The sequence below is a fragment of the Vulpes vulpes genome, chromosome 1, assembly GCF_048418805.1.
Source record: "Vulpes vulpes isolate BD-2025 chromosome 1, VulVul3, whole genome shotgun sequence".
Taxonomy (NCBI): Eukaryota; Metazoa; Chordata; class Mammalia; order Carnivora; family Canidae; genus Vulpes; species Vulpes vulpes.
The window spans coordinates 5,128,724-5,233,024 of NC_132780.1; the positions used below are offsets into that span (position 1 = coordinate 5,128,724).

At 56.2% G+C, this 104,301-nt stretch overlaps 3 protein-coding genes and 4 long non-coding RNA genes across 16 annotated transcripts; 4 read left to right on the forward strand and 3 right to left on the reverse strand.

The window, feature by feature from the left end:
- The first annotated feature begins 3,139 nt into the window (after positions 1 to 3,139).
- LOC140597988 (uncharacterized) lies at positions 3,140 to 21,656 on the forward strand. The gene is made up of 3 exons (XR_012000108.1): positions 3,140 to 3,940; positions 14,955 to 15,111; positions 21,578 to 21,656. It is a non-coding gene; the product is annotated as an uncharacterized lncRNA (long non-coding RNA).
- LOC140597989 (uncharacterized) lies at positions 18,935 to 23,240 on the reverse strand. Its single transcript, XR_012000109.1, has 2 exons — positions 22,020 to 23,240; positions 18,935 to 21,712 (listed from the first exon to the last, which is right to left on the reverse strand). It is a non-coding gene; the product is annotated as an uncharacterized lncRNA (long non-coding RNA).
- Positions 23,241 to 25,062: 1,822 nt separating this feature from the next.
- LOC140597984 (uncharacterized) lies at positions 25,063 to 31,180 on the reverse strand. Its single transcript, XR_012000103.1, has 2 exons — positions 30,568 to 31,180; positions 25,063 to 27,064 (listed from the first exon to the last, which is right to left on the reverse strand). It is a non-coding gene; the product is annotated as an uncharacterized lncRNA (long non-coding RNA).
- GRAMD1A (GRAM domain containing 1A) lies at positions 26,939 to 50,297 on the forward strand. 8 transcript variants are annotated; one of them, XM_072750713.1, is made up of 21 exons: positions 31,429 to 31,574; positions 36,388 to 36,435; positions 37,360 to 37,570; positions 37,659 to 37,679; positions 38,095 to 38,179; positions 38,292 to 38,395; positions 38,494 to 38,589; positions 39,307 to 39,387; positions 42,368 to 42,480; positions 42,649 to 42,799; positions 43,322 to 43,520; positions 44,425 to 44,568; positions 46,116 to 46,234; positions 46,317 to 46,459; positions 47,026 to 47,129; positions 47,213 to 47,386; positions 47,477 to 47,564; positions 48,170 to 48,181; positions 48,489 to 48,596; positions 48,680 to 48,800; positions 49,829 to 50,297. In XM_072750713.1, the coding sequence occupies exons 1-21, from the start codon at positions 31,567 to 31,569 to the stop codon at positions 49,919 to 49,921; spliced, it is 2,223 nt and encodes a 740-aa protein (XP_072606814.1). In that variant the 5' UTR covers positions 31,429 to 31,566; the 3' UTR covers positions 49,922 to 50,297. The 8 variants fall into 8 exon arrangements, with proteins under 8 accessions (XP_072606799.1, XP_072606825.1, XP_072606836.1 ...); XM_072750708.1 differs by lacking the exons at positions 31,429 to 31,574; positions 36,388 to 36,435 and adding exons at positions 36,446 to 36,582; positions 37,132 to 37,256; XM_072750698.1 differs by lacking the exons at positions 31,429 to 31,574; positions 36,388 to 36,435; positions 48,170 to 48,181 and adding exons at positions 26,939 to 27,096; positions 27,805 to 28,122.
- Positions 50,298 to 53,084: 2,787 nt separating this feature from the next.
- On the forward strand, positions 53,085 to 61,978 carry SCN1B (sodium voltage-gated channel beta subunit 1). 2 transcript variants are annotated; one of them, XM_072750829.1, is made up of 6 exons: positions 53,085 to 53,437; positions 55,110 to 55,276; positions 56,003 to 56,243; positions 60,722 to 60,863; positions 61,184 to 61,260; positions 61,343 to 61,978. In XM_072750829.1, exons 1-5 carry the CDS (start codon positions 53,398 to 53,400, stop codon positions 61,248 to 61,250), a joined length of 657 nt encoding a protein of 218 aa, XP_072606930.1. In that variant the 5' UTR covers positions 53,085 to 53,397; the 3' UTR covers positions 61,251 to 61,260; positions 61,343 to 61,978. The 2 variants fall into 2 exon arrangements, with proteins under 2 accessions (XP_072606930.1, XP_072606924.1); XM_072750823.1 differs by having other exon boundaries at positions 61,184 to 61,255.
- LOC140597994 (uncharacterized) lies at positions 57,751 to 63,877 on the reverse strand. The gene is made up of 3 exons (XR_012000118.1): positions 63,713 to 63,877; positions 61,884 to 62,064; positions 57,751 to 59,225 (listed from the first exon to the last, which is right to left on the reverse strand). It is a non-coding gene; the product is annotated as an uncharacterized lncRNA (long non-coding RNA).
- Positions 62,794 to 79,805, forward strand: HPN (hepsin). 2 transcript variants are annotated; one of them, XM_072750807.1, is made up of 13 exons: positions 62,794 to 63,347; positions 63,868 to 63,937; positions 69,354 to 69,455; positions 69,548 to 69,589; positions 74,423 to 74,552; positions 74,634 to 74,756; positions 74,867 to 74,907; positions 75,346 to 75,511; positions 75,614 to 75,804; positions 78,561 to 78,656; positions 78,844 to 78,986; positions 79,141 to 79,305; positions 79,445 to 79,805. In XM_072750807.1, exons 2-13 carry the CDS (start codon positions 63,922 to 63,924, stop codon positions 79,484 to 79,486), a joined length of 1,257 nt encoding a protein of 418 aa, XP_072606908.1. In that variant the 5' UTR covers positions 62,794 to 63,347; positions 63,868 to 63,921; the 3' UTR covers positions 79,487 to 79,805. The 2 variants fall into 2 exon arrangements, with proteins under 2 accessions (XP_072606908.1, XP_025866108.1); XM_026010323.2 differs by having other exon boundaries at positions 62,800 to 63,347; positions 79,459 to 79,805.
- Positions 79,806 to 104,301: the final 24,496 nt, after the last annotated feature.

Genomic DNA, 104,301 nt, shown 5'->3' on the forward strand with positions numbered 1-104,301 from the left:
TCAAAATACGGATCTCTCTTTTACACAAGTCCTTACCAACAACTGCCGCAAATGATAGTGTCATCGGTTCTTGCTTCATACATATGACAGGTACCCTAGACTTGAACCCCAGACTACATGCCAGCATCGCATGGTTTCTCACTGTCCTCTCCAAAAGCTCAGCCAAGCCACCTTGACAATCACTAGGACCACTCTTTGGGGTTCCAGCCCTGAAGATTAAATGCCGTCACCAAGCTCTTGACTAACATTCTGTATCTTACTCCTCGCTCTCATATAACTCAACTACAGTGCTTACATATCCCTGAGTCAAACAGCTGTTTTCAAAAAACCCCTGGATTTTTAAATCTCTGAGATGCCTTTGCCTTAACATGAGACCATGCGAAGTTGGAGATTCAATCTGTATTATAATTCAGTCATTCACAGGATTATATTTTAGGTTTAATTTTAAGAAATCTCAACTCGGGCGGTGGGGAAGGGAGATAAGGGTTTCTTTCTTTTTTTTTTTTTTTTAAAGATTTTATTTATTTATTCATGAGAGACAGAGACACAGGTAGAGGGAGAAGCAGGCTCCATGCAGGGATCCTGATGTGGGACTCGATCCCGGGTCTCCAGGATCATGCCCTGGGCCCAGGGCAGGCACTAAACCACTGAGCCATCCAGGGATTCCCCAAGATAAGGGTTTCTTTTAGGACAGTCGTAAAAGCTTTCCATCCCTTACCTTGACTTTGAGCTGAGAATTCGAAGCCCTGAGCTCATTTTCTTTCTGTACTTCAAAGCAATCAACCAACGTCATTATACTCCTTTGTAAATTTTCTAAAATGATCTATGGCAGCAACTATGTGGTCATCCAGAACCTCACCTCAGAGATGCTTCATTACGGGTATCTTGATTACAGGTGCCATGTGGGTCCCAGCCTGTCGAAGGTAATGTTCTCAGCTAGGAACGCCTGAGGCACTCGGCAGGCCCATGTTACTGGTAGGGAGCCCCAGATACTTTCCCCAGCAGTGCCAATGTGGCTGGACTGGACCTTATTGCTTTTACTTTGATTGCAGGATGTACTTTGGTGAAAATCATCAGGGAATTTTGGAAAACAAGACTAATTACTCACAATCTTGGCGTGCTGGGGCCACAGAGCAAGGTCACTGATAGAAAACACAGACCTGGGGCTCTGCCTTTATGAAGGTCTTAGAATGGGATCTCTGGGGTTTCATGAGGTCACTCTATATTGGCTAATTTGAAGCATAAGAGTAGGAGTCAGGGCACAGAAGACTGAAGGCAGGGTCACTCAAGGAGTGTCAGATTTTGTGTTTATTTTTAAAGATTGATTGATTGATTGATTTTAGAGAAAGAGCATGCAGGAGAAGGAACAGAGGGAGAGAATCTCCAAGCAGACTCAGCCTGACCCGGGGCTCCATCTCACCACCTTGAGATCATGACTTGAGTTGAAACCAAGAGTCAAACACTCAACTGAGCCATCCAGGTGCCCCAAGGAATGTCAGTTTTCACGGTCATCCAGGGTTTTCTGAAAGGAGAACTTCATGGGTGTGGGGGTGCCTAGTTCCTTATCTGGTTCTTTCACCAGCAGCTGTGTCATACGCGGGCAATGTGTTTATCTGGAGCGATGTCTTTTGAAATGGAGGCTGTGGCAATCAACGCTTAATGTCAGACATTATACTAAAAAAGGCAATGGTTTGAGTCACCAGTTTGCCCCAGCATGTTGTAGACGACGGATGTGTCCTTTACCATCAGAAACAGGGTCATGAGTGCAGTTAAATCTGGTCAGGTCTGGGCCGCCGGGGTGGCTCAGTGGTTTAGCACTGCCTTCGGCCCAGGGCGTGATCCTGGGGTCCTGGGATCGATCCCCACATCAGGCTCCCTTCATGGAGCTTGCTTCTCCCTCTGCCTGTGTCTCTGCCTCTCTCTCTCTCTCTGTGTCTATCTCTCATGAATAAATAAATAAAATCTTAAAAAAAAAATCCAGCTGTAAAAAAAAAAAAATCTGGTCAGGTCTGAGAGCCTGGTCCAGACGCCTGTCCTCAACTCTCTGTTCCCTGGAACCACGCACAGCACTGTGGCTGTCCATCCATCTAAATTCAGCCAGGGAACTAGAACCTCTCTCAGTCTGCTGGGATTAGGGGTTACTTATAAGACCTGGGCCTTGGGGGCGCCTGGGAGGCTCAGGGGTTAAGGGGCAGACTTGATTTCAGCTCAGGTCATGATCTCAGGGTCCTGGGATGGAGCCCCGTGGGAGGCTCTGTGCTCAGCAGGGAGTCTACTTGAGGATTTTCCCTGTCCCTCCTCCCCACTCTCGCTCTAGCTCTCTCTCTGTCTCGCATAAATAAATTAACTTTTTGAAAACAAGAACTGGATCTTATACAACTGCTTCGCTTCCGCCAACCAAATCTCATGCAAAGTGCTTTGCTGGCCAACTCTGATGCAAAAACATGCAGGGCTCGGACTTCTGAGGAAGCTAGCTCTAGTGTCGTGGAAGCCATCTGATATAAACCGCCACAACGTCCGTGCGGCAGATTTTAAATGTGGAGATGTTTACGTGAATGGGTTGGAAATGAATCGGGAGGATTTCCAGGGAAATTATTATTAGAATCCTGACACTCACACGTGTTCACTTGCTCACAAAGTATTTTAATGGATGTTATTGGATTTGACCTTCAGACTCACCTTCAGAATCACGTCCATTTAATAGTCGAAGGGACTGAGTGACAGATTAAGAGTGGCCTTAGTTAATATAAGGCAGAACTGGTCCAAGGTCTAGCTTTCAAATCCTATGCTCTCTTCTGGACACAGCGATAGAGAACTCCCGGCACCCCGTCCTCATCAGTGTGGATGAGTCTCTAGGACCCTGTCCTCATTCTCTCTTCTTCTCTTTTTTTAAATCTGACTAGAGTGAAAGTGTGAGAATTGAGACCTTTTTGTTAATAATGAGGAATGCATTTCTAGTTTGATTTTTTTTTTTAATTTATGATAGTCACAGAGAGAGAGAGAGAGAGAGAGAGAGAGAGAGAGGCAGAGACACAGGCAGAGGGAGAAGCGACGTGGGATTCGATCCCGGGTCTCCAGGATCGCGCCCTGGGCCAAAGGCAGGCGCCAAACCGCTGCACCACCCAGGGATCCCTGTCCTCATTCTCTCTTTACAGTTTCATCACATCCTCCCATCACTTAACAGGAGTGCTTAATATTTCCTCCCTCTGCACTTATTTTTTCACTCATTCTCCCGCAAAATGTCTACTAACTTCTAAGGTGCCCCCTTTTCTTTCTTTCTTTTTTTTTTTGGTGTCCCCTTTTCTTACAAAACTCACCCCCTCTTTTCACACACCTTGCTGATCTCCTGACATCATTCCCACACCTGCTGTCTCTTGCAAAACCTCTTCCATGGAAACATGTAACTTTTGTTACAGAAGACTCTAAAGATTTGGCTTCTAATTCTGGATTCAACTTTCACTCAGGCCACTACATTTCTCTCCAGGCTTTAGGGTCCTCGTGTTTCAGGTGTGGATTGACTAGGATCCCATATGTGAGACTGCTTTGTAAATTTGAAAGCACCAGAGAAATGCCATTAGTTGTTATCATTTCTTCTATGATTCTCAAATTCAAAAGTTGATGCCGGGAACGTCTGGCTGGCTCAGTAGTTGAGTGTCTGCCTTGGGCTCAGGGTGTGAGTCCGGGGTCCTGGGATCAAGTCCCACATTTAGCCTCATCGGGTTCCCTGCAGGGATCCTGCCTTCCTCTCTATGTCTCTACCTGTCCTCTCTCTGTGTATCTCTCATGAATAAATAAAATCTTTTTAAAAAAATAAAGAGTTGATGCCAAAGGATCTGCCAAATAAAAAATGTTGCTCGAATTTGTTGACAGGAGCTGCAGACTCCTTGAATGCAATCAACCAAGAACAGACCTAAGGAAGTTGCGCATACCGAAGAAGCAGGTACTGACAGAAGGCTGGGTGGAAAGTGGGTAAAAGGAAAACACCTGGGAATAATTCTGCCTGGATGCCCTGGTTTGGATGTCTTGTGTGGGATGACTTCAGTCCAGGCCTGGGTCCAGCCCTGGGGTGCATGGGTTGTTCAGAGTGAGTCAAGGCCAAGTTTTAACGCGGTATTGGCAAATACTGAAGAATAAGTGTTTTTTCATCTTCGAGGTCTGATTTGAATCTATAAAAGCCGTGAAAGCCAGATCACCCAATTCTTCTGTTTCACGTTGCTAACTACAACATGGAAGATCATTTACAAGCATTTGTGAAAACATATGTTGAGATAGAAAAGGTTTTACTCACCATGGGTGCTCAGTGAAAGCTAACTGCAGTAGGAAATATTTCATTATATTAGCTTATTCAGCACAAGGAACATATCTTTTTTTTTTTTTTAAGATTTTATTTATTTGTTCATGAGAGACAGACAGACAGAGAGAGAGAGAGAGAGAGAGAGAGGCAGAGACACAGGCAGAGGGAGAAGCAGGCTCCACGCAGGGAGCCCAACGTGGGACTCCATCCTAGGACTCCAGGATCACGTCCTGGGCCAAAGGCAGGCACCAAACCGCTGAGCCACCCAGGGATCCCCCACAAGGAACATATCTTATTCACTGACACAACCAGGATCCTGCTTGATGCTGAGACACAATATAGCCACAAGAAAAATCTTCTGAAAAAAAAAAAAAAAGAAAAAAATCTTCTGGATGAATAAATAAATGTATGATATAGTAAATAAAGAGATCATGAGGCTAAATGTGATAGTGGGAAGAGCCAAAAGCAAAATTGTAATCTGGCATTGGGAATACAGTTGGTGAGGTTGGGGTGTCCTGGCTTCTCTGAACCACAAGTTGTTGTGGAAAACTGTGCACGTATGTAGAAGACGGTTGGCGTTTTTCTCAAGATGAATGAGCTAGAGTGGTTTTCTTTTTTTATGTCTAAGAGACCTTAGATTTACTTTTTTGTGAACTATCTCATCATATTCTTTGCCCAGTTTTAAGCATATTGTTGTTTTTTCTTATTGATTTATAGGAGTTCTTTTTATATGTGAAAAACTTATATGAAGAGCGATTATTTTTAGCATTTTATTTGTGTTTTATTTATGGCTTTCAGAAAAATATCAGAGAGTTTTATGTTTCTGACATCAGACATAGAAAAACCATCCCCCTCACACCTCCCCCCCCAAAAAAAACCATCCCAAAGCTGGGATTAATCTTTAAAAATACTTCTCCAGGGCAGCCTGGGTGGCTCAGCAGTTTAGCGCCGCCTTCGGCCCAGGGTGTGATCCTGGAGACCCGGGATCGAGTCCCACGTCGGGCTCCCTGCATGGAGCCTGCTTCTCCCTCTGCTTGTGTCTCTGCCTCACTCTCTCTCTCTCTCTCTGTCTCTCATGAATAAATAAATAAAATCTTTAAAATAAAAATAAAAATACTTCTCCATGCTAGGTTATGTATTTCATGGATTCCTTTTTTTTTTTTTTTTAATTTTTATTTATTTATGATAGTCACAGAGAGAGAGAGAGAGAGGCAGAGACACAGGCAGAGGGAGAAGCAGGCTCCCTGCACGGGAGCCCGACGTGGGATCCGATCCCGGGTCTCCAGCATCGCGCCCTGGGCCAAAGGCAGGCGCCAAACCGCTGCGCCACCCAGGGATCCCCTATTTCATGGATTCCATTGCTTACGTTTAGACGTCTGCATCGTTGGGAACGGATCCTGACTTGAGATGACGGCTCTCTGTGTCTTATCCTTCTCTGCAGCACCACTTTCGAAGCTCAGTTACTCAGTGGGTATCTGTTGAACGGATGCACAAATTAACACACGATTGTGCCAATACATCCTCTCCTGAAACCATTATTTTCTGATCCCTGTGCTGCCCTAGCGCATCTCGGGGGCCTCCGTCCTGCACACTCCAACAAGGCGGCCTGCATCATCACAGCGTGCAAGCCAGGACTTGAACGAGGCTGCTATAAGGCAGGAGTCACAACCTTTTGTGCCCTAATCATGGAAGTGACGTCCCTTCGCATTTGCCATATTCTGGGGGCTAGAAGCAAGACGCAAAGTCAGGCCCACACTCCAAAGAAGGGACTCACACGGGGGCATGCCTCCCGTTTCCCTTGTTTCTCCCAGGAAAACTCCCTCAGAGCATTTCCTCGGAGAGCAATGTGCGTGGACATTTCTCCGAGAAGGGGACTGTCTGCAGTCTCTCCTCAGGCGTGAAGGCCACTGGGCTCTGATCGCTCCGTCTACACCACTGCTGTCTCCAGGATGGTTACGTCACCGGCCTTGCCGAGTTCTTTTTCATAATGTGAGGTGGTAACTAAAGTATGCCTGGCTCCAGAGTATAGAAGACGTCCTCGTCCTCGTCTGGCTCTGGAAACCACTGAAGACGTGAACCCCAAAGTCCTGGAAAAATCTAGAGTTAGAGAACCCAAACGGGTCTGTTTGTCCTGGTGTGTGGTGTTTGGTTCTGGTTTACAGGATGCGAATTTAAAATGCAGTGTTGTGAAGGCAAAAGGGAAGATCAGGGGTATGAAGGCACCCTTTGTGGGGAAAACAACTTCTGTTCTCACATGATCTATAAGTGGGTGAATGTGGGTGCGGAGAGGGGAGGCAGGGAGGCCAGGCAGAGAGACCCACGTGGCCCCAGCTTCCATTCATCTGTCTTAAAATGGTTTCCTTCCGACATAACTCAGTCCAGAAATCCACTTCTGCTCCTCCTGCCCTCTGGATGCTCCAAACAATCAACTGTACTGGGCAAGACGTCTCAGATTCCAACGCTGAGGAGTGTAGATGGCTTCCGATCTGGGGATCCCGGTTCAGAACTGCCAGAGGAGAGGCTGGAGCTTAAACGAAAGAAAGCCCTTGGCTCGGAGGAAATGATTCTTCCTGCCACAGGAAGAGCCAATATATCCTGAGGAAGCCAGTTGCTTCGCAGAGTCTGAGCTCAGCTTGGTCCAGGGCGGACAGAACGCGAATTTGCAATATTTAGGGAATAATGAAACTTTACCTGAATCCAACTGAGGCTCCAGGGAAGAAGATTTATAGGGGTGATGAAGAGAGTCCGTGTTCCAAGACGGGCCTGGCAAACACAGGTACAGACACACAGGGAAGAAGCCACCTGGCCAGTGCGGGGCTGAATATTCCCTTCGCTTGGACACAGGCTCGCGTGCTTGGCCAAGAACCCTGGTGTGTGTGGTAAGTGTGGCCACATGTTTTAGGCCGAGAGTGATTGAGGATTCGGGTAAAGAAATGACACGCAGGCCGCCAGACGGAGGTGGCGTGTTAGCTACTACTACTGCCGTGTAACAAATCACCCCAAGGTTCGTGGCTTGGAACAACACACATCTGTCATCCTGTTTCTGTGGGTCAGGAGTCCCCCCGCAGCTTGGCTGGGTGCTCTGCTCTGGGTCGGTCCTGAGGCTGGAATGAAGATGCCACCCAGGGCTGATGTCTCATCTCCTGGCTCAACCAAGAAGGAGCCACGTTCTAGTACATTCCTTTCTCGTGGGCTATTGAGAGCTTCAGTTCTTTGCTGCCTTCGGGTCCTTCTCTCCAACGTGGCAGCAGCGTCATCAAAGTGCATAAGCCAAGAAGGCAATTGAGAGAGTGTGCTAGCGAGACAGGGGTCACAACAGCTGTGCTCTCGTCATGGGATGACATCCCGTCACCTTTGCCCTGTTCTATTCATTAGAAGCGAGTCACAAGGTCAGGTCCACCTTCGAGGAAGGAAATTACACCAACAACAGGGTGGTGGGTGGGGGGGGGGTGGCATTGTAGGCCCTCTTAGAAGTTGGCCTCCCACAGGTGAGGGAAAATCTACAGGAAAATACTTATTCTCGAGACCTATGTAAGGAGACAACCTTTTAAATGAATTAAATGGCAAAGAAGAAAAGTTATAAAAGTATAAAAGTAGTTCCTGGTAGTTTATAAGCATTGAACTTTTTTTTTTTTTTAAGCATTGAACTTAATTTCTAATGCGACAGCCCTGTAAAAATAGTAGATAATGAAAAATAGGTAACTTGCCTGTAATTAATTGAATCCAGAGGTTCCTCACCACCACCTCACACCTGGTCAGATTCAGAGGACTGTCCCCAGGGGAGAGTCTCAGAGTGTTCCAGACTGTGGCCCCATAACAACAAGCCAGAGTTTAGTGGCTTAAACCATTCGTATTGCCTACAGGTCTGCGACCTGGCCAGGGCTCAGTGGGGCAGCTCGTGTCTGCTGCCCTCAGCCTCAGCCAGGGCAGCCTGAAGACAGGGAGCTGGAATCTTCTCCAGGCTCTCTCGCTCACGTGTCTGCAATTGCTGCTGCCTCCCAGTGGGGCGCTGCGGCCAGGACACCCACAGGCGGCCCTGCTCTGTGGCTGCTAGGGCTTCCTCCCAGCACGGTGCCTGGGCTCCAGGGGTGAGTGTCCTCACAGAACTCAGGCAGGATGTTCCACCTGTTAGGACTTAGCCTCGAAAGACATCCCGACCAGTCCTCCCCACCAGTCCTCCCCACCAGTCCTGGGGATGGAGGAGCGTCTCCATCGCAGGTCGTAGGAGCGGCACATAAGATGGGATTCATCTTTGGAAAACACAACCTGCCACAGAGACCCAACTAGCCCCACGGTATCCTTGAGCCTTCAGGAGGGTCAGTGACAACGGACCTCAGTCGGGGAACAGAAGTGTCTAGAGAGGAGAAATAAGACCGCAAGTGTAATGATGGATAAATATGAGATACAATCGGGGCGCCTGGGGGGTGCGGTCAGTTGAGCATCCAGCTCCTGGTTTCAGCTCAGGTCTGACCTCAGGGTCATGGGATCCAGGCCCCCACTGGGCTCCAAGCTGTGTGGTGTCTGCTTGGGTTTCTCTCTCCTTCTGCCCTTCCCTTCCCCTCTCCTTCTCCTCTCTCTCTCTCTCTTTCTCTCTATCAAATAAAATAAAAAAAAAAAACAAGAAAGAAAGAAAGAAAGAAAGAAAGAAAGAAAGAAAGAAGGCAAGCAAGCAAGCAAGCAAGCAAAGCAAAGCAATCCTTCCTCCCTCTCCTGCCATTGACTGGGAGGCTGGGAATAGGTCCATCAAAGACCTGGGCCAGGGCCACTACGCCAAGCCTGTGGGCCTGAGAGTCTCACTTGGCCTCTTATCGCAAAACCTATAAAACTCCCTGTACTACTTTCCTATTGCCGCATAACAAATCACCGCATATTTAACAGCTTGAACAACACCCATTTATTACTTCACAGTTTTGTAGGTCAGGAGTCCAGGCAGGTTCACACGCAGTTTATTGTGACGCCGAAATGAAGACGTCAGTGGCCAGGCTCTGGGGAAGAATCTGGAAATGGTCTAGAAATAGCATCTATTGGAGGAGGGAGGCTCCCAACAACCGCCCCCTCTTCTCCGCGGGGCGCTGCTAGGGAGGTTTGGGGCACCAGGGGGCGCAAGAACCACAGGCCCGGTTCCGGGGGCCGCAGGGGGGCTGCAGGGGGGCTGCAGGGGGGCCGGGCACCCGCATCGGCCGCGTCGCCTGGGAAGTCGTTAGGAAGGTGGAACCTCGGGCCCCCAAACCAGACCTGCTGCATCAAAACCTGCGTTTGGTCCAGCCCCCCGGGAATTCGTGTGCGCAGCATGGTTTGCAGGGCGCTGCCTCCGTGGCCCTCACTCCTAGAGCGGGTTAGACCCACCCCGGGGTAAGGGGGGTGCGGTGGGTGGGGGAGGGTGACAGCTCCTGATGCAAGAGCTCCCTTCCTCCCAGGGATTCTGATTTTGAGGCCGCCGCGTGCAGCGTGCCGGAGGCTCCCCGGAGGATTGTCACGCGCACCCAAGGGTGATACTGGTCTCTGGGCGAGTCTAGCTCCTTCCCGACCGCCCAGGACCTTGCAGGGGAGCAGCGCTGGGCGGCCCGGGGTGCAGCCGCAGGCTGGGGGGCAGAGCCCCTTCTCAGGGCTGCCGGGGGCGGGGGGCGACCGGCCCTCCGCGACCCCGGGTCATAGTGACGTGCGGGCCAACGTGCAGCACCGAGGAAGCGTCCCGTGTTCAAGGGGCTTCGGAGACCAGCGCCCCGGACCCTGGTCCCCCGGCCCCACGCTCGGTGGTAGCACCTGACGGTGATGCTGCCTCCTGGTTGTCGCCTTGAAAGCAGGAAATGTGTTGAGCCCCCCCTGCAGAGTGTCTGCACCCCCCCCCCGCCCTGCTGATGGTGGGACCCCCGCCCCCGCCGATGGAGAGAGGGGGAGCTCAAGAAGAAGGTACCTGGAGGACAGAGCAGCTCCGCCAGTGTCTGGAGGGACTTTTCCCCCAAATATCCTTTTCTTTGGGGTGGGAGGAGGGACAGAGGGGAGAGGGAGAGAGAGAGAGAGAGAGAGAGAGGGAGAGAGAGGGAGACAGAGGAATCTTAAGCAGGCTCCCTGCCCAGCACAGGGCTGGCGGTGGGGCTGGTCCCCCACCCTGAGGTCATGACCTGAGCTGAGATCAAGGATGGGTTGCCCAACCGACTGAGCCACCCAGGTGCCCCTAGGAGGAACTGTAAAAAAAAAACAAAAAAAAACAACCTTTCTCCCTCTTCCCCAATTATATGGCCCTCTGCAATCCCAATGCACCTTTAGGTACATCTGGGCATTTTCACGGCACCTATAACCCACCCTCTTAGCGGAGACCGGGTTAACCACACAGATGTGGGCAACGGGGCGGCAGGCAGGTGCACGGATGCCCTGAAGTTGGCAGGATGAGTCAGGCCGAATGAGGACGAGAAGTCACTTTGTGAAATGTCCCCATTTGCTCAGGGCTATTTCCAGGATGTGGCAATCTCCGACTCCCGGCTGTTCTCCCCTCACTGTTCAGTAGCATTTCTGGGGGACTTGAGCCCAGTCTTTCCTTCTCCCTTCTCCTTCCTCAAACAGAGGGTTTGCTTCTTTCATGCCAGAATTCTCAGTTGATCTCCTCTTTTTTTTTTATTTTTTTATTTTTTTAGTTGATCTCCTTTTAAACGTCCACCGACTTCTAGGATTTCTCATGTTCAGCTAGAAGGTTCGCCAGGGGGGTCTCAGTACACGCCAGCGGGAACGATAACTGTGTAGCTTTTCTGAATGCAGGAAACCGAGCTCCTGTTGTGTCTCCAGCCCTTTCACAAAATATTCGTGGAATAATGAATCGCGAACCAAGTGGACGGATTTGCTAAGTTAAATCGGGGTGGGGGGAACAGAGAGAGAAAAGCAGTCCGGCAGCCGGGGTGCAAGTGCTGGGGGGGGGGATCATGGGCAAACTCTGCCCCAGAGCCGAGAGAGGGGGCATGTGTAGACACACCGTCAGCACCACCGAGGAGAGCCGGTTCATCTTCTCAAAGAACGGCCACTGCTCTGTGTCCTACTTCCTTTTCCTGTTCCTCCCTATGGTGCAAAAAGTGGAAGTTAAAGTTTGGGTGTATTTCCTGCCCACATGAAATGCTGTAAAGTTCTTTTTCTGAAAGAAAAAAAAGGTTTTCTGTATTTATTTGAGAGAGAGAGAAAGAGGGTGAGCATGAGCAGAGGCCAGGGGAGAGGGAGAGAGCATCTGAAGCCGACTCCTCACTGAGCACGGAGCCCCAGGTGGGGCTCGATCTCACGACCCTGAGATCATGACATGAGCTGAAACCAAGAGTCTGATGATGCTCAACTGACGGAGCCACCCAGGTGCTCAATGCTGGAAAGTTCTTTGAAGAGTTCAGAGAACGCCCAGATGTCTCCTCCTCCAGTAGGGCCTTCCAGCATTCTTCTCTCAGGTGCCCTACTCCTCTTGGGTAGAAATCCTTCCCCTTCCTGGGTCCCCAAACAACTCTCCTCTCCCAGGTGTTTGAGGAGGGATGTGGAACAATGTGCTCTGCCTTCATCCCCTGTTTCTGCTCTGAGGCTCCCCCCAAGGTCCCTCTTACGCCACCGCACATGCACACACACACACACACACACACACACACACACCAGCTACACTTTCCCTTCTCCCATTGCTTCCCTCCCACCATCTCCCACTTTCTTCCTTGAGACCTGCCTCTCCAGGGCCTGTAGTGCCTGCCCAGGGTGGTGCTGTGACCCCAGGGCATGGCTCCTGCTCAGCCCCCCTCTGCCCCTGGCACCGAGAATCAGTGTCCGGCATCCCTGGTGCGGTAGGCCTTCTGTTTGCTCTTGGCCCCTACTTAGGGCCTCATGAGGGGCGAGCAGTGGCAGGCGAGGACGCTGGCATCAGGGACACTCAGGACAGGCAACAGGCAGGCCGAGGGAAGGGGGGTGTAGCTGGTGGGAGCGCTTTGGGAAGGGCATCCCAGTGAAAGGACAGGAAAGCTTTGCTTCTCCACTCACAGATCCCGGGCAGGAAGCTTCCATGAGCGTGTGGATGAAAAGACAGAGGATTGTGACCGGAGAAGTTTAAAAATGCATTAAAATGTTTATGTACATTGCTAGTAGTTCCGTCACATGGATTCTTAGAATTAAAATTATTGGGCCCAACAAGTGCCAGCCTTTTAAATTGTTATGTTGACCAAAGTTATGCACACACATAGTATTTTGAAAAGGTAAAATAATTCCGCATGCGGTTGTCTCCTCCACCTCATGCCTTCTCATCCTTGATTCCTCTCTCCAGAATCAATCACTCTCTTTTGGTGGACCCTTCTGTTTTTCAGTCTTCAGGTTTATAGATAGTAAGTTTGTACACAGTCTTGATTTTTTTTTTTTTACAGTCTTGATTTTTTTAGTTGTATGTTTTACCCATTGGCTTTTTACTGGATGATGATAAATTAGCTCTTATACACACATTTACATATTACACACATCCTTTTCCACACACCTATTTCCTTCTCTTCCATCCAACTCAGAAGGTGGTTATTGGATGATTTTTATGAAATCAACGTTCAGTGCTTCTATGATTATGATTAGGAAAATGTTGGTCAGAGCCAAGCTACGTAGTGTGCTGTGATTTACATTTTGTCCTCATGCGAGCTTTTTGTTTTTCTTTACAACTGGGGTTGACATTTGCCTCCCCACCTCCCCACCCCCGGCCTTTTGAATCATTTAACCTCCACCATCTCTGTTCTGCTCCCATCTGGACTGGCTGCTCTTTAACAGGCTGCAGAATTCTTTCACCGTCTTCCTAGGTTGATTCCCTGCCATTTTCTCCCTCCTGCTTTACTCCTTCATTTTTTTGGTGGAAATATCTTCTAGAAGCTTCTGGAGACAGAGTGCTGGGAAGGCAATTTTTTGAGACACTGTATGTCTGAAAATGTTTAATCACATTTCCTGTTGATTATTTGGTGTCCTTCCAAATCATTTAAATATAGGGTTTTTTTTTTCCTTTCTGGAAACTTTTAGAACTGATGTTCTGAAATAACATGATTGTATTTTAATAATTGTGCTCCACACTCTGTAGGCCCCTTCCAGTGTTCAGTTGTAGGATTTTTCTTGTAATATTTCTTTTTTTTCTTGTAATATTTCTTTAATAACTTCTTCACTACTGTGTTTTCTATTTTCTCTCTCTCTCTCTCTCTCTTTTTGAATTCCTGGATTTATCCTCTAATTTTCTTATCTTTTCTCCTACTACCATTATGTCTTGTGTTCTACTTTCTACGAATTTTCCTTTTGGTTTAACACTTCCAGTGTATATACCATTTATTCATCAATGGAAGTGCTCTATTTCCATATTGCTGTGAGTTTTTAATCATGAATCAATGTAGAATTTTTGAATACTTTTTTCTTTTGCATCTTTTGATCTCTTAACATGTCGAATTACGTTTATTGACTTTCTTTGTTAACCTTCCTTGCATTCATAGCATAAACCCAACTGCAGGATTTAGTCTGCTAATATTTTGTTTGGGATTTTTTGCATCTATGCTTATGAATATAATTTTCCTTTCTCATGATGAGATTGCATATTTTAGTATCAAGGTAATGCTAGCCTTATAAAATGAGTTGGGAGATCTCTCTTCACTTTTCTTTCTGGAAAACAGTTTAAGATTGTAATTACTTTTTCCTAGTATGTTTGGCAGAACTTGCTGTTAAAAACCATTTTGTCTGTGTTTTTGTGTGTGTGGTCTGATGGGGGAGTGCAGGGAGCAGAAATTTTTAACCAGTAATTAAATGTATTTCATTACTTGTTATATAATTGTTTATATTCTATATTTCTTTTATTATTTTTTTATTTTGATTTTTTAAAGATTTATTTATTTATTCATGAGAGACAGAGAGAGAGGCATAGACATAGGCAGAGGGAGAAGCAGGCTCCCCATGGGGAGCTCTGTGTGGGACTGGATCCCAGGACCCCAGGATCACGCCCTGAGCCGAAGGCAGACACTCAACCACTGAGCCACCCAGGCATCCCTATATTTCTTCTTTCTTTCTTTCTTTCTTTCTTTCTTTCTTTCTTTCTTTCTTTCAGATTTGTTCATTTATTTGAAAGAGAGAGAGTGAAGGTGACGGGCAGAGGGAGAGAGATAGAGAATCTCAGGCAGACTTGGTGCTGAGCATGGAGCCCAATGTGGGGCCGGATCACATGACCCTGAGATCACGACCTGAGCTGAAACCAAGAGTTGGATGCCTAACCAACTGAGCCACCCAGGCACCTCTATATTTTGTATTTCTCATTAAATCCATTTTGGTAAATTATAGTTTTTTTTTCCTGGGAATTAGTCCATTGCATTTAAGTTTTCAAATATATCAACAAAAAGTTGATCATAATATACCCTGTTGTTTTAATACTTGTAGCATCTGTATCTTTGTCCCTTGTTTGTGCCTTCTCTCTTTGTTTTTTCCCTAATCCGTCTTTCCAAAGTTTTCAAGAACCAACTTGCGACTTCCAATCTTCTCTATTGTATCCTGGTTTTCTATTTTAATTTTCTGTTCTTACCTTTATTAGTTCCTTCCTTCCTCATATATTCTTAGGATTTATTCTCCTCTTTTCCATCTTTTAATTTGGTTGCTTACTTTGTTAAATAGCACTTAAGGCTATAATTTTCATTTTCTTCTTCTTTTTTTATTTTAGGATTTTCTTTACTTATTCATAAGAGACACAGAGAGAGGCAGAGACACAGACAGAGAGAGAAGCAGACTCCCTGCAGGGAGCCTGACGCAGGACTCGATCCCAGGATCCCAGGATCATGACCTGAGCGGAAGGCAGACTCAACCACTGAGCCACCCAGGTGCCCCATCATTTTCTTTCTAGTTTTTATACATGGTATTTTCACTTTTGTTAGTTCTGTATATTTTCTAATTTTTAATTATGGTTTCTTCTTTGACTGATGAATTATTGAGAATGTGTTTAATTTCCAAACACATGAGTTTTTCTAGCAATATTTTAGTTATTAACTTATGACAGTTTTATTATGACCAGAGAATGTATTTGTTTGCCATTAAAACATTTAACAATGGGCAGCCCTGGTGGCCTAGGGGGTTAGTGCTGCCTTCAGCCCAGGGTGTGATTCTGGAGTCCCAGGATCGGGTCCCACGTCGGGCTCCCTGCATGGAGCCTGCTTCTCCCTCTGCCTGTGTCTCTGCCTCTCTCTCTCTCTGTGTCTCTCATGAATAAATAAATAAAATCTTTTTTTAAATTTTTATTTATTTATGATAGTCACACAGAGAGAGAGAGAGAGAGAGAGGCAGAGACACAGGCAGAGGGAGAAGTAGGCTCCATGCACCGGGAGCCAGACGTGGGATTCGATCCCGGGTCTCCAGGATCGCGCCCTGGGCCAAAGGCAGGTGCTAAACCGCTGCGCCACCCAGGGATTCCAATAAATAAAATCTTAAAAAAAAAAAAAAAACATTTAACAATGCATTGACACTTTTTTATGGCCTAGACTGTGATGAAATTTTGTAAATATTCCACGTGTGCTTAAAAGAATGTACTTTCTTAAAAAAAAAAAAAAAGGAATGTACATTCTTGTCCAATCACTAGGTTGTACACCTGAAGCTAATGTGGCATGTATCAAAATACTTCAGTTTTAAAAAATGTACATTCTTGGGGCCCTGGATGGCTCAGTTGGTTAAGTGTCTGCCTTCAGCTCAGGTCATGAATCCAGGGTGCTGGGATTGAGCCCCACATTGGGCTCCCTGCTCAGTGGGAAGCCTGCTTCTCTCTCTCCTCCCTGTTCCTGCTCTATCTTTCTCTCTCTGTCTCGCTCTCAAATAAATAAATAAATAAATAAATAAATAAAAACTTTTAAAAAGTGTACATTCTTTCCTTACTGGATACAGTTTGTATATTAGTGCACCCAAGCTTAGAACTGGTATATTTTCCTGGTAAGTTGGAACTTTGATATTGTTAGGTTGTGGCTGTCTTTACCTTTAAAAATATTTTTTTTTGTCCTACATCTTTGTTATCTGTCTGATGTATTATAGCTACACTACCTTTCCTTCAGTTAGCATTTTCCTGATAAGTCTTTTTTCTTTTTCCTTTCAATCTTTCTTTATCCTTATTTGTCAGTTATTTCTCTTGTAAAGAGCATGTAGCAACATGTTTCTCTTTGTCTAGTTTGGCAATGTTTGTGCTTTACCTGGAGAAGTTCATCTTTTTACTTATTTTATAATACTTGATGTGCTTTTGATGCTTCATCTAAATATTGTGTACACTTTCTCTTTATTCCACTTCCCTCCTTCCACATTTTGTGCCTTATTTTGGACTGAAGGTTTTTCTTTTCCATTTTCTTCCCTCTACTGATTTAGATGGTGGATATTCCCTTTCTCTTACTTTAGGTGCATGTTTCATGTCTCAAAATTTCTTATCAGTATCTTTAGTCCCCTTGAACAACACGAGAACACTTTAATTCCAATCATCCGTCCTGACTTTTAGGCTGCTATCACCATGGATTTTAGTTCTAGCCTGTTATTGTAAACTGAAAAACAAAAATTCTTGTTTCATACTATTATTATCCGCTTAGATTTGCCCACACATTTCTCACTTTTATTCCTCATTATTCTGTCTTATGGTTCATACTTTCCTTTTGTTATTACTTCTTTCTGATGAGCTGAATTCTTTAGAACTTCCTTTAGTGAAGATCTGTTCATAGAAAAATATTTTAATTTTTATTTATTTGAAAGTGTGCTTCCTTCATCTGCATCCTTGCAAGATGGCTGGGAATGCAGTTCTGGGTTGACGATGATTTTTTTCTTGGCATGTGGACGGCATTCCTCTCCCGTCTTCTTGTTCCCATTTTACTATCGGGTAGTCAGCAGTAAATCGCATTTTGGTTCCATCTAGGTAATCTGTCTTTTGTTTCCAGCTGCTCTGAAGATCATCCCATTGCCTTTGGTGTTCTCTGGTTTCCAGGTGTGCATTTTATTATTATTATTTTTATTTTTTTATCTTTGAAAAATATTTTCTATTTTATTTTTATCTTATTTTTTCTTATCTTTTCCATTTTATTTATCTTATTTTAAAAATTTGCTTAATTGGGGATCCCTGGGTGGCTCAGCGGTTTCGCGCCTGCCTTTGGCCCAGGGCGCGATCCTGGAGTCCCGGGATCGAGTCCCGTGTCAGGCTCCCGGCATGGAGCCTGCTTCTCCCTCTGCCTGTGTCTCAGCCTCTCTATATATATGTCTATCATAAATAAATAAAAATAAATCTTTTTTAAAAATTTGCTTAATTTTTTCTCTGGATTAGTTGGACTTTCTAGCCCAGCAGTTTTTTTTTTTTTTTAAGATTTATTTATTTATTTGAGGGGGTGAGGGAGCACATGAATAGGAGGGACAGAGGGAAAGGGAGAGAGAAAGAATCCTCAAGCAGACTCCCTGCTGAGTGCAGAGCCTGTAGCGTGACTCCACCCCAGGACCCTGAGATCACAACCTGAGCTGAAATTGAGAGTCAGCCACTTAACCAACTGAGCTCCTCAGAGGTCCCCCCAGCAGCATTTTCAGCTGAGTATTCTTCATCTGGAATTATTTTATTGCTCTATTTCTCCTTTTTTCTTTCGATATCTTTATCTTTGCTCAGCTCCTGTGCATATCCTCTCTTCAACCGTTTAATGAAAGATTTCAAACATACAGAAGAGTTGAAAGAACTGTGAAGTGAACACCTGTTTACCCGCTGCTGGGATCCTTCTGTCAACATTTCATTGCACCTGCTCCATCTTATGTTTTGTGCATTAGAAGTACATCATAGGCATCGGGCCTCCTCCTCTATATACATCAGCCATGCCCCCCCTTCCAGTTGCCTCTGACCAGGAGTGAGGAGAGCCCTTCAGTGCCAACTGACAAAAAGATCTGTGGGCTGAGGGGAGGCTTTCGTTTCTGCCTAGTGGGAAATCTCCGTGGGCTCCAGCAAATTCCTAATTCAGAGGGCTTGTGTGCCTGTGTGAGAGGTTTAACCGGCCTTCGCCCTACAGGCCAGTGGCAGCAGGAAGGCCCTTAGAGCGCAACTTGCAATCTCTTCCGCAGGTGGCTCCTGGTCCCCTACCTCCACGCCAGGCAGTTCCAGGAAAGTTCCAACTGTCAGGCTGTACATCCCACTCTTCATATTCCAAACAAGTGACTGGCACCATTTGCCCAACAGGATGAGCCTCTTGTGCCTTCCGGGCTCAGCTTGAGGTCACAACCATGGGCACTCTTTCTTGGCTTCTGTCTAAGACCCATTTGAGTTTCACTGTATCGGCAGCCCTGCCTCCCAGGCCAAGGTCGGGCCTTTCAGATGTCCCCTAGTTATGCCAAAAGTGGAGAGTGCATTAATGTTTCTAAATTCGCCTTGCTGGTTTGGCACTATTCCTGAAAGAAAGAGTTCGGCAGTAATTTTATTTGCAAAAATTTTTAACATAAAAATGTTAATACCATAGGGACTGGGGGAAGGCGGAGGGGGGGCAGGAGGCAACTTTTGAGGGTGATGGATATGGTATGTTGGTTAGTCTGATTGTGCGGATGGTTTCACGGATATATACATATGTCAATAGCAAATATCAGACTGTATGCTTTGAATGTGTGCGGTTTCTCTGATTTAAATATGTGCAGTTTCTCATACATCAATTATGCCTCAATAGAGCCGTTAAAATAGATTTAATGTGGATAATATATTACAACCTGTCATTAAAATTTTATTCTTTTAACTACTTATCAAAGTACAACGTACATACAGTAACATACACAAATCTTGAATTATAGCATAATTAATTTTTCATACGTATATTATCACCGTGCATATTAAAATATAGAATACTTCCCATACCTCAGAGGGTCCCTTGTGCCCTCCCAGTTAGGACCCCCTGGAGGTAAGCTCTATTCTGACCTCTAGCACCATGGATCGGTTTAGCCTGTTCTTGAACTTTGCATTAATAGAAATGCAGCCATGTTGACGCTTGTAAATAGTTTGCTCATTTTTCATTGCCATATAGTATTCCATTTTATAATAGATCACAGTTTATTTAATTATTGCATTGTTGATGAACATTTGGGTTGTTTCATGTCTGGGGTTACTATGAATAAGGCCACTGTTTTCTTGTACATTTCTTTTTGTAGATATCCCTGCCTCCCATCTTTTCTATTACCATCTATTTACCATATTTTCTTTTTTTTTTAAAGCTTTTATTTATTTATTCATGAGAGACAGAGAGAGAGGCGCAGAGACACAGGCAGAGGGAGAAGCAGGCTCCATGCAGGGAGCCCAACATGGGACTCGATCCCGGGTCTCCAGGATCAGGCCGTGGGCTGAAGGAGGTGCCAAACCACTGAGCCACCCGGGCTGCCCTATTTACCATATTTTCTCTTGAGTGACACAAATGGTGGCCCCCAAAAGATATGTCCACGGCTTAACCCTCAGAAGCTGTGAATATGACATTGTTTGGGAAAAGGTCTTTGCAGATATAATTAAGTTAAAGATTTTGAGATGAGATCATCTTGGATTATATGGACGGGCCCTAAATCCAATGACAAATGTCCTTATGAGGGACACACAGCAGGGAGAAGGCCATTTGAAGACTGAGGCAGAGGTTGGGAGTTATCAGCTATCAGCCAAGGAACACCGGGGCCCCCACAAGCTGGGGGAGGCAGGGACGGATTCTGCTCTTAGAGCTTCCAGAGGGAGCACAGCCCTGCCAACACCTTAACCTTGGGCCTCTGAACTCCAGAATTCTGAGATAATGAACTTCTGTGGCTGTAAGCTCCCAAATTCATGGGACTTTTTATGGCAGCTCCAGGAAATTCAAGATCATACAGGTGTCATTTAAAATATAGCTTTATTAAAAAAAATAATAAAATAAAATATAGCTTTATTGAGATCCATTTATATTTGTTTGAAATGTGCACAACGCTCCAACTGAAATGTTTAAAAGTGTTTTGAGTGCGGACTTTCCAGAGTCAGACCTTTTCTCCTATTTCTGAGAATAGGTAGTGTTTTGCTCAACATACAAAACAGCTGATAAAGAAGATGCAGTATATCAGCCTCCAAAAAGAATGAAATCTTGCCACTTGCAATGACGTGGTTGGAACTAGAGGGTATTATGCTAAGCAAAATAAGTCAATCGGAGAAAGACAATTATATGGTTTCACTCATATGTGGAATTTAAGAAACAAAGCATAGGATCACAGGGAAGGGAAGAAAAAATAAAATAAGATGAAATCAGAGGGAGAGACAAACCATAAGAGACTGTTAATCATAGGAGACAAACTGAGGGTGGCTGGAGGGGAGGGAGTGGGGGATGCGGTAACTGGGTGACGGGCATTAAGGAGGCACGTGATGTGATGAGCACTGGGTGTTACATGCAACCGATGATTCATTAAACTCTACCTCTGAAACTAATAATACGCCATATGTGAATTAAATTTAAATAAAAGAAAATATTTTTTAAAAAGAGCTGAGAGTGTCCCTAATGGGCTTGTCTGGTGGACCTGTGAGCCTCATCGGTGGCATTGGGGCTACTCTGAGAGCCCTGTCCCACCAGAGGTGCGTGTCCATTCCTCTAGCGGCCTGTGCCTCTACTTGTATGGCCCGCTTGTCACCTCCTGCCCCTCCTTTCCTCAGGCTTGCAGGGGCAAGACCAGTCATTTCCTATTAAATTAGCCACACTTAACTTTTAAAAAATATTTTTAAATAAAACCAAAATGGGTGCATAATCCCAATACATAAAGCAGAAAACAAAAACAAAAACCAAAACCCAACCAAAGCTGCTATGTTTGAAAGTCTCTCCGCCTCACAAGCCTGACTGTGGAGTAAAATGAAATCCTTCCAGTTCCTTCCTTGGCCTCTGTAAGCATGCGTTGCCTCCTCGTTTTAAGAATTTGCCTAATAAGAGATGTGGAAAAACACTGTGAGCTAACCCCAAACCAACACAGGGACGTGACTAGCTTTCTAGAATTCTTACATTAGCTCTTGCCCCATTTCCCCGGCCCTTGCTTCTCGGCATCTTGGTAGTGTGGTTGTTGAAATCATGACCCACAGATGCTCATTCGAACACCACTCCCTCCCCCCCAGAATATTATAATAATAATAATAATAATAATAATAATAATAATAATAATAGAAACATTGATTCACTGCATGCTTGAGCCCCAGCTCCTTATATTATCTTATCAGAATCTGTCAAAATGCCTCGAGGTGGGCGATCACACTTTCCACACTTCACAGAGGAAGGCTGTAAACTCAGACTACGGGGATTGTGTCTCATTGGCAGCTTTATCCCTGTTTTCCAGAAGAGCAGCCAACGGTGGGTGTGTCAGTGGCTGGGGGGACGGCCTAGAACTTCATTGCAGTTGATCAGAAGACTCTCCATCATTGCTGCTGAAGTGACGCCTCCAATCTGGAAGTTTCCCTGAAGGGTGCCCTGTCTGGAGGAAACACAGATGGACGTTCCACGGGGCGCTGCAGGTCCCTCCAGAAGCAGCTATTGGTCCTACAGAAAACGTACGTGGTCCCAACAACTCTTTGCAGAAATGAACCCAAATGGTCAAAAAAATGTGATTTTTTTTTTAAGGTTTTGAGAAACAGCAAGCCACCCTGTCTGTTTTGGGCACCTCTTTTTGGTGTTTAGGGTGGGAATAAAATATATAAAATTAGAAAACAAAAGAGAAAAATAGGTGCGGAGAAGGAAGAAACCCTTGGGGGTGTCTGGTTGACAACATGCCAAAAGCCCACCTTCATCCCTCCTGCTCTGTTCTTGTCAAAGTGCCGATTTTTGGACAACTCAAGGGACACCGAGCTTTCTCCCCAGAGAGCCCCAGGTTTAAGGGCAGGGGATGGTCTTGGGCTGGGTGTCTTTGGTGTGACAGGGGCAGGAATGACACTTCTCCCCAAGACTCTGGAAAGACAAAACAGAAGTTCCTGAGAAACGGAGGCCGTGACAAGGACTGGCAGGTCAAGGCCGAGGGAAGCCGGAGGGAACTAACTTGCCCCATGGCAGCTGGGTACCCCCTGGTGCACCCAGGTGGTACCATTTCTGTTTCGTAGAAATGGAGCTCGGTCTCATCCAAAGGGAGAACTCTCGGGATGCAAACAAGGACTCGAAGGGGAGGACTGCAGAACATTCGGGACTTTCCAGGGTGGAGAGTGTGGGAGGGAATTCGCTAAAATCAGACACGCTGGGGAAGAAACCTTACGTATGCAGAGATGTGGGAGAGATTCAGTAAGGAGGCAAAATTTACCCAGACCCACGTGGGCACACTCTGAGAAGAAATCAGAAGTCACAGTTAGTTGGGAAACTCGAAGTATCTGGGGAATGCAAATATCACATTATTGCTTATTATTTCTCAGAAATACATAAGCCCACACTCTTCTTGAGCAGCCACGTAGGAGTCGAAAGTGGAACAGTCAGCATGGATGCTATCTGTACACCAAATATTCATGGGGAAAAATGCTGCAGAAACATCACACAATCTAGACTCCTCAACCCACTATCATATCCCAGCTGGAAGGAGACTTCAGAGGCCAGGCGCACGACCCTGCTGCTCCCCTGAATGAGGCAAAGGCAGAAATGATGGACAAGAGGCAGGTGGTTTTCAACCACAGGGCTTTTAGGATGGAGAAACCTGGAGGGGGCCTCATGTGGGGTGCTCTTCAGTGGCCTGGCTCTGTTTGAGATTTCATTTCAACACATCAGCCCTTCCCAGGTTTCCAAGGACCTTAGGTTCTTTTTTTTAAAAAAAACAAAACAAAACATTTTATTTATTTATGAGAGACACACAGAGAGAGGCAGAGACATAGCCAGAGGGAGAAGCAGGCTACCTGCAGGGAACCTGATGAGGGACTCGATCCCTGGACTCCCGGATCATGACCCGAGCCGAAGACAGATGCTCAACTGCTGAGCCACCCAGGCATCCCCGAAATAGAACTCTTAATGTGTTTCACCAAAACATTTCCTTATTTTTTTTTTTTTTTTTTACATTTCCTTATTTCAATCCTCTACTCCCCCTTCAGGGTTAAACCACAGGCTGAGCCTCACGCTGGGCCCAACTCCTAAGTATGAACTGACAATCAAGGATCATGCAGGGGAGGAAAGCACCTAACGCAACAGCCAAGCAAGAGCAAGGTGGGAGGACTTTCCATTCCAGATATCAAGACTAATTATAAAACTATACATATAATTAGGATAATTAGGTATATATAATTACGGTAGTGTAGGTTTTGCACAGGGATAGACCAATAGATCAAGGAAGCTCTGAAACACCCAGGGATGGATGGGTGGATGGATGGATGGATGGATGGATGGATGAGTGGATGGATGGATAAGTGGATGGATGGACAGATGAGTGGATGGATGGATGGATGGATGAGTGGATGGATGGACAGATGAGTGGATGGATGGATGGGTGGATGGATGGATGAGTGGATGGATGGACAGATGAGTGGATGGATGGATGGATGGATGGATGGATGGATGGGTGGATGCATGGATGCATGGATGAGTTGATGGATGGACAGATGAGTGGATGGATGGATGGATGGATGAGTGGATGGATGGACAGATGAGTGGATGGATGGATGCATGGATGCATGGATGAGTGGATGGATGGACAGATGAGTGGATGGATGGATGCATGGATGCATGGATGAGTGGATGGATGGACAGATGAGTGGATGGATGGATGGATGGATGGATGGACGGATGAGTGGATGGATGGATGCTTGATATTTGACAGAGAGGAATGCAAGGAGAAATGGAAAAGAATGTTCATAGCAGTACTATTTTTAATAGCCCAAACTGGGAAGCCCTCAAATGTCAACATAATTGATAAATAGTGGTATTTATCCACAATTTATTTCATCAGTACTGTATCAATACTATATGATATTTAAAATGAACAAATTCCAGCTATATGCAATAAGGCAAATGATTCGTAAACAAAATACTAAACGAGAAAAGCCAAGTACAAAAGAATGCAAAGTGTGTTATTCTACTTGTATGAAGTTCAGAAACAGTTAAAACTAAATTTGGGTTTTGGGGAATATGTGCTTAAGTGGTACAACTAAAGAAAAGCAGAGGAAGGGATTTTCAGAGAGGTCAGGGTGTATTGTTTTTGTGGAGAGAAGGGGTTTAATTGGGAAGGCATTTGTGACTTCTGAGGATGCTGGCACCATGCTTTTTCTTGGGCTGGGTGGTGGGTCCGTGGGTCCGTGGGTTCTTCCTTTATAACTATATATTAAGCCATATATTTATATTTTATTTACTTTTTTTTATTTTTGAGAGAGCGCGAGCGCACACTCGTGCACACAGGTGCATGTGCGCGCAAGGTGGGGAGGGGCAGAGGGAGAAGGAGAGAGAGAATCTCAAGCAGGCTCCATGCCCAGCATGGAGCCCAACATCGGGCTCGATCCCACGACCCTGAGGTCATGACCTGAGCTGAAATCAAGAGTCGTATGCTTACCCAGCTGAGCCACGCAGGTGCCCCTTAAGCCACACATATATTTTATGCCTTTTCCTTTGTGTTATCTGTCACTAAAAGATCATTTATAAACGTGAAATTCCAAAGGAAAACATCTAGCAAAAGATACGAAAGTGGGAGGGAGGGAGAATTGGAGGAAGGAGTCCATAGGTAAAAAAAAATTCAGTTATCAGACAACTATGTGCTAGAGATGCGACGTACAACGTGATGACCATAGTAAACTCGCTGTGTGATGGACAGGAAGGTTGTTATGAGAGTAGGTCCTAAGAGTTCTCACCACAAGGAGAAAATTATTTTCCTTTTTTTTTTTTTTAAAGATTTTATTTATTTATTTCAGAGAGAGAGAGAGAGAACACGAGCAAGGGAAGGGGGAGGAGGAGGGAGAAACAGACTCCCCATTGAGCATGAAGCATGGAACCCAATGCAGGGCTCGATGAAGGGCTGATCCCAGGACCCTGAAATCCCGACCTGAGCTGAAGTGGACACTCAACCGATGGAACCACCCGGGCGCCCCTCTTTTCTTTTTAATGTCTCTCCACGGGCAGGAGGACATTAGTGGAGTCTATCGTGTTATTCATTTCACAATATATGTCAAACCATCATGCCGTACATCTTAAGTTACACAGTGACAAATGTCAATTATTTCTCAATAAAACTGGGAAAAAAGATAGGAAAGAAATTTACAAGGAAAATCATTTCTCAAAAGTACCTAAACACAGGTGGTGATGCGTACACACAACAGCACTGAGTATACCTGACGCTGCTGAACTGTGTCCCTAGAAATGGCTGAGATGGTACCTTTTATGTATATTTTGCCACAATTAAGAAAAATTCCTAAACCCCCAGAGAGTGACATGAACCCCTACCCAAATACTTGGAGAGTTTCGGAAAAATCGGTATTCAAAGATACCAGTTGTTGGGTATAACGTAACAAGCAAATTCCTTTTGTTGATTTTTTTTTCTCCTTGGGGCTTGATGAGCTGACTGTGGTCGAAGAGGAACAAAGGAGGAGGCCTTGCTCCTCAGACATCAAGACTTAACCGTAACCCTAAAGTGATGAAGGCGACGTCTTATAGACCCAGGGCTGGACAGAAGGTCACAGAACCGACCTGAGTGCTCGGAGATGAACGTGCACAGGGAGGCATGGGGGGCCAGGCAATCAGGGGGACGCTGGCTAGCCCAAGAGTTACCCCAGAAATGCACCCGGGGACCTTTCAGGGCAGCTTTACTCATCAGAGCAGAAAACCAGAAACAACCTGCTGTCCATGGGCAGGAAGTTGGATAAACCAATTGTGCTGTATTCCCACAACGGAAGGGAGGGTAGTCGCAGGATTAGATGAAGTGTCACCACCCCTGTGGCTGAGCCTGAGAAATCATGTTGGGCGAGAAAAGCAAGTCACAGATGACACATGGTATGGTTCGTGTAAAGCTCGAAAGCAGTAGAACTAAAAATATATTGTTGAGGGGCTGCATGCCCCTGTGATGTTTACAAGCTGTTAACAACGCGAGGGAATGATAACTGTCAAGTGAGAGGTGATGGAGAGTTCTGGAAGGGAAGTGGGGTGGCGTGGGCAGGGCACAGGGCAGTCACAGGGGTACTCACCAGTGATGCACCCAAATTGGGTGGGGGGCTGTGGGGTTCACCTTATTGTCATGCTTTATAAGTCTATGACACAGACACTTTTTAGTATGTGTCAATCATTATGTGATAAAAATGGGAAAGTAAGAGAAAAGTGCCCAGACCTAAGCCATGGGGTTACCAGTTCCCACAGACCCAGTAGGGGAGAGAGTTGCGCACAGAAAGCTGAGCCGGTGCTGCCAGTGGGGTAGGGAGAGAGCCAGAAACTGAGGCATCTCAGAGGCAGAGAGAACCTCCCAGAAGGAAGACGGGTCTCCCAGGTTGTGGCTTCTAGGAGCAGGGAAGGACGAGGAGGACTAGAAAGCGTCCCAGGTTTGGTCACTTGGGGGTGACCCTGGGCTTGGAGGAGCAGTTCTGGGGGAATGGTGGGGACGGACAGAAGCTGCATCGTGGCTGGAGGCTGAGCAACAGGACAGATGGGCCAGTAGAGACCTAGGGTGGTCAAGAGGGGACAGGCAAGAGGGCTGACTTCAGCCTCCCGTGCGGCGTGGGCGCCCCCACCCCCACTCCATCTCTTCTCCCAGGAACAGCTGGTCAGAGGGGAACACGACTCCAGCCGGACATGCTATTCTGGCCGCAAGGTTGTGACTCTTTGGTCCAGCCAGGACTCCTGGGGGCAGGGACGGGCCTGGTCTCCTGTCCTTACCCTGGAAGTCCGAACCCTGTAGGGACAGAAGGCAGAGGAAACCATAAGGTATAGATGTTGGGGTGCCTGGGAAGGAGCCTGGAGCCTGGGGCCCGGGCCCGGGCCTGGCCGGTCAGGGTCAGGGTCAGGGTCCCTTCCGCAAGCCAGGGGAAGCCCTCTCCAGGTCCCCTGGGTCCCCCTTCCCTATTCCCTGGGCAGCCCTTTCTGCGTTCTGCTGTGTGGACAGACACTGGTTTGATGTCCCCTGACCCAGGTGGCCTGTAATATGACGGCCGCGGTGGAGAACGAGCCTGGCTTCCTCCCAGCTGAGGAGGCCCCAGCGGCCACCCTCCCTCTGTTTGCTTTGGGAGAGGCGATTGCTGGGCAAACAGGGAAGGGAAATCCCGGACCGTCTCCCCGGGGCCCCTCAGGCCTGGCTCCTTCCTGGCCTGGTGTGTGTGGAAGGGAGCGAGGGCCGCTGGTGCGCAGGAACCCCAGGGCCTGGCCCCATCGTGAGCGCTCAGACGAACCCCCAACCCAGGGGCGTGATCTGTTCCTGAGCACTTAGCATGTGCGGGCGCTGGGCTGGGCCCCCCACCTGCCAGGGCGCTCTGACACCGCCCAGCTGCCGGAGGACGTGGGCACTAGGATCCCCAGTTTCCAGGAGAGGAAAATGAGTCTCAGTCAGGGTCACAAGGGGACCAGATGGCCCTGACCCTCAGGGGAGCGGTGGGGCTGGAGGGGTCTTCCCCCTTCACCTCTCTTTTTCTCCCCCAGAGACTGTGCCGTTATCCAAGGCCCCGGACCAGCAGGTGGAGCCCTCCCCGCCATGGCCCAGCTCCTGCCAGAGCCACCTTGGCCCCCATCGGCCGAGGGGGGCGACCCGGGCGCATCAGGGCCCCCAGCGGAGTGGCAGAGCCAGCCCCCACAGGGTCGCAGGGCGGACGGCCTGGCCCCTGAGCCCTGGAGGCTTCTGGAGGTGCCCTCCATTCACATAACACCGTGCAGTGACGGAGAGTCACCACCTGGCACCCCAACCCCCCAGCGCCTACAGCTGCCGAGGACCCCAGACCCGGAGAGTCGACCCCGGGACAGGTCAGCCGGGGGTCGGGACAAAAAATGAGGTGCTCTCTCTCTCTAGGGACTCATGCTTGAGGGTGGCCGACGCCGTCCAGGTGCGGGAGCTGGAGGGCAGCTGCAGTGGGGCCTGACGGGCAGTTGTGAAGGAGACGCAGAAGGAGAAAGAGGCAACTGGGAACGTGCGCTGGGACAAGTGGCTCCGAGCTCTCTGCTCTCCTGAGCGAGGCCTCCTTAGCGGGGGAGGGGGACACCCCTTGGGCACACCCAGTGGTTTACAGACTGCATCGTGACCCTTTAAGGGCCATGAAACCAAAGTAGTGTGTTGCGATCAGCACTTTTTCCAAACAGAAATAGGATAGAATTGAAAATACAGTGTATGAGGTAGTGAATAAGGGTGGTTTCCGACTTTTGTGACATTACGTATTTTTCTACATGTCACATGTATATTACATATATTGTACTGGAGGCCAGTGTAGAAGGTACGTCTTGCTGCAGTTCATGGGAAGAAAAAAAGGGATAAAAGAAAAAAGAAAGAAAGAAAAGAACAAAGAAATGGGGACACTTGGGCAGCTCAGAGGTTGGCTCAGGCGTGATCCTGGGGTCCTGGGATCGAGTCCTGCACCAGGCTCCCCGTGTGGAGCCTGCTTCTCCCTCTGCCTGTGTCTCTCCCTCTCTCTCTCTCTCTCTCTCTGTGTGTCTCTCATGAATAAATAAATAAAATCTCTAAAAAACCCCACAACAACACGTAAGCAAAACTTCTGCAAAGAAATGCTGCCTCTGGCACAAGGAGACAGGAGTCGAAGGTTCGAGGCTGCAGGGGGAAAGAAAGAACCATAGCCCTGAATAGAAATATCCAGGTCCAGGGTTTCTTACAACAATGGACACCAGATAAGAATTAAGGTTTATGAAATAGGGCTCTGTGTATCAGAGTGGAGAAGCCTCAGCAAATAATGATGATGGAGAAACATAAGTTGCAAAATACAGTAGGAGCACATACAGTAGGAGCCTAATTGTGTATCTTTTAAAAGACATCCCACAATAGGGTATATTGTGGCGGCTGCATCCTGAATGGAAAAGTGCACAGCAGGCACACACACCGGCTTCAGGGTGGTGGGTATCTTGGGGGCAGGAGCAGAGAGAGGAGGGACTGGGAATTGGGCCTTTGTGCCTGTAAAAGTTTGTTTTAAAAAAGAAAAAAAAAAAAAAGATCTGAAATGAAAATGGCAAAATGTCCACATCTGTTGGATATGGGTGGTGGGGCTGACCATTTTCTTTCTTTCCTGTTTGAAAGAAATATTCTCTAATTAAAGTTCTACAAGTATTTCAAAACAGGAAACAGGTAAAGAGAAGTACAGTTGACCCTTGAGCGATGTGGGGGTTAGGAGGCACGGACCCCCCCACGCAGTCAGAAATCCAAGTGTGACTTTTGACTCTAAACTTAGCTGTTAAAAAATTAAAAAATAAAAAAAATAAACAATAAAAAATAAACTTAGCTGTTATTAACAGCTATTAGCCTACTGTTGGCCGGAAAGCTTACCTATAACATAAACGTGTGTTAAACCTAAATACGTGTTAACACATATTTTGTACGTTATCTGTATTATATACACAATAAAGTAAGCCAGATAAAAGAAAACGTTTCTAAGAAAATCATGCAGAAGACAAAATACATGTGCAGTCCTGAATTGCTAAAAAAAAAAAAAAAAAATCCGCGTATAGATGGACCCACACAGTTCAAACCCATGTTGTTCAAGGGTCATCTGTATGGAGACCAGAGAACTGTGAGGGAGAGGGAGATGGATGATGGCACGAGGGCCTCTCTAGGACCCGAGAGGACTTCTATGCAGAGGGAACCCCAAGCTCAAAGTCCCTGGGGCGGGAATGTGTCTGGTGAGTTAGAGGAACAGCAGGGAGGCTCGGGGCCCAAGGGAATGCAAAAAGGGGACAGGGAGGAGGGGAAGCCAGAATGGGGACGAGGGCCACACTAGAGCCCCCTGGACCAAGTAGGCGAGGACTTGGCTTTCATCTGGATTGAGATGGAGCCACCTGAGGGCTGGGAGGCAGGAGGGCCCTGACCTAACTCAGGGGTTCGTAGGTTCCTTCTGGCTGCAGGTGGGGGGCAGACTGACTGCAGGAGGCAGAGAAGCAGTCAAGTCGCTGTCGTGGTGTCCAGCACAGGGGGCAGTGGGGGCCAAAAGTCTAGATCCTGGAGAGATTTTAGGGGTGGAACGTACACGGATTGCTGAGACCTGGATGTGGTTGTGAGGGAAACAGAGGGGTCTGGAAAGGTGGAGTTTGGGGCCCGCCGTCCCCCAGAACGGAGAAGTGGATGGAGTGGGGTTTCCGGGGGGCGGGGGTGCTGCAAAGGTGGGGAGAGGGATAGGAATGGAGGTGGGAACAGCATGCGGGGGGGGGGGTCTCCGCGCTGGGGTAACGAGCCAGGAGTGGGGTGGGACTCACATTTCTGTGTTCCAGGCTCGCGTCCACACCGACCCCGAGCCCCCGCGGGGGTGGGCGTCCGACTCCGCGGCCTACCCCCTGCGCGACCTGGGCCAAGTCCCTTCCCGGCCGCGAGTCGGGGCTTCCCCACCTGCAGGGGGGCCGCCGCCCCCACCCCGCGCCGTCCCGTGGGAAGCCCTTGAGCACCGAGCGGTGGGGTCGCCGGGGCGGGGGAGCGCCCAAGGTCACAGCACGGCTGCGGGCCGCGGAGGGCTCCCTGCGTCCAGCCCTGCGGGTGTGGGAACCGCCGGGAGGGCGGAGGCGGCCTCCGGGCCGCGCCCCATTCCCGCCAGCGGCGCCTCCTCGGGGCTCGCAGCCCCCGCCCTCCGCCCTCCGCCCCCCGCCCCCCGCCGTCTCGGTCCCGCCGCTCGGGGGCGCAGCTGGGGCCGCAGACCCGCTGCGGGACCGCGGAGGGGGCTTCTCGCTGGGCTTCCGTCTCCTCGGCCCGCTCCTCCGCCTCCTTCCATTCTCAGTCCCCGGCTCTTGGGCTCTTTTCCCTTCCTCTCTCGCGTTTCGGCATCTCGGGCGGCCCCGCCGCTCGGGCCCGGGTCTCTAACCCCCGCCCCCCGCCCCCGTCCCCGCGTCTCTAACCGCCCCGCCGCCTGCGTCTCGGCCCGCCCCGCCGCTCCGGGCTAGGCCCCCCCCCGCCCCCCGGTCCCAGGGCCCGCCGCCCCCCCCCGCCCCGGGCCCCCCCGGGCGCCGCGCTGCCCCCCTTCCCGCGCGGGCGGGGGCGGCGCCGTGACGCGGCGGGGCGGGGGCGGGGCGGGGGCGGGGGCTGCGCTGACGCTGCGGCGGCTCCCGCGGCTCCGGCTCCGGCTCCGGCCTTTGTGCGGGCGGCGCGCGGCGGGCGGCGGGCGGCGGCCTCGGCAGGCCCGGCAGGTGCCCCGCGGGGACGCCCAGCTCAGCCCAGCCCCGCTCGGCCGGCCCTGCCCTGAGGCCGGCGCGCCCGCCGCCGCATCCATGTTCGAGTAAGGACCGGGCGGGAGGACGGGGCGGCGGGGCCGGGGCTCCGCGCTCGGGGTGGGGGCGGGGTGGGGCGGGAGCCGAGGCCGGGGCCGGGGGCGGGGGCGGGGGGCGCTGCCCCGGGGCCCGGGCGCGACGGCGGGGGCGGGGCTTCGGCGGGGGGCGCGGGCCTGCGGGAGGGCGCGGGCCTAGCGGGCCGCGGCGGGCGGGGGCTCCGGGGGCTCTGGGTGCTCGGCGGCGCGCACGACCCCGCTGGCCCGCAACCAGGCCACGGAGCCCGGGGCAGGCCGGGGTGCAGCCGCCTCCGGGCCCGGGCGCCTCGGGCCTCCTCGTCCGCGGGAGCTGCTGCGGGGCGGGGGGGGGGGGGGCTCGTGGCCGCCTGGCCTCGGCCTGAATTCCGGGTGCTGGGCCGGGGATTGAGCTCCCACGCCCCGTCTGGGCCGCGAACGTTTCGAGTGTGAATTGTAGGTGTCGTGGAAGTGTGTGTGCGCGTGTCGTGTCTGCGTTCCCGCCGCGCAGCCTGTCTGGCCGCGTGTGTGATCTACGTCAAACTCCATCTGTGACTCCATGTGTTACTGTAAATTCCTTGGGGATGTTTGGTGGTGACTCTGCCTGTGTCTGGGGGCCCTGCGTGTGTGTGTCTGTGCCCTTCCACGGCTGTAGAAGCCTAATGTGTTATCCCATCAGACCATGCATGTCTGGTTGTGACTTTGGCGTGTGTATCCGTGTGTCTAGGTCTCCTAGTGCACAGGCCGCTGTGATCCTCCCTGGCTGTGTGTGCACTGCACGTCTCTAAGAATTACCTCTGTTTCCATCTGCGGCTCTAAGGTGTCACTAAGTTGCCTGTGTGTCCAGTTGTGACTTGGTGCCTATACGTGGTGTTTACAGCTCTTACCCTCCGTCTCTGTACTTTACCTTGGAACACATTAGTGCCTGGTGCAAATTTAAGTTAGTTACCTGCGTGCGTGCATACGTGACACTGTGTGTCTGGGGCCTGGCGGATATGGCTGGAACCCCCCGGGGTTGTGCCTGTAATTTACTTCTGATTACATCTGTGTGTGAAAGTTCCTGTGTGTATCCATACGTGACAGTTTTGTATGTGCCCGAGCTTCTGTGTGTGTGTGTGTGCAGCTGAGCCCCTCAGGGCTTTTGTGTGTGTGAAAGCAAGAGGGAGAGAGATCCCTTGTGGTTCCTAGTGGGCCCGGGACCTTTTTTCCTTCTTTCCTGAGACCCTTGACTCTTTGGAACAGTAACGACTGACACTCCTCCTCTGTTGGAGTTTATAAAGCGTGTCCCACGCGTTATTTCGGTACCGGGCCACTGTGTTAGGATGTGTCCATGACCTCCTGGGCCCTTCCTTCATGGCTCTGTGAGCGTCCAGGTTCTCCCGCGGCCACAACAGCTGACGCCTCCATCGCTTGCCACATCAGAGCAGGCCTTCACTAGGTCTTCCCCGCCAGGTGGTGAACGCCAGGAGGCCTGGGCACATACCTACCTTGTACCTGCGTTGGCTGAGGTCCTCTGTGGCCGCTCTTTTAGTTGTGTGGCTCTCCCTCTAGAACATGATTTGCTTTCACCTCTTCTCTGAGACCTTCTTGTGGCCACGCATGTGAATGGAATTTTGCGGAGCTTTCTGTGGTTCCCGTGACCCGCTGCAGCTGCATGTGTGCAGCGTGGACAGGCATGTGCGTGTAACCTCTGGGACCTTGGGGCTGTAGCATACTTGTAATTATGCTAGAACTCTGGTTCTGCGTGTGAGAGTGGCACACCTGCCATACCACCGCTGTGTGGGGATGGGCTGGGGGGGGGGGGACTTGTAACAGTGGGGAAGTACCGTTTGCCTGTGATACTGGCTGTGTGCAACCCACACCACGTTTCCCTTTAGTACACATGTAGGTGTGCAGCTGCCTCCTTTGACCAGAGGGAGCGCTGGGCCTGGTTAGACCCAGGAAGTCCCAAGAGAGGTGTCTGCGGTGGCAAAACCCTGTTTTCTTCCGAGTCCCTGCCCCCCATAACGGTCCTCAGCCACAACCGGCCCCTCCCTTCCCTGTGCCGCAGCCTGCCTGCTTGGGCAGCCTCAGGGCTGTGCTGCTCTCTGGCACTTCCTCTTCCTCCTACAGAGGAGCACTATCTGGGAGCAGGAACCCTGCCCCGTCCGTGTGTTATGGGGCCTGTCCTTAGGCAACCCTCCCCTAGACCTGTGGCTGTGGGAGAGTAGGACAGGTCTGCATTTTAGCCTAGAGAGGTGAAATGATGAGGCTGGGGTGGGGGTGGGGTGGCGAATGTGGTCACCTCCTCCTTCAGAACCCTTCTGTAGCTCACCAGTGCCCTCAGGGTGAAACCCAAACTCCTGGCCAGGGCTACAGGGCCGAAGGGGGGCCTGTGCCCTCCTGTCTGCCTTCCCCTACCTCGTTGGCCACCTCACTCCTCAGGCCTGCCAGGCTCAGTCCTGTCCCTGAACTGCAAGCCCCTGTCCCTAAAACAGTCTTCCCCTGTCCTTTGGCAGAGCTGCTCTTGGTCCTGGGGCTCAGCTCAGGTGTGCCCTGTGCCCACTTAGCCTTCCTTTGTTTCCTTGGCCCTTAAACTTGAACGTGCTTCAGCCTCCCAGGCCCGCCCCCAGGTCCAGAGTCTGGAGGTCTGCAGCGGGTCCCAGGGGTTCCGGGTCTGGGGTTCTGGGTCTGCCCACGCTGCTCGGGCCGCTTTATAGCTTGAGCAGTGTCTGAGGTCCGCATCTCCATTTACACGTTTTCTTGTGCATCGTCCCTGCTCCCCAGCTGGGGTGTCCGGTCCCTGCAGGTGGATGATATCCGCTTTGCTCACGCGCGGTTAATGAGTATTTAGTGAGTGAATGATGGAGCTTGGGGTCAGCTCGGGCTCTGGGCCCCAGGCGAGGTGTTGGTGTGATACCTGTCCGGGTCGCCTTTGCATCTTGAACACAGGGGCAGTGGCGGGGCCTTGTCCTCCATTGTCCGACGGCCCCGACTAATCAAACCAGGGGGCCTTCCACGTGCTGGGCTTTCCGTGCAGTTGACCTTGAACAACGCGGGGGTGAGGGACACGGAGCTGCCGTGCAGTGAAAACTGGTGTGTGGCTTTTCACTCCCCCAGAACTTAGCTACTAAGAGTTTGCTGTTGACCAGAAGCTTTGCTGATGACATAAACAGTTGGTTAACATACTTTTGGGGGAGGATACTCTCTGTATCATATACTATATTTTTACAATAAAGCCATCTGCAAAAAAAAAAACTATTAAAATCACAAAGAAAATACGTTTACAATATGGTACCGTATTTATTGGATAAAATTCCCGTAGAAGTGGACCCACGCAGTTCAAACCCATGTTGTTCAAGGATCATCTGTGTATTATTACCTCACTTTCCCCCCCAGACAACCCTGTGAGGCGGATGCTGTTATTGCCATTACAGTCAGGCAGAAAATGAGGCCCAGGTGCAGACACTTGCCCAAAGTCACGCAGGGAGTGAGCGGCTGGGGGTTGCCGAGGGCTGGGCAAAGCTCACACCTAATTGAATCCAGGTTCTCAGCCCACAAGAGCAAATGCTCCTGGAGCAGCCCCTTCCCTGCGCAGTGTGGGGAGGGACCTTACAGAAAGTCGAGCGGGGGAAGTGCTGATGTGGAAAAGGATGAGGGAGAGCGATTGAGAGGTGGGGAGTGTGGGTTAGAGAGGAAGCCGATTTGGAGAATTGTCCACTGAACCCTGATGTGAAGGAGGCGAGGGAGTCCTCTGGACATCTGGGAGGAAGGGCGTTTGGGAGGCGGGAACAGCCAAGGCAGGGGCTGGGGAAGAGTGAGCAAGGGGTTGGTGAGAGGGTCCAGCCCCAGGCAAAAATTTTAGCTGGAGGCAGGTGCAGCTCGGGGGAGGGTCCCCAGCCTGACTCAGGTGTTCAATATTTCCCCTCTGGCCACAGGTGGGGAGCAGAGCGGGGGAAGGGTGTCAGGAAGACCTGAGAGAAGCCAGCTGCAGTAGCCCAGGGGGAATGGCTGTGGCCCGGGTCACCACCTATTTCACTTATTTATTTACTTATTTTATTCTACAAACTCATTTCACACGTATGACATGAATGTCCACCCTGGGTCCTGTCTTGAGCAATACCGAGGACAGAGCAGTGACCAAGACAACACCAAGGCTTGCCATTGGGGAGCTCACAGACCTGTGGGGGAAGTGGAGCTGTTGTTGGACAAGCGACAGCCCAGAAGTAGTCAGGGCTGGGGTGGGGAAGCAGAGGCAGAAAGTGGTGGCCGAGTGGTTGGGGACAGGGTGCGAGCTGCCCGGGGCCCACAGGGCTGCACAACAGGGAGGCTCTGTCCGGGAGGCAGGGGTGGAGGGCAAGCGTCCTGGAGGACGCACACGAATTCGCTAGGCGAAGAAGGCCAAGGACAGTCTGCAGTGGGGGAATAGCCTGTGCTGAAGTTGGAGGCGAGAGAGGGAAGTTTGAGGAGCCCCGAGCCGTCCGGGGACTCACCTCCACCCCAGAGTAGATGGAGGCCCCCGGGGTAGAGCCCTGCCCTGACCTAAACCACTGCGTCCTGGGACAAGTGGTTGCTGCCTCGGGTCCCAGCTGCTTCCTCTGGGAAGCAGGGATGGCGATACTGTCACCTGTCACGTGCACGGGGTTGCCCGAGGACTAGGGAATCCGAGGGCGAGTCTTGGCACAGGGCCAGCAGGTGTCCCTCTGCCGCTCCCGCTCTCGCCAGCGCACAGATCATTCGTGTAGCCTCCGGTGTTTGTTGGGAGTTCACTCCTGGGTACGGTTTTGGGTGCCGGGGACAAGGTGGTAACTAAAACTTCCTTAATTCACAGTCGGAGGCCACAGTGGGCCAAATCAACAGGCCAACAGGATGAGCTGAGGTTAGTGTGAGGTGGGCCTCGTGGGCTGGGTCCCCAGGGGAAGGGGAGCGTTGAGCCAAGTGAGACAGCCTGTTGGGCTGGGCTGCGGAAGGACATTCCAGGCAGAGGGAACAGAAGTGCAGAGGTCTCGACGTGGGAATGCAGTTGGTGAGCTCAGGGACAAAAGGAAGCTGGGGTGGCTGAAATGGAGGATGTGGACAGGCCACCCCAGGGCCTTGGGTGACAGGGTGAGGACTTGGCCTTTACCTGGAATACAGTGTAGCCAGGAGGGGCTCTAAGCCAGCAGGCCCTGGCCTGAGTGGGTTCCCAGGCTCCCTGTGGCTCCGGGTGGGGAACATACTGCAGGGGGGCGGGGATGGGGACAGGGAGCTCAGGGAGAGGCTGCTGGGATGTCCAGCAGGGGAGGATGGAGGCCGGGCCGGGGCGCTGGAGCAGGGGAAAGGGGTGTAATAGAAATGGCGGAAATAGATTTTGGAGATAGAGCAGGTGGGACTTGCTACCAGGTTAGAAAGGAAGAGCGAACAAGAAAAAAATTAAGCAGATGCTTAGGTTTTTAGCTCAAGCTACTGAGTAGGAAGGGGCTACTCAAAAAATATTCGTAAATGAATTAATAATTTTAAAAATGGGAGGTGTCCTTGAGAGCTCACTATATGCCAGGGGCGACTAGAAGCACTTATGCCTATTGATTCCTTCAAGTGCCCAAACAAGCAGATGAGGACACTTATTTATCACCCGTGGGTCACAGATGAAGTCACTGGGGTGCAGGGAATTAGGGAACTGCTCGCTCGCTCGGTCCTGCTGCTAGAGGTGGAGGCGAGAGGGTAGGTGGGGGTCGATGGGCTGCTGTGTGGGCCTCCCAACAAGGCCTGTCCCCACACCAAGCCTGTCCCCCCACCCCATGTCCCTCTTTCTCTTCTCCCCCAGCACCACCCCCCACTCCGGCCGGAGCACTCCAAGCAGCTCCCCATCTCTCCGGAAGCGGCTGCAGCTCTTGCCCTCAAGCCGGCCCCCGCCTGAGCCTGAACCGGGCACCATGGTGGAGAAGGGGTCAGACAGCTCCTCAGAGAAGGGTGGGGGGCCCGGGACACCCAGCACCCAGAGCCTGGGCAGCCGGAACTTCATCCGCAATAGCAAGGTTGCCACAAGCCCCGCGGGCTGGGGAGACGGGTGGGAGGGCAGGGGAGTTTAGGGGCTCGTTCTGACTCTGCTCCTTTCTCTTGCAGAAGATGCAGAGCTGGTACAGCGTAAGTGTTGGGCAGGGGTCTTGCTGGAGCGGGGAGAGGGAGGGCGCCGGGGGATTGGGTGCTGGGGTCGGCGGCCCTAGGGTCCCACCCTGAGCTGCTGCTTGCTTCCTGTGGGACCTTGAGTGATTGCTTAACTTCTCCGGGCCCGTGTCCTGGGAAACTGTCCCGGCCTTACAAGGCGAAGGGAACACCCGCTGAGAGCCAGTGATGCTGGTGGGTGGGTGGCGCAGGGACCGGCTTGTGTGCACTGCGGTCACCATTAGTCCTGTGTTGGGGGCAGTGGCAGCCGGGCGGGAGCCGGGCCCCAGGAGACCTCAGAGAGCTGGCGGGGGGCTGAGGGGCTGCTGGGCACTTTGTGGGGCGGGAGCAGGGGTGCGAGCCCCCCTCCGGGTTCTTCCCTCCCAACCTCCCCCAGATGCTGAGCCCCACGTACAAACAGCGGAACGAGGACTTCCGGAAGCTGTTCAGCAAACTCCCAGAGGCCGAACGCCTCATCGTGGGTGAGCCCTGCCGCCGGGTCCCCGTCCCCGTCCCCCGCCTCGCCCGCCCGCCCTGGCCGTGGGCCATGTGTGTGACTCGGGTGTCTGCTGTCTCTCCCCTCGGCCGCCTCAGATTACTCCTGTGCCTTGCAGCGCGAGATCCTCCTCCAGGGCCGCCTCTACCTCTCCGAGAACTGGATCTGCTTCTACAGCAACATCTTCCGCTGGGAAACCACAGTGAGCCGGCGGGGGGGGGGGGGGGGGGGGGGGGGGGGTGTTGGGGGGACCAGGAGGGGCCGGGCCGGGCCTCTTCTGACCGGGCCTCTCGTCTTCAGATTTCCATCCAACTGAAGGAAGTGACGTGCCTGAAGAAGGAGAAGACAGCCAAGCTGATCCCCAATGCCATCCAGATCTGCACTGAGAGCGAGAAGGTGCGCCGAGGGCCTGGGGGGGGAGTGGGGGGCTGGGGTCACTGGTCCTAGCCGTCCCTCCCGCCCCAAGCCCTGTTTGTTCTGCACCCCAAGCTCTCAGATCCCTCGCTTTCTCTTTCTTCCCCCGCCACCCCGCTGGCCTGGCCGAGGCTCCCACCACCTCTGACCTGGACCCCCGACAGCAGCCCCTCGTCTCAGTCCCCTGGTCTGTCCCCTCATGCAGCTGCTCAGGGGTAATATTAATAGTAAAATTCGTCCCTCCCATAAATCTGTCAACTCAGGCGTCCCCTCTCCTTGGAAGCCTGCCCTGATTGTCCGTTCTGTCCTGATGATTGTTGCCTCGTGGTCCCAAGACGGCTGCCTGACACCAGTGACTCAGACAGGAAGGGAGAAGGGAGTGGTGGGGAGACTTCACAGCAGACTTCCCGTTGTGTTTTATTGGCCAGATGTGGACTAGGTGACCACCCCTGCTGGTCGAAGGAGACCGGGAGAGTGCCCTGGGCGGCCCCCTCACAGCCCGTCTGGGGGCAGGGCCAGGGGTCGTCTCCTCATCACGGGGACTCACAGGATGAACATTCTGGGGCAGGAATGAAGGGATGCAGGAGTGGATACATCAGGATGGAGATCGGGGCACAAAGTGTGGATGGCGACGGAGCCTCCCCTCCCTCTGGCCCTGCCTGTTCTCCGCCCCCTCATGCCCCAATCTCTCTCCTGCAGCATTTCTTCACCTCCTTCGGGGCCCGGGACCGCTGCTTCCTCCTCATCTTTCGCCTGTGGCAGAACGCGCTGCTTGAAAAGGTGGGTCTGGATGCGAATGGATGGGGGGCTGCAGGGATTCATGGCACCGGGGGTGCCAGAGCTGGAGGGCCCCTTGGCTCCCCTCCGTGGGCATAGACTCCGTCAGGGAGCCGCCAGCAGCTCTAGCGCCAGGCCCTGCCCATGTGTACGCCTCTCCGTGGTCCCTTAATTCACCTCCACAAACCAAAAATGCTCTGACAGTGAGGGGGTGCCCCTGTGTGTGTGGTAGCAAAATCTGACCTGAGCTAACATGGCTGTTTGTGGTCTGCGTCCACACTGGCTAATAGAACTTTCTGCCATGATGAAAGCATTCTCCATCCGCGCTGTCTACATACGGCAGCCCCTGGTCACCTGCGCCTACTGAACTCTTGAAAAGCAGGTGGTGTTGAAGATCAGCACCTTTAATTTTATTTAAGTGAACTTGAATGGCTGCACGTGCTTCCTGTACAGCACAGGCTACATTTATCTCCGCGTGACTGACTGTCCATATGCCTCAGGACAAAAAATGTTAACGTGGATGACTGGGGTATAGCTTAGACGTAATCGTAATTCAACATGAAGTTATGGTCTCTATCCGATGGCATATTCAGCCAATGATTCTCAAACTGTGTGGCTACAGGAACCCTTGATACTCTCTAAATGATTGTAGACTCCAAAGAACCTTTGGTTAAGTGGGTTATATCTACCAGTGTTTACTGGATCAGAAATTGAAACTGGAGAAAACTCTTAAACACGGGAATACACGAGCACACGCTGCATTAGCCACCAGAAAAAGACAGCATCACATGTCACGTAGCCTCTGGAAAATTCCACCGTATACTAGTGTGAGAATAAAAGTGAAAAAGGCAAGTAGCGCCTGACACTGGTAGTCACGCTTACCGTACTTATGAAAATAATTTTGATGTTGTGGATCTCCAGAGAGGGTTTGGGGACCCCCAGAAATCCTCCTTGGACCATACTTGGAGAACCTGTGGTGTATGTTACACTGGATACTGAATATAGCACATTCATTATTGTTGGGACCATATTACTACATACCGCATAGGTGCTGTATTATCTTTCGTAAAACCCCAGACTTCTTAATTTTGACGTATGTCTTGCCCCAGAGGTTTTGAGTAAGGGCTTTTAGACTCTGTACATTCCCAGGGTCTACGGTGTGCCAGCCTGCAGGCTCTCCTGCCTTGCCCACTGTGTTTGCATGAGTTTACTAAGTAGGATACAGTCGGCTGCAAGTCACTGAAAACCACACATGCTTGAAGCAAACAGATCCTGAATTACTCCATGAATCCTAATAACAGCTAATACTTAGGGTGCTCCTGGGTGCCAGGCCCTGCTCTGAGCATTACACGCATTGGTTCACTTTATCTTCACAACCACCCTTATGTTTCACCAGTGAAACATGGAGGGGTAGCCTTGCCCGTGGTCATGAGAGTTTTTAGCAAGGGTGGGGTTCTGACCCGTGGCCCGTAGGGTCTGTATCATACTGATGCTCCTCTAACCAGAGGTCTGGAGGCAGGCAATCCAGGGTGGGTTTGAGGGCTCCCCCCCTGTCATAAGGACCCCACCTCTTGTTTATTCTCCCACACTGTCCCCCTTCTACGTATTGATGTTTTGTCCACATGCTTGTCTCATGTTGCAAGATGGTGGCTACAGCCATAGGCATCATGCCCTCCCTCACATAAGTGTCCCAAACGTGAAGGAGAAAATAAGTGGATAGAAAGGGGACCTTCCTTTATCAGGGAGGGAAAGCCCCCTTTAAACCAACTTTTCTTTGTGTTTCTTTGGCTAGAACCAGGTAGCATAATCACCCTCAGTTGCAAAGGAAAAGATGGAAAAATTGGTGTAAACCAGTTATAATTTATCTTTAGGGCTGTTTCACCCCAAACAAATTGAGTTTCTGCTGTGAGTGAGGGAGGGAGGATAGATGTCAGGTAGGCATGGCATGATGTCTTTACTGCTGGCCTCAGAAGGCCAAACCTGCCCCTCCAGCTGTGCTGTGCTCATGTCCTGTCCTCTTGCGGGCAGTGCCAGCCATGCCCATCCCGGGGGGTGAAAGTGCCAGACAGGAGCCCGAGACAGGGACAGCGCAGAGTCAGAGCCTCCAAGGAGGGTGCAGGCAGAGGAGGCATCCGAGGTCAGTCCCTGGAGCCAGAGCACTGGGGTTGGAGTTCCAGCTCCATCACTGAGGAGCTGAGCCACCTGGAGCAAGTAACTGAACCCCATCAGACAGGGACTTTCCTACTTCATAGTCCCCAGACCTGGGTGCAGAGTTAAGTGCTCGGTCATGTCAGCTCTCATGAGGCAGCTGGCCCAGTGGTTAGCTCCAAGATCTAGAGCAGCGTGCCCCACCCCCCCCACCTGGGTCACACCTCACCACTGCCACTTGAGCACCTCTGTGCCTCAAAATGACCATGTTAGCACTTTATAGAATTGTTCTGGAAGATTCAGTGAGTGTGCCCATGGGTTGGAGTTAGAGGAAGGCCTGGCACTTGGAAACAGCTCAGTGGATGGCTCCCCTGCTACTGTTATTACTCCTCCACGATGCTCTTCCATTGTAGCCTTCAGCTGCTCTGGGCAGGAACTCTCGGGGGGAAAAACCGGGTGGCACAGCAGGGGTGGGTGGGAGCCCTGGCTCTGGAGTCGGGCTGGGCTTGAATCCCTGAGCTGTTCCACTTGTGGAACCTCAGACACATGTCCCCCCCCCTCCCTGGGCCTCCCTTATCTTCTCCTCTGTACATCTGGAAATGCTAACCTCTTGTGAGGACCTAAGGGGAATGTCCTGAGCACCCTGACTCCTGGTGATGGGGAATGGAGCGGGGTTGGGTGAGGGCTGGGACTGGAGACTGTGCTGCCCCCTCGTGGACACCACAGGGATGCAGAGCCCGGGGAGTGGGGGGGGGGGGTGGCGGCTAGTGGGGACAGGGATGGAAGGGCTCTGGCCTAGTGAAGTGGAGGCCAACCCCATGTCCTGCTTGCCCAGACGCTGAGTCCCCGCGAGCTCTGGCACTTGGTGCATCAGTGCTACGGCTCAGAGCTGGGCCTCACCAGTGAGGATGAGGACTATGTCTGCCCCTTGCAGCTGAACGGTCTGGGGTGAGTCAGAGGTTGGTGGCTGGTTCCTGGGGTCGGGGGAGACCGTAGGGGCTGTGTGCAGAGCTTTTGGAGTCCTGGGTGGACCGAGGTGGGTGTCTAGCCTGGGAGACCAGGAGGGTGTGTGGGGTTCAAAGGTATGGTGATCCTAAACCCTCCCTTTCCCCGCAGGAGCTCCAAGGAAGTGGGAGATGTGATTGCCCTGAGTGACATCACCCCCTCGGGGGCAGCCGACAACAGCCAGGAGCCGAGCCCCGTGGGTTCGCGCCGTGGCCGCCTCACCCCCAACCTTTCCCGGGCCAGCAGTGATGCAGACCACGTGGTGAGCCCAGGATGGGGGACAGAGGAGGATGGGGAGTGCTGTCAGGGAGAGGGACAGACGGGGGAGGGGGTAGCAGGATGGAGAGGGGACAGCCAGAGGGCCAGAGAAGAGGGGGTTGGAGGTGTAAGGGAGGAGATGGACAGAGGGATGGGGTAAGGAACGAGAGAGAGAGAGAGAGAGAGGCAGAAGGGCAGAAGACAGGAAAAGACTCTGAGACAGAAGAAGCAAGACTTGGATGGATGGACGGATGGATGGATGGGAGGACGGAAGGGTGATGGACAAAGACAGACAGATGAGGCATGGAGGCATGGAAGGATGGGTGGGCAGGAGAGACACCCAGGCACCAGGCACCCTGGTGGGGCCGAGAGGGGCCCTCATCTGGGCAGCCCCAGGGCCCCTTGCAGCACACACTCCCCCCCCCAGCGTTGGTTTTCCTACAAATCCTTCTGGCCAGTGTCGGTGCACGGGGGCCTCGGGCTGGAATGGGGGTGGGACGGGGCTGGATTGAGCCTTTCTCCGCAGGCAGAGGAGGACAAGGAGGAGCAGACAGACAGCCAGCCAGACGCCTCCTCCAGCCAGACAGTGACCCCGGTGGCTGAACCCCCAAGCACAGAGCCTGCCCCGCCCAACGGGCCCGCCTCCCTGGGCCCCTTGGATCTCCTGCCCAGTGAGGAAGTGTTGACGGACACCAGTAACTCCTCCTCGTCCACAGGGGAGGAAGGTGAGGGGGTGGCCCCGTCCTCCCCGTGGGTTACCCGTGACCAGCCTCACTCAGGCTGGCGTTAGCAAGGGGTTCACCGGCTCGGGGGACTGAAAGCTCCAGGGGCGGGCGGGTAGGGCATTCAGATGGCGAGGCAGCCACCTGTCCTGAGCTCCGCCGCGCAGGCAGCGCAGGGATGGAGAGGAGCGCAGGCTGAAGCCGGATCCCCAGCCAGGGGCCCAGTGCCGGCCACACTGCCGTGGGACTTGGGGAGGCTATTTAACTCCTCATTCTCCTCATCTGAAGAATGGGGGCAGCGATACTAATACCCACTTCATAGGGTCCCTGCTAAGAGATCTTAAGGGCCATAGGGTCCCGTTAAGAGAATGAAAGGAGTTAATATGCGAGCAGTGCTCAGCCCACTGAGCGGTGGCTCTTGTTACTATTGTGTCCGTTTTTCCTGTGCCAACTTCCTTCTCAGGAAGCCTGTATTCTCGTGGGGGCCCAGGAGCCCCAGCCCGGGCCCCCTCGGCCCCCCTGGCCCCCCTCGGCCTAGCCTAGCAGGGAGAGAGCGAGCTTCTGAGCTTCTCCCACGGGCTGTACCCCGAGCTCTCGGCTGGGCTCTGATTGGCCCAGCTTGGAGCACAGGCCCACCCCCAGGCCCATCAGTGTGGCCCAGGGTCATGGGGTGGGGTGCCCTGGGCGTGTGTCCTGCGTGAACCAATTGCGGTGGCTCTGGCTGAGCCTGGGGCAAGGCCCCCCCAAAGCCACCCCTGTGGCAGAAGGGGGCCAAGCTGTGCTCCAGGGCAGCACCCACACCCCCCCCCAGCCCGGGAGGCCAGGGTGCAGAGGGGCAGTCGCCAGGGGGGCACCGGGGAGCTGCCCTGGGGGGATGCACCATCCAGCGCCCCTCTCGGCCCCGCAGCTGACCTGGCCGCCCTGCTTCCCGACCTCTCCGGCCGCCTCCTCATCAACTCCGTCTTCCACGTGGGCGCCGAGCGGCTCCAGCAGATGCTCTTCTCAGACTCGCCCTTCCTGCAGGGCTTCCTGCAGCAGTGCAAGTTCACAGGTCGGGGGGCCCCCACGTGACGGGGGCGGGGGTGCGGGGAGGACGCTGGGCCTGGCCGGCACCGCCCTGCGCGTGGGTGCAGCTGCCACATCCCGGAGACCTCACCCCTCTGCCTCGCAGCTAGCTGAGTGCCTCGGGCAGGACTCTGAGCCTCTCTGCCTCAGTTTCCTCATCTGTACATTAGGGGTGTGATGATAGTCCCTGCCCCATCCGCGGCCCCCGAGAACTCTGAGTTGATACTAGAAACGAGCCACGAACAGCGGTAGGTCAGAAGCGTTTAATAAGCCCAAGCTCGCGATCACACACTTAGCGGCCGCTGGGTCCGTTTGCTGCAGAGGCCGGGGCAGAGGAGTTTGAGAATCTAGAGAAGCGCAAGTCACAGGCGGGCCGGGACTCTGCACGTCAGAGGGGTGTCAGGTCACAGACAAGGATGGATGGAAGGATGTGAGATTGAACCACGAGGCCTGAAGGAGGAACTCTGCTGGGGAAAGGGAAGGAGGCGAGGGGAAACCCGGGCGGCCAGCGGGCACCTGCAAAGGCCCTGAGGCCAGGGGCGGACCCTGGGAGGATCCCTTGAGGCCCGGCCTCTGTGGCCGGTGCGGCGAGGTGAAGCCACAGCGCCAGGTGAAGCCACAGCGCCAGGGACGTGGAAGGGTTCCCGTGGGACCAGGCGAAGAGCTCAGTAGGCTGTGGAAGGGCGTCCAGCAGCGAGGGGCGAGTCAGATGCTGGTCTTCCTCTGTTTCTTTATCGATGTGGGTGGAAATGAAGCCCATAGAACCCCTGCAGGACGAGTGAGACCGTGCCTGGGGTTCCATGCTTACGTCCTAGAAGGACTGGCACATCAGATTGAGGAACTCAATTCTGTCCGGGGCCTTGGAGAGCCATGGAGTGTTCTAGGCAGGTTGGGGGCAGGGGCAGGCTTGGCTTTAAGAAGCTACGCCTGGACCTCAGTGGAGATTGGGGCCAGAAACTCGGGGGGCCGGAGTGGGGCCCTGGGCAGGCAGGGATGGGCTGAACCAGCAGCCACACTCAGGAGGTCAAGTGAACACACAGGGGAGGGAGTGTCCAGGGCAGGGCCCAGGGCTCTGGGGAAGCCTGGAGGGTGGGGGGGGGGGCTACCCTGCGACGGGACCCCGAGAGGAAGGGAGGTTTAGGGGAATGCCGAGACCAGTGGGGGAGCTGGTGGGTGTGAGGTGTCTGGGGAACTTCCAGGGGAAGGTGTTCAGGAGGTCACAGGATCCTAGGTCGGAGGCTTAGGGGAGAAGCCAGGACAGGTACAGAGAGGGAAACTGAGGCTGCAGGAGCGGACGAGATGGCCCCAGGATGGGTGGGTGACGAACGTAGGGAAGAGAGAGGTCCCAGCTCTGAGTATTCCCAACACCTGCAGTTTTAGGGTGTCCAGAAGGAAGGTGGGCCAGACACGCGGTGGGGGTGCGGAAGCAGGGCGGGTTTGGGGGCGAGTCCCCAGAGAACTGGAGTTCTTTCCCACGGCCTGCGGGCAGAAGAGTGGAGAACGGTCTCCTCATTGTGTTCCTCCCTCTTGCAGATGTGACCTTGAGTCCCTGGAGCGGGGACAACAAGTGCCACCAGCGCCGAGTGCTGACGTATACCATTCCCATCAGCAACCCCCTGGGCCCCAAGAGCGCGTCGGTGGTGGAGACACAGGTGGGCCAGGCAGAGGGGCTGGCGGGGCGGGGGGCACGGCCCGGGTGGAGCGGCCCTCACCCCCGCACCCCGGTCTCCGCAGACACTGTTCCGGCGTGGCCCCCAGGCGGGCGGCTGTGTGGTGGACTCGGAGGTGCTGACACAGGGCATCCCGTACCAGGACTACTTCTACACTGCCCACCGCTACTGCATCCTGGGCCTTGCCCGGAACAAGGCCCGGCTCCGGTGGGTAGCAGCCCCTCGCCTGGCGCTCTGGGGGTCCCAGGGTCCCCGCCCCGCTCTCCCCAGCCCAAGTCAGTTGCTTGCCACCCTGCAGAGGAGCGCACGTGTTGGGCCCCGAGGCCTCTGACCTCGGAATGGTAGAGGGCAGAGCGCAGGGACTCGGGTCAGCTGTTGTCCGCTCTGGAGGCTGTGCTCTGTGCCTGGTGCTGTTCCCGACAGCGGGGGGACAGCAAACCGGAGGTGTCTGGCCTGGGCTGCCACTGCCCGGGAGGGGGAAGGTGGGGAGGAATGGGTTTGGGGGAAGATCAGGAGCTCAGTTTGGGACGTGGCGAGCTGTCTCAGGGACCCCGGGTGGAGCTGGGGCACAGCAGCGCGACGGAAGAGTCCGGGGCGAGGTGCAGGCTCCGCTGCTGGCGTGGGAGGGCATTGCTGAGGCTGGGACACTTGCCAAGGGGTGCTTGTTTGTCCGGGGAGGCCAGGGGCCCTCTCTGAATGGATGGACGGAAAGCACCCGCTTGGAATGGTTGGAGTCAGACCCTGACCCCCTCACCCTGTCCCCCCAACCCCAGAGTGTCCTCCGAGATCCGCTACCGGAAGCAGCCCTGGAGCCTCGTGAAGTCGCTCATTGAGAAGAACTCTTGGAGCGGCATTGAGGATTACTTCCACCACCTGGGTAGGGGACAGGTCGGCCAGGGCGGGGACGGGGTCGTGGCCTGGCTAGGTCCAGCCATGCGGAGGCCTCCCTTGTGTCCACAGAGCGAGAGCTTGCCAAAGCCGAGAAGCTGTCCCTGGAGGAAGGCGGAAAGGATGCCCGAGGATTGCTGTCAGGCCTGAGGAGGCGCAAGCGGCCCCTGAGCTGGAGGGGTCACAGCGACGGGCCCCAGCACCCGGACCCCGACCCCTGTGCCCGGGCTGGCATGCACACCTCGGGTATGTCCCTGAGGCCGGGGCAGGGCAGGCAGAGGAGCGGGGGCCGTGGGTGTGCTGGGACGGGTCTGACTCCTCGGTGCTCCCCATCAGGTTCCCTCAACTCGCGCTTCTCGGAACCATCCGTGGACCAGGGCCCCGGGGCGGGCATCCCCAGCGCCCTGGTTCTCATCAGCATTGTGTGAGTAAGGGGCCTGGGCTTTGGGGTCGGACAGGCCCGGGTCTGCGTTCTGGCTGTGTGACCTCGGCAGGTGCCTGGCCTCTGCCAGCGTCTGCTGAAGCCAGAGCGTGGGCTCACCCCGTGGCCTAGCGGAGATGACTGTACCGCTCCGTTTGTCGTGGAGAAGTCTGTCCCGCTGGGAGAGGGGGACCCTGGGGGCTCTGGGAGGTCGGAGGGGGGCCTGACCTCACCCAGGGGGCAAGGAGGGCTTTCTGGGGGAGCTGACACCCAAAGGAGGTGGAATGGGGTGAACCGGGAGAGCGATGGAAAAGAAGCGCTGTCACTTACACATCCCAGTCCTGTCTTCTGTGCCCAACCCTAACCTGGGTGACGCTGCTAGTGACTAATAGACCTGACATCAGGCCAGAGAGCTAGGGGTCAGGGCCGGGCCGGGGAAGCTGGGGGAGGCTTCCTGGGGAAGCAGAGGTCACTCACTCAGCCCCTCTGGGCCTCCGTTTTCCAGCACTGGCCAGAGAGGGGCTGCCTGGCGTGCTGGGGGGCACTGGGGGGGGGTCTCATGGCTGGGCGGCTCTCACCTCCTTGTCTTTCCGTTGCTGCTTCCGCAGGATCTGTGTGAGGTAGGGCCCTGCATCCTGCACCCCCCTCGCTTCTCACCTCAACCCCCAGCTGCAGCCCCTTGTCCCTACCTGAGCCCCCAGCTCTCCCGGCAAGGCGGCCTGCTGTGGCAGTTGAGGGCGGGGGTGTCAGATGGGCCTGGATTTGACCCCTTGACTTTGCTGCTGCTTCTGGTCCTCACCCTCTCTAAGTTAGCTTTGTCCTCTGAGAAGGGGGGTGATTGTGGTGCCCCTTCAAGGTGTGGTTGTGTGGGTACCGACTTACGAGAGCATCTGTGTCCTGACTCTGACCTCTGACCCCTGCCCTCAGCCTCATCGTCCTCATCGCCCTCAATGTCCTGCTCTTTTATCGCCTCTGGTCCCTGGAGAGGACGGCCCACACCTTTGAGTCCTGGCACAGTCTGGCCCTGGCCAAGGGGTGAGTAGATGGCCTGCAGGGGATGGGAACTCGGGCAGGTCCAGAGAGGCCACGGCCCCGCTCAGGCCCTGCCTCCCTTCCAGCAAGTTCCCCCAGACGGCCACGGAGTGGGCGGAGATCCTAGCCCTGCAGAAGCAGTTCCACAGCGTCGAGGTGCACAAGTGGAGGCAGATCCTGCGGGCTTCCGTGGAGCTCCTAGACGAGGTGAGGCTCTGGGGCTGCAGGGCCCCGTGTTCAGATCCCAACGTGTGGTAGATACATTTGGGCCTCAGTTTCTTCCTCTGTAAAACGAGGAAACCATTCATAGTCCCCAGCTCCCAGGGTTACTGGAAAAATGGAAGAAAGAATCGGCTCTCATTGGAGGAAGAGTGTCCACGGTGCGTGACTTCAGGGATGGCTGAGTCCAGCCACCCCCACGCCATCTCTTGACTCTGCTCACCCCCAGAGTTGGCTTTGTTTTGGGGCATCCTCCCCTCCCGCCCCTGACCGAGGCAATAGCAGCAGCTCCAGGCTGACTGCAAAGGAAAGAGCTCATTCTCACCGGCTGCTGGGCTCACGCGTCCATCGCTGAACCGGTGGCGGTGGGGGCAGGCGGGGTTGAGGCTGGGTCCCATCCCTCAGAGGGATGGCAGGGCCTCCCCATGTTAAGCTAAAGTCTGATGACCTTCCTCTCCTAAATTGCCAAGGGCACAGAGTCAGCTTCTCGTATTGGTTCACCACAGACACAGATTGAGCCGGGCTGTTCTCTGGGCTAAAAGGACCAACTGATTTGCCCCTCGAGGCCAGCCCGTGAGAGGGATGCTCTTGTTACCCGCCGTCCAGCAGATAGGGATGCTAAGGTCTGAGAAGTTCAGACGTGCCCAAGGTCACCCAGAGGGGAATGAGAATGGCCTTCCTGTGTGCCAGGTGCTACGTGTTCGCCCGTCAGAACCGGAGCTAACCCTGTGGAGCAGGGCTGTGACTGACCCACCGTTCAGCTAGCTGAGGGACCGGGCAGGGGAGGGGCTTGCCCAAGACCACCCAGTGCATAGCAGGGCTGTGACTGGAACCTGGGCCATCTGGGCTCCTCCCATCGGCCGCAACTTAGAAGTTACACTGGGTGCAGTAGGCTCCCCTGTTGTCCCAGGGTGACCTTGGCAGGGGGCAGGGCCCCTCAGGTCTCTCCCCAGGTCCTCAACTGTAGGAACCCCTATGGGCGCTCACCCCCCACCCTGCCCTCTCCTTCCTCCCAGATGAAGTTCTCGCTGGAGAAGCTGCATCAAGGCATCACTGTCTCAGACCCCCCCTTCGACTCCCAGCCACGGCCCGATGACAGCTTCTCCTGAGGACAGACACCCAGCCCTGTGGCCAACCCCCCCCCCCAATGGACAGATGGACACAGAGCCTCGGCGGCCACTGCTGGCACGGTGTGAGCGCCGGGAGCCTCCCGCCCACCCCTCCCAGAGGCCCAGCCAGGGGCCACGCAGACATGGGGACCACAGAACCGAGATGCACTTTAGACCAGCCTGTGCGAGTCCAGCTGCCATCGCCTGCCCAGCCAGGGAGCTGGCCCGGCCTATGGCAGGCCCCTTCCGCTAACTTATTTTGCCCAGCTGGGGTTGTGGGGGGTGCCTCTGGGGTGCACGATTCCCTCAGCTCTGGGTTTAATGTATTATATTTATTTGGGGTGACAGAGAGCCCCAATAAAGGGTTGGAAATGGCTGTGGCTGTGCCTGTGAGGTCCCTGGGAGTGGGCGGGAGCCTCCGGTTGTGCTGAAAGGGGGGAATCTGTCCATTTTCAGGGGCTGAGTCACTAACACGATCTGGGACTCTCCAGCATCTTCCACGAGCTTTGCGTCATCAGGGTCCTGTGCTGGGGCTGTGAGGACAGACTTAGGTGCCTGGAGACCTGGGTGCAAATCCCCTGACCCTTAGCAATGATGCAACTGGGGTCAACCCTTCTGAGCTTTGGTTTCCCCTTCTGTACAATGGGCATAAGAGTGGCACCTGTCTCCGGGGTTCTTAGAAGTGAATGGTTCTCCAACTTGAGCTGCCGCACAGTCTCCCCGAGGGCTTGTTGAAAAACAGACTTCCAGACCCTCCCCACCCCCCGGGGTTCAGAGTCAGCAGGTCTGGGGTGGGCTGAGAGTCTGCACTTCCATCAAGTTCCCAGGATCTCCCTTTGCCAGCCACTCTTACGAGAGATGAGTTAATAGATGTGGCTACTCGTAACAGGGCCTGGCACAGAGTAAGTGTTCAACTAAGCTTACTCTTACCATGGAAAAATTGGGGGGGGGGGTGAGAAGTAAGTGCTGTAGTAAGCACCAAGTGTGCCCAGGCCTGGTGTTCATTTAAGTCTCACCGTGAACCCCTGAGATGCGGTAGGCAGACGGGCACATGTCTGAGGCCACTCTGCAGGAAGACAACAGCCGCGGGCCTGGTCCCTGCTTCTCCACATTTAAATGCAAGGTCCTGTCCCCTGCAGGACCCTTCAGTGGCCTGTCTGGGTTGAGGCCATCTGGACTCCTGTCTTATCAATGAGGAAATGGGCTTAGAGGCCAGGTGTCTGGTCCTGGTCAAACCCAGCTCTCCCTCTCAGCCCTGGTCTGGTTCCAGAGTGAGTGAGAGGTCAGGAGAGACCTTTGACATGTCCCGGTCAGGCTGGAAGAAACTTCTCAACTGATGGCTTGGGACAGAGGACTGGACAGAGGGGTTGGATGGAGGCAGGAAGGACCACAAGTGGCACAGCCTTTCCTCTAGCTGTGTGATCATGGCAAGCTAGCCACCCTGTGCCTCAGTTTCCCATACCTGTTAATTGGCAATAATGGTAACACCTGCCCTATAGAAAGAATTACAGTTAATATTGGGAAAGTGCTTAGAAGAGCACCAAGCCCATAGTAGGTGCTCAGTGAACACCAGCTTGTAGGGCTGTGAGTAGGTGCCCTCGCCCAGTGCCTCAGGCCTGTGCTCACTGCCTCTGCCCGTCACTCGCTGCCCGGGGGAGGGCCTGGTACGGCAAGGGAGTTATTTTCTGCAGGGCAATTTCACAGCCCAGGAGGTGTTGGCAGAGAGGCCCAGACCACAGAGGTGTCCATTGTCCCTGGCTTCCTGTTCCTCTGCCCCGAGCCTGTCACACACCCTGGTTCCTCTTGCTCAGCGGGTCTGGGCCAGGGGGTGGCGGGCAATCTGGAACTTCACCCTACCCATAACTGGAGGCCAGGACTTGAGCAGCCAGCCAAAGCTCACTCCCACCCTGGTCCTGAGAGCCCAGAGCCCCCACCGCCAACCTCTCCACCCACCATTACTGGGGCAGGATTCCAGATCCACCTGAGGCCAACTACAAGACCCTGGGCAAGGGAGTGAGGCGCTCTTGGCCCCAGTTTCTTCTGTAAAATGGGGATAATAACTTGCCAATGTCGGGGAGGTAGAAATGGACCCAGCATATCGGAAGGGCTCTGGCATTGGCATTTTATTCACTTGATGAATATTTACTGAGCACCTATCATGTGCCAGGCACAGTTCCAGATGCTGGAAACAGTGGTGTGCGAGACAGTGTCCTCACTTGGGGGCACCTTCTATCCCAGGGTTGGAGGGACAGGCGTGGAAGGAAGATCTATATAAAGGAAGAGTATAATGTCAGGTGGTGACAAGTGCGGTGGAAAAAAACAACGAAATGAGTAAAGTCGGTCAAGTGAGGGACAGGGGAGGCAGTTTCCTGGGAATGGACCGAAGACCTGAGGAAGGTGACATTGAAGCCAAGAGATGCGGGAGGAGAGGGAGTGAGTTACCAGGGGGAAGAGAGTGGTCCAGGCAGAGGGAAGAGCAAAGAGGGCAAAGGCCCTGAGGCAGGAATAAGTGTGGTGTGTTGAGGACAGCAGCAGGGGCCGGGACGGTGGTGGCGGTTGGGGGTGGCGTTATCAGAGCCCAGGGACCCTCCTCCTGAAACATGGTACCCCCGGGGACCCCCAGGGCAGCGGCTCTGGTTTAGACCCAGCACACCCCACCTGCTTGGGTGGAGTCTGAAGTACTCTTGGTGGCCCTGGCCTGACTCCCCCACCTCACGCCCACTTGGGTTCCAGCACGGTGACCTCCAGGCCCAGATGTCAGGGATCTGAAGGCGAGGTCCCCTGGACGGCCCAGCCCAGTCGCCCTCCGGTCCCATGAGGGTGACCTCCATAAACTGAAGTCGGAGCCCTGTCCCCCAAACGCCCTCTAAGCCCTTCCGTGACTCCGGGGGGGGTGACCTTTCCCAGACTCCGAGGCTGGGGGTCCCCAGAGCGGGAGGGGTCGGGCCCCCCCACCCCGGCCACCCCCCGCCCAGAAGCCGCCGTCCCTGCGCCACCGGGAGAGGCCGGTGCAGCGGGCGCCTCCCGGGCCGCTGCGGCAAAGGCTGGGCGGCCGCGCCCTCCCCCCGCGGTGATTCATCCCGCCCCCTCCCGCTCCTCCTCCCTCCCGGGCCGCCGCCGCCGCCGCCGCCGCTGCAGTGCGCAGGAGACCGCGGCCCGCGCCCCAGCGCGCCCGAGCCGGAGGGGCCGGGGTCGGCGCACCTGGCGGATGCGCCCCGCCGCGCGCCCCAGCGCAGCAGCCCGAGCAGCGGCCGCCCGAGCGGCGGGGATGCCCGGACGCCGGGCCCCGGGGCTGGGCCCCCGGCGGTAACCGGAGCGGGGGGGCCGCGCCCCCCCCCGCCCCCCCGCCGGTCCCGGAGCCGCAGCTGCTGCGCCCGCGCGCTCCCGGGGACATTCTACTCGCCGCCCGGGCCCGCTGCCTCCTGCCCCGCTACTGAGCCCGCGGCCCGGGAGGGGGGCGCAGCGCGCAGCGCGCCATGGGGACCCTGCTGGCCCTGGTGGTCGGCGCGGCACTGGGTGAGCGCGGGGCGCGGGGCCGGGACGGCGGGGCGAGGGCCGGGACGGCGGGGCGAGGGCCGGGACGGCGGGGCGAGGGCCGGGACGGCGGGGCGAGGGCCGGGACGGCGGGGCGAGGGCCGCCCCCGGCCCGGCCAAGTCGGCTCCCGAAGTTGCGAGCGCGGGGAGCGGGCGGCGGAGGGCGGGGGCCGGGGCCGGGGGCCGGGGGCCGGGGGCGCGCGGCGGGGGCCGGCCTGGCACGGCTCGGCGGCTGCGGGCGCCCGGCCGGGGGCGAGGAAACGCGGAGTCAGCTGCTCCCGGAGCCCCGCAGGCTGCAATGTGACACCCACAGCCGCGGGAGGGGGTGGGGGAAGGCGGCGCCCGGAGACCGGGACGGGGGAGCCCGGGAGCCCGGGAGCCCGGGGGAGACGGGGACGCGGGGGAGGGCGCGGGAGGCGCAGCGGCTCCGAGAGCTCCGGGGTGGCCCGGCGGGCCGGGGAGCGGGAGAGGCGGGGGAGGAGACGGAGAGGGCTGGGGGGCGAGCCCGGGGAGGCCGAGGAGCGAGTTAGAAAGCGGAGCGCCCGGGACCCAGCAAACTTGGGCGAGGCAGGGAGAGATGGAGACACAGGGAGACACAGGGAGACACGAGTTTGAAAGGGACGGGCGGGTGCAGAGGGAGACCCCGAGAGGCCGAGTGAGCCTGGAAAGAGGACCCGACGGGGTGGGCCCTTCCGAGAGATTCCCTAAGAGATAAAAAGTCCTGGGAGACAGACACAGAGGTGCTCAAGGAGTCAGAGACGGCAGCGGAGGACCCCAAGTTCCCAAGATTGAGAGAGGAAGCCGCTTGGGGGACAAAAACACCCAGGGCTGGAGCCCGAGAGGCGCAGCGTTAGCTGGTGGGCGCTGGGCCTCGGCAAGCGGGCGGCAGGTAGGGATACGGAGGAGGCACCCAGAGGGACCGGAATCCAGCGGGGGTGCAAAGTCCCTGAGGCTGCAGAGAGCTCAGTGAGTTTCAAGAAGCTGAGAGGAGGTGGGAGAGGGGTGTGGAGGTGAGGAGCCCAGAGGGGAACGGGGGACAGAGGCCAGAGAGGCTGGGAAGGGGGTGGGTGACAGCCGAAATTGTGGGGCCAGAGAGCTGGGCAGGAGTTGGGGCCCCCCTGCCCCCCTGAGGCCTTGCCTTCTCCCACCCACCCTCTCGGGCTGGCTGGTTCTGCAGAGCAGTAGCGGCGCAAATGACTCTGCCGCCTTGAACTTCTGACACATCCAGAACTCTAGTCCCACCTAACTGCCGCCTACCGTGGGCAAGGGGACCTAGGAAGGGGCGCTCGGGTATCTACTTGGGCACAGAGCAAAGACTCCGAGTAACTGACCGCGGGGACAGCCCTGTTGTTGGGGAGGAGGTTTCCTGTGTGGCAGGCCCCCTGCTGGGGCTCACCTAACCTGTGGAATCTGCCCAGCAGCCCCTAGAGGCAGAGATGATCATCCCCCTCACCTCACAGAGGGAAACTGAGGCCAGAGACGATGAGTGACTTGCCAAGGGCACACACAGCAAGGGGCAGGGCCGGGCGTAGTGTCCATTCGCTGGAGGGGAAACAGATGGTTCCAAGCGCCCAAGAGCCAACAGCCAGTAAGCCTGGCATTGCCCCCAGGGCGACGGGTGCCCCTGCTCGACCTGAGCCCGCTGTCCCCGCAGTGTCCTCAGCCTGGGGGGGCTGCGTGGAGGTGGACTCAGAGACCGAGGCCGTGTATGGGATGACCTTCAAAATCCTGTGCATCTCCTGCAAGCGCCGCAGCGAGACCACCGCCGAGACCTTCACAGAGTGGACGTTCCGCCAGAAGGGCACTGAGGAGTTTGTCAAGGTGTGTGGGTGCCTGGCACAGGTGTGGGAGGGGGCGGCTGCGTGGGCGCTGGTGACAGGCAGGACCCGGGAGGGGCTGTCTGTCTGTCTTCAGCCATGTGCTATTAGCAGCGACCGGGATTCTGATTTCGGCTCCACCGCCGACCAGCTGGTGACCCTGGGGAAGGCACTGAGCCTCTCTGAGCCTCAGTTTCCTCCTCCGTAAAGATGGGCTGGTGATGGTCTCTGGCTCGTAGGCTTGGGTGGGGGTCGACCTAGCTGGTGCCGGGGGGCACCGGGTAAGTGTCATTGGAGTGACAGAGTCCCAGCAAGGATGTCTCACAGAGTCATCGTGAGAGCAAAGCAGAACTCTCCTGACCTCCTTTGCGTGATGTGTATTTTGAGCTACAAGTGAGGGGGACACCGCAAACCCGCAGGGCCCCCTGAAGCCCGGGGTCTGCGGTGGCTGGGAGGGGACGCCTCTGTCCCTGCCTGAGGGAGAATGAAAGCCAGGAAGGCCGGATGGGGCTGGGAGGGGGGCCAGGGGGTGCAGAGGTGGCTGCTGCCGGAGGCCTATGTGTGCGTGTGTCAGGGCCAGGGACACAGGGCTGGGGGCAGGCCAGGGCACGATCCTAGCCCCCCGTGCCCTCCCTGCCCGAGGTCAGGGTGCCTGCTGTCTCTCTGAGCGGCAGGGCAAGGGGCGGAAAAGTCTGGGGGCTGCGGCCAGTGACCGGCCCGCTGCCCCCAGATCCTGCGCTATGAGAACGAGGTCCTGCAGCTGGAGGAGGATGAGCGCTTCGAGGGCCGCGTGGTGTGGAATGGCAGCCGGGGCACCAAGGACCTGCAGGACCTGTCCATCTTCATCACCAACGTCACCTACAACCACTCGGGCGACTACGAGTGCCACGTCTACCGCCTGCTCTTCTTCGAGAACTACGAGCATAACACCAGCGTCGTCAAGAAGATCCACCTTGAGGTGGTGGACAAGGGTGAGTCAGGCGCTGCTGCCCCCTCGCCCCCGTTGCCCACTGGCAGCCAGATGGTGGGACAGATGGCAGGTAGGGGACAGCCTGGCTCCACGCCTGGGCCAGGCAAACGCCCACGGCAGCGGGGAGAGGGGGGTGCGGTGGGGAGCTGCACCTCCTTCCCCAGCCCCGGGGCTCCGGCTTCCCTTTCCTTTCAACCCGCGGCCTGGCCACACCAGGCCTCTCGCCTGAAAGTTCTGGGTGTAGAACTCGCCCACCTGTGCAGAGTTTCTCCTGCAGGTGCCTTCCCGTCTCCGAGGAAGGGCCGTCGGGTGGGAAGCAGGCTGATGATGGCATCCACCTCGCAGGGCGCTGTGAGGATGGAGCGGTGCGCGGGGCCTCGGCAGTGGGGCTGACAGTGGAGGTTCCGACTGTCCGGGAGCCTCGGGCCCGCCTCCCTAGAGCAGAGCCCCTTAAATTCTGCTGTGCACCTGAGCTCCCTCCCGGGAGTCTTGTTAGTGTAGACCCTGACTCAGCAGACCCGGGGTTGGGCCCGGGCCCCGTTTCTAACAAGCTCTCGGCGAAGCCAATGCTGCAGGTCTGGGGCCACATTGAACAGCAAAGATCTCAGGCTGTTTGGGGACATTTCATCATTTTGGCTCTAGCTGCCTTGGATCCCTTCTCTGAACCATCTTCCAAGAGGTATAAATTGGAACTTTCCAGGGCCCGAGGGCCCACTGGCTTAGAGTCAGGAAGATATCCCAGAACCTGAGCCACCTGAGTCCTGGCAAGCAACTCCCGTGGGGCCACCCGAACCGGAACTGGGCATTGTCCTTCCTTCCCCCAAGAGGGGTGCAGGCGCACCCTCCTGGCTAGAGGCTGTTACTCTCCCCATTTTACAGATGGGGAGACCCAGGCTCAGGGAGGTGAGATTACGTGGCTGAGATCACAGAGCTGGGACCTGGATTTGAACCCAACCAAGCGTGTGTGACTGCGTGTCTGTTCTTGGCGTGATTCACTCTACTCTGCTGTCAGCCAGAGTCTGTGGGTTTCTCTTGATAATTAGCATTTTTTACGTTTGTTATCGAAGTTGATCCAGCAGGGTTCAGTGCAGGAGACACGTCTGAGCTACGCTTTGGTGTAGGTCACGATGCCGGGTGGGCGGCCACCCGTGGATGTGGAAGAGGGAGCCCTGCCCATGGGTGTGGCTGTGACAAGAAGCGCCCCCAAGTGCGGTGGTTTAACAAAATCTGTGTCAATCCTGCCTCCGGGATCAGTGCCCCGGGGAGGGGTCAGGAGTGCAGGGGGCCTGCCAGGTTCCTTCCGTGTGTCCCTCGCTTGGGGTGCTGTCCCCCTCTGCGGGGCGGAGGCTGGGGCTCAGGCTCGCCCAGGACCCAGCAGAGCCTCCGTTAAACACCATGTCCCATATTCTGTTACCTGCCCGCGCCCGTGTTCTTCACATTGACCAAGGGCAGAGAGCTCTTTCCGTCGTCTTCCCAGGGTCTAGGGGAGTATCCAACGTACTCTAGTGTTTTTTTTTAAGATTTTATTTATTTATTCATAATAGACACACAGAGAGAGGCAGAGACACAGGCAGAGGGAGAAGCAGGCTCCATGCAGGAGCCTGATGCGGGACTCGATCCCGGGACTCCAGGATCACGCCCTGGGCCGAAGGCAGGTGCTAAACCACTGAGCCACCCAGGGATCCCCTCTAGTGGTTTTTTATCCGCCCTGGTACAGTATTTTTTATTACTGTATATTCTCTGATTTAACATTACCAAACATACAATAGTATTTTTATCATAATCCATCATACTACAGGTTTTTTTTTTTAACATTACCCACCATGCTATAGTATTTTAGATTGATCATATTCTAGTAGTTAAAAGTTTTACTGGTTACACTATATTCATCATCAGGCAGCGTACTCATCCCACCACAGTATTTCTTTCATTCCCGCCTGGTATGGTTGTACTGTTAGCATTGCCAGCCTGTTGTATTCTTTTATTATTATTGTTATTGTTATTGTTATTATTATTATTATTATTATTATTATTATCCACTCTCTCCCTGCATCCTCGGCATTACCCATCAGCCTATATTGCCTCCCTGTAATAACCCCAAGGAATTAATGGTGTCATTTCCAGAGGAGGGCCAGTGGGTGTTGGTGGTGAGCCCTTTACCGAGGCAGCAGAGCTGCGGAAGATGGTAGAAGCACCTAGGGCCCCCCAGAGTAGTGGAGCCGGCGGATGGGGACAAGAGGCCTGCTTCCACGTTGCATGTCTGCACTATGGGTGGGGAACGTCTTGAGGTGAAGCAGCATCCGAGGCCAGTGAGAAATCCTGCACAGGGGGGCAGGCTGCGGCTTCACACCTGGGGGCTGCCAGCTTTTGGAAGACTTAGGGGCTGTTGAAGAAATCAAAGTTCTCCCTGGAGGAGGTGCCTGGTGACCCCTCTGCCTCAGTTCCTCGTCAGTGAAGTGGGGCAAAGACAGCCCCGCCTCCTGAGGTGTCTGTGTGGCTTGGTGGAGACTGCGTTTGACATAGGGCACCCTTGACCCAGGGTGTCTTTGGCTGGGGTAGTTTCTGGAGCAGGTGAGAGCTCAGACCCTGCAGCCAGTTACACTAGGGGTTGAATCCTGGCTCCGAGTCCGATCCTGGCTGTGCATCCTTGCCCAGCACCGGCCCCTTTCTGAGCCTCGGTGTCCTTGTCTGGACAATGGGCTACAGAGCCCTGCGGGTCACCGTCCTAATCTGACTGGGAGGGCCGAGGATAGCAGATTCCCCAAATCATTTTGAGCACTGAGTTCCCGGAGCAGGGCTGAGAATTCTGAAGAGGGAAGCTTTATCCAACATAAATCCAACTCCGTGTGATTCCTGAGGTCAGCTGACGCGGGAAGCCGGACTCTCTCCTCGGGGCTGTTTCAGAGACTCAGGGCGATGCTCACGTACAGAATTTAGCAGAGAGCCTGGCTGAAAGCACGCATCCTCCATATGAGACTCCTATCTTTTGGATGAATGAATGAATGAACCAGGGAATGAGTGATGTGTGGAGCCCTCTCTCTAGCTCCTCCGGGCAGAGAAGCAGGGGAGAAGCATCCAGCCCTGCACCCTCCCTCACCCTGGCCCAGAAAGCACCGGTGCCATCTGCACGGGGTAGGGCAGCAGAGGGTGCCCAAGACCATGTGAGGACAGTGGGGGAAGGTAACGGAGGAATACGGAGTGGACACCTGTGAAATCCGGCCTAGGACGCCCCAGTGGCCTTTGCCTCTGGTTCCTTGGCTGAGCTCATCCCCTTCACAGTTTAAATTTAGGTGCAGTGAGAGGAAGCTGGCAATGGCAGGAGCCTAGTGCCGTGGAAAGGATAGAAGGTTTCCGGAAAACGTCAGTGAAATAGCCAGTACTTAGGCAGTGCCAACTGCGAGCACATCCATGCGAGTTAAGGATATTTTTTAAAAGATTTAATTTATTTTATTCATGAGAGATAGAGAGAGAGGCAGAGACACAGGCAGAGGGAGAAGCAGGCTCCCCGTGGGAGCCTGATGTGGGACTTGATCCCAGGACCCCCGGGGTCATGACCTGAGCCGAAGTCAGATGTTCAACCACTGAGCCACCCAGGCGTCCCCGTGTTCAGGATATTAGCTTGTTCTCTCTTCCCAGCAGCCCTGTGAGGAGGCATGGGTGTTATCGTCTCCATTTTATGGAGGGGGAATTAAGGCTCAGAGAGGTGGAGTCATTTGCCTAAAGTCACACAGCTAATAAGAGGCAGAGTCAGGATTTGAATCCAGCCCTCAGAGTCCCCTGCTCTTAACTACTCTGCTGTACTGCTCCAATAATAGCAGTAACCGTACTATTAATATCAGCAAACATTTATTGAGCGCTATCTATATGCCAAACACCATTCTAAGGATTTTTGAAGTGTATTTAATTGTCACAACACTCCCCAGGAGATGCTGTGGTTATCAGCTTTTCACAGATGGAGAAAACTCAAACCCAGAGAGGGTGAGTCACTTGCCCAAGGTTACGCAGCCTGCAAGTGGCAGAGTCGGGATCTGAACCCGAGTCTTCTGGTTGCAAAGCTACAGCTCTTGGGCACCTCCAGCCAGGTGAATGGCACAGATGCCCCCTCAAGCCACACAGGGAGGCAGGTCGAGGGGGGTCCCAACGCCCACTGGAGGCTGGTTGTAAGAATCACAGTAATGGGGCGCCTGCCTGCATGGCTTGGTCGGTTAAGCGTCCCACTCTTGATCTCAGCTCAGGTCTTGATCTCAGAGTCGTGAGTTCAGGCCCTGCACTGGGCTCCACGCTAAGCCTACTTAGAAGAAAGAAAAAAAAAGAATCACAGTAACAACCCAATGACTCTGGGGAAGCAGCATGGTCCTATTCGCAGACCAGGCCCAGAGAGGCCAGGCCACTCGGCCAAGCTCCCACAGCAAGTTCGGGGCACCTCACGCTGCCTGCCCCTGGCCCTGATTGCCACCTAACCCTGCCTGGCCCTTGCAGCCAACAGAGACATGGCGTCCATCGTGTCGGAGATCATGATGTATGTGCTCATCGTGGTGTTGACCATATGGCTCGTGGCAGAGATGGTTTACTGCTACAAGAAGATCGCTGCGGCCACGGAGGCTGCTGCACAAGAGAATGCGTGAGTGGGGCCGGTGGGGAGGGGGTCAGGTGACCTAGACACCCAGGCTCCCCAGAGGGCTATGTTTGTTATCCTGGGTGGGTAAGGTTAGGACCCAGAGTCTGACCCCCCCCCCCCAGTCCCCTCCTCCCTCACACTCAGGGCTCCAGGCCCCAGCCTGGACTTCTTGTGGATCCCTAGGAGTCCGGCCTGCAGTCCCCTCCTCTCTCTAACTCCAGAACGCCATGCATCTGGGGCAGAGACCCCAGCCCTGTCAGGTTCCTGGGGGTGGGCCAGACTGCTGAGGAGGGTGACTGTACACCCAGCCTTTGCCCCCACAGCTCGGAATACCTGGCCATCACCTCAGAAAGCAAGGAGAACTGTACGGGCGTCCAGGTGGCCGAATAGCCCTGGTAAGGTAGGTGGGTGGGCAGCGCCGGACGGCCTGGGCGGGTGTCAGCCCACTGGGTCCCTGATACCTGTCTCTCCCTCACCTTTAGGCCCTGGGCTCCACCTCAAGGAAGAGCCAGCCCTAATGGGGAACATCTGGGCACGGCCTGCCCCCAATGGGGGTTGGCCATTCCTGGGCCTCTACGAGCCTCAGAGTCCTGCCAGCGGAACCGCCTGGGTGGGAGGGGGCAGGGGGCTTGGCTCACACCCCCAATCTGGCCTACTTCCTCCTGCCCCATTGCCCACCCACGCCATGCATGATGGGTAAAGCAATATTGCCGCTGCCCCCGCCCCTGCTTCTGCTGCCTGTTCAGGAGGGGGGGCGGTGAGGTGGGGGCAGCGGCTCCGCACCCCTCCTTCTTGCTGATTTGCACACATCGGCCGCTTCAGATGCACACTACTGGGGCCCAGCCTGCCCCTGCCCCCCTCCCCTTCCCGGCAGGGGTCGTGATGGGCTGGCACAGTTTGGGGCAGGGGGTTCTGGGACCCACTCCGACCCCCAGCAACATTTGCCCTCCTTCCTCTGGCTGGACCTGGGGTCCCCCTCCCTGTGATGCACTCTTGCCCCAGCCCAACCCTGCCCTCTCTCACCAGCCTTGGACTGTGGCCACTTAGAAGGGCCCATTCAGCCTCTTCTCTCTTCACACAAGTAGTTTTGTTCATGAAATAAAGATTCTTGGACTTGACTCGTAGTCTCTCTCGTGAGCCCTGTCACCCTCTACGCCCCCAAATCCGAAAGCCTCCATGTTCCCGGGGACCGTCCTCCGGGTCTCTGCCCAGGTTCAGAGAAAAGGATGGAGAAGGAACAGGTGGGTGAGTCTCACCCTTCTCAGGGCGCAGCCTCTTAGCGCGTGATTGGTGGGGAATGGGGGACCAGAGGGGAGCTCAGTGGGGACCATGAGGGGTGTGGGAGGGTGGGAGGGGGCCAGAGGGGAGCCCTGGGGGCAGCTGGGGGCGGCAGGGCAGGGAAGGGCCTGTGGAGGGAAGGCAGGAGTTTGGGTGGTCTGCGTGTTCCTAGCAGGGTGGCTCTCTGCTGCCCTGGGGGCTGGGGAGGGGGAGGGAAGGAGATGAAGATACATCTTGGTGGGGGGGAGAGGAGCCCCCCGCATGACCCCTTGCAGGAGGCTGTGGCTCTGCGTGGGGCGAGCGTGGGGTGAGCAGCTGTGGTCTGTGTTTGGGTGCGTGGCTGTCCACCAGCAGGTGTCTGGCGGTGACCCTTGTGTGTCTGGGTGTTTATCTGGCCCTGGGGTCTGACGTGGATCCCTCCGGGCTGCTGGCGGGACAGCGTGTATCTGCCCGGCCGCTTCCGGCCCCTTGGCCTGGACCTCAGCACGCCCTGCTGCCTTTTCCGGGCCAAGCCCCCCCCCCCGCCCCCCCCTCCCCGTGTGCGGCTTCCAGGCTCCAGAGGTCACCGCTGCGGCCAGTCGCTGCCAAAGCAAACCAGCCCCCGTGACTTGTAGGAAGGCAGCTGGGGGAGGGGAAGGGGCAGAGGCTGGGCCCGAGTTGGGGGAGGGGGGTCCGGGCCAGGGCCCGGCGGGACCTGGACGCCTTGCTCCCGAGCTGGACCGGGCGGCGGGAAATGGCAGGGGCGGTGGTACCGGGCAGGGTGTCCGAGGGGCCCGGGGCACAGGGAGGGGGTCGGGCCTGAGCTGGGCCGGGTGGGGGTGCGGCAGGGGCGGGTGGGGCGTGGGGCGGCCCATCCCCGACTCCCTGCAACTCGAAGGCCCGCCCTTGGGTGCTGCGAGCACCCCCCAGCTGCGCGGTCTGCCCAGACCCACCCTGCGCACACCTGGGCCCCCCGACCCGGCCGCGATCCCGCCCCGCCATCCAGGTGGCCTCCCGCGCCCCGGCCCTGGCCCTGCCCCTCCCCGCCCCTTCCCCCGCCTCCGCCCGGCCCCCTCCTCCTCAGGTGAGGCCGCCAGGCCTAGCAGGCCCCACGCCGCCGCCTCTGCCTCCGGGCCACCGCCGCGGGGCCACCATGCTCCCGCCCAGGCCTGGAGACTGACCGGAGAGGGCACTATCTCTCAGCTCCGCCCCCACCTGCCGGACCCCAGGGTAAGCACCGGGCCCTGCCTTCCAGGCCCAGGGCAAGGGTCCCGTCACCCCCACCCCACCTAATGCCCAGCTCCCCAGAGAGGGCTTCCCCGAGACCCAGGAGGGGGGCTCTCGACCTCTCTCCCCAGGACCTGGGAGTTCCAGCCCCCCTGCCTCAGACTCAGAGATTGGGTCTCCTCCCCCCTCAAACCCCAGACGCTGGGCCCCTCCGCCCCTCCTCCCACACACCCAGGGGTTGGAGCCCCCAGATCCCTCTCTCCCCAGGGGTCCCGGCTGGCCGGGATCTCTCTGCTCCCCAGGCCCAGGCAGGGGGCCCCCCACGCTGCAAATCCAGGCGTTCCCCTGGCTGCTGGTCGGACACTGACCCCATCCTTGAACCCAGCCCGGTCTGCGTCCGTGATCACGGCGTGCTCTGGCCGGGGCCCAGTCCCTGCAGCCTCCCTGGATGGGCGCCGGGCCGGGGGGCACCGGGCTGGGCTCGGCTCCCCCAGGCCCTGCCTCTCTGTCCGTCTCCCCACAGGTCCCACCCCGGCCCGGGAGGTCAGCCGGGGAATCATTAACAAGAGGCCGTGACATGGCGGAGAAGGAGGGTGAGTCCCCTAGGAGTTTCGGACGAACGATTGGTGCCCCGAGAATAATCGCCTTCGCGCAGAATCACGATCGCTATTGCTCTTTTGTAACAGAGCGATTTTATTTTCAGTTACCTAAAGCTGAGGTTTTTTCAGCTTCTTTCCCCTGAGTCCCGACTTGGGCTCTGCCTGGCGCCCCTCCCTCTGTGCTCTGCTCCCAGCCCTCTGCCCCCTCAGAGCCCCCTCTCTCTGGCACCCCTCCGGGGCCATCCCCACCCCCTTCTACAGTCTCCTCTGCCTGATTAACTATTAACCAAATCTTCTGTGGGGCTGTGCCACCACCTGCCTTCCTGCTATCCTGTATGACCTTCCTGGCTCCTTGCCTCAGTTTCCCCTCACACCCAGTGACTCCTCAGCTAACCCTGTCCCCCACCTGGAGCTAAGGTGGGAAGACCAGCGATCACGGTTCTGGACACAGACTCGAGCTGAACGCACAGGCCTGTATTGGAATCTGCTTCTGCCACTTTTTGGCTGTGTGATCTTGTATAAGTGACATCCTTTCTCTGGGCTTCAGTTTGCCCCCCGGGGTCCAGCATGGGTCCTCATGCTACCTGCCTAGCTACTGACAGGGGTTGCTGGGAGCACAGAACGCACACAGGGCACCAGTGTGGGGCTTAGCATGTAAAACCCACGCTGTGAACCAGAGCTGTCATGACAGAGGTCGGCCAGCTTGGTGTCTAGGGGCCCCAAGACCCCCACTGATCCTAGACCCTCCTCCCACCTCTCCACACTGTGGGCAAAAGAGCAGAGGGAGGACTTTGGACTCGGCCAGGATGGATGGAGAGGGGAGAGACCGCAGAGAAACCACTCCAGGAACAAGGAGAGAAAGCCCCCGCCCCAGTGGCTGGCACGGAAGGGCTCTGGGCAGGCCCTGGTAGGGGCTCCCTGGGAGCCAGCTGGAGGGGCCTGAGTGGGGGGCAGCCTTTCCCTCCTGCCCTCTCCAGCGGGGGCTGGCTCCCTCTCTTCTTCCTGGAACCAGGCTAGCTGGGTTCAGTTCCAGGTGGTAGCAGTGTCGAGCTGGGCAGCCCTGGGCAAGGAGCTTCCCCTCTCTGGGCCTCAAGTTTTCGTCTGTAAGACGGAGGTGGGGTGAATGTGCACCTCCGGGTGGCTGAGGATTTAAAGGGCATGGTCGGCAGGGAGAGCTGGGTGTTTGGCTGGAAAGATCAGTGGGGATGACTGGCCCCCTGGGGTCTCAGCAGTTAGCAAGTCCAGCCATGGCCCAGAGCAAACCCAGCACCCCGGCCCCCCCGCCCCCCATGGCTCAGGAGCGAGCACTGCCCTTGCTGTGCAGAGCAGGTGGGTGCAGAGCCTGGAAACTTAGGGACGGACGATTTTCCTCCTGGAGCGGACTGAGGGAAGCCTCTGCAGCCGGGGGCCACGCGCGAATGAACCGGGGAGAAAAGCGGGTCACGCCCCGAAGGATGGCCAGAGCTGGTCTGGGTGCGGAGAGAATGAGGCCGAGTGGGGTGCCCCGCATCCCCAGGCGGCTCGGCCCGGTTCTCTGGCTGCGTCCTGCTGCCGAGGCTGGAGCCAGCGATCAAACCTGGACCCAGATGCCGAAAGCTTCTGGTGCTGTGCCAACTTGCCGGGTGACCCGGGGCAGGCGGCGGCCCCTCTCTGGGCCTCCTCTCCTCCGCGGTAAACTGAGGATGGCCACAACGTTACCTTCCTTATCACCCCCGGTGCAAGGACAGAGGAAAATGCAGGACGGGGCCAGGGCCGGGCGGGGAAGGACCCGATTCTGAGAGCCACGGCTGCCGTTGGTGGTGGCTTTGAAATGTGCCCAGGGCAAGGTTCTTGGTGCTCCCTGGGGACTTGGGATCAGAGGGGGTGACCCCTGGGTTGGCACTCAAGGTGAGCAGGGAACGGGTGTGCCAGGCAGAGGGAAGAGCGTGTGTAAAGCAGGGCTTCCAGGGATGCAGAGGCCCGCGGATACTGCGGGCGTTCCTGGGGGTCCTGTGGGAAGCTGAGAGTGCCCAGGGGAGCAAGGCATCCAGGACTGTTTTTGGTGGCCGGCCTGTGATGCCCTGGCAGTGCCGGGTGTCTCCACCAGGTGGCGATGGTGGTCATTCTTTGTTTCTCTGGGTCTGACTGGTGGTTTACAAGTCCGGTGGTGGTTTGGGTTGCTTTTTGGAAGCTCCATCAGGTGTCCGATCGGGACCCGCAAGGCTGTCTGGGAGTTCAGGGAAACATAGGTCCAACCCCCAGGTCTCTAACGGCCCTGCTTATATCCTAGAAAAGCTGACACCCCAGGGCTGGGGGCCTTAGACTCTGTCTTGGGGACACCAGGAGTCATGGAGGGGTCTAGGTAAAGAAGGGACAGGGTGGATTTGGTGTTTAGGAAGATCCTCAAGCTTCCCTGTGGAGGCTGGACCAGAGTGGAGGCTGAGTCCTGGGCTTGGGTGGGGCTGGGTGTGGGCAAGGAGAGGGTGGACAGGAGGTGCTCAGGAGGCCGGCAGGTTGGGGGGGCTGGCAAGCTGTGGTTGTGGGGAGGTGTCCTGCAGAGGGGGGATAGTCCAGAGGATGAGGGCCTCTGAGATGGAATCTGGGGATTCGGGGCAGGGGGGATGTTGAGGCCAGTATAGGACCTGGGGATTGCGAAGGGCCCAGGGGATTCCAGGGAAAGGCATCTATGAGGCTGCAGGGCAGAAAAGGGAAACTGAGGCTGTGGAGGTGTGTGAGACAGACATGGGAGCAGGGGGTACGTGGGGGAGGAGGCCACGTCCCACCCTACGAACTCTAGGTTTCAGGGAATGGGAAGAGGGTCAGGAGATAGAGAAGCAGAAGGAAAATGGGACGCATGTGCTGTCCCAGAGGCCGAAGCAGAGAGGGTCTTCGGGAAGCTGGGGTTGGGTACGACGAGGGCTGAGCCCTGAGCTATTGACTGAGTGGGGTTTCAGAGACAAGGAGCCAAAGGTGTCACCTGTGAGAGGTTTGCAGCCGGGTGGTGCGGACAGAACACCTAAGGTCAGGGCAGCCTGGTGCCCTTGAGGAGCCTCGGGGAGAAGCTGGGCAGGCTGCTCCCCGGGAATCGCGGCAAGGATGCTGTCCCCACTGTGGGGACACTTCTGGCCTCGGGAAAGGCGTGCAGTGAGGATGCCTCTCACGCCGGAGGACCCAGAGTGAGAACACTTCCCGTCCTACCAGGGCACCTGTTTTGGGGTTGCCCGAAGCCCCCCAGATCCAGAGGGCGTGGAAGGAGGTCCCTCTCACCCCAAGAGACACGGAGTGGCAGTGCTTGCCACCCCAGCACGCACGCCGAAGCCCCTAGGCTGGGTGGGCTCCGGGCGGGCTCCTGGCGGCCCAAAGCCCTGGCAGGCACACCTGAAAACAAAGGGACCAGGACCAGCCTCGCGGCTGCAGGAGCCAACACCTGAAACCAGGAAGATGGCTTGGGGCACAGTTGGCAGGAGGGCGGAGGCCGGGCCTGGCCTGGGCCCCTGCGGCCTCTTTGGGGGGAGGGTGTGTTTGTTTTCTCATGCCTTGCCGAGAACTGCTGGCCTCTCAGATTCTTAAGGCGCCCAGGCAGTGGCCGTCCCAGGAAGATCCTGGGCCAGGTCCCGCTCCATTCAGGGTGCCGGTCTGGCCCTGTGCCCACCAGCTGTGGTGCCAGACGCAGGTGGGAGCGCTTGGACTCCTGCCGCCCTGCGGAGGCCGTGCAGGTGCCCGGGGCGGTCGGGGGCACGCCAGGCCCAGCTGAAGGCTCCTAGGAGCCCTTCTTCCTTGGCTCTCCCACAGACCCTTGTCAAGGGGTTGGCTTTCAGTCCCTGGGACCCCTGTGGCCCTGGGCATAAAAACCCCCTTCCCTTCAGGCCACCCGGCCTCCCTAGCGGATCCCAGCCCAGGTCCCTACCTTCCCACCTTCCCCAAACCCATGCCCTTCTGGCCGCATCGGTGGTCTCTCTCTCTCTCTCTCTCTCTCTCTCTCTCTCTCTCTCTCTCAAACAGATCATGCTTATCCTTGCCCCGGGCCTTTGCCCGTGCTGTTCCCTCTGCCCTCAGTGCTCCTCCTTGAGATCTTTGCACGGCTGCTCTCACCCTTCAGGGTTCAGCTCAAAAGCCACTTCCTGGGGAGGCCTCCCCTCAGCGCTCCACAGAAGCCACCTGCTGCCCCCGACCTGCATTATTTTCTTCATAGGCTTTGCCACCACCTGGAAACGATCAAGTGTGTTTACTTGTTTATGTTTTCCCCTCAACCTTACACGTGTGAGAATGCGAGCCCCGGGAGCGCCCGCATCTCATCTGTCTTGGGCTGTGTCTTCTGAGCCTAGTACGGTGCCAGGGACAGCAGCTGCTCAGCAGGACAACGAGGGAACAAAGCTCCATTTTACCAAGGAGGACACTGAGGCCCAGAGAGGCGAGGGGTATCGCCCAGGAGCACCCAGCTCTCATGATGTAAAAGCACTTCTTGAGAACTTGCTCCCTGCCAGGCATTATGACAAGGAGAGGGAGCAGGGCCTAGTGCTCCTACATGACGGTCCCAGCGCCGTGTCCCCAGGTCCAGGGCTCAGCACTGCCTCCTGCTGGCTGAATCACCGCCAGGAGCATGTGACTCTCCTTCTCTGAGCCTTAGGATTCCCTGGCCAAAAAATGGGAATCCTCCCCCCAAATGAGGACTGTGCTTGGGAGAACAAGCCTGTGATAAGAGTTTGGCTATTAGGATGTAAGAGAACCTTAAAGTAGTCTTTTTAGAGGTGAGTGTGGGGTGGATGCCCATTAAACAGACAAGAAAGCTAAGGTTCAAAGAGCTGATGCCACCTGCCCAAGGTCCCGGGTTCGGAGGGCTAAGGCCACTATTTTTAAGTGAGGCTGGCCAATTTTCAAATTTGGGTCCTTAACGTCCAGGGGGCACATTTGACCTCGGAGCTGGGTCTTGCGGCGGGTGGGGCGGGGCAGGGGGGATGGATGCCCAGGGACAGAGGAAGTAGAGCAGCAGAGAGAGAGTGACGGAGTGGTGAGGACACCCAGAACAGCAGGGAAGTGAGCTGCCAGGAAGGCAAAGGTCAGGGGTCGCGGCCCCTGAGAGGCTCCCAGGGCCTCTGAGAGAGTTAGTGGGAATGAGAGGTTCAAGAAGAGATGGTGCAACGGGACAAGGACATAGCGAAGTGCAGTGTCCCCGGGAAGAGAAAGGCTGCAAGCCAGGCGTGCGGGCGGGCAGGTGGCAGCGGTCCCAGCCACGCCCCTGCCCAGCAGGAAGCCTCCGGGAGCCGGACACCTGGTCGCCCGCACAGTAGGGGAGGGACGGCCCTGCCAACCCTGGGCCTGAGAAACCGGGCCACGGTAGCCCTGGGGGGCAGGGCACGGCTGGCCCCGGTGCCCCGACGTGGCGGTGACGAGGACAGGCCTGGCAGTGGCCCCGGCATGGTGTCTGTTGCAGGTGCCCGGACTGTGCCATGCTGTTCCGGACCCAAGGTGGCAGCTCTCACTGCGGGGACCCTGCTGCTCCTGACAGGCATCGGGGCAGCGTCCTGGGCCATTGGTGAGAGTGGCCCCTGCGCCTCTACCCTCCCCTGCCCGCCCCCCGCCCCCCGCAGCCCCCTGCCTGCCCTCACCTGTCTGCCTTCTCTGCAGTGACCTTCCTACTCAAGAGTGATCAGGAGCCGCTGTATCCGGGTGAGTAAAGGGGGCCGGGAGCCTCGGGGGAGCCCTGGAGGAAACCTGTAGCCCGTGAGGGCTCAAGGGACGATTTCTGAGCAGCTGCGTGGGCAGGGGCCGACCCGCCAGTGGTTGGAGCGCCTAGGGACTGAGCACCTGCTCCGCGCCGCCGGCCATTCCAGTATTTTCTAGACTATAAATGCGCTCCCCCCACCCCCCCCATCAGGGCCTCATGAAGTTCATAAGTCAGGGAGTCAAAAACCACATTTTAAAAAGCACGAAGGAGACTAGATTAGAAATGACCTCAGCGCATCTCCTTCGGGGCCAAAACGTGGTGTTAACCTTTCATTCTGGTTCCGTGCGAGCTGCGCTGTTGCTCTCTCCATTTTACAGATGGGGAAACTGAGGCTCGGGGCCATGCATTGGTTTGCTCATTCAGGGCTAGGTCATAAAATGTAAACACGTGTCCCCTACCGGGCGGCATGGTCAGAACCTATTTGCGAGCTGCCGTATGAGTGCGACCCCTTCTAGTTCTCCGGGGGTGGGGGCGGCTGCGGCTACGATCCCCATCTACAGATGTGGAAAAGTGAGACCAGAGAGGACACGCGGCTGGGAGGTGAGGAGGCCGGGAATAGCTGCCAGACGGGCCGGCGGAGCTGGGTCTGCTCGCAGCTGAGAATGAACGGCCCCGCTAATAATAGATGCGGAAACTAAATGTGGGATGAATGGATGAATTTTCCCTGGCGCCAGCCCCCAGCTGCAGGTCCGTGCCCAGCACAGCGGGAAGAAAGGGGGAGCTGGGTGAGGGGATGTGTTTCTCACTCCCAGGAGCCTCCTCCAATTCCCTAAAGGACTCAGCTGGTGCTAAGAAATGAAAATCCAGACAAGGAAGCCTCCATCAGCGCTGGTCACCATCCCAGCACTCCGAGCATTTACAGGTGCCAGGCGCAGGCCTCGGGCCTCTCCGGTTTCGGTTCATTAAACCCTCCCCAAAGCCCATTTTAACACGGGGAGACTGAGGCAGAGAGGCCCGGCGACCGGCCGCAGGTGTCAGAGCCAGTAGGCGGCGCTCTGGGATCCGAACCCAGGCCGCCTCGATCTCTGCAGAACGGCTACACTCTGCTGTTTCTCAAGAAACAGCCAAGCCACTCGCCTTCGCGACGGCTGCCACCTGCCAGGCCCGCGCTGTGCCCTTGGCTCCAGAACCCTGCGAATTCGGACCTGTCCTCATCACCCCCGTTTGGCAGATGGGGGACACTGAAAGCCCAGTGAAGTGACTTGTCCAACATCACGAGCTGTGGAAGTGGCGGGCACGGGCCGGGGGGCTTGGGGGGGTCACACCCTGGAAAAGCCGCTCCGTTGCTCCCCACTGCCCCTGGGCTAAGATCCCCCCCCCCGCAGGCTCCAGGCAACCTGGGTGCAGACCCCTCTTCTGCCCTCTCCTCGGGCTTGCTGCGGGCGCCCTCTGGGGTCCAGCCTGTGGGCCGTGCTCATGCCCTCCAAGGGCCCTCCTGGCCCCCACCCCCACCCCCACCCCGTCTTTGCTTAGCACCTCTTTCCCGCTCACGCCCAGAAGCGGTTTGGAAGTTCTGCACTGTCACTGCTGAGCTCTGTGGCCTCATCCCAGTCCTGCCTCTCCGGGTCCCAACATCCTCACCCGTGAGCTGCGGGGGGTGGGGGGAGAATGAGAGATGAGGCACTGCTTGGCTCCCAGACACTTGGCAAGTGTCGCTTTGGGGTCTCACCACCTTCAGGCTTTAACTCTCCTGAGCAAGGCCTTCCTGCACCCCTAGGCCCCACGCTCCCCTCCACCCCATGGCCATGCCCGTTGCCGGGGTAAGAATCCTCACACCTTACGTCGGGTGAATTTTAGGAGGGCAGGGCCACTTCGTTTGCTGCCCCCAACGGTGTCCCACATGTGGGTGCTCGGGAAGTCTTTGCTCAACCAACAAGCACAGGCAGGTCGCCGAGACGAGCTAACCTGTCCTTGGCCTCCAGCTAGACAGTAACTAGGCCGTGAATCACACTCCGCTCCGGCCAACGCCAGCAGTGCTGCCCTTCAGTTCTGCTTGGGTTTTCCAAAACTCTTGGGAAATTACCAAACAAACAAAAACAGCCCCCAAACTATATCCCCACCTCAATTTTTTCTGGGACTTTTCACACCTCTAAATATATCAGACAATTTAGTAAGCAAACCAGGTGTCCCAGAACACAGTATTATTATTTTTTGTTTGTTTGTTTTGTTTTTTTTTAATTTTTATTTATTTATGATAGTCACACAGAGAGAGAGAGAGAGAGGCAGGGACACAGGCAGAGGGAGAAGCAGACTCCATGCACCGGGAGCCCGATGTGGGATTCGATCCCGGGTCTCCAGGATCGCGCCCTGGGCCAAAGGCAGGCGCCAAACCGCTGCGCCACCCAGGGATCCCCACAGTATTATTATTGCGTGTGTGTGTGCAAATTATACAAACAAGAATAAAGAGTTGAAAGGTGAGAAACAGAGGCAGAGAATGGTGCCTTTAAAGTGGGTGCCTCTCTCAGTGGGTGAGAATGTGCCTTTAAAAATAATGGGGGGACATTTGATACCCTGTGCCCCTCCCTCCCCCAACACATATCCATAGAGTGATCGTTTTTTCCCCCTAAAATCTCACCCTACTGGGAATATTTGGGAGCTCTTCACCCCCAGTTTCAAACTGCAAGTCTTGGTCTTGGAAATCGGGGGCGGGGGTGGGGGGGGCTGCGATGGAGGCGAGGCAGCCAGGAAGCAGTCAGCTGCGGGTTAGCAGAAGTCACCCCAGAGGCTGTCCGGGCCCCCACGCAGAGCTTAGGGTCTGGAGCCGCGCAGGCCTCAGTGCAAGTCCTCTCTGCTTCTCACTGGCTTGGTGATGTTGGGCAAGTCACCCCACCTGTGGAGCTTTGGGCTCCTTCCTCTGATCAGAACGGGGATGGCCTGGCCTCGGGGTGGCGCAAGGCGGGGAGAACTCGAGGCAGGGGGTGGGACACACAGCAGATTCCCTAGACCTCCTGCCTCCCCTGTCCCCCCAGATCTGTGCGCTGAGCAGTGCGGGTGTGGCCTGGTCGGCTTCCTCCTAAGAGGAATGTGCTCTGGGGCGCCAGCCATGCAGGAGGCTCAGGGGAATAGGACCGAGGGGGTCGAGCTGGCCTTTCCCCAAACCTACTCCCCCTCCTCCCTCCCCCCTCCTGCTCCACGGGGCTCCATCCTTCTGTGCTCGGGCCAAACACCGTGTGTGGACTTGTCCTTGATTCCTCTCTTTCCTTTATGGCCACATCCAGACTGTCAGCTCGACCCGCAAAATCTCTCCAGAGTCTCAGTTCTCACCGCCCGGCTGCCCCAGCCCTGGCCGGGCCTCCATCGTCCCCTCCCTGGGCCCCCTGCAGTCGGCTCCCCGGGGCCTGCAGCCAGAGGGTCAGGGCCCTGCTGGCTCAGAGCCTCCCTTGGCCGCACCTCGCACCTCGCACCTCGCTCCGGGGAGAAGCAAAGTCCTGGTGTGGACCTGGCCCCCTCCCGGCTCATCTGGCCCCGGCTCCCTCCGCTCCGGCCTCCGTGCTCTTCCTCCCGGACGCCAGCAGCCCGGCGTCTCTGCACCTGCAGTTCCCGTGGCCTAGTTCTCTGTTCCCTCACCTACCTTCACGACTCTCTCCCCCCTTCAGATCTCTGTTCACACACCCCGCCCCCGCCTTCTCAGCGAAGCCTTCCCTGCCCGCCCATGGGAAATGGCAAGTTCTCCCCGCATCCCTGCATCGCGGTATGCCCCTGCCTCCGTCAAGCTAGATTTGCCTCCCTGGCTCCCTTTTTTTGGACACGCCGTCTATTTTGCTTACTTGTCCCCTTCGTTACCCATCTCACCTGCTGGCCCTTGAGTTCCGCAGGGCGGAGGGTTGGTCTGATTTGTTTATTGCTGTGGTGACCGGTTTCATTGCCCAAAATAGAGCCTGGCGCATCCTGAGTGGTTAATGTAAATAAATAGGGCTGGGGTGTGGGAAGGGGTCCTCTGGCCATCGGTGGGGAGCAGCCAGTGAGGGGCTGAGGGGGTGGCTTGATCCTCTTGATGCCTCCAGCATCACCTCACACAGGGCTGGGTATGGAGTATCGATGTCTAGTTAACGCTTATCCGAGTGAGTGAATGAACGAATGAGTGAATGAATGAATCCTATATCCTCAGCTCAGAGAATTGCACTTTCGTGTATTCAAGGCTCGGATAAGTCCAGCAGAAAAGATCATTCGTTCGTTCTTTCTCTCTTTCTTTCTCTTTCTTTTTCTTTCCTTTCTTCCTTCTTTCTTTATTTTCTTTTTCTTTCTTTCTTTCTTTCTTTCTTTCTTTCTTTCTTTCTTTCTTTCTTTCTTTCTTCTTTTCTCTTCCTTTATAAAAATTCCTAGGGCATCTGAATATTTTGGCAAGCTGATGCATCTGTTAGTCCAGGGTCTTTGGGCTGCCTAAGACAAAAGGAGAAAATAAACCGGTTAAACAAAAAAGGGAAGCGATTGGCTCACGTATCCAACAATTCTGGGGGGCTTTCGAGCCTGGCTCCATCAAGGGGCAGGCATCTCTTGGCTTTCCTTCATGTTGGCTTATTTCCCCTCATGGGGGCAAAGATGGTCCCCGGCGGCTCCAGCCTCACACGCCGTCCTCCTGGGAGTGCAGGTGAAACCGCTCTCCTCTCCCCCGACGTCCGATGTCCCTGCGGAGGGCCAGCCGCAAGGTCCCCGGGGTCCCGCCCCCAGCAGGTGCACCTGGAGCTCCAATGGGCCCTGCGTGGAGCCTCAGGCCTGGCCCCCCGCCCCGGGGCGCGGTGGGGAGGTGACCAGGCGGCCGTCCTGTCGCCCTGCAGTGCAGGCCAGCCCTGCCGACGGCCGGCTCATGGTGTTCGACGACACGGAGGGCACGTGGCGGCTGCTGTGCTCCTCGCGCTCCAACGCCAGGGTGGCGGGCCTGAGCTGCGAGGAGATGGGCTTCCTCAGGTACCGGCGGCCCGGGTGGGGGAGCGGACGGGCGGGGGGCACGCGGGGCGGGAGGAGCAGGCCTCACCCCTGCCTGCCCAGGGCCCTGGGCCACTCGGAGCTGGACGTGCGGACGGCGGGCGCCAACGGCACGTCGGGCTTCTTCTGCGTGGACGAGGGGAGGCTGCCGCTGGCCCGGAGGCTGCTCGAGGTCATCTCCGTGTGGTGAGGAGGGCCGCGGCCCGGGGCGCCCATCCCGCCCCCCCCAGGGGCCCTTCCTCCCGTCCTAACTGGCCTCCCCTTTGTTTCTGCCTCTGCCCCTGTGTCTCTCCCAGTGACTGTCCCAGGGGCCGTTTCCTGGCTACCGTCTGCCAAGGTGAGACCCTGAAACCCAGAACCTTCTTCCTGGGACCCCTCAGGGCGGAGCCATGTCCTATTGGATCCCCCCCTCCTCCCCACACCTACACCTATCATATCCTCTTATCTTACAAGGATGGAGCTGTGTCCTCTGGGACCCCAGGGTGGCGGGGCCATGTCCCCATAGGGTCCCAAGGATGGGACTGTGTCTCTTTACTCCCCTAGGTGGGCCCATGCTCCTGGAGACCCCCCAGGTCAGGGTCTCGTCCCATCAGACACCCCACCACCACGACTGGCCATATCTTCTTAGATTCTATGAGGATGGAGCTGTGTCCCCTGACTCTCCCAGGGTGGCAGGTCCATGTCACCTCAGTCCCCCAAAGCAGGCCATGTCCCTGGGGATGTGGCTGTGTCCTGAGGTTCCAGACACTCCTGCCTGACTCCGCCTCCCCCACAGATTGTGGCCGTAGGAAGCTGCCTGTGGATCGCATCGTCGGAGGCCAAGACACCAGCCTGGGCAGGTGGCCGTGGCAAGTCAGTCTTCGCTACGATGGAGCACACCTCTGTGGAGGGTCCCTGCTCTCAGGAGACTGGGTGCTGACAGCTGCCCACTGCTTCCCCGAGTGAGTGTCCCCCACGGCCCTGAGCGGGAGAGGCAGGGGACAGGCGAGGTGAGAGAGGCTGCGCCCAGGCAGCTGCCACTCTCCTCTCCTCTTCCCCGGTAGGCGGAACCGGGTCCTGTCTCGGTGGCGAGTGTTTGCCGGCGCCGTGGCCCAGGCCTCACCCCATGGCCTGCAGCTGGGGGTGCAGGCAGTAGTCTATCACGGGGGCTACCTCCCCTTTCGAGACCCCAACAGTGAGGAAAACAGCAATGACATTGCCCTGGTCCACCTGTCCAGCCCCCTGCCCCTCACAGGTAAGTCTGGGGGATGAGCCTTGGCCTGGGGACTCTAGAGGCTGGAGGGACAAAGCACCGAGCCATAGGACTCCATGGTGATGAGAAAAACGATCTTGAGGGGACACAAAGTAGGCGTGCACTCGATAGGTATGGCTGGTGTAGCCGCTTTGGGAAACCACCTGGCAATTCCTTGAAAAGTTAAACACGGAGTTACCCTTTGACCCAGCTGTTCCGCCCCGGGGTACATGCCCGGAAGAGATGAAAACACGTGTGCACACCGAATCTTATACACAGATGTCCACGGCAGCTCTATTCACAACAGTCAAAAGTTCGAAGCAACCCAGACGTCTGTTTAAATAAATTAACAAAACGTGGCAAATCTACCCAATAGAATAGTATCTGGCCATAAGAAGGAATGATGGAGTCCTGACCCGTGTACACAACGGATACACCTTGCAAACGTTGTGCCGAACCAAAGAAGTCACACACAAGAGGCCACTACCCGATTCCATTTATAGGAAATGACCAGTATTGGGGGATCTGGAGGGAGAAAGTAGTAGATTAGTGGTCGCCAGGGGGCAGGGGTGCTAAGAGGTAAAGGGGGAGGATGGGGACGGGGAGGTTGGGAGGTGGTAAGTAAATAACACAGAATTTCTTTTGCGGGTTGAGGGGTTGATAAAAATGTTCTAAAATCGGCGGTGCCAACGGTTGCACCTTCCTATCGCCAGGTAAGCACCTTGACTCTCTACCTGTGAACCCTCTAAAAACCATCGACTTGTACACTCGCAGGGCGCCAGCTGTCTGGTGCGTGAATTAGGGCTCAGAAAAGCTGTTACCAAACAACCAGACCAGTTCCGTGAAATGAAAACTTTTACCATCTATGAATGAGTCCGAGAGGGAATCAGAAGCAATTCCCTCTGCGGGTCCCTGGAGCATTTCCTTGCTCTTGGTCAGAAGGACGCCCTCGGGGGCCAGGGTGGCTTTGGCGCTTCTGCGTCGCCCGCCCTTGGGTAGCGAGCAGGCCCTGGGTCACCGTGCGACCGCGGCACTAATAAAAACCAGGCGGATGAAGTCGTAACACGACGGGGATGAGCCTCCGGGTAGCAGTGTAATAAGGAGGTGGTTCAGTGAAACGCTCTCCCAGTGATGATCTGCGAACACCAGCACTTGCACACACACACACACACACACACACACACACACACACACCCCGTGTGCCCGGCGCTGTTCTCAGCGTGCCCCGAGCCTGCACGCACTGAGCCCCCACGGCACCCCGGGGAGTGGGGCGGCGGGTGGGGGGTCCTCTTAGGATCCTGTTTTCCCACACGGTGGAAGGTTTGCGTTCTACTTCTTTTTATGGTTATTTTCTTTTGACTGATCCGTGTTACCGGTTTTCCATTGAAGGGGATGATACACATTTTTCTTTAAAATGAAACAAACCCTTGTCTTTAGGGAGGGGTTACAAATAAGGAAGTAAAGAGGTGTCCACGGAAGCCCAGGGGGAGGCTTGGGTGTGAGGCATGGGACTGAGAGGGTAAGGGCATAGGATTTGGGATCAGATTCAAGTACTTGCCAGCTGTGTGATCCTGGGTGTGTGGCTTCGCCTCTCTGTGCCTCAGTTTCCCATATCCATTCAATGACTTCCTAGGGTTATCATGACGATTAAAAGGGTGAGATGAGGAGCACCTGGGTGGCTCAGTTGGTTAAGCGTCTGCCTTGGGCTCAGGTCATGATCCTAGGGTTTTGGGATTAAGCCCTGCATCAGGCTCCCTGCTCAGTGGAGAGCCTGCATCTCCCTCTACTCCTGACCCCCTGCTAATGCTCTCTCTCAAATAAAGAAAATCTTTTTAAAAAAAATATTTTATTTATTCACTCATGGAAGACACACACACAGAGAGAGAGAGAGAGAGAGGCAGAGACACAGGCAGAGGGAGACGCAGGCTCCATGCAGGGAGCCCGATGCAGAACTCGATCCCGGGTCTCCAGGACCACATCCTGGGCCGAAGGTGGTGCTAAACTGCCGAGCTACCCAGGCTGCCCATAAAAATCTTTTTTTTTTTTTTTTTTTTTAAAAAAGGAAGGTAGTATAAGTAAAGAGCTTAGAGCGATGCCAGCACATAGTGAGCACTGTCAATATGAGCAGTCATCGCCGCTGTCGTTTATTACTATTACTAGTTAGGGGCGCACTTCCTATTTGCCAGGCGTGCCACTCAGGGCTTTACCAATTTCTCACCACAACCTCCGAGGAAAGCGATGATTCTGTCCATTTTATACCTGAGAGCTCAGGCCCGTGGAGTCAGCAGCAGGCGGTAGACAGAGCTGCCCGGGCCTCCGGTGTGGGTTGGGCACTGCACAAGGACGTGCCACCGTAGGGGCGCCATTCTCACTGTTGCTGGGGTAGACCTGGGTATCTATCACAGGGATTTTCTGACAGACAGAAGCCGAGTATCTAAAACTAGGGATGCCTTTTTCTATGTCTTACCAGAGCGCCTGCTAGGCGGGGTGCAGGGGGCGGCGGCCTGTGGGCCTGGGTTAAGAATGCAGGCTAAGGAGCCAGGCCCGCAGGTCAGGTTCTCCCTCTGTCACTGACTCTGGGACAAGGGCCTTGGCTTCGATTCCGCCCCGTGAATGGGCCCCGAGCTCCGGATGGGGGCCTGCGCGGTGAACCCCCGGAGGGTGGCAGCCCCGCCGTGGCTGAGGACGCAGGCGGGTGGGGGGCCGCTGGGGGGCCGCTGGGCGGCGGGGCGGCCGCAGACGCGCCGTGTCCCCCGCAGAGTACATCCAGCCCGTGTGCCTCCCGGCGGCCGGCCAGGCCCTGGTGGACGGCAAGATCTGCACGGTGACCGGCTGGGGCAACACGCAGTACTACGGTGAGTCCCGGCCTCTGCCTGCAGCGCCGGCGTTCGGGGGACCGGGCTGGGCTGGGAAGGGCGGTCCGGCCGGTCGGACGCTTCCAGGTCCGGGGGCCCGGGGCCGTGAGAGCCCGGGCGGGCCGCAGCAGGGCGGGGCGCCGCGCCTGTCCCCCAGCTTCGGCCAGCCTTGCCCGCACACCCCCAGGCCAACAGGCTGGGGTGCTCCAGGAGGCCCGAGTCCCCATCATCAGCAACGAGCTGTGCAACGGCCCCGACTTCTACGCGAACCAGATCAAGCCCAAGATGTTCTGTGCCGGCTACCCCGAGGGCGGCATCGATGCCTGCCAGGTGTGTGGGCAGCCCCCGCGCTGCCACTGTGGGGCCGGGGGTGGAGGCGCGGGGCAGCGGGGGGTTCCCTATCTCAGGGCCCCTGGCCATCCAGGAGGGCCTCCCGGATGCCCTCTGGGCTTCCAGCCAGGCCACCCCTGCCCCCCACCACCAGGGCGACAGCGGCGGCCCCTTCGTGTGTGAGGACAGCATCTCTCGGACGCCACGTTGGCGGCTGTGTGGCATCGTGAGCTGGGGCACCGGCTGTGCCCTGGCCCAGAAGCCAGGTGTCTACACCAAAGTCAGTGACTTCCGGGAGTGGATCTTCCAGGCCATAAAGGTGATGGTGGGGCCCAGATGGGAGCCAGGGGGCGGGAGGGAGGGGGCGCCCCAGGGAACAGAGGGGTTTCAAAGGGCTTCTGGGGAGGGGAGGTTAGCTGTGGGACTGGGGGAGCCTCTCAGACCTCAGAAGCCCCCAGTTGTCTTTCCGCAGACTCACTCCGAAGCCAGCGGCATGGTGACCCAGCTCTGACCTGTGGCTTGTCCTTGATGCACACGCCTCCAGGGCCCAAGTTCACCTAGGTGGCTCCGGCCCCACCTGGTGGGGTTCACCCTGGGCCCGGAATGGGACATTTTTTCTTCTTGGGCTGAGCCCACAGGCCCAAGGATACCCTCCCTCCAAGGCTCCTCCTTCCACAGTGGCGGGCCCACTCAGCCCTGGGACCACCTGAGACTCACCCTCCTGACCCCCATGTAAATATTGTTCTGCCATCTAGGGACCCCATCTAGGTGCCCCTGATGACAGGATGCTCTTTAAATAATAAAGATAGTTTTGATTAACATGGCTTCTGAGTTTGCAAATGTAAACAGCCACGAGGATATTTGTCGGGGAGGGAAGAGAGAAATTAGGGACTGGCCCACATCAGGCAGGGAGCATTATTCTCCAATTCCCCACTGGCTGAAGAGAAAAAAAAAAATTTAATTGGTTCACTTAACTGAAAATGCCCTGGAGCAGGCGGCTTCAGGTACTGCTGGATCCAGCTGCTCAAATATTTTTCATTAAGACTGCCCCATTTCCTCTCTAAAATCTGCTTTTGTACGGAGAAGAGCTTTATTTGCAAGAAGACTCCCCTACAACCAGAGACCACTCACCCAGACGCTGGGCTGATATACCATGGACCACTTAGCAGCCTTAGTGGAAAAGGAAATGTTTCTTTTTAGCTGCAGCAAGAAAGCCTCAGGCCTGGCTCTCACTGGACAGATTTGGGTCATATGCTCCTCCGTCATCAAATCACTGCGCACAAGATGTGTGGGGCTAGGGGACTGACCCTCAAGACCTATATGACTTCAGCGTAGGGGGTTCCCCAGTGGAAAATGGAGGGTTTTTTTTTTTTTCTTAAAAAAGGGATGTAGGTGCCCAGTGGGGAATAAAAAAGACATTCATCAAAGGTCAACACAAGAAACTGGGCCCTGTAGGGTAGAGATAGGAGTGTCAGGCCCTGCTCACAGGTGGGCTGCGGGTCAGGTCCCAGCTTCCCTTGGGACCCCCTCTCTGTTCCCTTGAGCATCTGCAGATGGGCTGGAGGCTTACGGGCCGCCAGGGGGTGCTGCTGCGGGAGAAATGAAGCGATTCCTGCCTGGGTAGTCCCTAGTGCCGCTGAAAAGCAGCTGGTCTGCAGGAAGATGCCTGTTTCCCATGACTTCCAGGGATAAACATTAAAATAAAATAGAAAACATAAAAACATTTTAATGCCCACCGACTGCATGCACCCAAGCAATCTCAGAGGCACAGGAAGGTGCCTTGGAACAGCAGAGCATTTGGAAAATGCCGCAAACATCACTCCCTGGATACTAAGTTGTTAGCCTGGAGGATCCCTGCCATCGTTTTGTCCCTTGGGAGCACCCCAGCCCCAGCCCCACCCACACCCCCACCACCACCCCGTCTCATTTGCAAGCTCCAGGCAGGTTTTCCAAATGTCTGCATGAGGCTGCGTGGGGCCTTACCCATCGTCTCTGAGATGCTCATTTGAGACTTGACTCACATTGTTTTGTTAGAAATGTATGGAGTTATGGGGACGTGACTGTACATTTTCTTTTATAATTAGCTGAAAAACAAACTATATGTGTGTTTTAGGAAGCTCAGGGATTCTGAGAGAACACAGCCCACTGTGAGGGCACTGGATGGGTCTACCATGTCCTGGAGGGCCTAAGGGGACACAGCTGTCCCTAGCAGGAGGGCGGTGGTCTGAGCAGACCTGACTTGGCTCTGCAGGGGACAAAACACAACACAGTCTGCCCTGGGAAGACCTGAGGGGAGGTGGCCCTATCCTCAGGGATCTAGAGGATGTTTGGGCATTAAAAGCCAATAGCAGGTCTATTGGAAACAGGTCAACTGGGGGGGGGGGCGCTCTGGGTTGTGCCCCCATTATTGCTGTTCGGAGGCAAGGAGGCAGTTGGGAGATCGTGACTCACCCAACAGCCATTTACCAGTTTCCTGTGTTTGCCAGGGGACCGTGAGCCTCGGTTTCTCCTCCTGCCCCCCCAACCTTGCCCCCCTCCCCAAGGACCCCCGCAGATATTAGAACAATGATGACAATACAGCATTGTTTCCACGTTCTGCTGGGGCCTTGGTCTTCAGAAAAGCTGAATATCCAAACTCTTAACTTCCGAGGCCCTGGTGTGTGTGCATCTCCCAGCCGGGAGTATTTTGCCCACCGAGTGTAACCATGTCCGGAACCCAAGCGGGGCTTTGCGTTCGCAGCGTGTGCTTCCATCTGCACATTCACTTGCAAATATAGGAAAGCCTTCTGGATGTAGCTCGGAATGGAAAGTCCCGCATGTGGTTGGTAAATTGGTTGGCGTCCTCCCAGGCGAGTCCAAGGAGAAACGCACAGCCTTTCACAATAGGAAAATGCCACCGTGGTGATCAGGTCACGGCACAATGACCGAGATGGTCAGAAATCATTACTGTGAACGTTCAAGTTGGGGTGCAAGTGGGAAACGGATTTTCGTTTCTGCAGAAAGAGTAATACCATTGAAATACCGCGGTGTCAAGAGAGCCGCGGCTCCACGTCCCTCGCTGCCTAACCCACCACCCCGATCTTAGGGGTGTAAAATCGCAACCACCTCGTTATGCTCATAATGTCATAATATCCTGCTCCGAAAGTCAGACGGGAGCCGCAGGGACTGCTTGTCTCTGCTCCGTGATGTCCGGGTCCTCAGCTCCAAGGTCTGAAGGACAGAGGGACGCGGTGGACAGAGACGGGGACAGGGAAGCTGCATATCTTGTGCCTGGGCTGGAAGGGCTCAGAGGCTGGGCCCAGCTCTCAGCTCACCAGCCTCGGAGCACGGCTGCCTCAGGACATTGGGACGTCTCACGTGTCTTGGGCGCCCCAGTGAGCGTCTCGGCAAACACTGCCTCTTACACCCCGGCCTCCCTCCTGCTCCACTCGGTCGGTTGAAGCCGCCACAAACCTGCCCAGACTCAGAAGAGCAGAGAGACAGACGCCACCTCCTAACTCCTGAAAAAATTTGGGACCGTGTTTTAGAACCGCCACAGAGACTCATTGACTGTGGGAGCACGTTCACAGCTGACGAAGCGGGGACACTGTCCCTCACTCAAGTGTTCAGCCTGAAAGATTTGCCTGCTGTAACTGTGGATAATAAGACTGTGACAGCAATGAAAGGTGGGTTTTTTTTTTTTTTAGATTTTTTAAGTTTATTCATGAGAGACACAGAGAGAGAGGCAGAGACACAGGCAGAGGGAGAAGCAGGCTCCATGCGGGGAGCCCGATGTGGGACTCGATCCTGGGACTCCAGGATCACGCCCCTAGTTGAAAGCAGACGCTCAACTCCTGAGCCACCCAGGCGCCCCATCAATCCCAGCAATACATGTTTTAATAGGTTTTCAGATTTGTCTTTTTTTTTTTCAGATTTGTCCTTACATCTCAGAAGTCCACCCTAGGATGGTGATATCCAGCCTTGGGCGTCTCTTGAGTTTAATGCTCAGCTAGTCAGCGCTTGGCCGGAATGCCTATTTGTTTGCCCTCGTAAATAATAATAATTATTACAGGAATAAGAGTGTGTGTGAATATTTTTTAGCACTTCTTTTTTTTTTAATTAAAGATTTTTATTTGTTTGAGAGAGAGTGAGAGCAAGAGCGATCACAGGGGGAGAGGGAGAAGCAGACTCCCCACGGAGTAGGAAGCCCGATGCAAGGCTCAATCCCAGGACCCTGAGATCATGACCTGAGCCGAAGGCAGATGCTTAACCGACTGAGCCCCCCAGGCGCCCCTTTCTAGCACTTCTTATGTGCTGGGCGCTGCTGGAATTTCATGTATGTAATTCCATTATTTGCTCAAAGACAGGCATTTGAGTGTGGTTTTCTTGATTTTTACTATTCATTCAACCAGTATATACTGAGCACCTATTATGTGCCACGCAAGCACTGTCCCAAGCACTGCGACACAAGTGGAGACACAGCCGATGAGGTCCCTGCTCTTACGGGGTTGTCTTGGAGGGGGACAGACCAGGAACGAATACCACCGGTCCCGCTTGCATTACGATTTTATTTAGATCACGTTTTCCTGTTTCTCTTTTTTCCAACTTAGCCTTGACTTTAACACCAGTATTTGCAAAACTGAAGGTTTTGTGTGGCGGTGGCATATTCTTTTCAAAGGAAATAAGAAATATTAGATAAACGGACACGAGGGAAATCATCGCCGGCGCTGCCCCGTTCCCAGCGCTCCCAGCATTCCCGCCCTGGCAGCCCAGCAGCCAGCCACACTTTGGGACGTGCTGGTTTAACATCACAGCGGCCAGGAGGAAAGGGCTGTGGGGGTGACGTCCTTCAGGGAGGCTCTGTCGTCTGCTTGAGGTGGTACCTCTGAGGGCGCAAAGCTGGGGCTGTGACTAGAGCGTCACAGGAGAGGGTGTCGGGTCCCCCACTCCCAGCCCCTCCCTGCTGACCAGACTTGGACGCTGTTCCCCGGGGGTTCCCTGGCCCCAGGCTGGGGTGTTTTGGGGATGCAAGCAGGAGGCCTCAACCAGAGACGCCTCAGAGTCCGGGGGAAGGCGAGGCGTCCGCTCACATCAGGGCCCGGGATAAGCACCCCTCTCTCCCACCTGTTTGACCAAGTGAAGTCTTGGGTTTGGGGAGCCAATGCAGTGCCTTGGGGACCCCCACTTTGACGATGGGGTCCCCACTGCCTAACCCAGGACCTCATCTGCCAAGGCAGCCCCCACTGATTTCCACACACATGAGCAGAGCATGAGCCCCCTTTGTGGGTTCGAATCCCCCATCGTTCTCTGCAGCCCCCATCCCCGTGGGCCCCTCGGCTGGCCTGCAACCCCTCAAAGTCCCCGGGGCACATCTTGACCACCCCTCTGCCCACGCTGGCTCCGGCCCCGGGGAAGGCTGGCAGGGTCCAGGGAAGGAGAGGCACCTGCGTTGTCAGCTCCTCAGAGCAGCAGAGCTCCAGTTCTGCATCTGCAGATCCCCTGACTCCTGCCAGGCCTGCTAATGGAGTGCGGAGGGCCTCCGAGGGCCTGTGGCCACCCTGCCCGTGGGGAAGGAAGGCCCTGGAAGCCATCCATCTGCTCTTCTCGCCTCCCCCCTCCCCAACCTGCAGGCCGGGCCCAGCCCGGGCCAGACCCATGAGGACCAGGATCCAGGGGAGCTTCCTAAGCCTGCGGGATCCACGAACCCTGGGTAGTGGAGCTGAGTTATAGGCTCCCCAGTGCCACCCCGACCCCCTCCTGGGCCCCCACCTCAGCCCTGGTATCGGCCTCTGCACCCACCCAGTACTTGAGGCCACCGTGGGGCTGCTCTGGCTGCTGCTGGTGGGTGAGTGGGAATGAGGGCCTGGAAGAGGGTCAGCTGTGGCGGGTGGACCCCAGCCCCTGGCTGACACCCTTCCCCTCTGTCCCATCGAATCAAGTGACCTGGAACGAGGCGATCAGAGTTGAGGCTGGACATGCTCCCAATCTGGTGAACCCTGTCCTTGGGGACTGAGGGGACATGTCCCCAGCCTCGCCCCTGTACCCCTGTGGGCTGAAGCAGGGGGATGAGGCCCGCCCTCAGAGGATGGATGATGGCCTCTCTGAGGTCGTGCCCAGGACAGCCGGGGCGAGGGCCCTGACCCCTGACCATACGCCCTTGGCCCCACCTGACTGGTCCTGTCTGCATCTGCTCCTTCCCACCTCTGAGCCCAGTCCTCTGTCCGCTGGCCCCTGGGGCCTGGCCCTCTCATCCCTGTCCTGGTGACCACCCCCAGCCTTGGCTTCCCTTCCCGTCTCCCCGGAGTCTTATAACCCTGTTCACACCTGAGGCATTTCCCGGGGCATACAGGTCCACACCGAGTGGGGCCCACGTGTGTTGGCAGCAGAGTCACAGGAGGGGCTGGGGCAGCGGACGCCCACGAGCCGGCCTCTGCTTCCTCACATGTCTCCCGCCCCAGGCGCCCTGCTCGGGGCCTCCTGGGACTGAATTCCCTTTTCTGGGGATGGACAGGAGTGGGACGAGGGTGGGGGGTCCAGCAGAAGGGCCCAGGCTGGGGCTCTCTGGCCCGGCCCCCACGGGAAAGGGTCTCCTTTCTGGGGCAGGTGGGAGACAGAGACAGAGAGCGAGACGGGGGACGGGAGACGGGCGAGAGAGCGAGGGAGAGATGGACTGGACGAGGGATGGAGGAGGAAAGAGCGAGGAGGGCAGGGAGCCAGATGGATGGACAGTGAGCGAAGGTGAAGGAATAGGACAGATGGAGGGGTGGGCCAAAGGGAAACCGAGAAATAGAGATGGACAGACGGCAAGTGAGAGGGAGGCCGTGCAGGCTGCGGTGGCTGTGGAATGGGGATGGGGATGTGGAAGGGGATGGGGTGGAGGGGGACGGGGCCATGGAGGGGGATGGGACGTGGAGGGGGATGGGACGTGGAGGGGGATGGGGTGTGGGGGGACCAAACGTGGGGGGACCCGGCTTGGGGGTGACAGGTCATGGGGAGGCACGGGGTGCTGGGGAGGCAGGGGAGCCGGGATGAAGCTGGTGGATGGGGCCACGGAGCCCATCTGAGGAGTGGGCCGCAGGTGAACGCCTCCTGGGTGCCACTGCCCTTGGGCTGTGGTCCCTTCTGGGTGCTGGTTCTCCGACATCCAGTGGACCCCGGGGGTGCCAGCGGCGGGAGCCCCCACAATGGCACAGGGGGCACGGCTGCCCAGAGCCCTGGGGGTGAGGAGCTGGCTGGCCTACCCTGTCCTGAATCATACCCCAGGTGGGTTCGACAGTGGCCGGCAGAGGGACCACCCCATCCCGGCATCCGGCACCCCCGACACCCTGCAGGCGGCAGACAGCAGCAGCGTGGGCGTCCCTGGGTCCTGGGCCTCCCGCACCGCCACCGCTGTGGTTCCCAGGGGCTGTGTCTACAGGGTGAGCGGACCTGCCTGCTCCCAGGTCCAAGCCCACGGGCACCAGGAGCCCAAGGCCCCAGCCCTCTCCTCCTGCAGGACCAAGGGGTCTGGGCGCACGCCCCAGGTCGGCCCTGGAGTCGGGAACCCCGATACCAGAGGCCCTAGGCGCCTGCGGTGCTTGGCCAGGACGAGGCGGAGAGACCCGGAGAAGCTGCAGGCCACGTGCGGGTGGGTGAGGCTGGGGCTGGGCTAGAGAGCGGCGTGGAGAGGGGCACCCGGGGGTGACGGACCCAGGGGGCAAGGGCTGTCACAGGGACTTAGAGGCTGGCAGGGCAGGCAGAGAGCCCACGGCAGATGGACAGGCAGACAGAAGGAGAGAGGGACAAGACAGACCGTCAGGCGGATGGACAAAGAGCGTCAGGTTGATGGAAAAACAGAAAGCCAGAATGATCCTGGGGTGAAGAGAGGCAGTGGCGGGACAGAAGTTGGGGAGACAGACGGACAGGTGAACACATGGTGGGCAGAGGGTGAACCGCACGGGGGGCTGTCCTGAGCCGCAAAGGGGGTCACAAGAGAGATGGGCCCCCCAGGTCACATCCTCGCCACCGGCCTCTCGTTGCTCCTCCTAAGGGGCAGCCCTCGGCCTCACCCCCACTGCCCCCCACTTTCCTGGCTGCACAACCCAGTCTCTGGCTGCCTCCCCGCCACAACTCCAGCCGCTGGCTGAGCCCACTGGCCATCCAACCTCCCCCCCACCAGAGCCACTGACCCTACAGCCGCGGCCCCCTGCCCTTTCCTCCCGGACTCCAGGGTCCGTCTGTAACTCCTCCAGGTCACACCCTCCTCCCGGCCACTCAGCAGGCGAACCCCACCTCGGAGGCACTCGCCTGGGCCAGCTTCACAGCTGTGATCCCGACCTCGAGGGCCACCTTGCAACGCCCCCTCCCCCCGTGACCACTCACACCTCCTTTCCCGAACCTCACTCTCGGGCTGGCCCGTCTCACCTCCTCTTTCACTGGGAAACACAGCAGCAAACCTCTGGAGCTCCCTCGGGGTCCTGGCAGCTGTGGTGACAGTGACGGTGGCCCGTGCCCCGGCTCAGCGCCCCCACCATCGCTCCTGTTGAGACTCTTTGTCCTTTCTCTCCTCTGCATCAGCGGTTCTCAAAGCGGGGTCCCCGAGGGCTGCATCAGCAGCACCTGGGAACTCGCTTGCAATGGAAGCTCCTGGGTGCGGCCCCCCACCCCCGCAGGCCACCACTCTGCGGGGGCCCACAGCCCCTTTCTGCCAGCCTCTGGGGACCCTGCCTCAGGTTCAAGCCCTGCTGGCCCGAGTCCACGCTCACCCTGCCCCTTCCTGCGGGATCCTTCTCTCCCTGTTCCCACGGGGCTGTGATCTGTTGCATCTCTAACAGCCTGCCGGACCCCATGCCCCTCCCCCAGCTCTGCTCCTTTTCTTAGGGACCCTGCACAGCAACCCACGACACAGGGGTCTGTGCTCACTGCCTCCGATCCCTCCCTGTTCGTTCTACGAACCCTCTGCGGTCAGGCCTTTAGCCGCGCCCCCCCAAACCACCCTGGATAAGGGTCCCCAGTCCAGAGGCCCAATCCTCAGCCCACATCCTGCTTGGCCCTCCGTGGCCTTAGACACCCCAACACTTCCCTCCTCCGTGAAGCACTCTCTCCCTGCTTCCGGGACCCCACACTCCTGGTTTTGCTCCCACCTGTCCAGCTGCCACTGCCCCAAACGCTGGGGGCCACCTCCCTGACTTGGGCCACCCTCCTCCTCTTCCTTGGGCGGCTCTTTTACATCTTCTGTAAACGTCCCCACCTGCTTCCCCGTCCCTCTCCAGAGTGACCCCGGTCACCTGAGCCTCACCCCCCTTCTTCCTGACACACAGGTTTTTACCAGAAATGCCTCCCATGGAGTCAACACTTCCCCCAGAACTGAGCCTGCTGAGCCCCCCTCCCCGCCCCCGACTCCAGGGCTGTGTCCTGTCCCCACAGCTGGATGTGCACCTGCTTCCTTTGCCCCCTCCATCCCTGAGGCCGGGCGTGCTGTCCACAGGTACTCAGTCTCCCACCTGGCCGTGGACACAGGCCTTGAGCCGGGGATCCAGGGTGAGCGCCTGAACTTGTGGCGCTGGACGCTGAGGTGGCTGTCGCTGGGATATGTGTGGCCCTGAGGCCCTGACACCCCTGGGAACATGCCAGCTGGGGCCTGGGCTGCTCCAGGTCAGCTGGCAGGAGGCAGGGCCCTGCAGCTCAGAATGGTCCAGCAGCCCAGGCCAGAGGAGGGCCCGGTATGCGGGCCCCGAGGCCTGCGGGCAGCTCCCAGACTGACGGGCCCCTCTGCAGCCTGTGCCCGGCCCCTCCCTGTGGGCTCCCCCATGGACAGCTGTGCGCGGAGCCGTGTGCAGCCAGTGAGGGCTTGGCTGTCAGGCTCTGGCCGCCTTGGCCTGAGCCTGTCAAACTGTTGATGGCCCTGTGGGGGGGACATCCAGGCTCCAGTGGTGAGCTGGAGGGAGACCTAGTAAAGAGGAGGGTGGGATCTGCACCAAGACCACTGTGTACAGTTGCACAGGCTGTGAACTGCTCAGAAACATCTGTTCCTGCTTTGGGGTCTGAGAGGACACAACCCTACTGTGTGTGTGTGTGTGCGTGCGTGTGTGTGCGTGTGTGTTGGGGGGAGGTTCTAAGAAAAACACAGTGCTGGGGCTCTGAAGGGTCACGACCTGGACCTGGGTCAGGGTGAGGGGTGAGAGGATGGTCTTGAATCCGATGCTTGGTGTGGATTTCTCTCTCCCTCTCTCTCTCCCTCTCTCTCTCTCTCTCTCTCTCTCTCTCCCTCTCCCTCTCTCCCTCCCTCTCTCCCTCTCTCTCTCTCTCTTTCTCTCTCTCTCTCTCTCTCTCCCTCTCCCTCTCTCCCTCCCTCTCTCCCTCTCTCCCTCCCTCTCTCCCTCTCTCTCTCTCTCTCTCTCTCTCTCTCTCTCTCTCCTGGCTCCAGAACGACTGTGTCCTGAAAGTGGCCACAGGGAGTCACATGCTAATTCCTGTGAGGCAAGCTGCCCATGTGAGGAGGTGCCTCTGTGCCGTGAGGACGACATGTGGGACACCAGCTGCCGGGTCGGCCGTGAGGCCTGCGGGTCCCCGCCTGCTCTGGCTGCCACCTCCCCCCAACAGGGCCCCATCCTGCCCCTCGGGGCCCCGAGCTGAGCGCCCTGGGCTGTGAGCTGTGCGATAGAGGAGGCGGGCCGGCGCCGTCTGCTGTAGCCCGCAAGCTTGTCCTGAGCACGCTGGAGCCTGGTGTGGGGTCCCAAGAGGCAGGCGTCAGGTGACCCCCATCACAGCACCGCTGGTGGCGCTGCCGTCACCACCCAGCGGTCCTGCTGCTATGTGCTGGGCTGCACCTGCTGAGGGGACCCCCGGGGACGGGGGGCGGCCTCTACAGCGTGGGTGGGCAGTGAGTCCCTAAGCCCCGCAGCCAGGGTGACAGGGGGCTCGGTCAATCGAGGTGGATGCCGGGGGGACAGGTGGCGGGAGGGCACAGGGAAGGGCAGGGCCCGGGGCCTGGGTACAGCAGCCGCTCAGGGTCTCCTGAACCCTGGCCCTGCGCCGAGCCTGCTCCCCCCTCGCCCCCCGACGGCGGCCTGACTGCGCAGGGAGGGCTGCGGTGTGGCACGGGCTTCGGGCTCCGTGTCGCTGACCGTCGCCCCTGTCCGGTGTGGCAGCTCCCCAGGAGCCAGGGCAGGTGCCACGTGGCTGGGGGAGACCTTCCGGGCTGGGGAGCGCCGGGCGCCGTTCTGCTGCTGCCCCCCAACATCCTTGCGCGCCACCCGCTCCCCTCGGGCATCTGGGCTCCTGCACCACCCTGATGGCTCAAGCACCTGTGTGTCCGTCTCTGCCAGGTCCCGTGCTGCTCTGGCTCCTTGTCCCCTTTTCCAGGGTAGAAAGTGGGTGAAAAGCAACAGGTCCAGCAGCCCCATCAGGCTCACCCCCGAAATGGATACTCTCCGGGTTCATGAGAACCGGGTCGGCCCCCGGGGACAGCCCAGGCGTGGCTCAGCTAAGCACGCCGCCCCGGGGGACATGTGAGTCCTAGGAATCCCAGCCCCTCGGGGGGCAGGGGGGATAATTGCCTTTTCCTCCAATGTTTCCTCATTTTACCCTTATTCTGATTATGCTCCCTTCTCTGTCTACATCCATCAGGACACATTCAGTTTAAAATGACAGAAACGCCTGTCACACCAGCTTAAGAAAGGCATTTATTGGTTCACATAATTGAAAACAAACAAACAAACAAAAAAGGGTCTATGGGTCTCTGGCTTCAGGCACAGCTGGATCCAAGCGCTCAAATAACGTGTCCAGGACCTGTGCCCGCTTCTGGGCTCTCCTCTCCTCCGTGGTGGCTTCCCTTTCAGGCACGGGCTGCCCCACAGGGACGGCCCCACAGGGAGGCCCCACAGGGACGGCGGTGGCCAGCTTAGCAAGCGCCTCCGGCAGAGCCTCTTTCTGGAAGGTCCTGGGGCTGCGCTCACTGGCTCCGCTCGAGCCGCGTGGCCACCTCTGACCCACTCACGTGGACTGGCTGGGTGCTGGGCCCGGGTGGGCGCGGGAAGCTGGGTGGGGTGAACTGCGTGGGAAGTGCCCGGAGGAAGATGAGGGACGGCTCCCCGAGGAGATCCAGGGAAAGGGGGAAGAGTGCTGAGCAGGACGAGGCCGCAAGGGTCTCTGTGACCGTTTTGTCTTGCCCCTTCCTTCAAAACTACGTCCCATCTGGACATTTGGACACCTACTATGGGCCCGGCGGTGCTGGACCAAACACTGTCCTATTCTCCTGAACCTTCCTTTTCTCTGTCCGCTCCTTGGGTGGACGCCCAGGGGGTAGCCCCCCCTGTCAGCTGGCAGGGGGCCAGGCTTGGGGACCAGGACGGCCTCTGCTCCCACTGTGGCCCGAAGGGGCCAGTGGCCCTGCCTGGACCTCACCCACAGCCCCAGCCTCACCCTGCTGCAGCCCTAAGGCGGGGGTCACCCCCAGGGGCCCCACGGGAGCTTCAGAGGTGACCCCAGTGATGCTACTGAGGTCCACGTTACCTTGGAGAAGAAGAGCGAGGCTGGGGGGGACGGCTGCGGGCTGCCTGTCCCGCCCCCAGTGACCAGGGGCAGGCTGTGTCAGCGGGGTGGTGGTCCTCGCTCCTGCAGGGTCCGCAGGGGCCCCGTGCCCCCCGCCACAGCAGAATCAACCCGGATCCGTGGGGATCCAGCCGTGTCAGCGATCTGTGTCTCCCTGGGCCAGTGGCCGCATCCTCTGCTTGGCCCCGCGGGTGCATGGCACAGGTCACGAGGGTGCAAGTGTCACCACTGGACTCTGCAGGAATCCCTCCGTCGGTGGTGGGTCACAGACTAACGCTCTGTACTCCCGAGTGTCCCCAACCTCCTCCCCTGTTCCGAAACGCAGCGTGGAGGACACTTCCAGATTCTCCTCCCAGGCTCCCGCTGGGCAGGCGCCCACCTGTTGGAAGCTGGTGTCCTGCTGACTGCCGTCTGTATGTTTTTTTTTTTTAAGATTTTATTTATTCATTCATGAGAGACACACAGAGAGAGAGAGGCAGAGACACAGGCAGAGGGAGAAGCAGGCTTCCTTCGGGGAGCCTGATGTGGGACTCGATCCTGGGACCCCGGGGTCACGCCCTGGCCTGAAGGCGGTGCTAAACCGCTGAGCCCCCCGCTGCCCTGCCATCTGTTTTAATGCCACCTCTGGGTGGACAAGGTGACTCCTTGCGTTGTTCTCTGCCTCCCTGTCCAGTGGACGAGTTGTCCTTTCCCCTCCTCAGAAAGCCTCACCTGAGATGCCCAGAGGTGTCGTGCTGAGTCCCTGTGGTCCCCTGGGCTGCCAGCGGGACACGGGGGGCCCCCAAGCCCTGCCCGGACAGGCCCCGCATGGAGCAGCTCTGGGGAGTTCTGGCGAACGAACGGTTCCAGACCCTTCGCCAAGCGTCAATGACACACAAGGACCCCACGGCCTACGTGCAGGCTGCGTCTTCGACCTCCGCCTGTAGGCCTGGGCCGTGCTGGGGGCCTGTGTCCAGCTCCGCACCCTGGGCGACATCCACCTGCCTGAGTGGCGAGCCAGCCCGGGGTACCCACGGATGCCCCTTCGCCTTGTGACGAGGGCCTCACCCCTGGGGCGGCTAGGATGCCCCCTCCCCCAGCTGATTAGGACCCCTCATCCCCAGGGAGACCCCAGGCCCTGCTCCCCAGGATGGTGACCCAAACCTCAAACCCGCATCAGGGCTCCTTCAGCCTCTCTCTGGGCCCATCTGCTTGCCCTGAGTTATTCTAATTGTTCATCATGGGCCACAATCTTTTTTTCTAACGATTTTACTTATTTATCTTAGAGATAGAGTGAGCACAAGCAGGGGGAGCGGCAGAGGGAGAGGGAGGAGCAGGCTCCCCGCTGGGCAGGGAGCCCGGTGTGGGGCTTGATCCCAGGACCTGGGACCATGACCTGAGCCAAAGGCAGATGCTTGACCGGTTGAGACACGAGGGGACCCGATGGGCCACAGTTTTTCAGTAGCCTGTGGCCACGATATCCATAGACCACATGGAGGGAAAGCACTAACCTGCAACCATCCCAGGTTCTTCTCGCGCTGGTTAGGAATCAAGGGCTTGAGGGGGTGGCCCGGGTCCATCTGTCCCTTCCCCCAGGTGTGGCATGTCCAGCCACCAGCTACTGTGACTTCTGTGCCCCCCCCCCAGCCACCTGTGCCAGCATCACTCCACGCCCTGCACCCGCCAGCACACAGCGGGCTGCTTCCGGATGCCCTGGTGGCGGGCCTCTGGGTGCCGCCCGCTGGCTGCAGCTGCCACCTGCAGGACCGCTACCTTTCAGGCACCAGGGTGCTGCCCCACGGCCACCTGTGACCAGAAGTACTTGTGCCGCAGGCCTGCGTACCAGTTTGGGCGCCACCCTTGTGCCTGCAGGCCCTGAGAGCTCTGCTGGCCACGCAGGGGTGTTTGGGGTTGCCACCCCATGCACTAGGGGACGCTGTGGCTCTCTGGAGACCCCCACCTGCACAACCTCAAGGTGGGGGAGCAGATGCTATCTGGGCCACGGATGGGGGTGGACGTGCCAGGATGGCACCTGTCGCTGCTGGAGGGACAGTTTGGGGTGATCCAGGTAGGCACAACCCAACTCTAGTCCCCGGTCTCAGACCCCTGATGACTAGTGAGCGAAAATACCAACAGGCTGATGAAGCCCAGGGGCCTTCATTTCGGAGAGGGAGCTGCCAGGGTGCTGCCGCCCTTGGCACCGGCACAGGGTCCCCGCCCGCACCTTGGGCTGCCGCCGGGGAGTCCCGGGACCTCTGGGAAGGTGGTGCCTGCCAACTTCCTGCCAACACCTGCTCTGGGAGCCAGAATTCCCCGCCCAAGGGGCTCAGAGCTCATGGTAGGGCCTGCAGTGACCTCGTCCTGGGTCCATCCTCAGGGACACAGACTCTGTGACCAGGCCCCATTGCAGGCGACAGGGGGACCAAGGTGGGCCGAGGAGTACGGGGGGTATGGGGATGCGAGACCTCCCGCGGGTGGGCCGCAGCCAGGCCTGGGAAGACAGGACGTGAGCCTGGGTGGCCTCTCCTGGGCACCACGTCCTGCCCAGGAACTCTGAGGCCCACCTGGCCTCCAGGGCGTTAGGAAGGTCTACGTGCCAGGGCAGGAGGATAGAACATGATTCATTTACCACGTTGGCAGCTGGAAGGCACGAGATCTGGGCCTCCATTTAGACTCTCGTTCGGGGCCCCACAAGCTGGTGGGGATGGACGCTGGGCCCACCCAACAGTGTTAGTCGATGCTCTGACAAGCAATGTGGGGAAGGAATGAAGCGGGTGGCGCGGGGCCTGGAGGCCTGGGTTCGAATCCCGCTGTGCCCATCCACTAGCTGTTGCCCTTGGCCTAGAGGCTTGACATCTGCGTGCCTTGGTTTCCCCATCTGTGGCTTGGGGGGTAATGCTCCTGCGAGGACCACGTGGCACTGTTCTCTGCTCGCACAGAACACCTCTGTGGCCGGACGCGTGGGTTTTCCACACCAAGCAATTCTCCAGTTCTCTGTGGACACCGGCGGGTGATCCGACAATTCAATTCAGTTCAGACACGACCCACCTGAAGACCGCATCGGGCCCACAGGTTAAGGGCTCAGTCCCACACTGTCCTGTCCCCTTCAGGCGCCAGCTGCAAGTAGTGGGTCACCGTGACACCTACGACTTCTGTCCGACTTGGCTACAAATGGAGGGTCCCTGCAACCCCCTCCTCGGGTTCGCTAATTTGCTCTAATGGCTCGCGGAACTCAGGGAAACACATTTACTAGTTTATTTATTTATTTTTATTTTTAAAGATTTTATTTATGGATTCATGAGAGACACAGAGAAAGAGGGGCAGAGACCCAGGCAGAGGGAGAAGCAGGCTCCCTGCAGGGACCCCGATGCAGGACTCGATCCCAGGTCCCCGGGATCATGCCCTGAGCTGAAGGCAGGCGCTCAACCGCTGAGCCACCCCGGCGCCCCTTCTTACTACTTTATTATAAAGTCTATCACAGAGGATACAGGTGAATGGCCAGGTGGAGAAGTACCTAGGGCCAGGGCCTCAGAGGTCCTGGACAGCTTCTGTCCCAGGGGAGTGGCGGGGAGGGGAGGTGTCACCCTCCTCACCTGTTGGATGTGTTCACCAACCTGGAAACTGCGAACCCCATACTTGAGGGATTTTTGTGGAGGCTTCAGCATGTAGGCTTGGTCGGTCCGCCACTCATTTTCCAGCCTCCGTCCCTTCCCCAGAGGTGGAGGTGGGAATGGACGTCCCAAGCTTCTGGTTATAATTTGGCATCTGGTGACCAGAGCCATGCTGGCGCCCACTGAGCAAAAAAGACGCTCCTAGCACCCAGGAAATCCCAAGAGATTTAGGAGCCCTGTGCCAGGAACTGGGGTCAAGGACCAGACATCAGAATAAGGGATATCCCCAGCACCCCATTGCTCAGGAAGTTCCAGGGGCTTTAGGAGCCATGTCCCAGGCATGGGGCATAGACAAAATATATACATGCACACTTCTTAATATGTCACAGGTGCCTACCTGGGTGTGAGGACTAAGATGCAAGCTGCCCCGGACAAGGCATTTAGGGCGTAAAAGGATTTGATCAATAAATAATACATATAAGTTTGCAGCAGCGCCCCGCACCCCACAGCAGGCCACGGTGCAATCTTTAAAACACCCCGAGTCAGGTCACCTAGGTCCTATTTTAAAGCCCTCTCATGGTTCCATCTCACTCGGACTAAAACTGTGGCCTGTGTGACCCCCACCAAACTGGCGTCTCTGGCCTCATGTCCTCTTCCTCATCCCCTCCCTCACTCTGTTCCGGCCACATTGACTGACCTCTCTGCTGTTCTCCCAAAACCCCAGGCAGGCTCCCCCACCTCAGGGCCTTTGCACAGCCTGTTCCCTCTGCCTGAAACAGGCTTCCTCGAGAGGCTCACATAGCTGATGCTGACTCCTCCTTCACGCGTCAGCTCAAATGTCACTTCCTCTGGGAAGCCCTCCCTGACCACCCCCCTGCAAGGAGTCCCCCTCAGTCTCTCTCTCTCTCTCTATTATAATCTCCCGTTTTCTTTCCTTTGACGTATTTGTCAGTATCTTAAATCACCTTTTCTATTCATCACATCTTTGTTTCCTGTTGGTCTTCCTCTTGCCAGCATAGGGGTTCTCCAAGGGCAGGGACTTTGTTTATTTCGGCAGAAAAAAAAAATAGACAAAAATCTCTGGGAGAAAGACAATCAACCAATACCTAAGCAAGCCTCTAGAATGTCAGGGGTGATGCATGCAGTTCGTTCTGGAGAAAAACAAGGCAGGGAAAGAGGCCAGAGAGGGCAGTGGAGGCAGGGAGGCCGGGAAGCTCTGGGGCAGAGACCCGAAGGAGGGGAGAGAGGGAGTGGTGTAGACACATAAGGGAAGAGCGTCCAAGCAGAAGGAACAGCCGGTGTCAAGGGCCAGAGGTTGGAATGGGGCCTGGGGTGTGGCTGGAGCAGAGCCAGGGGGGGCTGAGTGGGCGGAGATGAGGACAGCGAGGTGACAGGTCGGCCTCCGAGGGCTGCACAGGCCACGGGGAGGACTTCGGATTTTATCTGCGGGTACCAGGGAGCCACGGAAGGGTTTGATGGAGGGAGGGATGGGATCTGGTGGAGACTGGATCACGGGGGGCGGAAGCCAGGGGCCACCTGGGTTGCAGATCGGCCTGCCCCTGCCTCTGGCTGGGGTCACACTCTGGGCCTTCCCCACATCCTCAGCCATCGCGGTCCAGGTGACCTCTGGCCTCTCCGATCTACACTAGCACCTCGGAGGCCTCGGGTCCACTTGGATGTCTTGGGTGATTCCACCGGCTCCCGTGGCACACGCTTCTCTGATGCCCGTGGCTCAACCACAGGCTTAACCCTGTGCCCACTGGACAAGGCAGCCCTATATCGGACCTTCTGGAGACTTCCGGGCACCCACAACAGGGTCTGCAATGAGAACATGGAGCCTCTGGTCCACGGGGAGAGCTGTGTCCATGACCTCTGTGCCACAGGGGGCTTGCAAGGGACTCTGTGTGCCACGCTGAGGGGCCACGCCCAGGAATGCCAGTGACACGGCCTCCTTGTGCAGCTCTGGTCGCCTGTGGTGAGCAGTGTCACCACGGGGTCCTTTCTCAGCCCGACCTCACTGGCTGACCCAGTGCCACCTCCAGGATGTCTTCCTAGGCCAACGCCACCCAAGTTGAGTCACTGTGTGTCCTGCTGGATAATTGCCCCCCCTGAGGGCCTTCCCTGCCTAAAATGCCTCGGTAATAATGACAGCTGGCCTTGGGTACCATCAGCCAGCCAGGATAGTCTAGGTCACGCTGCGGTAACAAAGCAACCTGACATCCGCAACGTGGCCGAAGATTGTTCTCCCTTCTGCGAACTCCGCAGCAGGCAGGGCATCATTCAAGGTCACCTCCATCCTGTGATGGCACCTTGGCGATATGTGCACCCCTCCCTCCAGTCCTTCACCTTGGAAGTCACACTCATGGCTCCTAGGACTTTGCCCAGAGCTAGTCACGGACCCACTTATTTCCAAGAGGCCTGGGATGGGGAAGCACAAGGGCCTTTGGTGGCTCTAGGTCACTCTACCATATGCATTAGCTCATTCAATCCCCATAACGTTTGTCTTCTGGGTGAGGAGACTGAGGCACAGAGATGTTAGGGGACTAGTGCAAGGTCACCCACAGAGTCAGCGGGATGTGTGTTGCTTTGATCCCTGCTGCCTTTAGGACGACGAAGCCCAAGCCCTTGGCTGAGTCCTTGAATGCTCACGTAGACTGGCACCCATTTCTGAGCCCTGTCTGCTGCCCTGAGCCTCTTCAGACACTTTGGATCCTGAAGGGTATGAGATCCCAACTCTCCAACCGTTTTCCTGCTACTTGCCGCTCTTTCAAGTCTCAGAAACCCACATGCCAGTGAGGCCAGGCATGCAAATGGCTGATGTGGGCCGGGGGTGGGGTGGGGTGGTGGGCATCGTGTCCTGCATGAGGGGATTGGGAATGTGGGCTCAGGGGGGCCAACAACTTTATTCCAAGTCCCAACTCTGTCACTCAGTAGCTGCATGATTTTGGGCAAGTCGCTGAATGTCTCTGGACCTCAGTTTCCTTATCTGTAAAAGGGGCGATGAAAGTCTCTATCTCGTGAGATTGTTGTGGGGCATAAACAAGACGGCGGGTGAAAAGCAAGCTCCTGGGAACTGCTCAGTTATGGGTCATTCTTTTCATTGATGAATGATAATGACCTTGTACAGTTTCTGGCTAACTCAGTTTTCTTCAGTGAAGTCAGGAAGAAAATTACTAAGCGTTATAAGAGATAACACCTAGAAGGAGCATAGAGCAGGACCCAGCATACAGAGAGTGCTCGGGAAAGCTTATCTAAGACAATCCTTATCACCGTTTCATCATCACCACCACCACCGTCATCACCATCACCACTATCATCACCACCATCATCACCATATTACTGTCACCATCATCACCCTCACCACCATCACCACCATCACCACCATCACCACCATCACCACCATCACCACCACCATCACCATAATCGCTATCATCACCACCATCACCACCATCACCACCATCACCACCATCACCATCATCACCACAGTCATCACCATCATCACCACAGTCATCACCATCATCACTATCACCACCGTCACCACAGTCATCACCATCATCACCACCATCACCACCATCACCACCACTCCATCACCACCATCACTGCCACCATCATCACCATCATCACCATCATCACCACCATCACCACCATCACATCACCATCATCACCATCACCACCATCACCCTCACCACCATCACCACCACCATCACCACCACCCCATCACCACCATCACTGCCACCATCATCACCACCACCACCGTCACCATCATCACCATCATCACCACCATCACCACCATCACCATCATCACCACAGTCATCACCATCATCACCCTCACCACCATCACCCTCACCACCATCACCACAGTCATCACCATCACCACAATCATCCTCATCACCATCATTGTCATCACCACCACCACCACCACCATCATCATCATCACAATACTTCCTGATGATACCTCCACATTCCCCACTTTGCCCTTATGACCCATCCTTGGCTTCCTCACCCTGCCCTCTGCTCCCTTAGTCCTCTTCTGGTCGGAAACATTCTAGAACAGTAATGCTCGACTTATTATCAACCCCCATCTGTGTTCCTCCAGAGCTGGCCTGTCCCCCCAACAGCCATTATGAGCTCTGCAGCTCCTCACACGTCTCAGCTGCACTGAGACTGCCCTGCCTGACAGCTGCCTGACACCATGCCAGGAGGCAGCCCGTGTGACATGGGACTCATGCTCAGGGGCACTGACTGCATGCCCCGCATCCACTGTGGATGTTCCTTGGGTGGCAGGGACCTCCCGGCCAGGAAGGCTTTTTGGGCCGGGGAGCATTGTGAACAATTCCGTCACAGCCCAACCATGCCACGCACTACTCAACTGCTCCTGCAGGCTCTGGGGGAAGTATGGGACCCTGAGGGCATCTCCAGGTGCCACCCACTCTTCTCAGGCACCTGCCAGGGGTCTGTGCACTAGCACATCGCCACCTTCGATGGGAGGACCGTTGAGCTCCCAGGCACCTACGCTTCTGTCTTTGCCAAGTCCTGTGGCTCTGCCCTTTTACAAGGTGGACCTTATGAAGGAGGACAGGTCTTTCTCAAAGATGTCTATCTGGCCCAATGGGGCAAAGATTTGTCCACACAGAGAAATACCTGACCCGGCCAAAGTAAGCACTTATTGGCTTCTAGAAAGATACTTGGACTGATTAAAGCTAAAAGAAATGATTTGGCTCAAACTAAGTAAAAGTCCTGTGACATATCCCAGTGAAAGTGCAGTGTGATTCTGGGTCTGCACAATTTCTCTGTGTACTATTTTGGTTGTTATTATCTACAAAAGACTGAAACCCCATTAAAATTAACTCGAACAAGTCAAATTTTTAGATTCATGACTGAAAACTCCAGAGGGAGATCAGGCATGACTTGATCAGGGTGCAGATTCTGTTTCCCAGCCTTTCTCTTGGTTTGTGGTCCTCCGTAGGGTTAGCTTTGGCCTCAGGTTGGCTCTTCCTGTGGTGGCAAAACGATTGTAATTTCCAGGTCCCAAATGTGCATTTCGCACTAATCAAAGCAAACCCCAAATCTTTTCTTCCCTTAATTACTAAGCAAAATTCTGGGCCTCACTTCTATTGGACCCCACTGAACCAATCCTTGTGTTCCAAAGATTATCTTAGCCTATCCTGTCCTGCCCTCAGGAGCTGTAGGTGGCAGGGACCCCCTCCAATCCCCAGCCTTCACAGCTGCTCATTATAGGGAGAAGGGTAAAATAGGAGCCCACCCCAGTGGGCTCACATTCTGAAACCAGTATTTCTTATTGCAACAGTCTTCAAAGAATGTAAATGCCCCGGAAAGCGTCCCCTCTGAGGCCTGAAAATTTTATCTGGAACCCACAGGGGTGGCTGTGTTTGCCACGCCTGAGGGCCCCTGCCTACAAGAGTTCCATTGTTGGCTGTTGGAAAACACACGGTCCTGCCCCTTCCACCCCACCCCCTTCCAGGAAGGGAACCAGCTTTCAGAATTAGTCACGCTGCCAGCATCCCACACAACAACCCCATTGAATCCAAAGGGCAGCCCCACAGGGTGAGGGCTATTCTTAGCCTAATTTACAGATGGGGAGACTGAGGCCCAGAGAGGGAGACTGCCTTGCCTGAAGTCACATAGTGGAAAAGGGGTGGAGCTAGGATGTGAAGCTAGGCCTCTGGTTCCGAGTTCCTTCCCTCTCCACCTGTGGGCCTACGTGTGCGTCCAAAGTGTGATCTACTTGAGGAGAGTAGGGTACTTGAGTCATCTTGTTACCAGGCCCGGGGTACGGTAACTCTCAAGAACGGTTTTCATTCAGTCACTCAACAAATATTTCTTGGGCGCCTGCTATGTGCCGGGACCCTGTGCTTGGCGCTGGGGACACAGAAGGAACGGGACAACCAAGGTCCCTCCCTCCCAGAGCTGACGTTCCAGAGGTGAAAGAGACAATGAATATAACCAGTAAGTGTGTCATTATACACTAGGTCAGGAGGTGATAGCATGGGGCAGGGGCTCCAGGTGGAAGATGTAGTTTTAAATCCGATGGCCTCACCAAGAAGGTGATGTCTGAGCAAAGCCCCAGAGAACGGAGCTGAGGGAGGGACCCAAGTGCACCCTGCGAGAAGGAACCGCAGGTGCAAAGGTCCGGGGGCTGGAAGGGCGCCCGCGGTGCCGGAGGACCAGGAGGGAGGTCAGTGTGGCTGGAGCTGAGTGAGCAAGTGAGTGAGGGGTTGGGGGGAGGGAGATGATGACATCAGAGAAAACCAGGGACCAGACAGAGGAGTGACTTAGGGGTGGCGGGGCACGGTGTGGACTTGGACTAGGTGAGACGTGCAGCCAGGGGAGGGCTCTGAGCCAGGAGGGCCCTGACCTGACTCAGGGGGTCGCACACAGTCTCCTTCTGGCTGCGGGCAGGTGGGGAACAGACCCAGGGCAGGCACAGGACCCGGGGTGTGGGGAGCAGCCGCTATGGGGTCCCGGATGGGGACGATGGAGGCCAGGCCAGGGTGGGGGCAGTGGGGGAGAAGTGGTTGCTTCTAGAAATATCCTTTGTGGCCTAAGCCTCTTTTCTAACCTGTTGTCTGTTCTCAGGACCCTCAAATTTATGCGGGGTCCTCTTGTCCTTTGGTCACCCCCTCCCCCATAAGCATACACATAGGCGCGGAGCCTGATGACCTGGCTTGACACCCCAACTTCGACCCTGAGAGAACCGTGTGGCTTGAGACGAAGCGACAACCCCTCTTTGCCACCCTTGCCCCCACTGGGAAGAGCGACGCCTGCCTAGCAGGAGGTGAGACCTGCAGCCGAGTAGAGCATCGTTGGTTGGAAATTGAGTGAGACAGTCAGCCATGGTTGGTAGGTGACCCAGGGACGTGCAGGGGTGCGGCCCCACCTTCTTAGACTCGGAGGGGCGGGGGGGGGGGGTAGAGTGGAAATGCTAGGACGGCAGGGGCCCTGCTGCCAGCAGCTGCTGGGTCACTGCCTCCCCACGGCCACGGGTGCCGGCCAAGCTCTTGGATCTGCAGACTCATGGCCCTGCCTCTGCAGCCAGGAGGGAGTCAACCCCAGGGCCAGCCTCAGAGCCCCAGGGACCCCCCCACCCCACCGGGCAGGGTTGGGCCCCCAGGGGGCGCGGACGAGGCAACCCACCCAAGCGAAGGAAAGGAAGACCTCGTGGGAGGGCGAATAAAGAACGCGAGCTTTTATCTCTGAAGAAAGAAGCATAAATGAAATTTATTTATTTTTCACATATAATATTTCATATGTACTACGTGCCAAATACCTCAATACACAATTTTCGAAGTCCAATTCAATTCTGCTCATGTAACAACTTATCCGATTCCAAATTTACTTTTTTCCCCTACATTTGCCTTTTTTTTTTTCCCCTGCAGTTGCCTCTTTGGTGTTAACCTCAATTTAAGAATTTTTATTTATCTTCGCCAACTTTGATCTTGAATTTTTGTCACGCCAGGAAAGTTACATAGAGAGCACAACGAGGGGCGCCCGAGTGGCTCAGCGGATGAGGCGTCTGCCTTGGGCTCGGGTCATGATCCCGGGGTCCTGGGGTCGAGCCCCACATCCGGCTCCCTGCTCGGGCAGTGGGGGGAGTGGGCGTCTCCCTCTCCCTCGGCCTCTCCCCCTGGATTGTGCTCTCTCGCACTCTCTATCAAATGAATAAATAAAAAAAAATTTTAAGAGTACAACGAACTCAAACACTCCTTATGAAGATCCATTGATTCTTACTATTTTCCCTCATCTGCTTTTGCTCCATGCATCTGTGTCCCAGTTATTATTTTTTTTCCCCGAGTGTCTTGCCTCTCAGACATCTTCTCCTGCCTGTCTTTGGGCAGGTGGGCACTGTGAAGGATTTGATCTTCTCCACGGGCAGTCGCTGTCAATGCCTCTTTGGGAGGGGGTCACAAAACACAACCAAGCTTTTCCTTAACTGAGCCTTTCCCCGTCGCTGTGGGCAGAGTCGGGATGACAGGCCTGGGGTCTTTCCTGTGTAAACCATGCCCCATCCATCCTGGGCCGCGGCCGTCCAGGGTCTGCCCCGTAACCGTGGCCCCGAAGGCAGATGCAGGTGTGAGACGGGAGGTGGGTGTCCCTGTCTCCCATTCCCTCCCATGAAGCCTCAAACCAGGCAGGACATGGCCCTGCCCCTCCAGCCACTGCTGCCAAGTGGGAATCTCCAAGCGCAGGTCGGATCAGGCTGTGTCTTCCACGAGAAGCTGGAAAGACAGATTACAGTTGGGGACATCCCGATGTTTAAATGTCGGCAACTGTGCATTTTTGCACCATGTTGCGAACCAAAGGAGGCATGTTGGGTTTTGGCCCCCCGCCCGGACATCAGAAGCAAATGGCAAAACCCAAATTAACAGAGCGGAGTCAGTGACACATGACACCCTATGGCTCTGCGTTGGTACTTCAGCGCGGCATTGCTGGACACTTTGTCGCGTCCAGAAGCTATCTGTAGGTTTGGTTTTTCTCATTTTGCAAGAATTCCCAAGATACTGAGAAATCACAGTTAATCGTGAGCTTCGGCAGATTCCTCAGGGCCAAGTGATGTCAAAGCAAAATGAAGGGGAAATATTTCAAATGACTTTATTACCTATATAACAGAATAATATATGTAACATATTTACATATAGAAGATCATATATACATACATCATATATATATGTAGAGAGAGAGAGAGATTTTAAATATGATTGAAGTCAAATTGGCCTAGAAGACACCCCAAGAAAGATTCAACCCCCAGTAGGATGCAAGCCGCTGCACCCACCACTCCCTGCGAACCTCCCCCGAGTGTCAACGTGCGCACGTTCATCCATCCCCAGCCTGACGCACATGTGGTTATACAAGCACATTCTGGTCCAGCCCTGGGGGGTTGTTACGGTTGGCCTGGGTTGAATAAAAGCCCCATAAATGTCTGTATATCTAAATGCAAGGCCACTGTGATGAAAGATTCAGGAAACAAAGTTGGCGGAACTTGGTCCTGCAGGCTGAAACCAGTCCTTAAAGGTATTTTGTTGGACTTGCATAACTTTTTAAACCTACACATTAAAAAAAAAAAAAAAAGTCTAGCCAACTTTTTATTTTATTTATTTAATTATTTTTACTTTTTTAACTTTTTTTTTTTTAAAGTCTTCTCTACATCCAGCGTGGGGCTCAAACCCACCACCCTGAGGTCAAGAGTCACAGGCTCC

Bases quoted from the DNA above. Each gene is read 5' to 3' on its own strand.
- GRAMD1A (XM_072750698.1), top strand. From the start codon at position 27,857: ATGGCCCAGCTCCTGCCAGAGCCACCTTGGCCCCCATCGGCCGAGGGG. The intron at 43,521-44,424 runs GTGAGGGGGTGG...TCGGCCCCGCAG, and splicing joins CTCGTCCACAGGGGAGGAAG to CTGACCTGGCCGCCCTGCTT. The intron at 47,387-47,476 runs GTATGTCCCTGA...GCTCCCCATCAG, and splicing joins GGCTGGCATGCACACCTCGG to GTTCCCTCAACTCGCGCTTC.
- SCN1B (XM_072750829.1), top strand. From the start codon at position 53,398: ATGGGGACCCTGCTGGCCCTGGTGGTCGGCGCGGCACTGG. The intron at 53,438-55,109 runs GTGAGCGCGGGG...CTGTCCCCGCAG, and splicing joins GGTGGTCGGCGCGGCACTGG to TGTCCTCAGCCTGGGGGGGC. The intron at 60,864-61,183 runs GTGAGTGGGGCC...TTGCCCCCACAG, and splicing joins GCTGCTGCACAAGAGAATGC to CTCGGAATACCTGGCCATCA.
- HPN (XM_072750807.1), top strand. The intron at 74,553-74,633 runs GTACCGGCGGCC...CTGCCTGCCCAG, and splicing joins GAGGAGATGGGCTTCCTCAG to GGCCCTGGGCCACTCGGAGC. The intron at 78,987-79,140 runs GTGTGTGGGCAG...CCCCACCACCAG, and splicing joins GCGGCATCGATGCCTGCCAG to GGCGACAGCGGCGGCCCCTT.